The sequence below is a fragment of the Mesoplodon mirus genome, assembly GCF_964341445.2.
Source record: "Mesoplodon mirus genome assembly, chromosome: 3".
Taxonomy (NCBI): Eukaryota; Metazoa; Chordata; class Mammalia; order Artiodactyla; family Ziphiidae; genus Mesoplodon; species Mesoplodon mirus.
In genome coordinates this window covers 28,979,602-29,123,780 of record NC_138978.1, presented here as the reverse complement: position 1 = coordinate 29,123,780, position 144,179 = coordinate 28,979,602, and the positions used below count along the sequence as shown (strand labels likewise).

Below are 144,179 nucleotides of genomic sequence, written 5' to 3'. Positions count from 1 at the left end.
AATATGGAAACTTCATTACTCATCCTCACCGCCCACCCCCATCCCAGTGCCAGACCTGAAGAAGGAGCCACAAAACCACTGAACTGCCCAAGTTCAAAGGCAGAGGCGAGTTGCCATGGAGATGTGCTTTGTTTCCCAACTGTCTGGCTGCATCTGACAAGCACAAAAGCTGACCAGATGGACACTGACCTAGGCTGAGAGAGCCAGGATTTCCTGACCCCCAGATCCACAGGGCTCACTGCTCTCCAAGGAGGGCGGTCAGTTCTCAGTTCTCACCCCCGAAACAGGGGCATGACCAGCCTGGTCTGCCAGCTGATAAGGCTTCCTGTAGGGAGCTGCTGGGTGGGGCCTCCAGGTGTTTGCAGACACCCACTCCACCAGTCCTGGGCAGCAAGGCTGGCCCTGTGCCCAAGGGCAGGGCCAGGAGGGAAGTGCCCACACTCAGGGCCTTCTGGAAGCTGGGAGATGGGTCAAGATGTGTGGGGCCCATGATCGGAAGGAAACAGCTGGGTGTGGATTCTCAGCAAGACCCTCCACGCCCACCATCCACACAGGGCCTACACAAACATGCCGGGACACAAACACAGGTTGACAGACCCACATGCACACCAGTTTACCCTGGCATACTCAGATACATGGACACACACCAAGACACAAACCCAGATACACACTGACACCTCTGAGTACCCATAAACGCCCAGGTACACTGAGACAGCCTGATATCTAAACACATGTAAACACACACAGGTACAGAAACATACCCAATTATACACAGACATGCTGACACACACACATACATACACAAATGCTCACATTCCCAGATGCACAGACACTCATACTGTCATCCACTGATACAAAAACAACACACACAGATACCCACTGGCCCATAAATCAGAGAGAGATATACAGAAGGCCTTGTCACATAAATATAAACAAAGTTACAAATAGCAGCACTGATGCACAAAACCCAACACAGATTCAGGCAAGCGGAAGCGAAGGGAACTAATACTTGGTGAGGGTCAATTCTGCATAGGCAGCGTGAAAGGAGTTATATCTGTAGGATCTTCTTAAAATCCTTCCAACAATCTGTGAAGTTGACATTGTTATCCCCTCTTTTTACAAATGCAATAACGTAGAATATATGTGTCTATGAAAGGCCCAAACGGGCTTCCTTGGCGGCGCAGTTGTTGAGAGTCCGCCTGCCGATTCAGGGGACACGGGTTCGTGCCCCGGTCTGGGAAGATCCCACATGCCGCAGAGCGGCTGGGCCCGTGAGCCATGGCCGCTGAGCCTGCGAGTCCAGACCCTGTGCTACGCAATGGGAGGGGCCACAACAGTGAGAGGCCCGCGCACCGCAAAAAAAAAAAAAAAAAAAAAAAGGCCCAAACAATGCAGAAATAAATAGGGTAAAATGTGAAAGTGCCTCTTCACACATGTTCCCCACCTCCACCTCACCACTGTTAGCGGGCAGTATGCATATATTTTTTCTACGCATTTACATACAAGCATTTAAAAGTACTACAAGTCTGGGGCTTCCCTGGTGGCGCAGTGGTTGAGAGTCCGCCTGCCGATGCAGGGGATACGGGTTCGTGCCCCGATCCGGGAAGATCCCACATGCCGCGGAGAGGCTAGGCCCGTGAGCCATGGCCACTGAGCCTGCGCGTCCGGAGCCTGTGCTCCGCAACGGGAGAGGCCACAACAGTGAGAGGCCCGCATACCGCAAAAAAAAAAATAATAAAATAAAATAAAAGTACTACAAGTCTGGACATTTCCCACAAAACCAACTCAGAGCGGTGAAGAAATGTGACCAAGGTCGTAGAGCCAGTTAGCAGAATCAGGATTTGGGTTTAGCTCTGGCTCACTCCAAAGTACTCTTTCTGCTGCCTCAGCCCACAGACAACCACAGAGACACAAAATCACAAAGGGGAGGCCCAGGGCAGGGGGAGGGCCTGCACCTCAGGGCTGGCCCAACAGGCTTTCTGTCTGATTGCTCTGGGTCCCGCGAGTGGTTCCTCTGGCTAAAGGCGTCGCCCTTATAAATTCCTGTTAAGGGGCAGATGTCTTCCTGGTATAGGAACCTTTGAATCATTGACCCCAGGTGAGCACCAGGCAGGTGACTAAGTGATGCAGGCACAGCTCCAAGCCCAGCTTTCCCCAGTCTCCTAACCTCTCAATCCCTTCTCCACACACCCCAGAGGGACCTTTTCTGATGCTATATCTGGATCTTGTCCCTCTGGCAGCTTAAATCCCTTCCTGTTGACTCCAGTGTAAATCCCAGCCTCTTAGACACCTAGGGCCCTTCACTCTCCAGCCTGACCTCCCTCTTCCCATTTTTTTAATTTTTTTTTTTGCAGTACGCGGGCCTCTCACTGTTGTGGCTTCTCCTATCGCGGAGCACAGGCTCCGGACGCGCAGGCCCGGCGGCCATGGCTCACGGGCCTAGCCACTCCGCGGCATGTGGGATCTTCCCGGACCAGGGCACGAACCCGTGTCCCCTGCATCGGCAGGCGGACTCTCAACCACTGCGCCACCAGGGAAGCCCCCTCTCCCCATTTTTGCATTTGGCAAAGTACTTGTCCTTCAGGACCAGCCCAAATGCTCCTCTTGTTGAGCCTTCCCTGACTCCCCCGTGCAGATTCCCCCCTGCCCCACAGTGTGCTCAGCAGACACCCACCATGACTTACAATCATCACTGTCAAAGCATCTCTGCTGATGGACTGACCAGCTTCCAGGGCTTGCCCTAAGTGTATTATATAATTGCCTCCCTTAATCTTTACAACAGCCCTAAAGAGATAAGAAGTATTGTCCACATTCTACAGATGGTTAAATGGAGGCCCAGAGAGGTTGAGTCCCTTCTTTAAGGTCTGATTTTCTCAAAAGTCAGTCCTTGGCCACATCACATACAACCACATTATAGCAAACATGTTTCCATTGCCCTCCCAGCTAGAAGCCCTGGAGAGCAGGTTTCCTTGACTCTTCCTGGCCTCCTTTGTCTCTGAACCTCTGGTGCTGGCACAGGCTTGGACAGTGGGGAGGGGCTCAGTGAACGGTTGTTGAATGAGGTCCCCATCCATTTTGCTGTGACAGAATAAGAGAGGATAGGAGAGGAGACACTGGGGTACCCTGGGAGGACCCCTGCTAGATGGGATTCCCCAGGAAGTCACTGAAGGCAAGAGTTCCCTCAAGTTTGGGATGTGTCTGCCCCTAGGTCTCAGGGACATCTGTGCAGACCCTGCTAGGGGAGCAGGTGTCCTCTGGCTCCTCCACATGTCCCTCCCGTCAGGAGCTCTCAGCCAATCTGTTATTAAATATTTACTGTTTCCCACTTTGCTCAGCTTGGTGCCAGGCCCTGGACGAGGGGACCAGAGAACAGGGGACAGGGAACTATACAGTTAATGATCACCTACCAGGTGCCATGGAATCCTCCCAACAGCCCTGCAGTTAGGTTCTCAACCCTATTTTTGCAGCTGGAGAAATGAGGTTCAGAGTAGGAAAGACACTGGTTTGAGGTCACACAGCCAGTGAGCCAAGATCCAGAGTCAGCTGTGTGCACATCTGTTCCCCTGAATCCTATCCTCCACCTCAGAGCCAGGGAGGATGTGGGCTGACTCAGAAAAGACTGAAGGAGGCCATTTTTGAGGTGGGGCGTGGCTGGAACACAGCCTGCCCTGGCGGATATTTTACACCAACAGCTTGCATTTGTCCAGCACTTTCCCTTCCATTAGCTCATCCAGCCCTCCCCAACATCCTCGGGTGCCTATTATTATCTCCATTTGACAGATGAGGGATGGAGGCTCCGTGAGGTCGAGTGACTTTCCCAAGTTTGCACAGAGCATGCAGAGCAAAGCAGGGGTAAACTTTCAGACCCTAACCCTCCTCCTGTGTCTCCTTGCTGCCTCTGCTTCTGCCTCCTCCCAGCAGTCCTCCCTGCTGCCCCAAGTGAGCTCTCTAAACTGAACCGTGGGCAATTCCCTGGCAGTCCAGTGGTTAGGACTCTGCGCTTTCACTGCTGAGGGCCTGGGTTCAATCCCTGGTGAGGGAACTAAAATCCCACAAGCCACATGGTGCGGCCCAAAATAAAATAATTAATTTAGGGACTTCCCTGGTGGCTCAGTGGTTAAGCATCTACCTGCCAATGCAGGGGACATGGGTTCGAGCCCTGATCCAGGAAGATCCCACATGCCACGGAGCAACTAAGCCCATGCGCCACAACTACCGAGCCTGCGCTCTAGAGCCCGCGAGCCACAACTACTGAGCCCACGTGCCACAGCTCCTGAAGCCCACACGCCTAGAGCCCGTGCTCTGCAACAAGAGAAGCCATGCAATGAGAAGCCCACGCACCCCAACAAAGAGTAGCCCCTGCTCGCTGTAACTAGAGAAAGCCCACGCACAGCAACAAAGACCCAACACAGCCAAAAATAAATTAAAAATAAATAAATTAAAAAAATTTTTTAAACTTAATTAATAAATTTAATTTAAATAAATAAACCCAACCACGAGCCTCCAGCTCTAAGGGCCTGGCCGTTCTCTGCTCTCTCGTACCTCACACTGCTGCACCTTTGCCCGTGGCTGGTTCCTCAGCTCTCCCTGACTCATTCACCTTTCAAGCTCCTACTCAGCCTGCGAGTGCCAACTCAAATGCTCCCTCCTCTAGGAAAGCTTCCTGGATTGTAAGGGTTTGTTTGTATGGATTTCTCCATACAAACCTCTAATAGATCTTATTGGATTAAATTGCTTGTCTCCCTCCTCAGACTATGAGCTCCTTAAAGGCAAAGACAATGATTTTTCAAGTCTGTCTTCCCTACACATAGCTTTTCATTGAATGAATGAATGACATCCCAAGGGCTTGGCCCAGTGGAGGATGGTGGGGCTCTAACAGAAATAGGGACATTGGGACTTCCCTGGTGGTCTAGTGGTTAAGACTCCACACTCCCAATGCAGAGGGCCCGGTTCGACCCCTGGTCAGGGAACTAGATCCCACATGCTGCAACTAAGAGCCCACATGCCGCAATGAAAGATCCCACATGCAGTAAAGAAGATCCTACGTGCTGCAAATAAGACCCGGCGCAACCAAATAAATTAATTACTTAAAAAGAAAAAAAAATAGGGGCATCAAGAAGAGAAGCTATTAATAAACATTTGTTATTATTTTTATCCAAAAAAAAAAAAAAAAAGAGAAGCTAGCATTTAGGGAGGAAAAAGAAGGGATGGGATTTTGCTTTTGGCCATTTGGAGTCTGAAGTGCTGCTAGGACATTCAGCTGGACATACGTACTAGGTAGGAGTTGGGGTGGGGTGGGGAGGAAAATTGACCAGGAAGAAAAGATATTAACAGTAACTGGCAGTAACTGAATACTGACTAGTGCCAGACCCAGTGCTGAAAGGTGGGTTTTTTTTTTTGGCCACACCCTGCAGCATTGGGATCTTAGCTCCCAGACCAGGGAGGAGCCCATGCCCCCTGCAGTGGAAGCTTGGAGTCCTAACCACTGGACCACCAGGGAAGTCCCTTAGTGCTGAAAGCTTTATGTGCCTTATCCCATTTGATCCCCAGGAGATAGGTAATATCAACTCATTTGATGGAGGAGGAAGTTGAGGCTCAGAGAAGTAATTTTCTGAAGTTACATTGCTAATAAAAGGCAGAGGCAGGATTTGAGCCCAGATCCACACGATGCCAAAGTCCACGCACTTAATCCTGCCTCCATATGGAGACTATGGAGGATTCAGTATATAGAACACATACCTTTAAGGGAGAGAGTAGGAAGCTGAGATCAGAGAGGGAACCATTCAAGAGATAGAAGGGAAACCAGCAGGGTGGTGTTTGAGGCCAAGAAAAGAGTTCCAAGAAGGGCCAGATCAACATTGCCTACTGTCCCTGAGAGATCAAGGTTGGGCAAGGGATTTAGCAACTAAGAGGCAACCTTCCAGAGAGCTGCTTCCACGTGCTTCCAGGAGTCCGTAATAGGACCTGCCTGAGTGGGAGGTGAGAAAGTGGAGGCGGTTGGCTAGAAACAGAAGGAGAGAACAGGGAAGGAAGGGAGCATCCCGTCGGTATGCAGGCCTAGGAGGGCGGGGCACACAGGTTGGGGCTGGCCTGGAAATATTGGGGAAGGGATGCAAGCAGGTGGGGGGGGGTGAGCATATGAGCACTGTAGGTTGAGTCAGCAACTAGCCTCAAGGACACCCTCAGTCTCTTCCTTGACAGCCCCGCAATCAAACCCTCTCCTCCATCCCATTCCCATCTTGCAGGCCAAGCTACACTAGCCTCATTCATCCTTTCCTCTCCCTCCCCCACCCTGTCCTCACCGCTCCCCTGAGGTTGTTCGGGACCAGCCATCCCCACCTCCAATCTGCTGTCTCACCCTCCCTGGCCCAGCCTGGTGAGGCAGGCAGGGAGGAGCTTCCAGGCAGGAAAGGGCTGAGTCACTCGGCCACACATCTGGTCTCAGATCTTGATACCCAGCTGAAAGGGGCAGGAAGGAAGAGGGCTCCTCCCCGACAAGCTCTCCTGGCCAGTCCTCACTTGGCCAGCTTAGTGGGGCAGGCTGGGAGAGGAGAGCCCTTGTCACATTAACAGCCAGCATTTGCTGAGCTGCTTCACCCACTCCAGCTGGGGTCCTTTGCTTCTATACTTGCCTTTAAAAAGTAGGGTCTGGCCTGAAAAGTAGGACCTGTCACCTCCATTTCACAGGTGAGGAAACTCAGAGAGACAAAGTGACTTGGGCAAGGTCACACAGATTGGAGGGCTGGTCCATTGGTGTCATCCCATGCTCTGGGCACACAGGAAGGGATGGTGTTTGGAGACAGTGGACAAGGGGACTGAGGGGCTCAGGCATACCAGTGGGTGACACCTGCAAAAGCTGGGTCAGGGGAGGCACTAGGCCCATGGTCCTGCCAAAATGGCCCCTTCCCCAAGCCCCAGTGGAAGGCAGACCCTCCTTCCTCCCCACTCCCTGCTCTGCCCTTGCTGTTGTTGGCTCAGCTCTGAGGCACCCCTATCTCATTCCTCAGCATCTTCCATCCTCTCCTCACCGTGCCATGCTGAGAGGAATAGCAGGGACCTTGGCAGGCGGTGTCCTACCATCCTGCACTCTGCCAGGGCACAGTGTTCCCATTGTCTTGAGCAGCGAGAGATGTCCAAGTCCTGGGGAGGAGCGGGGGATCATGCCAGGCCTCTACTCTCTCCTCAGGCTGCTCAGCCGCCTTCTCTGGGGCCCAGGCTGTTTGTCCACACAACAGTGGACAAACACTGAGTTTGAGAGTGACATTGGGCAAGTCACTTCCCTCCTCCTGAATGGGGCAGCCCGTGTAGATTATACAGAAAAGCAAGCCAATCAGCATTCTCGCATAGACCTGGACCATCCCTGATGTTAACTTTTGATTGATTCAATTGCATTTAATGTGGCTAGAGTCACAGATGTGCCACTTGCTGTGTGACCTTGGGCAAATTTCTAGACTTCCCTGAGTCTCGGTTTCTTCCTCTTTAAAACAGGAATAGCAATAATAACACCTCCCTACCAGAGTGGTTTTCAGGGTTGATTTAGATAATGCCTAAAGCAGGTACCACATAGTGTTTAAAAGAAAAAAAAAGAGAGATACTTAGTATTATTGGGAGATATCTGATTACAAACTGAATTCATGCTCAAAGAGAATCTGGGAAATGCAGAAAAGTACAAAGTTGTAAATCAAAATCACCTGTAATTCCACCCAGAAACACCTTTTTGTGATGATTTTCTTACACAGAGTGGAGCTGCCCTCCCTCACCCTCCAAGAGAATGACCCATGTGCTTCCAGGGAGGATGGGTGGATACATCTGCATTTTCTGCATCCTCTCTGGGCCTCGGCTTCCCTATCTGGAAAGAAAAGGGTTGAAGTAATCAGGGAAGACAAATAGATTTAATTTCATATGCTCACTGCTGCCTCAAATGGCTCTGGGTTCACAGTGCCGTGATCAATTAATCATGTCTGCCGTGGATGCAGGGGATGCAGAATGGAGCAGTGGTAGTATATGTACCCTGTGTAGCCACTGTGTAGAGTCTAAGAAATCCCTAAGAACCACTTCAGTTTTTAACATTCTAAGAACCTTTCCCCCTTTTCATTCTACTCTCTGTTCTAGATCCTGGCTTCCTCTGGAGAATGGGGAGGGAATCCTTGCTTCTTCTCCCACCCAAGGCCTGTCCTCAGGATACTTCTGGGGTCTAGTACCCTAACTAGCTCCTACTTAACATTCTCTATAGTTGTACCTTCTCTGCAGAGTCCAATTAAGGCTCTCCCCCAGTCAGGTTCCAAACAGGGGAGCTGGGGAGGGAGGAGGGTTTGGGTGTTTTCCTCACTAAAAAGGAAATATGCAGGGCCTCCCTGGTGGCGCAGTGGTTGAGAGTCCGCCTGCCGATGCAGGGGATACGGGTTCGTGCCCCGGTCTGGGAGGATCCCATATGCCGCGGAGCGGCTGGGCCCGTGAGCCATGGCCGCTGAGCCTGCGCATCCGGAGCCTGTGCTCCGCAGCGGGAGAGGCCACAACAGTGAGAGGCCCGCGTACGGAAAAAAAAAAAAAAAAAAAAAAAAAAAAAAGGAAATATGCAAATAGCATGCCTTCTAGCAGTCATTCCTCACCAGTCCAAGCTTGGACATTTGAATATTAAATGATCCCATGCAAATGAGCACATCCTCTCTCCTTAGCAGCCCTGCAGTTCTTTGGGCAATAGGGCTTCAACCCAACCTGAGTGGATGGGTTCAGGGTCCAGATAGCCCTCTCTGCAGGTGAGAAAGGACAGTGCCTGAAGGACTCAACTGAAAGATTTACCAGCTCCCATTCCAGCATGGCATGAGGGCTCTGTGAGGCGGACCTGAGCTCAGAGAAAGCTAGGGACTCTCTAGGGATGGGGATGGGCTCCATCAAGGGGGAGGTCCTCTGTAAAAGAGAAAGGACTCAGTGATGAGGAGGGTGCTGAGGAGGGGGACGGAGGGTGGGAGTTCACTGAGGTGGATAAATCTCAAGAATCTGAGGTGTGGTCCCATTGCCCATCCCTTTCTCCCCCTCCGAGTCCTGAAGGCTTGCCAAGGGCTATAACCTGAGGGGCCAGTGGGGTGGTCCTTGAGATCCCTGAATAGGGCCATCCCAGGGTTCCAAATGTCTTTCTGGAAGCTGCCTCCAGCCTAAGGACCCCAGAGGTGGGAGGAAGCTCCCAGGAAATGAGAAAACCTGGGAAGGCTCTCTTGTCCCCCATGGTCCCAGGCCAGACCTCCCTCTCACTGGCTTCCAGGGCCTTGCTCTCAGCCCTGGCTCCCTAGCCCCTAAGCCCTCCCAGTTTTTTGCTGAGGACCGTTTGGTGTTGCCTGCCTGAGCCCCCATCTCACTCACTGAGCCCTGTCCTCCCCACTGAGCCCCCATTCCCCTCACTGAGCCCCCATCCTCCTCACTGAGCCTCATCCCCCTCACTGAGCCCCCATCCCCTCACTGAGCCCCCAGGCCCTTCACTGAGACCCCCATCCCCCCCACTGAGCCCCATCCCCCTCACTGAGCCCCATCCCCCATCCCCCACACTGAGCCCCATCCCCCTCACTGAGACCCTCATCCCTTCACTGAGACCCCCATCACCCCCACTGAGCCCCATCCCTTCACTGAGCCCCAACCACTCACTGATTCTTTATCTCCCTAATGGAGGTTTGTTGGTAAACCTTCGTTTCCTGGATGAGCCACTGCAAACTGCAGCCCTGAGACCACTGTTGTGTCTACCCAGTCTCTGGTATACCCATTTCAGCCACATCCTTGGCTTTGTCCTGGCCCAGGGCCCAGGTCGTGAGATGGAGGAGCCAGAGGCAAAGGGATCAATAATAGCCTGGAAGGAGAGCCCAGCTAAGGGCCTTCTTGGTCAGCTTCCATGGTGGCTCTGGGCCCATTCTGCCAGTGGCACGGATGTTGAGATGCTGCTGCTGCAGAGAGGCAGCTCCCCCTCTGGCTTGCCAAGACTCAGGCCAGGCGCTGGAACAGAAGAGCAGGCATCGGTCCCAACCCGATCCCCTGAACAAAGCTGCACTGTGCACACCCTCCCAGCCCCTCCACCCCTCCCCTCAGGCCAGGCCAGGGTCGGGCAGGGCCACACATGGAGGTCGGAAACAGAAGGACACCCAGGCAGCGAGGGGGCAAGGGAGAAAGGCTGTGAGCTCCAGGGTCAGGGACACAGAGTCAGACCTACAGGCAGAGAGGCTGTGGCTTACAGCCCTGAGTCTGGAGTGGCAGGGGTGGCCACCGGGTGTTCCAGGCATCTCCAGAACACAGAGAAGCAGACCCATGGGAGGGAGACCCAAGTCCAGGGAGGTTGGAGGTGATGGTGATCCTGAGTGCCCTGGACAAGGGCACAGGAATCGCAGGCCCCACTGCACAGCCACAGCCTTGGCCAGAGCCCCAAGGCTCCTTAGTTGACTTCACTCACTTGTGCCTCAGTACAGTCGTCACAACTCAGCCCTGTCAGCCCTGTCAGCCCTGCGTGGGGCACTAAGAGCAAACAGATGACAAGGCACTGTCCCCAACTTCATAGAAGCGGTTGAAATCAGGGTCTGGACTCAAGGGATTAGTTCATGCTCTAGACGCCTGGCTCACCCACAGTCCTTTCTAAGGGTTCCTTAGGTCACTATACTCTGAAACGAGTGGCCCAACTGCCCTGCCCCTAACTGGACCAGAGGTGGGCCTGGCCCTCACTCAGCTGGCCAGGGGCCCATGAAGTGGTCTGGCTGGAAACTGCTCTCCAGGAGTCAGATTCACTGAACGAAGCAGATCCTCTCTCAGGGAGTAAGCGAGCGACCCAGAGAGAGCCACGCACAGTATCTTGAGGCCCCAGGAACCAAGCCCAGCAAGGAGTCTCGGCAGGCAAGACGTGCAGGAAAGACAGCAGTGAAGGCCCAGAAGGACCGAGCCTCTGTGACTCTAAGGGCCAGACTTGGGAGCCTGCAGCTGTGGCCAAGACGAGACTCCAGGTCAGGGGAGCTGTTTGCTTCCTGAACACCTGTGGAGACACGTGAGGCCCCAGGTGAGGGGCACCTCCCCGCCCCTCCCCGGTCTTCCTTCAGCCCCGTCTCCTGAAGCACAGGGTGAGCATTTCCCTGGTCCTTCTCATCCAGAGGAACCAAAGGGACACGGCCTCTCCATCCCTGCCTCTCTGGCTCCTCCCAGCTGATCCAGAGGGAGCCACAAATGGTAACAAGAGCCCTGGACTTGAATTCCAAAGATGAGATTTGAGTCCTGTTTTACCAGGTATCTGCCTCTCAGAGTCTCAGTTTTCTCCTTAGAAATATGGGAGTAAAGCCTACCCCAGGGGCTGTTGGGGAGAGTGAAATGAGGCTGTGGTGAAGAGCCCATTGCAGCCTTCCCAGGGGTCCACCCTCCACACTCCCTCTGGGCCCCTGTCCTTTCTCACTGCTCCCATCCCTGTTCCAGATGGGCATACAGGACTTCCATCAGTCTGAGACCCTCACTCCAGTCAGACTCCCTCAGTCTGCGAGGTGGCTCCAGATACCTCCCCTGGAGCCGGGGCTTCTGGTCTAGAAGGGGAGACTCCAGGGGACAGAGGTCAGAGGAACAGTGGAATTTCAAACACTTGTGACCAGCCAGCAGGGAGGTTGCTCAAGCGGGCCCACTTAGTCATGTTTTCCCTCAACCCAGTGGCTCCGTCCAGGGGAGGGGGCCCCGAGACAGGGAGCCAGACTCGGGTGAGAACAGGAAGTCCGGCTCAGCCCCCAGGGCTCATATGAGACTGTGTCATCTCGGCTTTGGGTGTGATGCCACATGGGAACCATCTCAAGCCACCTTCCTCATTTCTACTCATGTCTCATCACCTTTGTGCCTTTCTCTTGGGGACTAATGGCCAGTCAGCCCCGGACTGACCCCTCACCCCTCAACACTGTCCCTAAAGGTATGAGCTCCAGAGCTTGAGAGACCTGGGTTCAAATCCTGGCTCAGCTACCCCCTGACTGTGACCTAGGCAAGCTGCCTCACCTCTCTGAGCAAGACTGGAGTGAATGAAATGACAACACGGGAACAGCCAAGCAAGTGGCTAGGGGTCCCCGAATGTCAGTTCCCTTTCTCCTTCTCAGAGCCCTGGACTGGGACCATTGATGGGTCTGGAGGAGGCCAGGGGTCCTACCCTGAGTTGTAGGAGTCATGGGGTCAAATTCATGTGCCCTCCATGGGACCTGCAGCAGGTCACTGCAGTGCTTTGAGCCCACATTTTCATCTGTCAAGTGGAGGTACAACTGCTTAGCTAATGTTAGGGCTCCTTATCTGGTCACAGAAGGCTACTTGGAGGAAGTAACTGAGACTTCCTTTGGGTGGGAAGAAGGGAAACTGGACAAGAGAGGGATTGCCCTTCAAGGCAGGAGGTTGATGGGTGGGGAGCAGGGGTGGCAGGGAGGTGAGTCACCATGAAGGAGGCACAGAGACTGGGCTTTTCTGAAGGGTCAGGGGTCAGTGGGAGGAGGCTGCTCAGTGTGGACTCACAAAGGTTCAGACCTAATCTGAGAGGACTCTGCTAGCGACACACAGAGTCACACACACCCTTGTCCATGTGGTCACACGAAGGCACCCTGGAAACATTCACATACTCCTGTACACTCAGGACATTCACAGAGTCACCCCCAGACACAGAGACACACTCAGAGACACTCACAAACTCCTCCACACATGTTTTTACCTTCAAGTATATCCACACCTTCAGACATATTCACACGAGCTCCCGTCCACAACATCCACACAGACAAAAGGGCAAACCCAGAGCTATCCGCGCAGACACAGGGGCACACAAAGATGCGCTCAGACACACTCATACATTCTTGCGCACAATCTTGCACACTTGAGTATATGCTCACAGTCAAAGCCACACACGTTGTGTACACACTCCTGTATGATCTGAAGCATTCACAGACATTCCGTCAGGTACAGCACGGTCAGGTACATGCACACTGCCGTCTCCCCTACTCACCCGTGCGGCCAACCCCACCCGCTTCCAGCCAGCTAGGCTCAGCGCTCTCTCTCCACCCACTTCCCACCGTCCTCTGGGGCTCCCTCTGGAGCTGGGGGAGGGAATGGGGCGGGGCTCACCCTGCTGATGTGGCAACTCCGCTCACCTGCAGCCGGCCGCACCCTCCACGGAGAAAGGCTTAAAGGAGCAGGAGTGCCGGCCATGGTCCCCACCAGGTCTCTGCCCTGGTTCCTCTGATGGGAAAAGTGAGGCCCAGAGAGGGGTCAGATGATGAGTGGGACTTGAAACCAGGACTCCAGTGCCAGGAGCCGACTGGGGAGGGGATGCTGGTGCTGGGAACTGGGAAGACTGGGTTCCAGGCCTGGCCCGCCTCCTGCCTGCCCTGGCCAGCTGCCTGTGGACCCTGCCTCTCCTCACCGTTCCCGGTCTCCCTACCACGCACTCCCACTTCTGGCAGTCCCATCTCCATAGCCAGCTCCACAGGCCCAAGCCAGAAACACACACACAGTCACTGCACCCTGCTGACTCTACCTCCCCAGTGTTCCTCAAACCTGGGCTGGAAGGAAGCAGCCTGTGCAGTGGGAAGCCCACCTCTGCTACTTCCCAGCTATGTGACTTAGGGCAAGTCACTGCTTTTCTCTGAGCCTCAGTTCCCTCACCTAGAAACGTGGTGATGATCACACCTACCTCCCAGGACTGGACCGGTGAGAAAATTAAACAAGATAATAGACGTGGTGGCTGCAAGGCCAGGCCCAGGGACTCGGGACAGGCTTGGTGAATGAATGGAAGACACGTGAAGGACTGTCCCAGATTCCCTGCACTGGGCCAGGTCCCCCACTGCTGAAGCCTCCCTGATCCCGTCACCTCCTGGAGGATCCTGTAGGACCAGCCTCTCCCAGGTTTGCTGTTAGTTTTGCTGCTGCTTCCAAAGCCCCAGCAGCCCAATCCAGCCCCAATCACTGTACCATGGTGGGAGGAGGGCCTGGCAGGTGGGCAGGTGGCAGGGGTGGAGAGGGGTTGGGAAGACACTGCCATGCCCGTAGGAGCCACCAATCTGATGCGGAAGATCCAGCTCAGCTCTGCTCCTGGAGTCCCCAGCTTAATCAGACCCAGTCTGTCCTGAGGGCCCAAGAATAGCTAGTGGGGGAGCTATGGCCCTGTCCCAAGGGCTCCAAGTCTGATGTGGGAGACAGCCTAATCCAAGAGCACCCAGGCTGGTAGGGAAGACACTCCCTGGCCCAGCTCCCCAAACTACCTGGGGAGACGTACACTTCTGCTTGAATTCCCAGTCCGATGGAGGCAATTCACTCCCCCTAGGGGCTACCAGGCTAGGAAAGGAGACACAATTCTTGTTCTCAGGGACCCCAAGTCACAATAGAAGAGACTGAATACATACCTAGGACACAAAGGTACCCAGACACAGAGAAGCAGAAATGAGCACAGATGAATGCGGCTTTGTGCACGTGCCTCTTGTGTATGACTGTGACTCTATGCTCGCACGTGACTCTGCATGACTGTCGCCTCTGTTTCTGTGACCAGGCATGTGCCTCTGAGCTGAGGCTCTTGAGAAGGCTCAGTGAGTGGACCCAGTTGGGTCTAATCACTCATTCAACGGACATGCATTCACTGAACATTCATTTTGTCCCATTTGCTGGGCCCCACGCTGGGATGCTATGGAGCCTTCAATAGGTGTGGTTTCTGCTTTCAGAGGCATCACTATGTAAAGGTGGTAGATGAAGCACAGAATAAGCAGTCCCCTATGCTGCAACCTGTTTAGAAGCACAGGGGGCTGCAGAAGCATAGGGGAAGTGGACTTCCTGGAAGAAGTGATATTTAAGCTGTGCCCTAACAGGCTTTAGGGCTGAGGGAAAGTATGTTCCAGCTAGAGGCAACAGCATGTGCAAAGGCTGTGGACCTGGGGGGAGAGAGCCCAGGAAAGGTTTTCTGGAGGAGGTGACTGGATGGCGTTTTGGAAGAGGTAGGTAGGCATGGAGAGGGGGCTTGTAGTGGGACCAGCCAGAGGAAGTCTACTGGCCTGAGTTGTTACCTAGGCATGGAAAGGCAGTGTCCAGAGGAGCTTGAGTGTCTGAAGTAGAACCCAGAGAGGAGAGGAGACACTCCTGAGTGGGGGGTTTAGGCGGTGAGCTCCTGGACTGGCCTGTGGGCTGTGCTAGGAGAGACACCCAGCGCAAGGAGCCTGGGAAAGGCCCCCCAAAGGATCCTCAGCTGTAAAGGGAATTTAATAATAGCTCCCTCACAGGGTAGAGGTGAGAATGACAATAAATGCACGTTCCCAAGTCGCTCTCGGATGAGCTCTCCAGGAGCTCATTTATTCCTCTCAAGAACTATATTATTATGGTCCCATTTGAATGCTGATGAAGCAGGCTCAGAGAGGCCCAAGGCTACAGAGCGGAACGCGAGAGTGGTCTGTCTGGATTAGAACGCAGCCTGAGACTAAGCCTGGCTCCTTCCCTTGAGTCCCGCAACCTCCCTCCCAGCACTCGAATGCGCCTCTTAAATCGGTAACGGCTGATGACTGCTGGATCCGGTGCCGTTACTATTATTATTGTCTATTATTATCCCTGTGATTCCCGAAGAACATCCCAGATTCAACTCGGGCTCGGACCTCCCCGCCGCCCGCGCGCACTCGGCCCCTGAAAACTCCGGGCCCAGACGACCCCGCGCGGCCGCGGTGGGAACAGCAACCCCCGGGACCCGGGGGGCGGGGGGATGGGGTGGTCGATGTGGTGGCGCCCCCTGGAGGAAGTGCTTGGTGTTGCCTCCGGGGACGACCGCCGAGCGCGGCGTCCTCTGCACCCTTGGTTGGCTGGACTAAGGCTCCCACACAGCGGTCCGAGGGGGCAGGGAGGAAGGAGGAAATAATGAGAATAACACTTACCAAGCGACTCTTGTACACTGGGCAAAGTGCTGGGCATTTCCAACACATTTTCTCATTTAACGCCCACCCAACGTCATTTCCCAGAAGGGGAAGCTGAGGTTCTGGGAGGTTAAGTAACTCGCCAGAGATGAAAAACTGGGATGAACCCAACTCTGCCCAAGTGTGTGGCCAGGCCAAGGGCCCCTCTGGGGTAAGTCCGAGGAGGAAAAGGCCATTGGACCCTCACTGGACTATAAGTCTCTGGAGGTCAGGCATAATGATAATGATTATAAAAGATAATTCAGTCATTAGTGGAGGCAGTACGTTGAATTTGAGTGCCAGCATTTCCTACCTGTGACTTTGGTCATCTAACCTGCTTAACCCCTCTGAGCCTCAGTTTTACATAAACAACAGTAAATGAGCTTTATTACAGGCATTATGCTCTAGGACTGTTCTGAGGATACATGGCAATAATGCAGACAAAATGCTTAGCTTAGGAATTCCCTGGCGGTCCAGTGGTTAGGACTCCTCACTTTCACTGCCGGGGGTGCGGATTCAATCCCTGGCTGGGGAACTAAGATACTGCAAGCTGCATGGCGCCCCCTCCCCCCCCCCAAAAAAAAGGTTTAGCTTAGCACCTGGCATGTAATAGGTGCTCAAGAAAATAGCTAATACCATTTGCTCATATGGCCATTATTTATTTAAAGCCTAGGGGCCAGGGATACAGCAATGAAAAAATATAGATATTTTTCTTGCTTTAATGATTTCCTAGTCTTGTGTTCCTAGGATCTAGCACATTGTCTGGCTTAATAAATGTTTTTTTTTTTTTTAATCTTTTTTTAATTAATTAATTAATTAATTAATTATTGGCTGTGCTGGGTCTTCGTTTCTGTGCAAGGGCTTTCTCTAGTTGCGGCGAGCGAGGGGCACTCTTCATCGCGGTGCGCGGCCTCTCTTGTTGCAGAGCACAGGCTCCAGACGCGCAGGCTCAGTAGTTGTGGCTCATGGGCCTAGTTGCTCCGTGGCATGTGGGATCTTCCCAGACCAGGGCTCGAACCCGTGTCCCCTGCATTGGCAGGCAGATCCTCAACCACTGTGCCACCAGGGAAGCCCTTAATAAATGTTGAAATGAATAAATGAACTAATAAAAGAGTGAATGAATGAATGGACATATTGCAGTAAGTAAGTCCCTGGTTGCAGTTTCAGGGAGAGTAAAAGAGAGTTTTTAAAATAATAGCTACTATTATTTGGGCACTTACATTGCAGCGGGTACTCGAGTAAATGCTTTTTGTGTTCTCAGTTTGTCCTCACAGCAAACCCATGAGGTCAAAAGTGTTATCGGATTTTATAGACAAGAAAACAATCTCTGTGAGATAAGAGTGATTTTCCCTAAGGTCACACAGGAAGTGCAGAGGCAGATTTTAGGCTCGGGTCTGCTGCCTCCAAAGCTTGGATTTGTACCAGGCTCCCTTGAAGCAGTGGACTGGAGGGCCCGGCTAGGGCATCTTTCATCATCCACCTCCCCACGTCTAGTTGGTTTGCTGGAGCTCTTGGCATGCAGGAGAAACTCAGCAGAATGGCCTCCACCTGCACCAGTAATAATGGGGAATGTGCTACTCTGAGCTTCCAAGAAGCAGGTTCACTTCCAATTACTCCTGTGCTGAGCCTCACGTTTAATTACTTTTCATGACAGTCCTGTGAAAACGGTATTAGTCGCCTATTTCACAGGCAGGGAACCGAGGTTCAGGGTTGCCTTCCCAGGCTTATGTAGGGTGTGCTCTGGGGTCTGGTGGAGACAGTTGCCAAGGCTCCCCTCCCTGCTGCCCTCTGGAGCCTCTCTACTTCCCAGCTCATCCCTCTGCCAGTTACCCCCCCAATCCTCCCCACTCTCTGAGCCCCTCCCTGACCCGTTCTCTTGGTCAGGGTAACTAGAGGCCTAAGCCCGAGTAAAGTGAGCTAAGAGGGACCTCTTGGGTTGGGACCCTGCTCAGAGTGGTGGCCAGGAGGTCACTGTTCACCTAAAACGGGATTTTAATCTGTTTGCAACTTTTTTTTTTTTTAGTAGAAAATGTTTTTTTTTAATCTTTTTAAAATTGAGATATAGTTGGGCTTCCCTGGTGGCACAGTGGTTAAGAATCTGCCTGCCAATGCAGGGCACACGGGTTCGAGCCCTGGTCTGGGAAGATCCCACATGCCGCGGAGCAACTAGACCTGTGAGCCACAACTACTGAGCCTGCGCGTCTGGAGCCTGTGCTCCGCAACGAGAGGCCGCGATAGTGAGAGGCCCGCGCACCGCGATGAAGAGTGGTCTTGGCTTGCCGCAACTAGAGAAAGCCCTCGCACAGAAACGAAGACCCAACACAGCCAAATAAATAAATAAATAAATAATTTTTAAAAATTGAGATATAGTTGATATACAATATTGTGTAAGTTATAGGTGTCCAACATAGTGATTCACAGTTTTTAAAGCTTATACTCCTTTTATAGTTGTTTTAAAATATTGGCTATATTCCCTGTGTTGTACAATATATCCTTGTAGCTTATTTATTTTATACACAGTAGTTTGTACCTCTTAATCCCTTACCCCTATCTTGCCCCTTCCCCATTCTCTCTTCCCACTGGTAACTACTAGTTTGTTCTCTATATCTGTGAGTCTGTTTCCTTTTTGTTATATTCACTAACTTGTTTTAATTTTTAGATTCCACATATGTGATATCATATAGTATTTGTCCTTATCTGTCTGACTTATTTCACTTAGCATAATACCCTCCAAGTCCATCCATGTTGTTGCAAAGGGCAGAATTTAATTCTTTTTTATGGCTGAGTAATATTCCATCATATATATACACCACATCTTCTTTACCCATTCATCTGGTGATTCCATATCTTGGCAATTGTAAATAATGCTGCTATGAACATTAGGGTGCATGTATTTTTTTTTTTTTATATATATAACTAGGAGTGGAATTGCTGGGTCATATGGTAGTTGTATTTTTAGTTTTTTGAGACGCCTCCTTACCATTTTGCACAGTGGCTGCACCAATTTACATTCCCACCCACAGGGTACGAGGGTTCCCTTTTTTTTTTTAATACATGTTACATTTTATTTTATTTTATTTATTAATTTTTTTGGCTGCATTGGGTCTTAGTTGTGGCATGTGGGCTCTTCGTTGCAGCACGCAGGCTTTTCTGTAGTTGTGGTGCACGGGCTTAGTTGCTCCGTGGCATGTGGGATCTTAGTTCCCCGACTAGGGATTGAACCCGTGTCCCCTGCTTTGGAAGGCGGATTCTTAACCACTGGACCACCAGGGAAGTCCCCTTCTTTTTTATTTTAATTAATAAATTTATTTATTTTTTATTTTTTGGCCACACCAAGTGGCTTGTGGGATCCTAGTTCCCCAGGCCCTCAGCAGTGAAAGTGCAGAGTCCTAACCACTGGACTGCCAGGGAATTCCCTGAGAGTTCCCTTCTTTCTACATCCACCAACACTTGTTACTTGTGGTCTTTTTTTTTTTTTAATGGACCAGTTATTTAATTAGGTACTTTTTTTTTTTTTTTTTTTTTTTTTTGTGGTACGCGGGCCTCTCACTATTGTGGCCTCTCCCGTTGTGGAGCACAGGCTCCAGATGCACAGGCTCAGTGGCCATGGCTCACGGGCCCAGCCGCTCCGCGGCATGTGGGATCTTCCCTGACTGGGGCACGAACCCGTGTCCCCTGCATCGGCAGGCGGACTCTCAACCACTGTGCCACCAGGGAAGCCCTCATTGTGGTTTTAATTTGCACTTCTCTGATGATTAATGATGTTTAGCATCTTTTCATGTGCTTCTTGGCCATCTGTATGTCTTCCCTGGAAAAATGTCTATTTAGGTCTTCTGCCCATTTTTAAAATCAGGTTGTTTGGTTTTTTGATGTTGAGTTGTATGAGTTGTTTATATATTTTGGATATTGACTCCTTATTGGTCATATCATTAGCAAATATTTTCTCCAATTCAGCTCGTTGTCTTTCTGTTTTGTTGATAGTTTCCTTTGCTGTGCAAAAGCTTTGAAGTCTAACTAGGTCCCATTTGTTTATTTTTGCTTTTATTTCCTTTGCTTTAGAAGACAGATCCAAGAAAATATTGCTATGATTTATGTCAAATAGTGTTCTGTCTATGTTTTCCTCTAGGAGTTTCATGACCTCCAGTCTTACATTTAGGTCTTTAATCCATTTTGAGTTTTGTTTTGTTTTGTTTTGTTTTGTTTGGCTGTGTCGGGTCAGTTGCAGCACGAGGGATCTTTGCTGAGGCACGCGGGATCTTTCATAGCGGTACATGGGCTTCTCTCTAGCTGTGTTGTGGGGGCTTCAGAGCACGTGGGCTCTGTAGTTTGCAGCACATGGGCTTAGTTGCCCCTCAGCATGTGGGATCTTAGTTCCCTGACCAGGGATTGAACCTGTGTCCCCTGCATTGGAATGCAGATTCTTTACCACTGGACCACCAGGGAAGTTCCAATTTTGAGTTTATTTTTGTATATGGTATGAGAAAATATTCCAATTTCATTCTTTTTTTAAAAATAAATTTATTTATTTATTTTTGGCTGCGTTGGGTCTTCATTGCTGCACGCGGGCTTTTCTCTAGTTGCGGCGAGCAGGAGCTACTTTTTGTTGTGGTGCGTGGGCTTCTCATTGCGGTGGCTTCTTTTGTTGCAGAGCACAGGCTCTAGGCACACAGGCTCAGTAGCTGTGGCACACAGGCTTAGCTGCTCCATGGCATGTGGGATCTTCCTGGACCAGGGCTCGAACCGGTGTCCCCTGCATTAGCAGGCAGATTCTCAACCACTGTGCCACCAGCGAAGCCCTAATTTCATTCTTTTACATGTAGCTGTCCAGTTTTCCCAGCACTACTTATTGTAGAGATTGTCCTTTCTCCATTGTATATTCTTGCCTTCTTTGTCATAAATTAATTGACCATAAGCATGTGGGTTTATTTCTGGGCTCTCTATTCTGTTCCATTGATCTATGTGTCTGTTTTTATGCCAATACCATGCTGTTTTGATTATTGTAGCTTTGTAGTAGTTCACAACATTTTCTGATTCTGGTTTTGGGTGGTGATTTAGAAAGAGGGTCTCCCCATATTCTCTGCCAAAGACTCACCTTCCCTAAGTTTAGTTCTTACCTTATTGGTCTCAGCAGGAAGCAGGGGAGAAAACTCAAAGCATTTGCCAGAAGAGGGTTTAATGAAGGAACTACTTACAGAGGTGTTGGCAGGAATGGTGAAGCACCCTGGGGCTCACAACAGTGGGATAGAGTCACTAGCCCCAGGGGCTGAAGGGGCAAGGGAAGGAGCCTTGTTAAGGAACCTGGCAGGAGTCGTGCCCTGGGGTTGCAGGCCACCCAACGGGAGCTGTGCCTTTCAGTGGAGGAACATAGTAACTGCCAAAATCACAGTATTATAAATATCCTGATCTCACTCTCCTCCTTCCCTCTGATCTCCTGGCAATGTCTCCTACTGGCCAAACTTTACCTGAAACCGTAAGGCAAGGGGGCCCAGGTGAGACTGGCAGTGGTAGTCAGACCCAGGACACAGGGCAGGGCAGAGAAGCACAGAGAATGAAGGGTAGGCAAAGAGTAGCCAGCCCAGGGGCTTCTCCGCTCTTCGTGGACTCGGCTTTGTGGAAGGGCTGAGAGACAGAGTGGCTGTGCTTGTCTCTCCAAGCAGTCTGTGCGTGACACTGGAACGCCCTTTCTCCTCTTCCAGGCTCAAGTTATTTCATCCGTGAGGTTGTTCCCAGTCCTGGAGTTAATCTCTCCCATCCTTGGCTTCCTTGGTTCTCAGTGCCTAGCCCATCACTCAGCTCAGTGATTTAGCATTATTCTCTGCAGGGGTTTGTCGCCCCAGGGGACAGTTCTAGCATCCTCTACACTGTGAGCTCTTTGCAGGCAGGGCCCTGGGCCAAAGAAGGCCATTTGCTCTGACACAGGACCCAGCACAGGCCAAGTGCCCATGTTTGCCAAGTGAACGGAGTCCTGTGGCCTCACCCACCTCCCTCTGCCTTGGTGTACACAGCCTGGGCACATGTGTAGGTCTGTTTCCCTGAGTACAAAGGGGTTCCTTGGTGGCGAGTGGCCCAGGCCAGGCACACAGCAGGCATCAAATGTTGCCTGAATTGGCCTAGGGAGGACCATCCTCCTTTCCTTCATTCATTCAACAACTTTTTGAGATCCTACTATATGCCAGGCCCTGTGCTGGGCCCTGGGGACACAGAAGTGAACAAGACACACAAAGTCCCTGCCTTCATGGGGTTTCCATTCTAGTGGGGGAAGCAGAAAAGAAAGGAATGGAAAATGAACAATATTATTAAAGATTGCAGTAAGTGCTGTACAGAAAATAAACAAGGTGATGAGACAAACAGTAAAAGGATGGATATTTATGTGGGAGAGGAGCACATCAGGGAAGGTCTTTCTGAGGAGATCACATGTAAGCTGAGACCTGAAGAAGAGAGGACATGAAGAGCCAGAAGGGTGTTCTAGGGAGAGGGAACAGCAAAAACAAAGGACCGGAGGTGCTTCTGGGACCCCGGAGGATTCAGTGTTTCAGCCTAAAGGAGGGCTTAGGGGGAGTTTAAGAGCGGTTAAGGAATCAGTCTTGGGGGCGGCCCGGGGCCAGGTCCTGGGCTGAGGGTTGGAGGGGAAGGGACAGACCTTCTTAATGCCACCCTTGCTGCCTGTTGCCTAGCACCACAGCAAATAGTGCTGCTGGCAGGCCCTGCCCTTGCTCCCTCGGCTCTCCTCTGGCAATGGCTGTCAAATGACCAGCCCCAGAGGCTTTGCCAACCTCCTCCCCTGGAATATTTTAGAGGTAAGTCAGAAAATGACCAGCAGCCTCCAAAACCCGACTTTTTCTCGTGCATACCTTACAAGGGTATATTTGGCTGCCCTGGGTGTTAATCTCCCACCCCCTTGCACTACACAGAGAGATATAAATATACGCCAAAGGCAGCACACTCAGAAACTTGGATTAAGGACCACATACTCGGGCCCCAGTGACACACAGAAGACACTCCACACAGCTGCTTGTGAGCCCTCCCTCCCACACACTTCAGTCCCCAGTCTCCTGTAGGTACACAATCACACACACAACTATACACACGCCCCACAACACAGTCACAACAGCCAGCCACACAGACACTCCACCACCAGCACAATCACCACACACACAATCACTCCCCCATGATTATACAGTCACATATCCGCATGGGGTACATCCACACGGACAGGTACCCCACAGTCATCACAGAGTCACACGTGGACACACCATCCCACAGCCTCCCCCTCCACAGAGCACACACACAACCACGTGGTGTTCACACAGCTGGCAGCGGGCACACAGATCACAACGCACAGCCCACAAGTGTTCCACACGCCCCCCCCCCGCCCCCCTCCCTTACTCAAGGCCTCTCTGATTAAACACATCCAGCCTCTCGGCTGGTTACAGTGAACAGCATTCTTCTGCGATTGAGTCAAAGATCTCCCCAGACAGAGGGGCTAAGTGGAAAAAAGGCATCAGAAGGGAGAATGCCCGAGGCCCAGGTCTGGGAAGGGGCCTGGCAGCTTCTCGCTTAGGGAGACAGCCTTCAGTGTTGAGTTTGATCCTGATACTGGTGGCCTAAGGACTTGGGGGAGGGGGCACGCCTTGGAGTGGGTAGAAGCAGGGCGGGTGGGGGGTGACAGGTGGAGCAAGCGGAGAGACCCCTGGAAACCTCGTAGCGTGAGGGAGGAAAGCGGTGTTAAATATGGACTGAACCTTAGAGGCTTAAACCCTCCCACGCAGTCCTCCCACCGCCCTTCCCCAGGCTCCGGACCGTCCCCAAACGTATGGGGTGTAGTGTTACCCCTCCTCCGCCAGCCCTTGACGACAGCTGCGGGGCACAGCGCTCAGGCGAGGGGGCATCGCAGGGCGCCGGGCGGCGGCTGATACCCCCGAACTCCTGCGGGCGGCGGGCAGGGTGCGGGGTCCCTCGAGGTCCCCAACCCCACACCCTGCCCCCCTCCCGGGCCGGTCGGGCAGGGCAAGCGGTCTCCTGAGGCTGCGGAGCCAACTTCCTCCACTGCCCCCCCGCCCCGCCCAAACTGGGACCCTCGGAAGGGAAAGGTGGGGAGAAAGAAGGTTCGGGAAGACCTCAGGGGGGCTGGTTTTGGAGACGCCGACCCCCCCATATCTCTCCCCACACCCTCCGCTGGTCACGGGAGGGGCGGCCTCTCCCCGCCCCCGGGCCGCGCGGCCCGCTCCCTCCTCCCGCCGCGGGAGCCTGGGCCAAGTGGGCGCGCCCGGCCCGGGGCCGGCGGGATCCGGTGTCGGCTGCAGCTGGCAGTGCGGCGGACGGGCGCGGGCGGCCCGGGGGGCCAGCTATTAATACCGCGGCCGCCCAGCCAGGGTCGCGCAGCCATGGCCAGCCCGGAGCCCCGGCGCGGCGGGGACGGCGCCGCCGAGGCCGCGAGGTAGGAAAGGACCGTCCCGGGACCGCGTCGCCGCCCCCTGGGGAAGGGGTGCTGGACGGATCCCCACCCCCTGCAAGCGCCTTTCGCCGGGCGGGGGCGGGGGTCCAGCCTGGGTGGGGCACGGGGCGGAGCCACCCGCGAAGGGAGATCGAGGCGTCTCGTCCCGGCCCGGCACCTCCGGTTGTCTGGGACTTTTTATAATTACCCCTCCCTCTCCCACGGGCGGTGCGAGGATTAACCGCTTCACACTAGCGGGCACCAACCGTCAGATGCCATTCGGCCCCCAGTGGTCAAAGACGCTACCCGTTTTCTTTCGTTGCTCACCCCAAATGCAGCTGGAGATGGAGGCCTCCAGTTGCTGAATTTGCCGTGTGGAAGAGACTTGGTGCAAGGTTGGGCGGCTGCCAGCTTGGAGTTGAGAGTCTGTTCAAGCAGCTGGTTCTCTCTGGTCTGGGGCTTGGGGTGGTGTTGGACAGGGCGGGGTGGGGGGGAGAGTCTACTGTCCCAGACCAGCAAAAGGGCCTTGGTTGGCAGGGGCCCTGGAGGGGAGGCCCTCTCCAACATCCAACGGCCAGCTCCGCCACTGGTTACCAGGGAAGGGACCTGTGGCTGAAGGATTTGGGGCGAGTAGGAAGCGTTTCTGCCCCAGGTCAGCCTGTAGCCCTGGACTTCCTCTTGTACCAAGAGGTAGAGGTGCAAACACACACACCTGACACCCCTCCCCTGTCACCAAGGGTACAAAGCTGAGCCTTGTTTTACATGTGCACTCACCTGTACACAGGGGTACACACAGAGTCACACACCAACTCATGCCTGCACAGTATCACAAACACTCCCAGTCACATCCCTGATGGGTTGGGAGCTGCTGGAATCCTCTAGGGACAGGGACAAAGTGGCAGAGAGGGAGGCTGCTTGGAGCCCAAGGAAACCTGAGGTCAGGGGCCCCCAGTTAAGCTGGCCCCCTTGCCCCTAGGCCTCCCATAATCTACTTTTCCCCAGCTCCTTAGAGAGAGACAGCAGTGTGAGGGCAGCACCTAGCAGAGGCCTGGCACTGTGGATGGGGTGACTGAGTGGTGTGTGGTAACAGCACTGCCTGCAAGTCAGGAGACCTGGAATCTACTTCCAGCTTTGCCACTCGACCTTGGGCAAGTTTCCTCCCTGGAGCTCAGTTGGTTGCTGCCTGCCTACCTTCTACAGAGCCCCACCTTGGGATATAGAGAGAATAACTGTACTTGTTGTTAGGAAATGGACTATCAGGGGAGACAGATACATGCTCTTCTGTAACACAAAGCACTTAGTTCAAAGATGAGCTGCCTACAAAGTGCCTTGGGAACACAAGAATGGGAGTTGTCTGGGAAATGCTTAACAGAGGAGGTGGAGTTTGAGCAGGGTTTGAAGGATGAGTAGAAATTTATTAGGTAAATAGATATAAATATATTTTGAATGCTAGGGCCAAGCTCTATTATACCTGCCGTAGTTGTTTTACCTCTTTCAGATCTTATGCCTGTTTTGTTTTTTTTTGTTTTTTTTTTGTTTTGTTTTGTTTTTTGTGGTACGCGGGCCTCTCACTGTTGTGGCCTCTCCCGTTGCGGAGCACAGGCTCCGGACGTGCAGGCTCAGCGGCCATGGCTCACGGGCCTAGTTGCTCCGCGGCATGTGGGATCTTCCCGGACCGGGGCACAAACCTACATCCCCTGCATCGGCAGGCGGACTCTCAACCACTGCGCCACCAGGGAAGCCCCTTATGCCTGTTTTAAGATGAGAGTGGTAAAAAGGAGCTCCAGCTCTGGAGCCACACTGCCGGCCTTTGCCAGGCTCCACCACATACGAGTTGTAGAACTTTGAGTGAGTTCTTTACTCTGTGCTTTGGTTTCCTAATCCATAAAGTGGGGATAATGGATGAGCATCAGATAAATGAGTATTTATGGGAAACGCTTAGAATACTTCCTTGAACACAATTACGTTATTCCACGGTGGAGGACTCAGCTGGAGCATGATGTGAGGGGCCGTCTGCTGGCAAAGCAGGGACTCTCTTGAGGATCCGGGTGGGTCTGGCTAGCTGAGCAGGTGCATCCTTCCTGGCATTAGGAACTCTACTTTTCCAGGTAGTGTAGGACTGTTCTCTAGTCAGGTGGTATACGATGAACTGTATTTTCTCAGCTGGACCCTTTAGATATTGTGGGGTAGGAGTAGGAGGTATAAAAGTTAACGCATGTTACGGGTTGTCAAGCATTGGGTGGGCTTTGGGTAGTAATGTGAGATGAGGCTGAAGAGGTATGTTGAGGTCACATCTTTAAGGGCCTTAAATCTATGCTAAGCAGTTGGCTATATATGGTGAAGTGGAGCAAGATGGTTTGCTTTATATTATAGCAAGCTGCAACACTGTCAAGAATAGCCTGGGATGAGAAGGAAGAAGGCTTATGGGAAGGCTGGTACGAAAGTGCGGGTGAGGGATGATGACTCGGACAAGGGTCCTGGCAGTGGGGTGAAGAGGGAGATGGAAACTGGAGACTTTCTGAGATAGAAATGTCAGTTCTTAGTGAGTTGGCTGTTTAAAGACCACTTGTCTATCAACAGAGGGATGGATAAAGAAGATGTGGTACATATATATAATGGAATATTACTCAGTCATAAAAAAGAATGAAATAGGGCTTCCCTGGTGGCGCAGTGGTTGAGAGTCCGCCTGCCGATGCAGGGGACACGGGTTCATGCCACGGAGCGGCTGGGCCCGTGAGCCATGGCCGCTGAGCCTGCGCGTCCGGAGCCTGTGCTCCGCAACGGGAGAGGCCACAGCAGTGAGAGGCCCGCGTACCACAAAAAAAAAAAAAAAAAAAGAATGAAATAATGCCATTTGCAGCAATATGGATGGACCTAGAGATTGTCATACTGAGTTTGGTTAAGTCAGACAGAGAAAGACAAATATCATACAATATCACTTATATGTGGAATCTTAAAAAAAATAAAAAGGTACAGGGACTTCCCTGGTGGTCCAGTGAGTAAGACTCCACGCTCCCAATGCAGGGGATCTGGGTTTGACCCCTGGTCAGGGAACTAGATCCCACATGCATGCTGCAACTAAGAAATCTGCATGCCGCAACTAAAGATCCCACATTGCCGCAGCTAAGACCCAGTACAGCCAAAATAAATAATAATAAATAAATAAATAAATAATTTTAAAAATGGTACAAATGAACTTATTTACAAAACAGAAATAGAGGGCTTCCCTGGTGGCGCAGTGGTTGAGAGTCCGCCTGCTGATGCAGGGGACACGGGTTCGTGCCCCGGTCCGGGAAGATCCCACATGCCGCGGAGCAGCTGGGCCCGTGAGCCATGGCCGCTGAGCCTGCGCATCCAGAGCCTGTGCTCCGGAACGGGAGACGCCACAACAGTGAGAGGCCCGCGTACCGCAAAAAAAAAAAAAAAAAAAAAAAAAAAAACAGAAATAGAGTCACAGATGTAAAACACAAACTTATGGTTACCAGGGGGGAAAGGGGAGGAAAAGATAAATTGGGAGATTGGGATTGACGTATACACAGTACTATATATACAATAGATAACTAATAAGGACCTACTGCACAGCACAGGGAACTCTACTCAATACTCTGTAATGACCTATACGGGAAAAGAATCTAAAAAATTAGAGTGGATATATGTATATGTATAACTGATTCACTTTGCTGTACAGCAGAAACTAACATAACATTGTAAATCAACTGTACTCCAGTTAAAAAACAAAAAAAATGACTGCTTGTCTCATCAGCCTGGTGTATGGTGATATATTTCTCTGAGCTGGAAAATACAGGCGTAACAAGCTCAGTGAGAAGGATAATTTGGTGGCAGTTGAGTTTGAGGTGCCAAGTAACATAAGATGAAGATATCTAAAAAAGCACTCCAGGGCTTCCCTGGTGGTGCAGTGGTTAAGAATCCGCCTGCCAATGCAGGGGACATGGGTTTGAGCCCTGGCTCGGGAAGATCCCACATGCCGCGGAGCAACTAAGCCTGTGCGCCACAACTACTGAGCCTGTGCTCTAGAGCCTGCGAGCCACAACTACTGAAGCCTGCACACCTAGAGCCCGTGCTCCGCAACAAGAGAAGCCACCACAATGAGAAGCCCGTGCACCACAGAGAGGAGTAGCCCACACTCTCCGCAACTAGAGAAAGCCCGTGCCCAACAACAAAGACCCAACTCAGCCAAAAATAAATAAATAAATGCATTTATAAAAAACAAAAAAAGCACTCCATCTCTGGTAAAGTGAAGTGAATGGACTACGTGATTGTTGAGTTGTCATTAAGTTTTAGGTTTTGGTGCAGGTGCTGGGGTTAAATGAGGCCAGTGATGTTTGGGGCCTGGTGAAGCCACACTTTTGTGGTTTCCAGAGGGCCATCCGGAGATACAAAAGGGAAGCCAGGGATTCCTGGGGGGTAGAGAGGAGGACTGAGAACACGATTTAGAATAAAAATCATCTTTATTGGGAAGTTGGAGCTGAGAAATAGAGCTGAAAACTTGGACACAAGTAAGCCTTTTCAAGACAAATCAAATTCTTTGTTTGACATGTGAGGTTTTCATTTATACTTTATATCTTATAAAAGAAAAGTTTATTGAAAGCTACACTCAAATTTAGTCTGTTTTATAAGTGGTGCACTCTGAGTATCTGAGTTTCCTTGAGCAAATTACTTAATCTCTTTAACCTCCATTTCCTGATCTGTAAAATGGGAATAATAAATGTAACCACCTCATAGAATTGTTACGAGGATTAAATGAATTGATATATTTAAAACATTTAGAACAGGGCCTGGTATATGTAAGACCTTTAAAAGTGTAATTTATTATTATTTCCATGGTATTTTATATTTTCAAAGAATTGCTCAGAGATCCAAGGTAGGTAAGATGCATTTGAAACAGGAAAGACCAAAGCCACTTGAGGGCCAAAGCAGCAGGAGAGCATTCCTCAACAGGAACTGAGTAAGCTAGCAGGCAATGGGCAGCTGGGTTAAGGGGCTCATCTGTTAGAATCACAGAATCTGAATTCAAGAGCATTGACAGGCTGGAAGGATGGGCCAATTCCAACAAGATGAAGTTTTATAGGAACAAGAGATGTGGTTTAAAAGCACTTGGTGTGAAAAAGTCTTCAGGATTTTAGTCAAACTAAGCATTTATCAAGAATATGATGCAGCTGCCCTATATGCTAAGGGCATCTTGACTGCAACAATAGAAGTATAGTGTCCAGAGAATCACTGCTCAGAGTACACCTGGGTATTGCTTCCTATACCCATCCCCAAGGGATAGCGAGCCTGTCAACTTGGCGCCTGTCAGAAAGAAGTGACCCAAATGAGGAGGGTACTGGAAACCTTGGCATGCATGGAGTAATTGAAGGATAAATCAGTTCTCTTTAAGTGTTCAAAGAACTTACATGGAAGAGAAATTAGATTTGTCTGATTCTAGAAAGAAGAATCAAACCCAGGGAAAAATTGCAGGGAAGGTTTTACCTCAACACTAGCATTTTCTTATGACAGTGGAACATATAGTAGCTCAGGTGTGAGTTTCCAGTCCTTGAAGGTATGTAAGCAGAGACTCGACACTGACATCATGGGGATGGTGTCAGATCTAAGCAATGGGCTGTGTCGGGGTGGATCGATGGAGGGAAGGGGCAGATGAGTGCTCTCTGAGAATTTGATATAAATTAGGCCTGTGTCCTACTGGCTCCAGTCACAAACCATCCCAGGATTGTAGCTGCCCTCTCACCTTGTCGTTTCTCTTGCAGGAACACAAGAGCAGAGGCCACTTCTCTTCAAGAGGAGAACTCTGAATCCCCGTCTGAGGTGAGGACCTGGAACCCAGAAGTTACTCTGTCTTTGGAAGGGACCTTGAACTTAGAGGATATTCTCTACCCGGGGGACACAGGTGACTTTGATGTGGCTATGTACGTGGAAGAGACCGAGAAGCCTGAGGAGACGCTGCATATTGAGGAGACCAGGACACCTGATGAGGCCCTGTATGTGGAGGAGCCAGGAAAGCCAGAGGAGATGCTATATGTGGAAGAGCCCGTGAAGCCGGGAAAGACTACAAGCCCAGAGCAGATGGTTTATGGGGGAGAGACAGTCCCGAGCGAGGAGAAACCTGACCCCGAGGAGAGCCTCAGAGCTGAGCCGAGTCCCAGCACAGAGGGGAGCCTGAGCACAGAGGACCTGGAATTGCTGGAGGGGCGTTTCCAGCAGTGTGTCCAAGCTGTGGCCCAGCTGGAAGAGGAGAGGGATCAGCTCATCCATGAGCTTGTGTTGCTTCGGGAACCAGCCCTGCAGGAGGTGCAACGGGTCCACCACGACATCCTGGCTGCCTACAAACTGCACGCCCAGGCAGAGCTGGCGAGGGATGGGCTGAGGGAGGAGATCCGGCTGGTCAAGCAGAAGCTGTTCAAGGTGACGAAGGAATGTGTGTCCTACCAATATCAGCTGGAGTGCCGCCGGCAGGACGTGGCCCAGTTTGCCGAGTTCCGGGAAGTGCTGACCGCCCGGGCAGCCCAGCTCTCGGAGGAATTAGCCCAGCTTGGGGATGCCTATCAGAAGCAAAAGGAGCAGTTACGGCAACAACTAGAAGCACCTCCAAGCCAGAGGGACGGGCACTTTCTCCAGGAGAGCCGGCAGCTCTCTGCCCGGTTCGAGAACCTCATGGCAGAGAGCCGCCGGGGCCTGGAGCAGGAGTATGAGCCTCAGCTGCTGCGGCTCCTAGAGAGGAAAGAAGCTGCGGCCAAAGCTCTGCAGAAAACCCAGGCCGAGATCCAGGAGATGAAGGAGGCTCTGCGACCCCTGCAAGCAGAGGCCCTTCAGCTCCACCTGCAAAACAGGAATCTGGAGGACCAGACCACCCTTTTGAGGCAAAAACGAGACGAGGAGGTGCAGCAGTACAGGGTAGGCCCACTTGGCATGAAAGGAAGTACAGTCTTTTAGCCTGGGGAGGAAAAGGGGATCGGGGCCAAATGTCTTTGGGCTGAAGGATACTAGCACATGTAGGAAGAACAATTTGTTCCTTGGGCCATTCACTCACTTTATGCCATTTTCCATTTCATTCATTCAGGTCTGTGCTAGGGCTGAAAGTTATCTTGCACTCTTAATTTACACAGCACTTTTACACCAATTATCTCACTTGATCTTCATTAATCCTCCAAGTCAACTATTATCATTTTTCATAGATGAGAAAACTGAGGCCCAGTGAGTTGGAGTAACTTGAACTCTAGTCTGACCACCCCCAAATATTTCAGTGCTCTCTCCACGGCACAAGTTTCCAATTCTAAGTGAATCACACTGGGGTTTATATAGAGCAGGAGGGAATGAGGCTAGGTAGTATTCATTCTCTCCCCTCCCCCATATTAACCCTCAAGTCCCACCTATCTGATCTCTGCCTTGAAGTTTTTCCAGGCTTAAAAAACTGGGATGAAATCTATAAATCTCAATTCCTCGTTTTCCTTTTTTGTGCATTTGTCACCATTTCACTTGTATTCAAGCTATTTCTGATCGTGAGCCAGTTCTAATCCCTTTTAGAACAGAGTGGGAGACGAACACTAAGTGCATAAACAAGTCTCTCTCCCCCACAGACTGTGAGCTTTCGGAAAGTAGGGAGTATGTTTTACTTATCTCTGCCACCAGGCGCAGAGTATGCATCAGTTAAGCACTGACTTAAGAGCTGCTGGGTGCCATGAGAAGACCACAGTGCGGTGCTTTTCAGAGCAGTACTTTTGTCTTTTGGAACACCCCTTTTTTGGATGAACTTAATCTTATGCCCTGCCAGAGATTTTGACGTATCCTTAAGGGAACATGTCCTCTGTTGAAAATGGCTGCATTCACTTCACTGAAGATTTTGTCAAGCTTTCTGTAGCTTGTATTATGAAAACGGTGGGGTTTTTTGGTCATAATATTGAATGTTTTCAAACTATACTTATATGCACTCCCCTCACTCACCCAACACTGCCCGCCACCTTCACCGCACTGCTCTTTTACTGGGTCACAATCTAGTGAAAGGGCACTAATTATCTTTGCATAAACAGATACTAACCTTAACAGCTTACACTCAGTCAAGTGTTACATTAATAATTGTAACCCAGGGTAGGAAGTAACATGTGATTTAAGAGAGGTACAAATAAGAATGCTATGGGATAATAGCCAAGGATTAAATCAGAGAACCCATAACGGAAGACAATGTTATTTGAGCTAAGTGTTGAAGTATAGGTAAGATCTAGAGCAGTGCTGTCCAACAGAAATATAACGCAAGCCACATATATAATTTGAAATTTTCTAATAACCACATAAAAAGAGAAATAGGTGAAGGTAATTTTAATATATTTTATTTAATCTGATAGATCTAAAATATAATTTGTAACTTGGCTGCATGTGAAAGGTGAAAAACTGAGAGGTGAGTTGAACCTGTAAAGGTAAGTCGGGGTAGATCACATTAGATTTTGAAATCCAAACTACTACTACTGTTGGTAAAAGGAAACGATGGTAGCAGGAATAAAAGGAAGGGGAAGGATACAAGAACAAATGTAGAATACACTTGGCTACAGAATGAGTGGGGCAGAGAGGTGAGAAGTCAAAGAGGATGCTTAGATTTCAGGCAAGACTAACTAGGATGGTGGTGCTCTAAGTAAGGAATCCTCAGGATTAGAATTTTCTGACATAGTACTAGACTTGAAGAACGTTTCCCCCAGTGATTTTCGTCACTGTACTGGATTTGTTTCATATTTGATGATCTGTGCACCTTTCCAAAGATCATTCTATAGAAAACAATCTTGATGGGTGTCTCCTATCGCCGTACCATAACTAAAGTAGGAATAAAGGTCTGAAGGAGCTAATTCTTCTCTTTCTTTTCTTTTTTTAAAAATTTTATTTATTTATTTATTTATTTATGGCCGCGTTGGGTCTTCGTTGCTGTGCGCGGGCTTCCTCTAGTTGTGGCAAGCACAGGCTACTCTTCATTGCGGTGCGCGGGCTTCTCACTGCAGAGGCTTCTCTTGTTGTGGAGCATGGGCTCTACACGCGTGGGCTTCAGTAGTTGTGGCTCACGGGCTCTAGAGCGCAGGCACAGTAGTTGTGGTGCACAGGCTTAGTTGCTCTGCGGCATGTGGGACCTTCCTGGACCAGGGCTCGAACCCGTATCCCCTGCATTGGCAGGCAGATTCTTAACCACTGCGCCACCAGGGAAGTCCCAATTCTTCTTTCTGAAGTGGCTTCTTCCTAAACTGTTTGCCAAAGGCCACGTATGGCATCTGATTACTTTTCAAAGGTACACTTCACTCTTATGACTATAAACTTTGCCTCTTTCATCACCATTATCCATTCATTTGACAAATATTTTCTAAGTGCCTATTTTCTATGTGCCAGGCAATGAGCTATGTGCTGGCAAGGGATGAGACGTTGTGGTGTAGGGTGGAGGTGGGGGGCGGTCCCTGCCCTCAAAATGTTTATAGTCCAATTAAAATATAATAATAATAATAAATAAAATGAACAAAAAATACAAAAAATAGGGCTTCCCTGGTGGCGCAGTGGTTGAGAATCTGCCTGCCAATGCAGGGCACATGGGTTCGAGCCCTGGTCTGGGAAGATCCCACATGCCGCGGAGCAACTGGGCCCGTGAGCCACAATTATTGAGCTTGCGCGTCTGGAGCCTGTGCTCCGCAACAAGAGAGGCCGCGATAGTGAGAGGCCCGCGCACCGCGATGAAGAGTGGCCCCCGCTTGCCACAGCTGGAGAAAGCCCTCGCACAGAAACGAAGACCCAACAAGCCATAAATAAATAAATAAATTTAAAAAAAATGCTATCACTTAGAAGGCTAGTTCAACGACTTCTCCTGGCTCAGTTAACAATGCAGTATTCACATAAAAGGAGCAAATCACAGTTGGTCTCTTTCGAAAAAAATAAAAATTAAAATAAAAAAATAAAAATTAAACAGAAAAAGAAAAGAAGAAATAAAAGTTTATAGTCCAGGAAGGATGCCAGATAAAATTTCATAAAATCTAATACACTTGATTGTAAGATGCATCCTGATCCAAGTAAGATATTAAAGTGTGAATTTTAGAATCAATGAAATAATTAATATGCTTCAGTGTGATAGACAATGTAATAGTTGTAGGAATAAAGTGTTGTACTGAAGCAGGTATAATTACACCTGGGGAGATAAGGGGGAAATTTCATTAGAGGATTAACAGTAGCGAGCATGTATATGAAGTTCTTTACATGTAATAATTCATTTAATTCTTACCTCTGAGATAGGTATAACTACTGCACTATTTGAAAAACAAGAAAACAGGTGAGTCAGAGAAGTCATCTGTCCAGGGTTACACAGCTAGGAAGTGATGAAAGAAGGATGTAACCCTGTGCCATCTAGTTCAAGTCCACACTCAACTACTACAGGGTGTTTGAGCTGAGCCTTAAAGAATGAATTCACTGGGTAGACAAGGGAAGGGTATTCTAGGCAGAGGGAACAGCTTATACAAAAGCATGGAAACACAGACGTTGTTGGAAGTGAGAAGCTCAGTGTGGCTGGATCATAAGGAATGTGAGAAGTAGAGAGATGAGGCTGGAGAGGTAGATTGGGACCAGATTGCAAAGGGCTTTATGTATTCTTTAGGTCAGTGGTTTTAAAAAGGTTTTCTTCAAAGCCACAGACCCTTTCCCCAAAACAATTTTATATGGAATGCCAACATGTAAAACAAGTAAAAGTAGAGCTACTTTCTAACTAAAGAGTGACAAGGTCACTCCAGCATGGCCTCCTCCTGTGGTTTCCTGGAAAACAGTTTGAAGACCATTTAAGAGCCTATCTATTATCCATCTATCTATCTATCATCTACCTATCTATCACCTATCTGTCATTTATCTATCTTTCATCTATCATCTATCTATCTACCTATCATCAATCTATCTATCATCTACCTATCGTCTATCTGTCATCTATCTATCATCTATCTATCTACCTATCATCCATCTATCATCTGTCTACCTATCATCTATCTATCATCTATCTCTCTATCATCTATCTATCTATGATCTGTCTATCATCTATCATCTATCTATCTATCATCTATCATCTATCTTTCATCTATCATCTATCTATCATGTCTACCTATCATCTATCTATCATCTATCATCTATCTCTCCATCATCTATCTATCATCTGTCATCTATCTTTCATCTATCATCTATCATTTATCTATCATCTATATCTATTATCTATCATCTATCTATCAATCATCTATCTATCTATCATCTATGTCTACTTTTATATCTATCTATATGAAGGCAATAAAGCAATTAAGAGTATGAGCTATAAGTCAGTGGCGAATCCTGGCTCTACCACTTACTAATTGGGAAACTTCGGACAAATGACTTAACCTCTGTGGTTCAGCTTCCTCACATGTAAAATGGGATTAATAGGGCTGTTGCAAGGAATGAACTAGTTAATATCTGTAAAGTACTGATAATGGTGCCTGCCACGTAGTTACGTACTCTAGTGGCAGTGTGGAGGGTAGATTGAAAGAGCCTGGAAACACCACTTAGAGATGAAAGATGTGAGGTTAAATGGGTAGCATTTGGTGACTGGTTGCAGTGGGCAGGGTGAGGAATTTGCTGAGAATGATCTCAAAGTTTTTAGCTTGAAATTGGTAGACTTCTAATGCCGAAAGATGGAATATGCTTACTATCTGCATGCTTCACATCAATAAGCATTATGTGTAGGGTGCCAGACATACTAAGAACCAGGAACCTACAATCTGGTTGGGAGTTAGACATGAAAAAAAAATTGCAATATAAGGGAACAGATGCTATCTAGGTGACAGAAATGGCAGGAGTAAAGGCACAGAAATCTGACCTGGTCAGACTAGAGCAGCACTCTCCAACAGAAGTATCATGCAAGCCACAGACGTCATTTAAAAATTTCTAGGGGGGCTTCCCTGGTGGTGCAGTGGTTGAGAGTCCGCCTGCCGATGCAGGGGACGTGGGTTCGTGCCCCGATCCGGGAAGATCCCACATGCCACGGAGTGGCTGGGCCCGTGAGCCATGGCCGCTGAGCCTGCGCGTCCGGAGCCTGTGCTCCGCAACGGGAGGGGCCACAGCAGTGAAAGGCCCGCGTACCGCAAAAAAAAAAAAAAAAAAATTTTTTTTCTAGGGGAACTTCCCTAGCAGTCCAGTGGTTAAGCCTCTGCGTTTCCAATGCAGGGGGCGTGGGTTCAATCTCTGGTTGAGGAACTAAGATCCCACATGCCACACAGCGTGGCCAAAAAAGAAAAAAATTCTAGTAGCCACATTAAAGAAAATGTAAGAAACAGGTGAAATTAATACATTTAACCCAGCATAGCAAAAATATTACCACTATAACATGTAATCAACATTAAAATTTGATATATATATACATATATATATATTTGGTGTTAAGTCTTAGAAATCTGCTATGTATCTTACACTCACAGCACATCACAATTCAGACTAGCCATATTTCAAGTACTCAATAGCCACATGTGGCTAGTGACTTCCATACTGGACAGTGCAGACTACAGGAATAATGGAGGTTCTAGTTAGAGGTAAGGGTCCAACTAGCAGGAGTCTGAATGCCAGACTAAAGAAAATGGAAAGCCTATGAAAGACTGAGATGATAAAGCAGGTTTGTTTTGTTGCATTTTTTAAAGTTTTTTTTTGGCCACGCCGTGCGGCATGTGGGATCTTAGTTCCCCGACCAGGGATCGAACCCGTGCCCCCTGCAGTGGAAGCGTGGAGTCTTAACCCCTGGACTGCCAGGGAAGTCCCAATAAAGCAGTTTTTAAAAAGTTAACCCAGTGGTGCTACATAGGATTAAGAATGGAGATTGTCCTTAATTTCTGTCACTGTACAATACTTCCTTCATTCTGTGACAGTTTCTCCCTGTCAAGAGCTTATCAGTGATGGTGCAGACAGCCTTCACAAGCAGGTCTTTTGTATGTCCAGCAAACAACAGGTTTGCTAGATGGTGAGGCTTGGGAAACTGGGGCACAGAGGTATGCAGATGCTTTCCTTTAGATAACATGCTCTTAGATAGTAAGGCTACATCTCTGTGTGGTATCAAAGCATGGCTAGGCACTAAAAAAAAGAACTTTGACAATGTTGATGAAAGTTGAGATTCAGCCAGAGTATCAAAACACTGCAGATTGACATGCCACAAGTATATCAAGGATGACTCAGTGAACAAATTATTTAGATCCTTCTAATGACAGTATGCACCTAAACTGGATTTTTTTTTTTTTTTTTTTTTTTTGCGGTACGCGGGCCTCTCACTGCTGTGGCCTCTCCCGTTGCGGAGCACAGGCTCCGGATGCGCAGGCTCAGCGGCCATGGCTCACGGGCCTAGCCGCTCCGCGGCATGTGGGATCTTCCCGGACCGGGGCACGAACCCGCGTCCCCTGCATCGGCAGGCGGACTGTCAACCACTGCAGTCACCAGGGAAGCCCCTCCTATTTTATTATTCTTCAAAATCTGAGGTAAAGTCATTGCTCCTTAAAAATGTGCCTTCCAATTTCAGTGCTCCCTTCCCTTCCCAGCTACCCCATGCTTCCTGAGGGTCCATGTCAGCTAGCAACCAAGGCACAGACTGATTTGCTGACATCTTCATTCCTCAGGCATTAATCCTAGGCAGAGACAATTTACGGAATGCATCCTGCCTGGTTTTGGCAGAATGGGAAATAGTTATCTGAAGACCCCTGAGGGCCTCCAGGGCATAGCACCTTCATCTTCCAACTTAGCACTTTAGAAGGAATTGTCCTGATGTAATAAGCAAAGGATATAGGAAATTAACAACTCTGATACTCTCACTAATAAAGCATCTATCTGCATGCCATGTCGTGGTAAGTACTAAGTAAAGATATCTCTGACTTCAAGGAGCTTCAAATATAATATTCAAGAATAATTGCTTACACAAAGACGGTTTCTTTCAACTTAAATTGCTGAAGTTGTTGGGCATTATAAAAACTACTGATTATTAACGGAAACAAACTTGTACATAGAGCAAGGGGTCTATAAAATTCTTAGTTCACCACTAGATAATCAAAATCCTCCCCGACACTTTTTTTTTTTAACTTATTTTTGGCTGCGTTGGGTCTTCGTTGCTGCACGTGGGCTTTCTCTAGTTGCGGAGAGTGGGGGCTACTCTTCGTTGCGGTGTGCAGGCTTATTGCAGTGGCTTCTCTTGTTGCGGAGCATGGGCTCTAGGCGCACGGGCTCAGTAGTTGTGGCTCGCGGGCTCTAGAGCACAGGCTCAGTAGTTGTGGCACACAGGCTTAGTTGCTCCGCGGCAAGTAGGATCTTCCCGGACCAGGGCAGGCAGATTCTCAACCACTGCGGCACCAGGGAAGCCCCCGACACTTCTTAAAATCGGGAAGCAAAAAAGTCCCTCTGAAAATCTGTCCACCCTCTGCAGGATTTTATTAAGATGTAAGCTGTGGTTAACAGACAAGACTCCTTTCAGAACAGTATCACTGTCAAAAACAGTATCACTGTCAAAACACAAATTCTCTGAATCTGTTTCTCAACCTCAACACTGCTATGGAGATTACACGATGTGTAAGGAAATATACTATTATGGACAATGTCAGGTTTTTATTGTTTGGAGCATTAGAAATGTTCTTGGCCCTCATGCAGGAACAGCTGGAGGAAATGGAAGAACGACAGAGGCAGCTAAGAAGCGGGGTGCAACTCCAGCAACAGAAGAACAAAGAGATGGAGCAGCTAAGGATCAGCCTTGCTGAAGAGCTCTCAACGTACAAGTCAGTTTTTGCTGCTACCCAAATCTCAACTAACACTGGCTGAAGGAATGGTGGGGAGGGCAGATGTTGCTCAGGGGAAATTTCTCTTGACAGTGAAAAGCCAAAAAAAAAAAAAGAGGAAAATTTCAAATTGTGCTCATCCGTGAACAGATGGAAAATGGCTCTTTTTTTTTTTTTTAACGGCTATGCTTCCCAAGAGCCTGGAACGGGCTAATGCTCCCACTTCTGAGGCAGGTGGAATCCAGACACAGCCGCAGGTGATCCTTGTAGGTTACAAGAGCAGTGTCTGCATTGTTGCTGCTTTCCTAACCTAACAAGACTAGCGCCTTAAAAAAAGATTGTGTCTAATGACAAGTAAGTCATTTAGGGATAACACATACTTCCAGGTTGCCTGGTTCAAGCATTCAGGCTTCATTTGGAATGTTTCAATTTCTAGTAGGACTTAAAATATGTCCTGATTATCATCAGGAAATCCAGAACAGGATAAAACATCTAGGCTCTGTGCATTCTTACTTTCCTCACCCTACATGACCCCATCTGCTATTCATAAAGTTTCCTTAGAATAGCAGAGAAGGCAGTTAGGGTACCTAATTCAGACTATGACTAAGGAGGCCAAGAAGGCTAAATTAATCTGTTAACAGTCATTTACAAAGCTGAAGAGGGTGTTGTTTGTAGACTGAAGGACATGATTATTGCTTTGTGAAACAAGCAACACACCTATCCATTAAGTTCTTTACACACCAATATGTCCTCACATTCTTTATAAAGTGCTGGATTCTCTTGGATAAAGAAACTAAGAATTAAAAAAGATCAAGCTGGATACTAGATAAATATCCATAAATTTTTATTAATTTCCTAGTTAATCCTACATTTTGGATACAAATTCACAAATAACTATTATTACTGATGCTTTTCCTAAATTACTAGGATTTTTTTTTCCTTTGGCCACCCTGCGTGGCTTGCAGGAGTTCCCCTATCAGGGATTGAACCTCGGGCCACAGCAGCGAAAGCGATGAATCCTAACCACTAGACCACCAGGGAACTCCCATACTAGGATCTTCTTTTACCATGTTTCATCCAGGCATAACTGACTACGCCCATTGTTTGGGAGATTACTAGAACCTTGTAATTGAAGAAAATGATCTGCTAAACACCTTTGTGTGGATCAGATGAAAAGTACAACATGGAAAAGACAATGACTAATCCAAAGAATCGAAATTACAGAATTTCAGGCCTTGTAATACCTGTATGTAAAGTTAACGTGGGCAGAAAAAATTTTTAGCTAGCCCCTCCCAAAGTCAGATGCAAAACACACTCTAGCTATCTCTCCTCAAAATGGCCTTCACTAAGCTTCAGAAATTATTAAAAACTTTATACTGGGAATTCCCTTGTGGTCCAGTGGTTAGGACTCAGCGCTTTCACTGCTGTGGGCATGGGTTCAATCCCTGGTCAGGGAACTAAGAGCCTGCAAGCCATGCAGCAACCCCACCCCCTGCAAAAAAAAACAAACAACCCCCCCCCCACAAAAACTTTATACTGTATTATTTCAAGTTGCAAAAAGTTTAAACTTATCATTTTTTCTCTCAACCTTACAGGGGCTGTTTAGAAACATATGGCCGAATCTGTAACCAAGAAACAACAAAAACTTCTTAGCAAAGGATCACTAAGTACCCTTTGGACATACTTTTTTCTAAACAGAGAAGGGAGTGCCAGGGATTTGGCAAGCAGTTCACTCTGGGAAAGTTACAAATACTGGCTGACCTGTTTAAAAAGATTCTAGGGCTGGCTGAAGGCAGAATACTATCAGTCAACTCTTAGCTGGATTCTATTTCGTAGGCTGCTGGTACTGATTTCAATGCACTGAGGAATGGAAAAATAAGTCTCCTGTCACCCATCAGCAACCCTCCACACACACAAAGTAAAGGATGAATGTATGGACACACCTTGCTGTATTGTGAAGAATGTATCTTGCCTTCTGTTGACCCAAAGCAGAAAGTTTTTCAGGAACACAGGTGGAGTCAAAAAGGCAGACGATTTTCCTTATATTCAAGTTGACCCCTGAACAACGTGGGGGTCAATCTGCATATAACTTAGTTGGCCCTCGGTATCCGAGGTTCCTCCACATCCACGGACTCAACCAACCACTGCAGGTATAGTACTGTGGTATTTACTATTGAAAAGTATGTTATAAGTGGACCTGTGCAGTTCAAACTCACGTTGTTCAAGGGTCAACTGTACATGGGTTTACAATTTGAATTCTTTTGTGCCATGAATGTTAGACTTTAATTGAATCCCTTTACAAAGTTTACTTTTCTTTAAGTCTGTGCTGATTCATGTAGATTTACTCTTGTCATGGTAATTTTCACTATACTCTAAAAGAACTACTGACTTAGAAAAAAGAACCAATCCAGATTTCCCCAAAGATGATTTTGATTTTTCACCTCATGAAAATGATTTTGGGTCAGAGTGATCTACTCAGTTAAAATTGGGTGATTGGGGCCTCCCTGGTGGCGCAGTGGTTGAGAGTCCACCTGCCGATGCAGGGGATACGGGTTCGTGCCCCGGTCTGGGAGGATCCCATATGCCGCGGAGCGGCTGGGCCCGTGAGCCATGGCCGCTGGGCCTGCGCATCCGGAGCCTGTGCTCCGCAACGGGAGAGGCCACAACAGTGAGAAGCCCGCATACCGCAAAAAAAAAAAAAAAAAAAAAAAAAAAAAAAAAATTGGGTGATTGAAGAACCGGGCATTTTACCTGGTTATGGCACTTGGCTTTCAAGAGCCTATTTTTCTAACCTCTAAGTACAGGCCCCAGTGAAAAAAATACTGGGGAGATTCAACCTCTCTATGAGAAAAGGTCAAACACCTTTTCCAAATTTAAATTTTGCCTTAAATTCTCTCTGCCACACTGCCTCTGACATTCTTGAAAGTTCATGTAGTTCTCTAGAGATAGACTTCAAAAAGATGTTATTTTATCAAAGACTAATCTGTGCACCTCTGATTCAGTATTTTGTGTCTTTCACTTTCCCTGGGAAGGAGTAAAGCTCTTTGCTATACCTCTGGGTCTATTATATTTAATTCTGCTTTTGGTAGTCAAAGACCATAGAAAATAACTGTCATCTGAACAACTCTTCTAGAAGCCAGAGACTGGTGTTTGATGGATATTATATATTAAATAAAACCCATCAGCGTGGGGTTATGTAGAAAAGCAATTTATTCCATTATAAGCACTTACACAGTTAGTCATGGAGAGTAACAGGCCTGCTGGTGAAACAGGTCACCCAAAATAGAGATGGTATCAAACTAGTGGTCAAGGACTAACTCCTTTTAAAAAAAAAAAAAAAAGCAACTCTTATCCAGGATTAATTTAATTTTAAAAACAAATACAAGCTATTGATTCGCTCTTCTCAATTTAACTGGACAGTCTACCTGTGGTATAACTGTCAGGTAAAAACATACATCTTTACAACTTGGTGGTCCCAAGTTTTTTTTTTTTTTTTAAAAACCATTTCACAGAAAGGAAAGAAATAATATGAAAACAGCTCAAGAAATACACTAACAAGCAAAAATATATGGGGAAAGAGGAACACATTGTTTTGACTTAACTGAAGAAACTGAGAGGAGACTGGTCTATGTAAGAAAATGTGTATCCTGGCAAGTTTGGTGTGAAGATTTTAGAGCAGGAATTTATATGACTTGAATCTCCCCTATTTCCTGAATAAAAACGACATCTTGTAGTATTTATACTTCATGGCTCAGACACCTACCTCACTTGGCTCTATTTCTTACTCACTCTAGCATTTACTTAAATGAGTCAGAAAAACTTGGGGATATAGCATAAGAAGAAAAATAACCACACACAATATTCCCCTTTTTGTGGCTACTTTAGACCTCTGTTACTAGAAAATTCCTGAAGAAAATTTAAATATAAGTCTGTGGCTTTGCTGAATCAAGAAGCCCCCAGTTAATATTTAGAAAACACCTTCTGTTTGGACTAATAACATTGTTGATAGAACTTATAGAGGGATAACCAAAGTCTGTGTCTCAAAACCAGTGTTAAATCAATCTCAGGGTTGAGAGGAAGAAAAGGGGAGTCTAAAATCACAACAAGTGCAGACATTCTCTAGGATCCTTGTCCTTCTGGATCCACGCTTCCTTCAGGGTCTTCATCATTATAAATGTTCTCTGCCTGCCAAAAACAAGAAAAAAAGAGAAGGATATTGAGTAAACATGAAAGTTACTTCCTGAAGTTAAAGTTTCAAATAGACGAGGCCAGGGAGACAGACTGTGGGGCATATAGTCTGTTTTAACTATTCAACTCTGCAGTTGTTGGATGAAAGCAGCCACAGACAACCTGCAAATGGATAAGTATAGTCGCGTGCCAAATAAAACAGGCAGCTGGCCACAGGCCAACCCCCCTGGATTAGGATAGTCCCTAAAAACTGAAGTATGGTTACCATTTGTCTTGATAATCAATCTTGAGTCTTTTAATCAGACATTATTCGTAATAGTCAAAAAGTAAAAACAACACAATTGTCCATCAACTGATGAATGGACAAATAAAATGATATATCCATACAATGGAGTATTATTTGGCAATAAAAAAAGTCAGTCACATATTGTATGATTTCACTTATATTAAATTTGCAGAATAGGCAAATTCATAGAGAAAGTAGATTAATGGCTGCCTAGTACTGGGTGGACTGGAGGCAAATGGGAGGGATGGCTACTGGGTGTGGGGTAACTGTAGTGATGGTTGCACAATTCTGTGACTGTACTACAAAAACCATGTTCCAAATCTCAATTTATAAATATTTTAAAAAGAGAAACTGTTCTTGCATAAAATAAACTCTACTTGTACGACTTGATGAAATACCCATATCCAAGAGCATCTTAAACACAGAAACCACTTTGGCAAAATTTACTGTTCTTAGTATCTACTATGCACTTAGTATCACTAGGGTAGGTACTACAGAGGATGGGATAGTCTTAGCTTACAATCTGACTACAGGGACAAACAATGTATACAATTATGTGAGTAGTCTGACAACAAAAGTGTGGTATCTTCTCCCCTGACACCAATGGGGTGTCCAACAACTCAGTTCAATCCTGATGCTGACCACCTGGAGGTAGCACTGTGACCAAGGGCTCAACCCCACAAGACTACCCTCACTTCAGCAGAGGCCAGTGTCAAGCCCTGAGTGCCCAGGCTACCCGAGTACTCCTGCCCAACTTGGCTATAAATTTTCTCATAGTCCCTCCTCCTACACCAGGTTTGATGATTTGCTGGAATGATTCACAGAACTCAGGAAAGCGCTTTACTGGTTTATTATAAAGAATATAACTCAGGAATGGCCAAATGGAAGAGATGCACAGGGCAAGGTGGGGATGGAGCACAGAGCTTCCATACCCTTTCTGGTGGCATTGATATATTCACCAACCCAGAAGCTCATGAAATCAAAAGCTTTTTATGGAGCTTTCCCAAGAGTTTTTATAGGGGCCCCCTTAAGTTACCTCCTTAGCCTAAACTCAGGTGTGGCCAAAAACAGCTACTTATAAATAGCAATAGAGACTCCTACCACTCAGGAAATCCCAAGGGTTTTAGGAACTCTGTGCCAGGAACCTGGACGAAGACCAAATGCTTACTACTTATTATATCACAGTAATTCTTTAAAAAAACCAAAACAAACACCCCCCCAAAAAACAGAGTAAAGTAACAACCTGGACTGGAGGTGATGGCCTTGAAGGTGATATAGCTTAATCTCCTACAACATTCCCATGACAACCACTAAAATACCTTTCATTGACAGGCTATCTGAGGCAGCCCATTTCCCTTTCTTATTAGAACTCTAATTTTTTATATTAATTTTGTGTGGGTGTGTTACAAGGAAAAGGATAAAGTGGATTTTCTGTTAATACATGAAGCAAATCCTTATTATAAAAAATTATAATCCAGAAAGGTATAAAGAAGAAAACAAGAATTCTCTAAACATACCAACCACATTTTGGCAAATAGCCTTCTATTAAATAGTTACATATAATTAAATGTAAGACTAGATATCCAAATTTTAATAAGAGGGATTTTATCATGCTGTTCTATAATTTGCTTTTTCCCTACTTATCAGCATATCATGAATAGCTTATAAAACTAAGTATATTCATTCTGATACATAATATTCCAAAGTATCAATGCAGTATATAATGCGTTAATCTCACAGGCCACAAATGCTCCCATTTGATTTCTTTATTTTTGATTAATAGGGCTATTCCATAAGAAAGTTCTGAATATCAAAAATTTTTTTCCTCATGTTGAACCAAAAACTCACCTCTGGAGCTTCTTCCTGGCTCTAGATCTACTCTGAGACACCAAAAGTTTCTTTTGAATTATTTTCATTTATTAGGCTACTGTCACTTAAAAGTCATGCAGTTGTTTTGTAAATTGTGGTAAAAGACACATAACAAAATTTACCATCATAACCATTTTTAACTGTACAGTTCAGTGGTATTAAGTCCATTCACACTGTGTGCAGCTATCACCACCATCCATCTCCAGAAAGCAACTGTTTCTTGTACTGCTATATATCAGACATTACAGTTGCTTTTATTAAATTTCAAGTGCTCTGAGAATTCAAAGAAGGGTGACCACCTTCAATTGGGGTATAAAGGCAGGGAATGTTTTTGACATCTAGGTAAGTTTCATGAAGAAATGGTACTTTTTGATGATGTGACATTACAGTAGGAACTGTGCTAGGCATGTTCATAAGTAATTTCAAGGGAATGATCATTCCTAAAGATTCGACTGCTAGCAAAGAGGGAAAAACAGGAGGCAAGCCAACAATTAGGAGGTTACTGCAATAGCCCAGCAAGTAGTAATGAGAACCTGACCAAAAAACTAGGTGTGGAATAGAAACAGGAAAGTTGGTTATATCTGTTTGTAAGATGAGTAAAGACAGGAGAAACACTATAGAGATCAACATTGTAGAGATCAACAATATAAAATCTGATAAGTGAACCGCACCTAGAGGTGAATAGACAATAGAGGAAGACCTGAGTTTTCAAATCTAGTGAGCTGGGGAGACATTGAAGCCATATAGAAAACAAAAAGTCAGGAGGTAAGGGGAGTAAGGAAAGGAAGGAGAAAAGAAAAGATCAGTTTTGTTTAGTTGAGTTCGAGATACCAGTGAGACAACTTGATAAAGTTAAAGGGGAGGCAGCTGAAAATGATAATGTGCAGGCAAGTCACACTCGGGAGTAAACTGAACAGAGTTGCCAGTTGTACTGATGAAGTATATAAATATGAAGTGATACTAGGTCTCATTTATCTAAACTCGCCCAAATAAAGAAACACTTACCATTTGCCAAACTTGCATGATATTGTCTTCTGATACAGAACAAATCACCCAAGGTTCATTGGGATTCCAGGAGAAATCAGATATCTTGGCAGTGTGACCACCATGAATAAACTGAAAGAGGAAGGAAAACAGAGATGAAAAGCAGACAGAGGACAATAAATCACAAACTATTTCTGTTCTGCTCAATATCTGTAACATACCAACAACTCTGGTGGCCCATCTTCTGCATCTTCTGGGGACTGTTCCTCTCCAATTTTACTAGCACAAAAAGATTTTTAGAAGTTAAAACAGGGACTTCCCTGGTGGCGCAGTGGTTAAGAATCCGCCTGCCAATGCAGGGGACACAGGTTCAATCCCTGGTCTAGGAAGATCCCACATGCCACAGAGCAACTAAGCCTGCGAGCCACAACTACTGAGTGCATGTGCCACAACTACTGAAGCCCGCATGCCTAGAGCCCGTGCTCCGCAACAAGAGAAGCCACCGCAATGAGAAGCCCGCGCACCACAACGAAGAGTAGCCCCCACTCGCCACAACTAGAGAAAGCCCGTGTGCAGCAATGAAGACCCAATGCAGCCAAAAATAAATAAAGTTAAAACAGATTTACCTTGAGTAATTCTGGAAAGTGTAAGAAAATAACTCCACAAAGAGTAATAATTAACAAGACTTACCTTAAATCCCAGACATTCAGCCTGCGATCAGTACCACTGGAAGCCAAAATAGTCTCATTGTGAGGTGACCACTGAACCTATACATAAGAAAAAAGCCATCAATTAGAAAATTGAGGGGGAAAAAATCTAACACTATATTTAACAATTTAACCCATTACTAGACCCAGGATATCAGCTTTTGTTCTATTTCATATTTTTGAAGATCTCATTTATTCTTATAGTCTAATTCCAGCTTCTAGCCAAATGTCATACAGTGCTGACCTAAGAACTAAAGTACAGATCACACACAAACTAATTATTTACCCAAGTACTTATAATGAATTCAGTATTACACATAGGACTGACTGCAAAGACTATAATGTACTCCTCACAGTGCCCTTGCATTAAGCTTCCAACATAATGTAACAATTATTTCTTGAACTGAGTCAGAGGGCTTTGCATATGGAGCTTAATTAAACGGATGAGGCAGAAAACATGGTCAGTACTTTACGAATGAACTGTGAAATTAACAGATACAGCAAATTATAAAGGATAAAGGAGTGGAAATGAAGGAAGAGACAAGCGTCAGGAACAAGGCTGATAAAATAATCAGGCACTAAGTTTAATACCTCAAGAGTGTAGGTGACAAATGATCAGCTTAGGTATAGAAATAATGGAGGGAAAACAATCCCAATTCGTACAGAGATCAGCATAGGCATAAAGATGATTTTTATTACTTATAGCAATGGGATAAGGCACAAGTGTGCCCACTCCCACACTCAGGTTTCCTTTGGGGTGGGGTGGGTGGGGGGAAGGAGCATTAGTTTCTCTCACCTGGAATATTTCATCCTTATGTGATTCAAAGGAATGCAACTTAAGTTTCAGATTTCTCAGATCCCACAAGGCAACAGTCTACATACAAAAAGGAAAGCAAGTACAATCAATAAAATTTTTTTGCTGAGAAAAAGAAAATCCATAACTAAAAGATCTCTGTGCATTCAAAAGAAGCCAGAGAGGGACTTCCCTGGTGGTCCAGTGGTAAAGAATCCGCCTTCCAATGCAGGGGACACGGGTTTGATTCCCCAGTCGGGGAACTAAGATCCCACAGGCCGCAGGGCAAGTAGGCCCGCGCAGCACAACTACTGAGCTCGCACGCCTCAACTAGAGAGCCATGCACCACAACTAGAGAAGAGAAAACCCGCACGCCACAACTAGAGAGAAGCCCACGCACCACAACGAAAGATTCTGCATGCCACAACTAAGACCCAACACAGCCAAATAAATAAATATTAACAACAAAAGAAGCCAGAGAAATCCACCCTATGTTTTCTTGTAGAATAAATCACACTGACCTTGTCAGCTGATCCTGTGGCAAGAATGAACTCACTATAAGGATTGAAAGAAAGGCAGTTCACTTCAGCAGTGTGAGCATCAACCGAGTGGCTTGGTTTGGAAGTATTGTTTGAACGAGTATCCCAGCTTTAGTACAAGAAAAAAACAGGAAAAAAGCTTAAAATGGGTAACTAAATATAAAACTTAGATAATATATTGAGAAAAAAATGGATTCTACTCACATCATAAGTTTCTGATCATCAGCAACTGACCCAAACAGAGACTCATGGAGCAGATGCCAGGAGACGTCTTCTACTACTGCTGTATGCCCTGTAAAGATGGTCTTCGCATCCACAACTTTTCCTTCCTTTGGAACAGCACTGATGTCCCATAGGCAGATAGTCTTAAATGAAAAATTTACTATTAAATAAAAGGGTCTCACTTCCCGACACACCCCAGAGGAAAAAAACTGATATAACTAGCACAGATTTGCTTCAAAATGGAAAGGATACGCACATGGTCATCTGAAGCACTAAGTAAGTGCCCACTGAGATTTGGGTTCCAAGAAAGCCCGTAGCCTTCCTTCTGATGTCCACGGAGACGCAAGTCTGGGTTGCACTCTCCAGAAGGGTCTACAAAGTAACAGACACATCAAGACTATCCAGTCCACTTCCTCTTTGGATCTACTAAGTATAATGGAATTTTTATCAAGAGGTCTAAAGCTCTTACTTTTTTATGAGACATACAGACCCATTATGACCAAATAGATAATGCTTAAGAGCTGCATATTCTATCCTATGTAAAAAAGCACTTTTTTTCCCACGTAGGGAAGAAGGATGAAGGAAAAGTACCCACACATATCAATATAAATACAAGATGTTAAGTTATACAAAGAATAACAGGCAATTAAAATTGAGAGAAGCAATGTAGCCCCACAGTGACTCATCATTTGTATTTGAATCGAAGAGGGCAAGTACCTGGTTTAGAAGGATGTTTCGTATAGTCAAAAACAAGAACATCACTGGATGGAGTCTTTGTGGCAATGATGCAAGGGTTCTGGGGCATATACCGTGCCCTGTTTACTTCTCCTTCATGGTTGATCTTGATTTCTATTTCAATTTTTCCACTAACTGAGCCAAAACCTCCAAATTCTGTAAATACGATAAATTAATTGCAAATGAGGACAAAGCAAGAGCTACTCTATGTCACTCCAAGTATGACACAGGCAAGGCTTTTAATCAATGAACTGGTGTAATACTAGAAGCGATCTAAACATTTGTTAGCAGTATAAAGTGCATTCACATTCCTTATTTCATTTGATTCTTACCATAACCCTACAGCGTAGGGAAGAGTTATTATCTCCAAAAATTTTACACGAGGGCTTCCCTGGTGGCACAGTGGTTAAGAATCCGCCTGCCAATGCAGGGGTCACGGGTTCGAGCCCTGGGCCGGGAAGATCCCACATGCCGCGGAGCAACTAAGCCTGTGCGCCACAACTACTGAGCCTCCGCTCTAGAGCCCGCGAGCCTAGAGCCCGTGAGCCTAGAGCCCATGCTCTGCAACAAGAGAAGCCACTGCAGTGAAAAGCCTGCGCTCTGCAACGAAGAGTAGCCCCCGCTCGCCGCAACTAGAGAAAGCCCGCGCACAGCAACAAAGACCTAACGCAGCCAAAAATCAAAAATAAAAAAAATTTAAAAATAAAAATTTTACACAAGAAAGGAGAAGCTCAGAGTACCTACATTAATTTGTTTATGGTGACGTGACTATGGCAGAACCTAAACTGAATCCCTATTTTTCTGATCCCTAGCCTGGTACTCTTTCAGCTACACCTACAATGATTTAGGTAATAATATACCTAATAAGTATTACATTACTATCTAAAAGTAAGGAACACTATTGACTCCACTTCAAAAATTCTCACTAAGTGGCTTTCAAGCCTCACTTAAACTATCAAAAACAATGTGCTCAATAAATAAAATCTAAGTTACTGTTTTAATGAATATCAAGTACACAGTGTGCTAGGTAATAAAGAGTCCCTTTTACTATTTATTTGAAACTCTAGTTTGGGATGATCTTTCTGAAATACCGTCACATCTTTCCTCACACCAGTGAAGAAAAACAGAGCCACAACAGCTGGTTCCACTTTCCTGACCTCCCACTTACACTTGCCAACCAGAGTCCTTGGTTGAAATAAACCAGGTAGGCAAGGACTAGACAAAAACATTTTTTATTCATATTTGACTACTGTATGCACTTACAGAATTCTCCCAAGTACCATTATAAAATGTATCACAATATAATTTGTGATTATGTAAATCTTGACAAAGCAATATTTAAACAAAGGTAGTTAATAAGTAGCCAAGAATTACAGAAGGCAGCATGATAAGCTACCTGAGTAAGAGTCAGGCCATGGCATAACTGACTCTGCCACTTACTATCTTGGTGATTTTGGTGAAGGCCTTCAATTTCTCTGAACCTCAAATACCTTACCCATAAAACAAAGTTATGACGAGTAACTTGTAGATGAAAATGACACTCTGAAGGACAAAAATCTTTTCAAAAAGCAGAGACATAGTTGGGTAATATAATTAGCAGATAACTTTCAACCTCAAAATAACTTTATAAGTTGAAAAGCAGTGGTTTAAACAAGCTAAAAAACTAGAAACAGTTCAAAATAGACTCTAAAAGAGAAAAAAAACCAAACACATTGCACAATTTTTCCCCTAGAATTCTAGACCACAAGCATCTACATTGTAAAAAAAGAAGGCATGATTAGGATATGTGATCTCAAAAAACTTTTAGTCCAAACACAGGGAGATAAGATAAGCACACAATTATAGATGACTATGACAGAAAAGAATAATTGCCAGAAAAGAGATACCAACAAGGAAAGAGCAATAGCTGGCATAGAGCCCACAGAGCAAGGGGTAATTATCATATAATGTGGGTTATTTCAGTATCAGCTATATACTAATAATCAGAGGGCCCCCCCCAACTGTAGCTGAAGTACAGTAATAAGAAATCAGCTTAGAGGATTCACAGTTGAGATTTATGAAGATGAGGATTTATCTATTTAACAAACAGAGATTCCCCAAGTTGAAGGTGATACGCAAAAGGCCAAATCTGATGTAGGAAAGAAAGACTGAGGTAGCAATGTACAATAAATTGAATGACTATCAAGGTCTAACTATATTGCTATTTTGTTTGCTTCTCTCCATATAAAATACTATTTAAAAAGACTGAGACATAACAATATAGTAACAGTGTCTAGCCTGATGAATTTTTACATAGGCATATATCAGGGGAACTACCACACAGATAAAAATATGGAACATCTCCAGCCCTCTCTCATCCTCCCGCAAGGCACCACTGTGTCCCTCCCAACCAATGCTGCCTGACAAACTAGATAACCGGCATTCTAATTTCTACCACCATGCCATTTTTTTGAGTCCATAAACATTTTGAAACTAAGAAGAATAAGTTGTAACATCTTAAGTCAAATATTCCATTATTTCATCATGATTTAGTAATAGTTTATTATATATTGAGGCAAAAGACTAAAGATTACTTAAAAACAAATGCCCCCCCAACCCATTCCCCAAATAAGTTGCTAAAAATAAATCTGTTGATATTTGAGGATCCTGGTAACGGAGTCTGAAGTAAACTTTTAAACCTAATCTATTTTCAGGCTTAAAATGTGACCATAGCCAGGCTGAATCTAATATAAACACACACATTCTTTTTAATGTCAAAACAAGCCTAAGCCAGTTTTTAGTTCTTTCTCTTTGAAAGTTTAATGATCTTTTGAAGCTGTCTGCCACCAAGTACCTCAAACCAAATGGGGTCAAGTAGATGGTAATCAATTACAATAGTTCAATCTGAGAGTCCAGGGCATTTCATCTGAGAGCAAGGAGGGACTAGGAAGCTATCTATCTAACAACGACCCAAGAAGCTTTAAGAGACATTAGTATGTATCTACTTCCACCACTGTTGAGATCACATGGAGAGCACCTGCCCCGCTTTCAAGCACCAAGCTTGTTCAGTCACCCGAGGGTGATTTGAAGGACGAAGGAGAGTTAGAAGGAGGAGAAAAGGAAGGAATGGGAGCTGATATGCTATGTAACCTTAGGGCAAGTTACAAAACAATCCTTGTGAAGATTAAATAGGGCGAAATACAGTCATACAAATATATCATTCATATTACTGGTATTTTTCATAGTTCCTCTATTATTAAGTATTAGTAAGGGGGATAAAGGTATCATCAGAACATAAAAGTAAATTGGTTTGATGCCACTCAAAAAACTCAGTTACCAGAAAAAGACTGAAGTGTATGTTAAAAGATGCCATTTCAAAAACCAGGGAAGACTTATATGAGGAATCTAAAGAAGAATACAAATGAATCTATATACAAAACAGAAACAGACTCACAGACATAGAAAACAAACTGATGGTTACCAAAGGGGAGGGGATGGGGGATAAACTAGGAGTATGGGATTAACAGATACAAACCACTATACATAAAATAGATAAGCAACAAGGATTTATTGTATTCTCAATATCTTGTAGTAACCTATAATGGAATATAAAAAAACCCGAACCCCCCCCAAAACCCAATGAATCACTATGCTGAACACCTGAAACTAACACAATATTGTAAATCAACTCTACTTAAAACAACAAAAACAGTGAAGAAAATGGATTAGTCAGCAAATGGCATTAAAAAAAAATTGCTAACCACTTAGAAAAAAGCTCGGATTCCTATTTCATCCCTAAAACCAAAACAAATACAAGAAAGATTAAAGTTTTAATGGTCAAAACATAAAAGTACCAGAAAACAACAGCTAACTATTTTAAAATCTTGGAATGAAGGCCTTTCAATGAATGACAAAATCTGAAGGACACAAGAGGAAAGCTGGATAATTTAAAATTCACAGCTTCTAAACAAAATAGGACTCAAAATTATAAAATAAAGAGGGAAAAAATTACCTATAACCTATTAGTTAGGGATAACTTACCTTATATATAGAGATAACTCAAAAGAAAAAATGAGCAAAAAACATAAATAAGCAGCTCAAGAGAGACAGACAAAAGACAAATATTTTAAAATAGGTCCAACATCACGAATAACTTAAAAAGCAAAGTAGGGAATTCCCTGGCAGTCCAGTGGTTAGGACTCTGTGCTTTCACTGCTGAGGACACGGGTTTGATCCCTGGTCAGGGAACTAAGATCCTGCAAGCAGCGTGGTGCAGCCATTAAAGGAAAAAAAAAAAAGCAAAGGAAAATAAGAGTGTAGTATTACATTCAATGTTGGCAAAGGCATGCAGAAACAGACATCAATACATCTGCTATTGGTGAAATTGTGAATCTTTCTTTGGAGGGCAACTTAGCAGTACCAATTATAACTGAAAATGTTCTTGCCATTTGATTAGCATTCCACTTAGTTAATCATTCTACAGCAAAACTATGCAAGATACATGTACAAGAACTGTTTTTGAAGCCAAAAGATTGGAAACCACTTAAATGTTAATTGAGGGATGGTTAATTATAGTATAGTATACAGCCATCAAAAAGGAGGCACATCTCCATATGCTCACACAGAAAGATGTCCAAGATACACCAGGCCAGGAAAGTATATTTTATGCTGTATTGCCAGTACCAAGAAAAATTGCCTGGCATACAGTAAGTACTTAATATATTTGTTGAATGAGTGATCCAATAAATGGGATAAACCATTCAGAAAACTATCAATTTAACAGCGATCCATAAGGGATAGATTTACAGGGGGAGGGGGGGTTCAGTTTTTTATATTTGCTTCAATTTTTTTTTTTTTTTTGGCTGCACTGTGGCTTGCCGAATTGTAGTTCCCTGACCAGGGATCCAACCAGGGCCCCCACAGTGAGAGCACGGAGTTCTAACCACTGGACCACCAGGGAATTCCCTGCTTTATTAAAGATGATTTATTATATTACCAATCAGAATATTTGCTTTATGTCTAAATAACCAAAAGTCCTATTTAAAGACAATTTATTTAATAAAAAGGAAACAGGCTCAGAGAGGCTAAATGATTTATCCTCAAACCACACAGCTAGTGAGCAGCCCAACAGGGTCTCAAGCCCATCTTCTGATTCTTTTTTTTTTCTGATGTGGACCACTTTTAAAGTCTTTATTGAATTTGTTACAATATTGTTTGTTTTATGTTTTGGTTTTTTGGCCGCAAGGCATGTGGGATCTTAGCTCCCCAACCAGAGATCAAACTCGCACCCCGTGCATTGGAAGGCGAAGGCTTAACCACTGGACTGCCAGGGAAGTCCCAGTCTTGATTCTTAAGTTCAGTGTTTTATCCCCTCAATCACTGATGCCTACCTAGAGAATAACTCTGTAGTAACCATATCCTATAGTTCACACACTTGGGTCAGTGACACAAAATCATGTTTGCTGACCTTTATCCTAAGAACTTATTTTGCATTCTATATTACCCTAAGCTAAATATGGAATGATCAAAAGAGTAACTGCAAATTACAATCCTTGTAAGTAACCGGAACCCAAAATATCTTAGATAAAAGAATGGATTCTGCTAATCAGGAGAAATCTAAGATAAAAAACATTAAACATTCATTTTTGGCACAAATCTCAATACTGAGAGCCTATCTTCTACCTCCCAGTAATAATTTGAGTTCAAGGACAACAATAAAGGAAACCCACTCATTTCTATCTCTTCTGAAAGGGAAAAAGTATTTCATGAACAGTTAAGCCCTTAGGATATCTCCTAAAAATAGGATATAATTAAACACTCATTTAATTTTTATATACTATATAGCAAATGCCATGGTTAAGTCATTTCTACCACTCAAACCCGGAAAGTGTAATTTAAGCCAGTGTTTTTCAACCTTTTTTTTCATTATTGCCCCTGTAAGGAACCTTGTAGGACATTTTTTCTGATACCTTGATGAAATTCCTGTGTATTTGTTTATGCATGCTATGTATATCTGTGCTTTAAACAGTTCAAAGAATAAGACTGTTTTCATACACACACCCCTCTGAGAACCAATTTTCACTCCCGCAGGGGCAGTATCTCCCATGTTGAGAATGCAAGCACGCATAGCAGTAATATATGGTGGATTTTTGCTTCTTTCAATTCTAGAAATTTCCCCACCACCAAATTTAGTTGAAGAAAGTTTACAGAAAAGGTACAGAACCAAGTATGTGTTAAATATGTCTTCTGACATCTAATATCTATACTGCAAAATCAGGCTTTCCAAAGCTTATCTTGTTCCTAACTTGAGAGACTACTTTATCAAACTGTACACACTCTTTATGATAATTTAGAGATATGAAAAATATAACCCATACATCATTCCTTCCTTCACCTTTAAGATTCTTACCTCCTTTTTCACTGTCGTAGTGTGAAGCATCAAACTGAGCATCATCGTTAGGGAGCTGCACACTGGCTATCACAAGGTGGTTTTGTTCATCTGACGTGTGTGTCCCCAGGACAAGTCGATGAATACTGAAATCTTTCCCTTCTGGTCTGTAATAGCAATATATGGTCAGTATTCAAATCAGTACACTAAGAAAGACTACAAAGTCAGTGACATACATGTATGCACAAGGCACTATTACAACCAGGTTTTGAGAGGAAGAAGTCATTAAGAGCCATAGTTCCTACTTTTCACGTATCTTCCATAGAGCTGAGTATAAGGACCACAGAGCACTTAATTTCATAATTATTTCTTAACTTAGCCAAATATTTACAATTACTTTGAGGAAAAAGTCTGATGGGATAAAATACGAATTAGCTACTCACCCTTTACAAGGAGTTGGAGGGAAAGAAACCAATTGGTGGGTATACTACCACTTTAGGTTACTTCATTAGGTTAACGTCATTAAAAGGGAAAGGAAGTAACATCAGGTAAACTAACTGTTCAAATACTACTGAAGCACAAAGATGATTAAGATGTGATTCATATCCTCAAAAAACCAGGGACAATTAAACAGTCATATACACAAACATTTTAAACACAAATCAACATATAATTCATGAAAAGAACCCAAGAACATGGAAATTTAGATACGAAAGATTACTTCTGGAATAAAGGACACGTTCTTAGAAGAAGTGTTACCTGAGCAGGTCTCAAAATGAGAGATAATCTAGAAGAGAGGAACAAGGGCTTTGGAAGATAGTATTCTAAGAGAAGTAAGCAAAGGGGAAGATTACAAAGTGCCAGACACCACGTTAAGCATTTCACATACCTCATATCATTTAAACACCATAACAACACTCTGAAGTACTATTCTAATTTAAAGATGGTTTGGGAAAATTAAGCAACTTGCCTAAGATCACAACTACCAACTAATAGAACTAGAACTGAAGTCCAAATCTGACTTTGAAATATGGGAAAACAAAGTGAGAGAGAAGGCTAGAAAGCAGATTAAAATCAGACTCTAGGGTACCGAATGCCAGTTTAAGGCATTCTGGACTCTTTACTGTAAGGAACAAAGAACCATGGAAAATTTATAAGGGACACAGCATCATTTGAGTTACCTCAGAAGGATTAATTTAACAGTGTAAAGCAGAGGTTCTTCAAGCGTGGTATCAGGAACAATAGCATCAACATCGCCTGGGAACTTCAGCATGCAAATTCTGAGATCCACTATAGACCTACTCAATCTGAAACTTGGAGGGGGGGGCGGGGAATGGTTTGTGGTGCTCAACAATCTGTTCTGCAAGGAATTCCTTGGTTGTCCAGTGGTTAGGACTCAGCGCTTTCACTGCCATGGCCCGGGTTCAATCCCTGGTCCGGGAACTAAGATCCCGCAAGCTGCAAGGTGCGGTCAATTGAAAAAAAAAAATCTGTTTTACAATCCCTCCAGCTGATTATGATGCCTGTTAAAGTTCTAGAACCCATGGTCTAGATGGGAAAGATGCTACACAAGAATTGATCAGGGCTTATAAATGGACTGTCAAGTGGATAAAGGGGGAAAAACCTAAGAAATGTCAAACCAAAGTCAACTATGAAAAGGAGAAATGGGAACAATAGAAAAAGTTGGGTTGGGACCTCCATGGAAAAAATATACTCAGTTTGAAATATGTCATGTTGGGGAGGCCAATAAAATACTCCAGATAAGACGGCTGAAAATTCAGGTAGTGCTCAGAAGTTGGGTCTGGAGATAAATCAACAGAAATTCCTCTGCACAGAGTTAATAGGTGTCTACATCTTACATGGGAAAAAACAGAGGAAAGATAAGAAGGCTGTCAACATAAAGTTGGGGATACCTGCATTTAGAAAGTTAAAGAATCAGAGCAAGGGAGGGAAGAAGAATATTACAGAACTACGATTGTATGTTTTTTTGTTTTTGTGCAAAATATGAATAAAAAAGAACACAAACACACAGTAAACAGTAGACGTTAGAGATAGTTGCTTAAAGGACCCCTCATTCTAAAAAAATAAATAACTAAATGACATTGTTATTCGAGCAGAATACCAAAAAAAAAAAAAAAAAAAAAGGGAAGGATATTTGGACCAATATGTAATACGGCAGAAAGATTTATTTACCTAGATTCATAAAGTAGAAAGCTACTAAGACTACAGCACAGATTTCAGCCTTGGGTTATTTAGTCTTATTCACTGCTTTCCAAACATAGCTAATCACATTAGATGCAAAGCTTTTCTAGAATGACTTAGTAGGTATGGAGTGGCCAATATTTGGGATCCTCTGGTCCAATATCATTTAGCACATGTCTACAGTAAATCTGGAATCACCATTCAACTATTCTCAAGTATCCTGCCGCAAGTTCCTAAGTGGTTTGAACTGAGAACTCCTGACAGAAATGACTCCACTTATCCTGAACTCAAGTAATTCTGATGATCAGCTGAATATGGGAACTCCTGGTCATGATAAACCAGCTTCCAGCTCTAAATTTCTAAGTACTTATTAACATACTTAGGACAGATGTCGCCATTTAAAAAAAAATGCCCATGTGAAGGTAGCAGGTTCATTCTTAAGTTATTAATAACATTTATATAAAACTTGTTGAGCTGAAACCTAGCCAAATAACCACAATTCGCAAATATCTTGACTTCTAAAGACCTGAGTTTTGAAGGAATTTACTTACTTAGTACACATATAGAATTTCTAAATGTTGTTCTGAATGGCAGGTACCATGTCACATTCATCTTTGCATTAACCAGATACTACCAATGACTGTAAGATTCAAATTTCTTTTGTTGAAAAAACTGGACTCATCATAATACTTTTTGAAAGCTGACAAATTTTACATTACTGTTTGGTCAACTATACTTATAATATGGCTATTCAATTCAGAATCAGATAATGAAGACAACATGTTTTCTCTTATCACGTAAACTGCAAAGTAGTTTTACATTTTGCCTTTTTTGGCCTAGAAAAAAAATGTCACCACTAGGTTCTGATCACGTGTCCGCTACGGGTGACTGGAGAAAAGAAAAACAGGGAAAATCAGTGCGAGAAATCTACACCGAGAACACAACAAAATAACGTTCAAAAGATTCCTATCACCTGGTTACATCAGGAAGCCACTGTGCAGTTAGGCTGGGCCACTCCAGAGCATGGGTCATCACCAAATCGTAAAGAAAAGGAGTGTTCTTTTTCCATATTTTGTATTCTTCATTGATCACGCGTTCTTCTACTGCGTCATCAAAGGCTGCTAAAACATTAAAAACAAATTTAAGTTAGCGACCACAAATGGAAACCGAGTAAACACTTCCAAAGCTACCGGCACGGCTCCAGAATCCCGATTCTGAAATGGAGGTTTGTCTAAATCTCCCCGAGGCGCAGGCACCAACACCGCTCTCCAGCTTCACGGGGCCTAACTGCTGGGGTCATCCCGGCCAGACGCCGTTAGCCGTTCGGGCGACGACGTCGGCAGAACAGAACCCGCGAGGAGGCCCGAACACCGACCCCTGCGGGTAACGAGCGCTGCAGAGAGGACCCGGAGAGAGACAGGTAGACCGACAGGGAACGCGGGGAGGGACCAAACACCCGCCGGGGCCCCCACCGTCACCCTCCCGCCGCTGCGCCGGGCCTCCGCTCCCGAGGAGCTGGCGCGCCGTTAGCCCTCCCCGCGGGGCGATTTCTCCTCACGCCTGCGATGGCGGGGACGGCACTCAGCAGAGTCCGGGCTGTCCTCACTGTTAGGCCGTGTCGAGGCCGCTACGCAAGCCCGGCACCCCCGCTCTCCTGTGGCCGCCCCGGCACCCTCACCTTCCTTGTCGGCCATGGCGGGCAGGCAAGCCGGGGGGGATCGGGTTGAGCTTTGCGAGAGGGGCGGGGAGGCTACGGGCGCTCGCTCTGCGCGCGCGGCCTCTATTGTTTCCTGCTGCCCCTGAGTGAGGGCCGACTCGCGCACCTTCGCGCCAACACCGGCCAATCGAAGCGCGCCGAGCGGCGAGGTGGGCGGGGAAGCCGCGTTCGTAGCCTATCCAGACGCGCAGAGTCGCTTGCCGCGGGGTCGAAGCGCGCGCTCCTCCCCTGCCCCCACACGGCCCGGAGCCGACTTCCTTCGATTGCGCGCGCGCGGGGTTGGTGAGAGTGCGCCTCTCGCGGTCACGTGAGAGGTTTAGTGCGCACGCTCCTGGGTGCAGCCATTTTCTTGAAGGGTGTTAAGCTAGCGATCACTTTAAAGTAGGACTTTAGATGAGGAGTCTAAGATGTTTTCGGGTCTAGTTGTCAACTCTGGGGGTGAGGCTGCAAGAAAAGGCTTCTGTCAGACCTCGAGGTGTCTAATTCAAGTGTCCCTTGCTCCTAGGTCCTCCAATTTATTTGTTCCCTTAGTTCTTAGAAAGAACTATTGGTGAAGCAAGCCCAGAAAATGAGGCCTTGGACTTTTAAAGATCTCCTCCAAGCGGCGGGACCTAGGACGGAAGTCTTAGGGGATTAAGTAAGTCGTCGAGAATGGAGTCCTGGCCCTTTAAGGGTGTGTGTCAAGGGGCGGAGTCTAGGGCGGAAGTTGTAAGTCCGGGCCGAAGTCCGGCTGATGAAGGGCGGAAGTTGAGTTTGGGGCCCAAGCCGCAATCATGGCGCTGGAAGCGGAAGATCTTAGAGACTACAATTTGACTGAGGAGCAGAAGGCGATCAAGGCCAAGTATCCTCCAGTCAATCGGAAGTACGAGTGTGAGTAGGTGGCTCACTTCTCTCCTTGCCGGGGGCTGCCGGCTTCCTCTTCCACTTTGCCCCATAGGGTGGCTCAGGCATTCCCGTTTTGCCCTTTATTGTAGGCTTTTCTGTACTTCTCTGGGGAACGCTGAAGGCTAAAGCCGCCTGTCTGAGAGTCGGGAAACCCGGGCTCCCACATTTACAGCCTTTTGAACTTTTTCTGCATATGCCTAATTACATTTATCTTGTGGGAATTTTACTTCTGTATTAATTCTGAAGGTAACGTATTTTCAAGCGTTTGAGGGGTTGTCGCCCCCAAGTATCTCCCTCCAACTGTGGGATAGTTAGAGTGTGCCTCGGATAGAGGACTCGGAAAGCTCTGAGTAGGGGACTTCTAAATTGGTGTTTTACCTGTATCGTGTTGTTAGCAAAAAGACCTGGTTTTGTCATTTTTAGCTTAGTGACTTTAGGCAAAAAAATCACATAATCTCTTTGCACTCAGTTCCTTCATGTGAGGGATAAATGAGATAATAATAAATGTGAAAGTATAGTGCAGACTCTGAAGTTCTACATAAAAGTTAAGCTGCCGTCCCTAAAGGTGGATGTGGTTTGGGGAGCACAAATCTGGCTCTTATTTCCTTTCTTAAAGTTCTTTCATTGATTTCCCATTGTCCTCTGTATAGAGTCCAACTATTTACCATAGCATACTAGGCTCTGTACTTTCTGGACCCTGCATATCTCCCTAGCTCACTTTCTCTCACTTAATTTTTTTTTTTACAACTTTATTGGAGTATAATTGTTTCACAATGGTGTATTAGTTTCTGCTTTATAACAGAGTGAATCAGTTATACATATACATCTGTTCCCATATCCCTTCCCTCTTGCGTCTCCCTCCCTCCCACCCCTCCAATCGGTTACAAAACACCGAGCTGATCTCCCTGTGCTATGCGGCTGCTTCCCACTAGCTATCTACCTTAGGTTTGGTAGTGTATATATGTCCATGCCTCTCTCTGGCTTTGTCACAGCTTACCTTTCCCCCTCCCCATATCCTCAAGTCCATTCTCAAGTAGGTCTGTGTCTTTATTCCTGTTTTACCCCTAGGTTCTTCATGACATTTTTTCCCCTTAAATTCCATATATATGTGTTAGCATACGGTATTTGTCTTTCTCTTTCTGACTTACTTCACTCTGTATGACAGACTCTAGGTCGATCCACCTCATTACAAATAGCTCAATTTTGTTTCTTTTTATGGCTGAGTAATATTCCATTGTATATATGTGCCACATCTTCTTTATCCATTCATCCGATGATGGACACTTAGGTTGTTTCCATCTCCGGGCTATTGTGAATAGAGCTGCAATGAACATTTTGGTACATGACTCTTTTTGAATTATGGTTTTCTCAGGGTATATGCCCAGTGGTGGGATTGCTGGGTCATATGGTAGTTCTATTTGTAGTTTTTTAAGGAACCTCCATACTGGCTGTACCAACTCTCACTTAAATTTTTAAAAATTACTTTTAATAGGTCATATATATGATATAGAATTCAAAAAATGCAACAGGTATGCACGAAAAGTCTTTCTTTCAGCCCTGATCCCCAGCCCCTTAGTCTTGTTATCCAGATCGACCATCCTTAACATTTTCTTATGTGTACATGCAAAGGTGTATGTTTACTTAATTTACTTAACCAGTTTCTAGTTGATGGACATTTCTACTTATACTCGTTTGCCAATAAAAAGAATGCAGCAGTGGATATACCTGTGCATCCATTGTTTGGAACATGTGCACGTGTATCTGTAGAATAAATTTCCAAAAGTTACATTGCTTTTTCAAAGGGTATCTGCATTTTATCAATATTTTTTAAAATTGAAGTATAGTTGGTGTACAATGTTGTGTTAATTTCTGCTGTACAGCCAAGTGATCCAGTGATACATATATAGATATTCTTTTTGATATCTGCATTTTAAACTTCAACAATTATTGCCAAATTGCTCTCCATTGAGGTTGTGCCAGTTTATACCCTTGCTAGCACTGTGTGTGTGCCTTTTTTCTTTCCTTTTTTTTTAAGAAGCCTGAATTCTTTTTTTTAAATTCATTTTTAAATTTATTTTTACTTTTTAAAATTTATTTATTTTTTGGCTACACTGTGCTGCGTGGCAGGTGGGGTCTTAGTTCCCCGACCAGGGAGTGAACCCGTGCCCCCTGCATTGGAAGCGCAGAGTCTTAACCACTGGACCGCCAGGGAAGTCGCGACTATGCCTCTTTTCTCACACTTTTACCAATTTACTGTGTTACCACACTTTTTGATCTTTTCCAATCTGTTAAGTATCTTATACTAATTGCATTTTACTTATCAGTGAGGCTGAACATATTTTAGTATGTTTGGAGTTATTTGTATTTGCCTTCTGGAATGTATATATTCATATTTTTAACCCATTTTTTCTATTGGATTGTTGGTCTTTTTTACTGTGCAGAAGTTTATTTTTATGTAGTGAAATTTGTTAACCCTTTTTATGGCTACTAGGATATCATACTTAAGAGGGCATTGCTCGCTCTGGGACTGTAAATTAATTCTCCCATGTTTTCTTCTATTACATTTGAAAATAAAACTTTTTTTTTCTTAGGCCATACCACATGGCTTGTGGGATGTGGGATTTTAGTTCCCTGCTCAGGGATTGAACCTGAGCCCTCGGCAGTGAGAGCACAGAGTCCTAACCACTGGACTGCCATGGAATTCCCCAAAATAAAACTTTTATTTTAGTATAAGATACATATAGAAGAGTGCACATGTTACAAATGAAATTTTGCAAACTGGATACACCTGTATAACGAGTAACCAGATCAAAAAACAGAATGTTACAGCATCCCTGAAGACCCTCTCATGCTCCTTTCTTCTCTCTCCCTATTTTTCCCATTAGCCTGACTTCTAATACCATACATGAGCTTTGCATGTTTTTGTACATAATCTGAATGGAATCGTGTAGTATGTACTCCTTTTGTGTTTGGCTTTTTTTTGGCTCATATTTGTGAGAACCGTATTTTTGCTAATAGTTATAGATTGTTCATGTTTCTAGTATTTATGGTTTTTTAAAAATATATATTTAGGGCTTCCCTGGTGGCGCAGTGGTTGAGAGTCCGCCTGCCGATGCAGGGGACAAGGATTCGTGCCCCGGTCCGGGAAGATCCCACATGCCGTGGAGCGGCTAGGCCCGTGAGCCGTGGCCGCTGAGCCTGCGCGTCCAGAGCTTGTGCTCCGCAACGGGAGAGGCCACAACAGTGAGAGGCCAGCGTACTGCAAAAACAAAACAAAACAAAACAAAAAACATATATATATATATATATATATATATATATATATATATATATATGTATATATATATATAAATTTTGAATACCTTAGGATTAGGGTAAGGTGGAAATTAAGTATCAATATCTGATAATTATTTTCCAGATGCTATAAAATCATTTATCAACAGTCTGTCTTTTCCCTTGTGATTGAAATATGACATCTTTATCGTATACAGAATTCCTCTAACTATATATAGGTCTATAGCTGGACTTACTATTCTATTCCTTTGTTTCAGCTCTCTTTTTATGTGCCAGTGCCACATTTTAAATTATTGAGACTTTATTGTATCTTTTAATATCTTCTAGGACAATCTCCCTCTCAGTACTTGCTCCTTTCCTGCCATTCTTATTGTTTTTATTTTTTTCTCCATATCTAGATAAAAATCAGCTTGTGAAGATCCGTAAGAATTATTGTTGGTATCCCCTCTCCCCTTTTAATCATTTGTTTCATCTTCTCTCCATCCTGAGGCTACTTAGGGGCCCAACCCTGAGTCACCTTATTAGCATAGACTCAAGTGTGGTCAGAAGGGGCTCTTTATGAATAACACTGAGTGACACTCCTGTCACTCAGAAAATTCCCAGGATTTTAAGAGCTCTGTTCTAGGAACCAGAGACAAAGACCAAGTATATATTTTCATTATACCACAAAAGCATTCAGTGAAAAGCAGCAATTAAGAATGAGAGAAAAGGGCTTCCCTGGTGGCGCAGTGATTAAGAATCTGCCTGCCAATGCAGGGGACATGGGTTCGAGCCCTGGTCCAGGAAGATTCCACATGCCGCGGAGCAACTAAGCCCATGCACCGCAACTACTGTGCCCATGCACCGCAACTACTGAGGCTGCGAGCCACAACTACTGAGTGCATGTGCCACAACTAGTGAAGCCCGCATGCCTAGAGCCCATGCTCTGCAACAAGAGAAGCCACCGCAATGAGAAGCCCACGCACTGCAATGAAGAGTAGCCCCCACTCGCTGAAACTAGAGAAAGCCCACATGCAGCAACAAACACCCAACACAGCCAAAAAAAATAATAAATTTATTAAAAACAAAAAAAAAGAATGAGAGAAAAAATAAACAATAGTGTATTTTTGAGAAATAGTTGAGAAAAGACCGTTTGCTCAAAAATCCTGTTAACATTTTGTTTGGGAATTCTCTGGCTGTCCAGTGGTTAGGACTCGGTACTTTCATTGCCGGGCTGGGGTTCAATCCCTTTCCAGGGAACTAAGATCCCACAAGCCACGCAATGAGGCAAAAAACTGAAAAAAAACCCATTTTTATGTTATGCCTCATGATTACATCTATGGAGATGATGTAATCTGTTTCCTAAGAATTGAATCTTTGCATTCCAGGGATAAATCCCACTTGGTCATTCTGGATTCTACTTGCCTACATTTTGTACAGAATCTTGGCATTGATGTAATGTGAGATTAGTCTGTGTTTTCTTCCAGCTTCATTTCTTGCCACTGACTACCCCCAGATCTACCCCAAGCTCTCCCTGTAGCCCTGTTTTTCCTTTAAGACTCAGCTCAATTGTCATCTCATTTATTCATTCAGCAACATTATTGAGCACCTGTTGTGTATCAGACACTGAGCAGGAAACTGGGAATAAACGAGTGAGCAGATAGATAAAGATCATCCTTAGTCTCTTGGCACATAAAGTGTTAGGTCTTGTTTCCTTTGGGAATTCTTACCTGAACCTCTTAGTCTAGCTTAGTTTATCTCTTATGCTCTCCTATAATAGAATTTTCAAAGTGGGTGGTCTCTAGAACCCTAGGTTTCCCCAGACTTTTTCAAAGGATCTGTGAAGTTAAAACTACTTTCTTGGGATTCCCTGGTGGCACAGTGGTTGAGAGTCCACCTGCCGATGCAGGGGACATGGGTTCGTGCCCCGGTCCGGGATGATCCCACATGCCGCGGAGTGGCTAGGCCCGTGAGCCATGGCCGATGAGCCTGTGTGTCCGGAGCCTGTGCTCCACAACGGGAGAGGCCCCAACAGTGAGAGGCCCGTGTACCACAAAAAAGAAAAAAGAAAAAAAAAAAAAACTACTTTCTTAATAATACTAGATGTTACTTGCTCTTTTCACTGTGTTGATATTTGCATTGGTGGTGCAGAAGCAGTAATAGGTACAAGTCCTGGCCCCTTGGCGCAAATTGAAGCAGTGGCACCAAACTGTATTGGTAGTCACTGTACTATTTACCACTATGTACTTATAATTAAAAAAAGAAAAAGTCCGTTTTACTTAAAAATGTCCTTGATGACTTGGCAAGAACTATTAATTTTATTAAATACTAACCATTGAGTACACGCCTTTTTAGTATTCTGTGTAACAAAATGGGAAGTATGCATAGTTTCTGCTGCTTCTCAAAGTATTGATGCTTACCTTAAGGAAAAGAACTTCTGTGATTGAGTTCTGAGATGCCTTTTTTCTCGGAACACTATTTTTTCTCAAAAGAATGACTGAAAGACATACTATTGTTATTCAGACTTGGGTATTTCCAATATCTTCTTGAAAATAAAGTAATCTGTCACATCAAGGAAAATAACAATATTTGTTGGTATATTGATAATGTATATTATATAATGATAAAATTCAAGCTTTCAAGTGAGATCACAATTTTGGAAAACTTGTATCTGCCATCATGAGTTTCACGGTTTCCCAGTGCTTAAAGACTTTTCTGATGAGATTGGAGGTGATATTAACAAATAGATTTTTAAAAATTCTATATAATATGTCAACATCGATGAACTGATATTTTCCCAAAAACCAATGCTTGATATTACACAGTCAGGCATAGATAAGATCTGTTCTAAGCACAAGATAGAGCAATGGATTTTAATGTTACAGAGTTCGAAAAATTCATTGTTAAAGCCTCAGATTCTGCATTGCAACTAACCTTTAAAAAACCACCAGTTTCTAGTTTTGGTGAAGGAAGACTATATACAATTTTTTTTCCTCACTCCGGCTGTGCTGCCCATATGCATTTTTTAAAAATAAATTTATTTATGTATTTATTTTTGGCTGCATTGGGTCTTCATTGCTGCGGGCAGGCTTTCTCTAGTTGCGGCGAGTGGAGGCTCTTCCTTGTTGTGGTGCGCAGATTTCTCATTGCGGTGGCTTCTCTTGCCGTGGAGCACGGGCTCTAGGCACACGGGCTTCAGTAGTTGTGGCTCGTGGACTCTAGAGAGCAGGCTCAGTAGTTGTGGCGCACGGGCTTAGTTGCTCCACGGCATGTGGGATCTTCCTGGACTAGGGCTCGAACCCATGTCCTCTGGATTGGCAGGCGGATTCTTAACCACTGTGTCACCAGGGAAGTCCACATTTTTTTTAAGCTCTTAAAATACTCCTTTTTCCTCCTGCATATCTGTGAGATTGCAGCACACTGAAAAGCCAGACATTAAAAATACTTGTAGAAATGCTAAACAGCGCCACTCTTCTCACCACATTTTTTGAAAATGTAGTCATTTTTCATAAAAGTATATAATTTATGTTAAATAAAATGGGCTTATTATTTGTATTTATTTATTTATTTATTGTTTTTGGCTGTGTTGGGTCTTCGTTGCTGCTCTGGGGCTTTCTCTAGTTGCGGCAAGAGGGGGCTGTTCTTTGTTGCAGCGCGCGGGCTTCTCATTGCAGTGGCTCCTCTTGTTGCAGACCTTGGGCTCTAGGCGCGCGGGCTTCAGTAGTTGCAGCACGTGGGCCCTATAGCACTCGGGCTTCAGTAGTTGCGGCACGTGGGCTCAGTAGTTGTGGTGCGTGGGGCTCTAGGGCGCGCGGGCTTCAGTAGTTGTGGCGTGCATTGGCAGGTGGAATGTTAACCACTGCACCACCGGGGAAGTCCCTGGGCTTATTATTTTTAAGTGAATTAATACATACTTAAATTTTTTTTCAGTTAAAATTTCTAGGTTAATATTGCCAGATACAACCCATATAAACAAAAGCTCTTTGGGTCCTCAGTAATTTTTAAGAGAATAAAGGGTTCCTGAGACCAAAAAATTTGAGAACCACTGCCCTATAGCTATCTGTCATTGTCTCTTTAAACCGTCTTTTAAAAAATTGAGGTACAATTTACATGTTATAAAAGTGCTCACATCTTAAGTATAAAGTCCAATGAGTTTTGATAAACAGATGACATCTGTGTAACCAGTACTCGAGTCAAGCTCTAGAACATTTCTATAACCCTAGAAAGTTCCCTTTGCTCCTTTCCGGTTAGTCCCCTAGCCCCTTACCTTGAGGCAAGCACTGCTCTGATTTCTATCACCACAGTTTACTGTTGTTTTAGAGTTTTGTATAAGTGGAATCACACAGTATAGATTCTTTTCTGTCTGGCTTCTTCACTCAGTATCAAACACAGCTAGACTTTAAAGTGGTGAATGGATTTTATTCAGTAACTACTGACAGCAGGGGAAAGAGGTGAGCTCCCTGACTCTTGTTAATGCATTGTATCAGTAGTTCATGCTTCTTTATTGCTGAGTAGTGTGGCATTGTATTCCTCAGTTTGTTTATCCTTTCTCTTGATGGATATGGGGTTTTTTATTTGGGGGGATAAAATTGCTGTGAACCTTCTATGTCCTTTTGTGGCCACATACTTTCATTTCTCTAGGGTTAATACCTGTTATTTTCTTTTAACTTGTTTGTCATCTCTGCTGGTCATTGAGCCCCTTAATGCCTAAAATGTATTGAGTCCTCAGTAATATTCTGAGTAAATTAGAGATGAGCTTAAACCTTGAGTGTTACCAGAACAAGATGTATTATGTAAACGGCACTAAACTGGGAGTTAGAAAATCTCAATTCTAGTCCCAACTCTAATCAGCAGTGTAGTCCTAAACAAGTCGCACAATCTCTCTGGATTTCCCGTTTCTTCTTGTAATTGAAGGAATTCTGTTAAATGAACTCTAAGACTTTGTTGTAGCTTGAATATTCTATGATCCTAAGCAGGAAGAATTGATGGAAGTCAGGTAAGAGTGAAGGATAGACTCTAAAATCATTTTTTTTTAATTAATTTTTTTTATTTTGGCTGCACTGGGTCTTCTTTGTGGCACTCGGGCTTCTCTAGTTGTGGCGCGTGGGCTTAGTTGCCCTGTGGCATGTGGGATCTTAGTTCCCTGACCAGGGATCGAACTCACATCCCTTGCCTTGGAAGGCAGATTCTTAACCAGTGGACCACCAGGGAAGTCCTGACTCTGAAATCTTGAGATAACAGATCCAATGGGAACTTGCTGTAGTAGCAGTTGTTATTTCCTGGTTTTGCTGTGAGAATATCAGGAAAAAGCTCATAATACATATTGTAGAGTTTACTTTCCAAAACTGTTTTATTGGTCAAGGATATCATTGAGGAGTCCTTCAAATGAAAGAAATCAACAAATATAAAACTTGGCTCTTGTTAAAAATAAAAAACTGTTTTGTCTGGGATTTAGCTAGCTCTTCATGAAAAGGTGAAACGAAATCTGGAATTTTATATCTTTGATGATGTAGTTTCTAGAATTCTGGTCATTCACACAAGTAGATATTTAGAAAAGATACTGATTTGTTTTGTTGAGGAAAAGTAACTAATGGCAGAGAATGGCATTTGTTTATTGAAAAACTATGATGTATTAGACACTTTTTAGATTACCTAGAAGACCGTGGCCGTGATGCCTTCCAGAAATTGTCATTTATTTAAATATAAATCTTGGCTTTTAAAAAAATAACCCTTTAGGGGCTTCCCTGGTGGCGCAGTGGTTGGGAGTCCGCCTGCCGATGCAGGGGACACGGGTTCATGCCCCCGTCCGGGAGGATCCCACATGCTGCGGAGCGGCTGGGCCCATGAGCCATGGCCGCTGGGCCTGCGCGTCGGGAGCCTGTGCTCTGCAACGGGAGAGGCCACAACGGTGAGAGGACCGCGTACCACAATAAAAAACAAAAAACCAAAACAAACAAAAAAACCCTTTAGCATCAATATGCTAATATTATGGAACTATTAATTCTTTTATTTAATATTTGTTCATTTAATATTAACAGAATAATAACTGTGAATGCTTAGAAGAAATTTTTAAAAATAAATAATAACCCTTAACAGAGCAATCAACTTTTGTGTAAATGGTTAGTGAAAGGTGTGTGGCCAGCCCACATTTTCTTGCTCTTCAAGGATGATGTTCTTAGTAATGATCTAGAGTTATTTTCTTGTGATTTGCAAGTCAAGTTTAGTTACTTATAAGTGTTTTTTCCTCTCTCCCTCAGATTTGGATCATACAGCTGATGTCCAGTGAGTATAGCTGGAGTTTATGCCTTTGCAATCATGTGCTTAACATAGGAAGGCTGATGTTTTAATCTTGATGTCCCGAGTTTTCATTTTTCTCCTCCTCTTTTGGTTCCTTTAGGACATACAAATGATGGTTTAAAAGCACCTGGTTTCAGTGTTATTAAACTGATTGAGACCTTTGGTTTTGTATTTATCATGTTAATTTTATTTTGACTTTCCTGACAAGTTTCTGATTTGCAGTGGATTATATTACACAGGGCATGAATGTATTTCTTTAGGTTACACGCATGGGGAGATACTCTGGAGGAAGCATTTGAGCAATGTGCAATGGCCATGTTTGGTTATATGACAGATACTGGGACAGTGGAGCCCCTCCAAGCAACAGAAGTAGAAACCCAAGGTAACCAATTTATTCACAAGGAAGAAATTGTTATAGATGTTCAGTATTCTATATAAATTCAGTATATGCTCACAGTAAGAACAACAAAATTGATTATGAGCTTGTTCTTTCAACTAGCCTAAGAAATTTATTGCACTGTTAAATTCAAACCAGTTTTTTAGAGACAAGAGTTATTAAACATGATACTGTCATGGTTCTTTTTGATCCTGTGTAGGAGATGACTTACAATCTCTTCTGTTTCACTTTTTGGATGAATGGCTTTATAAATTCAGTGCTGATGAATTCTTCATAGCCCGGGTAAGCAAAAGTTTTTCTTTTTTACTGAGCAAATGGGTTCTTACCCATATTTTATAATAAGACTAGTGATTTAAAATAGAACATGTGATGCAAAACCAAGCCATACAGATGATGATTTGCAGAAATTATAATAACCATAGGCTCTTCTTGAATAACCCGAGTTTGCTTATGTATGTGCATTTTGTGTTTAGATCTCTTATTATATACTTGTCACTCATCAGGATTGTGTGACAAGAACGCACCTGTTGTCTCCGTTGTCTCCACTGTCTCTCTACATTTTATGCCTCCCAAGTTTGAGCTGTATTTATGTCCATCCATATGTTCCTTTCGTCCCATTTGTAATTTGGCAGTTCTGCCATGTTGGCCTAAGTTTAAAAATTGATGCTTTTAGTTTTCCTTAATGTGAAAAAGGAAAAGCCAAATGGAGTTTACTTGTTGTCATCAACCTCCAGAGGGAACACCTCTCCAACCTCATTGTTATCTAACACACATGGCCTTCCTTGCTTCCGTAATTCCTCCATTGTCTCCCTTACCAGCTCCACTACGTATATTCTTCCAACTGGGTCATTCGTCCTACAGAACTGGGTCATTCGTCCCACAATATTATATAAAAATAGGCTGAGAGTTTTGTCAACTCTAAATAAATAAAGCTGAAAAAAACCCAGAGTGATTGAAATCCTAGGTCATCCTCCTCTATGTATCTTACAGAAAAATTCTTTTGACTCATATTTTTAGATTGTACATTTTCAAGAATATGTCCCTTGAATATGTAAGAAAAAACTGTATTTCCTTGAAATATATAGTTTGTTGTTCTGTTTTAGTTAACATTTTAGTTTTCTTTGCTTCAGAGAAGTTTTATGCTATTATCTTGAGAAGATGATAACCTAGACATGTTGTAGTAGCTGGTCTGTTATGAGCATATATTAAAATTAAAAGAATTTTTTTTTCTTCTTTAGGAAGTAAAAGTACTTAATATTGATCAAAGAAATTTCAAATTACGGTCAATTGGGTAAGTTTTGAAAACCTTTTAAGTAGCAGGTCATGAAAGATGTTAAGTTATTCTTCAGTGAACTCAGTGGGCAGGAAGACAAATAGACGTGTTAAGTCAGAAGACCAGTTGCATCCCAGTAGGGCTTTGCAGGTTAAGCTTCTTGAGATACCTAGGAGCCAGGGTTCACCTCAGGTTTGGTGGACCAGAAACTTGTCAGAACAAAGTTGATGTGTGTTAGTAAACAGGATTCCCAATTTGTTGATTTTTAGCACAAAAAATATATCACTGGTAGATGGCACAGATATTTGCATAAAGCTTAGCTTGGTGATGAGAAATGCTGATGCATCCTTTCTTATAGATCCTCACACTTGGACTCCATTTCCTTCTATTAACAAGTTATACATTTCCTTCCAGAGTTTGCAAACACTTGATTACGGCACTTTGATTGGATTTGGTGTTTTCCAAGTTTCTTCAGTCATTTAATTATATCTTTTAGGTGTTTTTTTGTTTTAACAAGTCTCTGTTTATTCATACTTAGATGTAGGTTATTTTTACTCTTTTATTTTTATGTACAGATTTACTTAACAATCACGGTTTCTAGGCCAGGTTCAGGTAACTGAAAAGCCTTTATAAGTAGTTTATATTTTCTAGAGCCAAGGTATGCTGCAAATCCAGTCTGGAGCAAAATGGGAAATAACATCTTTCTAAAGATAGGCTTAGAAATCCTAATCTAGTAATTTAAGATGTTTGCTTCCTCGGGTAGCGGGGCTGAGTTATATCTTGCTGCTAGGCCACCATTCACAGGGATAGCCAAGAAAACAGGGTACAGACCACCAAAAACAAGACCAACCAATCCACCTTGTGTGAAGGTACAGGTTTCACAATGCAAATCACCTGTATTCAAAGGTAAACTTACAAAATCTTTGTAAGATACGTGTGCCGTCAAAAATGGGATCTCTGCCATTAGTAAGCCAGCAGGTATATGAGCCTTTGTCACATGCATGATTCGTCGAAAAAGACTATCTGCTATTAGGCCATAGAGGGCAGCATTAAGTCCAACATATGTTGATCCATTTTCAAGCAGATTCCTTTCTGTTTTGGAATTTGGTTAATTTTTCTGGTTATGATATCAATTAAGTTCTCCTTGACAGTATCATCTGGTTCATGATTTTCCATCTTGAGCCTTACGCTTTCCTCCCATCACTCGCTGCCTCCTCTGGTCTTATTCAGCCACGTGAGGACTCACTCCAACCCTTACGCAACTCTTTTAGGTTATTTTTATATAAAGCTTATCTTTTCTATTTTATGTTGAATTTTTTTAGTTTCTTTTTGTAAAGTGAGAGCTTTTATCTCCTCCTCCTCCCTTTTTTTATGGGTAAGAAAACAGGGTTGTCCAAAGGTACTTAGCTAATAAATAGTTGAACAGAATTTTAAAACTTTGCTCTTTCTACTATTGCTACTGCTTCTGCTATTGTGATCTTCAGCCACATTAGTGTTGAAGGGAGAGAGGATGCTCATCCCAGGTTCCAGGGCAGTACCTTTCTAGGGCCTTCCATGTACACACCATGGACATTTTTTGAAAAGTTATAAAATACAAACCAAGTTCAGACTGTATTACAGAATCTAGTATTTTGCCTTTATGGTGTTCAGACGTGCTTTCTCCACTGGAAGTTATTAATTAGTTCTGTAGTCCTGAGTACAGTGAAAATTTTGAACATGCTACTCTGTTATGAACCAATATTAAACAATGTTTATTGAGAATCTACCTATGTACATTATACTAGGACACTTTTTTTTTTAAAGAGCAACTATCAACCTTCTTGAAATGGCTATTGTACACGCAAGTCCCTCAACAGCTGTATCTGCTAACAATCAAATTGAAATTTATAGCTCCCTTCCCCCTCCATCTCTTTTGGCTTTCTAGTATCTAAACCACATTTATAAGGCTTATTTTAAAACGTGGAAAGAGAGAATAAACGTTAAATCCTGGAAATCTTAATCATGTTTCACTTTTCCTTCTCAAGGTGGGGAGAAGAATTCTCATTGTCTAAGCACCCTCAGGTATGTCTTTAATAAACCCAGCCATTAGAAACATTTTATACTACCTTACCATAAAGTCGGTAAATGTGACAGTTAACTAGTTCTAATAAGTTGGTGTAAAGTCCTAACTTTTTCTCAGACTAATACGACCTGTCGGGACATATTATGTTAAAACACTGTGATTTCACACACCTGATTTGGAGGATTAGGAATCAGCATTTGGGTTATAGGGTCAGGTTTGTTACAGAGTTGTGGGGTGTAAAAATCCCTTTGCCTTATCGAGTTTTGATGTCCTCCCCTGTAATGAAGGTGTTGGACTAGATGTTCTCTGAAGTGTCTTCTGCCTTTTGTGCTTCTCCAGATTCAGTATTTGCCAGCATGTATGGCTTCGCTCTATACGAGTCAAATCTGTTAGAATAGGGGTAGGCAATTTTTTTCCTAATGTTTTGTGCTTTGTGGGCAGAGAATGATGGAAGAGCAACTATTCAACTCTTCTCTTATGTATAGCACTAAACAGCCAAGGAGAACACATTAATGAATGAATGTGGATGTGTTCCAGTAAAACTTTTTTTACACATTTCCTCCACTACTATTTAGAAATGTAAAAACCATTCTTAGTTCGTGGGGCTGTACAACAATAGGTGGCAGGCCGGATTTGGCCTTCAATTTGTAGTTCGCTGACCCCTGTGTCTAGGCCAAGGAGACCTAAGTTAGTTGGAGGTGACTGGAAAATCCTGTTTGCTTCCGGTAGCTGCAATAGAATTTCTTCAACCACAGTGCAATAAAATGAAGCCTGGTGAGGGAGCCTCGGGGAAGAGAAGCATAAAAAGAACAGAAGCCAGTAGAGGGGGAGCATGTGGACTGAAAACAAATTATTTTTATAATACAAATGACAGTGGCATTTTCTTTTGAGTATGTTATATTTGAGATACCTATTAGACATCTAAACGGAGATGTTGGATAATAGGCATTTGACTGCCATTCAGAGAAGGGACTAGGCTGAGTTCCCAGGGCCCAGGTTCGACTGTATGGAAGAAGCCTTAAGAAGGAGCCCTGACCCAAACAGTAGGAAAGCTTTGTGTTCTTGGATTCATCCCATCTGATAAATGAAAAAGCTGATGCCCAGAGAGGTCAGACAGCTTCTGTATCCAGTTGCAAACAAAGCCAGGACTATAGTATGCTTTGTCTCCTAACTCAGTGATTTTTCTGCTGTACATATTTGCCTCTCGTTTTTACTGGATCAGTGGATAATGCTATACTAATTTGATAACTAATTGTTTCGTCTGAGTTTTTCAGAGCAATATTAGAATTTTGACTTTCTGCCAATTGTTGCTAGAGTTAATGATTCTGATTTTGATGTCCTTTTTCTTCCTGTTTTTTCTTTAACCCCAACTTCAGGGAACTGAAGTCAAGGCAATAACATATTCAGCAATGCAGGTCTATAATGAAGAGAAGCCAGAAGTTTTTGTGATCATTGACATTTAAGACACACACAAAAAAGAGACTCCCTACGAAGACCTGTTTTTTCTCTTCCTTTTGGGAAGATACCATGATACCATGATATAAATTCTACAGTATCTTTTTTGTTTTTGTTTGTTTGTTTTGTTTTGTTTTGAGGTATGCGGGCCGCTCACCGTTGTGGCCTCTCCCGTTGCGGAGCACAGGCTCCGGACGCGCAGGCTCAGCGGCCATGGCTCACGGGCCCAGCCGCTCTGCGGCATGTGGGATCTTCCCGGACCAGTGCACGAACCCGTGTCCCCTGCATCGGCAGGTGGACTCTCAACCACCGCACCACCGGGGAAGCCCTCTACAGTATCTTAATATATGGAGATTTGCAGAACAGAAATTTTTAACTTAAAGTGTGACTTTCAGAAATGGAAAATCTAGGTACAGCCTTGGTCTGTGTTATCCAAATATTCAAAGTTTAAAGAAACCTTTAGGTGGCAAGTATGGTTCCTCATTTGTTAATTCCCTGCTGTAGCAGCAGGTGCCTTACACCCTTCCCATGGAATGCCAGCCCTCCAGCCTGATCCCAGAAAGGATCATTGATCTAAGATCAGCCTGAGAGACTCTGAAGCCCCCATGCTCTTACTGAATGCAGCTTGAAAAAAAAATCCGAGGAATCCTACAACCAGGATTTTGCTTTTCTTCCAAATTGGTTAACATATATTTTCTATATGTACATGAAAAGAGGTCGTTTTAGATTGCTGTGGGAAAGAGCCATCCTGTATTCCAGTTGGTTTTCTCAGATGAAACAATTATAGTTGAACAATTGGAAGGCTTCTCTAGAAAGAGCCCTGGTTTACTGTTCTCACTTTTTTTTTTTTTTTTTTTTTTTTTTTTTTGCTGTACGCGGGCCTCTCACTGCTGTGGCCTCTCCCGTTGCGGAGCACAGGCTCCGGACACACAGGCTCCGCGGCCATGGCTCGCGGGCCCAGCCGCTCCGCGGCATGTGGGATCTTCCGGGATCGGGGCACGAACCCGTGTCCCCTGCATCGGCAGGCGGACTCTCAACCACTGCGCCACCAGGGAAGCCCTCACTTTTTTTTAAGCACTGAAGTATTGACACTTTCCTGTTTTCCATAAGAAAAATTTGATGCATGTACAAATGGGCCCTTCTTTCTAACATATAATTTTATATTAAAGCCATTATATTTAGAGAAGAAAAGGAGACTTTTTTTAAATGTCTTTGGTTTTTAAAAATTACCTAAGCTTTTCATTCCTAAGGAGACAGGAGGCCAGGAAAACAACTTTAAAATGATCTGAACTTTTCAAAGTAGATAACCTTTGAAAACATGAGGCTGCTTTCATTTGATTTGCAGCATTATTCCATTCTCTATTCATTGATTGAGGTATTCTTCCTTGTGATGCAAGAGTTTGCAAAGTTGCTATTTATTCACACATATGTGAAAAAAGATTGCCACTGGGGGCTGCCAAATATCCTTATAGTGTGCTGAACTTGACCTAAAAGGAAGAGATTGTCTGTGAGCTTTCTAACTGTTCTCTCGGAGCACCACATTATTTTTACTCTGGGGATTGTTTTTTTGGGGGGGCTGCGCCGCACGACATACATGATCTTAGTTCCCTAAACAAGTATCGAACCCGTGCCCCCTGCCTTGGAAGCTCGGAGTCCTATCCACTGGACTGCCAGGGAAGTCCCTCTCTGGGAATTTAACAGAAAGTAGGGGGTGCGTAATGAAGACAAGGGCAAGAGCCTGTGGTTTTAATAGTAGCTCTTCAAATGGATACACAGCAGGATCTCTGAGGTAGCACTCCTTTACCTTCTTTATTCTCAGGCATATTTTATAAGTGTAAATTGTGGACCTCCAAGCAAAACAATGTCTAGAAGAATCTCTTTACCTTTTGTTAGGATGAATTTCCAGCCTGAGATGGGGCTCTTTCTTTCGACTCCTTTACACATCATGGGCTACTTGGGGGGGTTGATTGTGAAAGTGAACAATGGGATATTGTGAGGGCAATGGGAGAGCTGAAGCCAAAGTAAGAAGAGCTCTTGGGATGTATCAAGCCAAGTAGGGTACACATTTGACTTGGTGGGGTGGGGGGAAAGCATAGCCATATCTCCTAACCACCAGAGCTGTATAATGGGGCTCAATAAAAACAAGGCAGATGTAATTATGCAATACAAATTATATTTTCTTAATTTTTAATAAATTTATAACTTATTACAATTTCAAGTAAATTTTAAATTTTAGTTTGTGTTAGTTTTAAAACATGCCAAAACAAAGATACTGAATAGAAGGAAAATGAGTATGTTACCTTTTATACGTGAAATGTTGGCGTTCTTGATCCATCAGTAGCAGCACACGTTTTATTGATTTTTAGTTTATTTATTGAGATGGTTGCACCTTGCTCTCACCAGATTCTTCTGCTAGTTTCAAGTATGTGTCTTTCCCTAAGGAACAGATTTCCCCCGTTGCAGAGCTAATTCTCCTTCCCCATAACGTACCCACCCATCTTCACTTCTGTCTGTCTTCTGGGCTGCCGTTCTCATTTCTGAAAATGTCGGGTAGCAAATCCGCTGCCCAAGGAGTCAGGCAGGTAATGGGAGGGCTGCGGGTGTTGAACTGAGGGTTTACGCAGGGGCCGAGCGGGCAGCTGCCTCTCAGCTCCAGCCCTCATTGCTAATGGGAATACAAGCCTAGGGTGGCAGTTTTTCATAAAACCCCAGAGAGTGGGATTTTTATGTAAAACCTCCCAAGTTTTTGTAAAGAAACCCAAACCATTGTGGGTCATCACAATGAAGTACAGACAGGTTGTGTGTGGGCTGAATCTGGTCCATAGGTTGCTAGTCTGCAGCTCCGCTTTAAAACCAAGCTCAGGGAATTCCCTGGCAGTCCAGTGGTTAGAACTTGGTGCTTTCACTGCTGTGGGCCTGGGTTCAATCCCTGGTAGGGAAACTAAGATCCCACAAGCCTCGCAGAGTGGCCAAAAATAAATAAATTTTAAAAACCCAGCTCAAATCACATTTCCACAATGCCTCCCTTACCATTCAGCCTTCAAGGGTCTCTGAACTATGCTTCTCCAGTTAGCTTTAAAGATTTACAGGCTTATTCAATTTTATAATTGTTTAATGTTCACTAGTCTTATACCTCTGAATAGAAGGAAAGCTCCTAGGTGGCACATAATAGACGGTCAGTTACTACTTAGTGGTCAGTGGATTAAGCATCTTAGAGCTACGTCAGACTCTTAGGCAGAGACTGCAGGTCAGCTCCTTGAGCATATCTATAAGAACATAAGAATCCCAAGCCACAAGCCTCAGTTCGTGGCCTTTGCTCTACTACTCTTTGACCTTGGACCTACTTCCTCATCTATGTATTATAGGTGTGTATTAGTGATTCCTCAATTCCTTTCCAGTTCTAAGTTTCTGTGATCTAGTAATATCTTAAACAACTGAGCTGAGAAAAAGAAGGTATCTTACTGGAACAGTTTAGCCTAAAAGGTCCAAATCACACCATCCAGGTCTGCTCACTAATCAGACAGTCATTGTCATGGGTACAGGGCTGTGTTACATGATGGCAGTGACTTTTCAGGAAAGTAACAGTAGTGATGTGATGACTCTTTCTCACTGGTGCTTCTCCAAGAAGGCTAAGTGGTTATGTGTGTCCTTACAGCCACCTTTGCTAGTTCTCTTTCCACCTTGCTATTACCACTTGGGCTTTGGAAGAGAATGTTCAAGAAGAAGTGGTGGAAAAAGTACAGTTTATACCCTCCTCAAAGTGGGGGAAGCGCCCCAAGTGGACTACAGTTCTGCCCCTTCCTGAAGTCAGCTTCAGAAGGTTTGGGGAATTCCAGATTGAGACTGAGAATGTAGTTTCTTCATCTACAAAAACCAGGGGGTGGGAGGGGGGGACAGGAAATTGGAAAAGATAGCTTCCAAAAGCTCCTTCCAGAGCAAACTTCCTCAGAATTTAGTGATTGTAGTAATTTATCAATGTTTTTTCCCATATAACATGCTCTGTACTTTTTTGTTCTGTTGCCTGTAAAATGAACAATTAATGTTGAATTCTGGACATGCAAGAAAGTAGTCTTAGGGCCAACATATTAATTTTGTCATAAACACATATCCAGGTCTCCTCTGTACAAAACATTTTCCCAGATGCTTTCTGTATATTACCCATTTGTCCTTCTAACAATTCTATATGTAGTACAGTTGTCCTACATTTTACAAATAAAGGGATTAGTGACACCTAAAACCTAGTGGCTAGAAGAGGCAGATTTGGGACTTAGGACTCTGTTCATTGTATTTATACAATATCTTAATATATAACAAATCACATTTATGTTCTGTTGTTCTTTTGATCCAAGTTAGCACAACAGCTGTCATTACTCAAGTTTTATTTTTTTTATTTTTGGCTGCGTTGGGTCTTCGTTGCTGTGCGCGGGCTTTCTCTAGTTGTGTTGACGGGCTTCTCATTGCGGTGGCTTATCTTGTTGTGGAGCGTGGGCTCTAGGCGCGCAGGCTTCAGTAGTTGTGGTGCATAGGCTCAGTACCTGTGGCTTGCGGGCCCTAGAGCGCAGCCTCAGTAGTTGTAGCGCCCCGGCTTAGTTCTGCAGCATGTGGGATCTTCCCAGACCAGGGCTCGAACCTGTGTCCCCTGCATTGGCAGGCGGATTCTTAACCACTGCGCCACCAGGGAAGCCCTCAAGTTTTATATATAAGGAAACACTTCACATTTGGGTGATATTTGTAAGGTGCAACTCAAAAATAGATGATTGACAATGGCTGTCTCATTTTCTCTGACACATACTCTAAAAGTTCAAAAGCTAATGTTATTTAGCAAAAACATTTTGACTATAGAAATATCTCGTATCAGGACAAGACAATAGAAAATAGTGGATTTATATTATTTTTTCCCATTGCCAAATAAATACACAACTGTGTGTGTTTTTTAAATTACTTCCAAATACAAACTTTAAGTACATTAGAGTCATGGATTCACATCCTGACCATGTCACTCACTAGCTATATGACTTTGCGAAATTTCTTGAAACTCTGAGGCTGGGTTTCTTCAACTCTGAAATGGAGATAGTGATACTCACAGACCAGGTGTCCCCAGCTTTGCTACCATAGTTAAGAATCTTATTTTGTAGAAGAAGAGAAAGGGAGTAATTTTGGAATTATACTTGGAACTGTGGAATTTAAACACTACTGTGCTAACAGTTTTATTTTGAGGATTTTGGGGGTGCAGTGGTTAACAGCACAAACGAGCCAGATCATGGGGGTTCAAGTCCTGGTTCCACCACTTACTAACTCTCCACTTTGGGGCATGTTGCTGAATCTCCGTGTGCCTCAATTTCCAAATTTTAACTCATGACAATAGTTGTTGAGAGAATTAAATAAATGTATACACATAAAACTCAAAGACAGTGCCTGGCACATAGTAATGCTCAGTGAGGGCTAGTACTATTATTGGGACAAGATTAAATGCTAACAGCCCCCTTACTTTTTCACCTTTTAATTTTTTAAAAAGGCCACAGCGCTTGGTTAGGGGGTGACCAGCCTAAGGATAACCCTGGAGCCAGTGCCATTCTGCCAGTCTCTTGTTTATTAAGAAGGGCAAACAAAGCCACTCCCTTCTGCTTCTCCTGCTTTCTCTTCAGACTTTTTCCTTTCCTGCTTCTCTACTCCAAATCTTTCCTGTTAGTCTAGTTTTCTTTCTTCCATATCAGAGTTCAGCTGTCTTCAAAAGCTGTGCCTGTCCCTTTATGCCAAGCTGGGTGCCCTTCTACAGGACTCCCATTTTACTGTCCCATCCTGATTCCCTTGCAGCTTGAAGTATTAACCATTCAGGGGGTGTGTCACAATGAGAAGAAAGATGAATCAATTATAGGGTAACTTTGTTTCTGCCATTATGTTCCCATGGCCTCTCCAAGTCTTCTCTCAGTACCATTGCAGCCCACCCACCACCACCCACCATCAAAGTCCACACCATACAACTCACCAGTTCCTGCCTTTGAATTCTTGTGCAGATTCTTTTTCTCTTTTTTTTTTTTTACAACAATTGCATAAAGTTCCTTAAGTCAGCTAATGTGTGTAGTCAACTCCGCTTCGAAGTTGGAAGCACCTTAAGGAGCAAGGGAACTGGCTTCTGGTTATTATTTGTACCTTGTACCTTCCATCTTTTTTTTTTGTTGTTGTTGTTGTTGTTGTTGTACGCGGGCCTCTCACTGTTGTGGCCTATCCCGTTCTGGACGCGCAGGCTCAGCGGCCATGGCTCACGGGCCCAGCCGCTCCGCGGCATGTGGGATCTTCCCGGACCGGGGCACGAACCCGTGTCCCTTGCAGCGGCAGGCGGATTCTCAACCACTGCGCCACCAGGGACCCCCCCTTCCATCTTTTAATGGTCTGTTTCAGTGATGCTTCCAGTTCTTCCTGATTCCAAAGCCCCCTGGTGACATGCTCCTTAGGGAGAGATCTTTAATGTCGTGTTTTCATATCCAAATTCTGAGTTCCTTGTTTCTATCAACAGTGCCCTTATCCTTCCACAGCCCACACTGGAGTTTTCTTGAACTCCTCTTACACTTCCATCCCCTGTGCTCAACTATTTGCTAGTTTTCCTTAGTTATACTGATTCATTTCTCTTTTCCTTTCATTGTGTCTCCTAATTGGATGTTCTTTCCATTATTCAAGGTGTAGCTCAAAATCATCTTTTTTTTTTTCCTTTTAAATATAGCATTGCTATTTTACATGTTGGCATTAAGGACCATTTTTGTTATCTGTATTTATTTTTGAGTAAAAACGAAATTAATAAATGTGATACTCTTCCCCACCCAAATTTTTTGTCTGAATTCCATTTAGGAATCTGGGTGCTTGATAGATATTGAGACATTGGTTGGGTGAATAAATGGATGTACTTCTGGCTGTTGGTACTTTCTACCACACATCATCATTGGCCGTATATGTATGTCTCTCCAGCTGGAATGTAAAATTCCCCCAGGACTTTATTTCATTTCTCTCCCTTGCATGTGACAAGGGTTCCCGAAGTCACTACAAATGCCTCATCTTCCAATATGTGGATGTTTATATGTATGTCTGTTACCTAAAGGTAGGAGTCAAGGCCTCTCCTTCCAGTTTCCTTCTTGAAACTTCCTAAATTTTCTGAACTTGGCCAAGTCTTTTCACCACTCTAAGCCTCAGTTTCTTCATCTGCCATAATACAGTAGTACCTACCTCATCTGGCTGTCAGGCTAAAACCTTTGTTGCTCAATTTTTCTCTAAAAGAGTTACGACTCCCTGAAAAAGGAAGGAGAGGAGGGAGGCAAGACAGGTAAACTAAAAAACATCAGTGAAGTGCCCACAGAATCTGGAGAGCTAGGCTCTCATCCGGTACATCTCTTCCAGCGGCAGCGAGGCCAAGGGCGCGGTCCCCACTCTGTGTGATTGGGAGGGGAGGAACGGGGGGGACGCCCAAGGCAGTGACTCTCTGTGACCCACGGACTGCACTATGGGAACCGAGAGTAGAGGTAAAGCACACTAGCTCCCCCTGGCGGTAGGGCGGCGGTTTCGGGCACCGCTAGCCAACCCACTGCGTGGGCTGGACTCAATGACTTTGGGGTCAGTTCTCAAGCCTCAGTTTCCTCCTGTTTTAAATGGGGAGGCATGTGTGCCTACCTCAGCGGCCTTGGATCGAGTAGGGAGCCGGCAAATAGGGGCTCTTTATCGGGTGCACACTGCACACAACAGCGTTTTCTATTCATCTTGCCCCCCCCCAGAATTTAGCTTTAGGGGTGTCTGGTATGTCGGGGCCCTCTACGGTGAACTGTGGGGTTCTCTACGGGGCTCTCGCTGCTGGACTCTGATAACTTTACAGGAAAAGTAGTTGTGCGGGAAACAGGACTGAAAAGGAAAAGAAAGGTTCCTACTCCTTAATCCCACTCACTGGTGCAGTCCTCCCTGAGAGTAAGACGAAGCCACGTGGTCATCGGCTTGAGCGCGAATAGATGTCGCTGCTGCTTAGGGGAAAACACGGGGCTTTCATTTTTTAACACGGCCCCCAAATACTGGAGCGTCTGGTGCAGGTGCCGTTTTCCACTGCTGTATTCCTTGTGGATTTTTTTCCTCCAGGGGAAAAAAAGTTTAAAATCAACTCAAATATGCAACAAAAGACACATTATCTTGTATTTCAGCGTTTAACCTTTTTTCTTTTTTTCTTTTTTTTGCGTTACGCGGGCCTCTCACTGTTGTGGCCTCTCCTGTTGCGGAGCACAGGCTCAGCGGCCATGGCTCACGGGCCCAGCCGCTCCGCGGCATGTGGGATCCTCCCGGACCGGGGCATGAACCCGCGCGTCCCCTGCATTGGCAGGCGGACTCTCAACCACTGCGCCACTAGGGAAGCCCCTAACCTTTTTGAATTATGCAAGAAAGTGCCACTTCCTTATTGGATAATTTTTTTCTTTTGGTAGGAGATTAAGCAATGGTGTCTGCATATACAATACTACTGAACAGATATACTTGTCATGTTTGAATTGCATACATAACCTGTTATGGGAATGAGGATGGTGCTTTATGCCAAAGTCGTTTCAAGTTATTTTCCAAAAAAAAAAATTTTAATGGCAATACTTGAAGTAAAGCAAAGACATTTTTTTTTCTTTCCAAATTAATCTGAAGGCTTCTTTAAATAAGACATCTTTCTTGGTTTCTCTGCTATGGCATTTAACTTGAATAAAAACTGATTTAATTCAATTCACTGATGGAATACTAATGTGTAGCAATTAAGTTTCACAGTGCTTGGAGAGTGTTCTGGTTTCTTTTTCAAAAGCAAAGAAAACATTAAAGCTTGCAAAATTTCAGGATATAGTATTTCAGTCACATATTCCTAATATAGTTCTTTTATTACTCTGTGTGATTATTCCCAGACTGCAACCCATGATCAAATAAAAATGCAAATACATCTCAAAGTAAAAATGGGCTATTTTAATTTAGTGTCCATACTATTTGACCCTAATAAAAAGCTTAGATGAGGGGGCATACACAATATCTTAAAATTTCACAAAAATTAATATTTTCTTGGACTGGGCAACCATATTTTAATTTTTTTTCCTTAATGATAGGGTTGCAAACCAGTGGACTGGAAGGTGAAATGGTTCCACTGCCCAACTTTAGCATCTATCTATCTGGGGAGAACAAAGGGAAACCTTGACTAGGGGACCTATTTTGCACATAAAAAACACTGGAAAGATTAAAAAAAATGTATCCAGGCCCCATCTGCCAGAGATTCTGCTTTACTTAGGCATCTGTATTTTTAAAATTTCCACAAGTGGTTCTCAAGTGCAGCCAAGGTTGAGAACTACTATCTAGGTAAAAATGTTCCATTTTTTCCCTTATAGGCTGAATAAAATAATTTACTCAATAAAAGAATTAAGTAGTTGTAAATAATATCAACAAGGAATTAAAAGATTTTCCCAATGGGAAAATCAAGAAACTATATAATGGATCTGTGTATCTAGAAATCCAAAAGAGTGAAGTAAAGTATAATCAGTTCTTAGATATACTTTACAAGTTGTCTTTAATAATGTTTGCAAATGATCTAATCAAGCCCAAAGGTAAAGAGATGACTGGCATTACCCTGGTCACTGGTTTCCTATCTAAAGATGATGAAGTACCAGTGGCTTTTGCTGGTGTGAAGAAAATAAAAAGAGGCAGGGAAAAGTGTTTATCATGCTTTTAAGAAAATACATTTCAAAATATTTTGCATTTAAAAGTTAAGAGTCCCGGACTCCCCTGGTGGTCCAGTGGTTAAGAATCTGCCTTCCATTGCAGGGTACACGGGGTTGATGCCTGGTCGGGGAACTAAGATCCCACAGGCCATGGGGCAACTAAGCAACTACTGAGCTGGCATGCCACAACTAGAGAGCCCACACACTGCAACTAGAGAGAAGCCCACACGCCACAACGAAGACCCAGTGCAGCCAAAAAAAAAAATTAAAAGAGTCCCCTGACTTCTCCTGTGTGTGGCTTATTAACATATTTTACTTTTCATTGGCATTAACACAGGTACTTTAGGGAGAAGGCTGATAAGTTAGAAAATGAAGTTTATAGATTCTCTGTGGATTTCATTTTTCTGTTCTATTCATGGCTCAATTGGTATGAATAGTTGAGAAACTCTTGTATCAAAATAAAATATTAATTATACTTCACAATATATAAAATTGGCTAAATAATGCCACTTGTGTGACAACTTGAATTTTTATCATTGAAACTCTTGTAACCAAAGTCACATCCTTTACATAATATTTATTCTGTATAGGATTTATCCACATACAATGACGTCAGCTTTAAAACAATTGACTGTTATTTGTATAAACTCATCTTATAAAATAGAGTAATACACAACACACCTCAGTGATTTAAGCTGATATTCTAGGATTCAGAAAATCTGATCATTCTAATTCCTATTTTTTGCCACTGTTTCACTGGGTTGTCTTAGGCAGGTTGCTTTACTGTTCTGTGCCTCAATTTCTTTACCTTTCATGTGATAAATGTCCTATTTCATAGATATGTAAAGAATAACAAAAATTATTAAATACTTTGCAAATATAAAATGCTATATAAATGATAAATAGTAATACTGATCCACTCTAATATAAAATAACTTAGAACTTTCCATTTATAATCTAAAGTTTGGTCCTCCAGTACCTACTGTTATCACCCTTCCCAGTTAAACACATCTTATGCTGTACTGTTTTTAGTGATTTTTCCATAGTATTAATTTCAGAACTCCAAACATATATAACCAATATGAATGGAAATTTCAATATATCTTAGCATGACTCAGCAAAATAACTTTAACGAATTGAGTTCTGAGCTCATAAGTAACTGAAACACTAAACTTTTCATCCATTAAGCAGTAACTTGGCCACATAAAAGCAGTAACTGTGTTTGATTTCATCACTCAGACATACAATATTGAAAAATTTGTTCTTAAAAAGGTCTTAAGATACATGATAACTATAGAAGGAACCTTGAAAAGATGTGATTTGCTGCTCTATGGTTACCAGCTTATAAGTGCAAGGAGTAACAGGAGTAATGAAGTGAGACTGTAATGCTCAAAGGGAATTCAAAAAGTGATCCAGCCCAAGGTTTTCAGTGCTGGACTCCTGAGCTCTGCAGTGTCTGGGGAAAGGTTTGCAGGGAGCTTAAACCAGAGCAGCTCTGTCCTTTAGAGTTTCCTTAAATGTTGAACTTCTCTGTGAAACAATTCATTTGAAGAAGGGGTTTCTTGGGTAAAAAAAACTCTTTAAAACCACTGGCCTAGTCAATTTTGCTTTCTCCAGACAGTAGGCATGACTCAGTGGTGCTTTATTTTGCAAAACTTCATCCTATCAACCGGATCTTGAGGACCATAGACTTAGAAGGGTGTTCAGAACCTGATAAAACAGCATTCTTGTAAGAGCAAACTTTGGTCTAACCAACTTCCATTATTTTCCTAACATTAAAAAAAAAAATCTTGGCATAAATAAAGCTTATATTAACAGATTATACCCCTATGTAATATTTTCCCATATTTAAGAGCCAAAGAATTCAGTTTTCTTAGAAACCATTAATAGACAGTTTCACTCTAGAAAAGAATTGGTCTCTAAAGTCTTAGATAAATATGATATGATACTGGAGTTATTATTTACAACTTAGAGACATGTCACGTATGTTCTTTTATGATACTAAAACGATAGAACAGATGCACTGTCTAGTTTGGTGAATTTGATAGCTGTTTTGTGGGGATCGCCTGATGCTTGTTATAAACAATTAAGAGAAAAGCATTATTTCTGATAGGGTTCTACAAGTGCTGGTGGCACTGTGTTCAGTGGACCTCGCTGACAATCATGCTGACGTTTGCATGCAGAGTACAGTAGCATCAAAGAACATTTAGGTCATAGACTAAAGTGCGTTAGAGTATACACATGCAAGCACAACTTCATTTCTATAAATAAAGCTCAAGTCAGTCATTTTTCCTATTGGTTCCAATGATTAAAAATCAGATTACAATTTTGAAAGATGTTATCATCCTCTGGTGAGACTAAAGAATGACAAGTGTTCCCTCCCTCATTTGGAACAATGTAATTGTTAAGACTCCTGACTCAGGAACGGTCATGTTGGGAGACAATGAACTCAGTGCACACTATCTGGTCTTGAAGCAATTGGAAATTTACCATCAGGGGAATCTTGAAAAAAATCTCAGAATTAGGTACCATAAAACAAAGTGGTTATTCACCTATTTATAAAAAAAACTTAAAGAAATTAACCATTTTGGCCCACAAATTGGTATTAAGGGCAATCATTAATTAAAGAATAAGAGAAAATAACATAAAAAGTATCTTGAGGTATGTCATGGCAGTTGAAAATACAGTATAATACATGGAGCCTCTATCAAAATTAAAACAAGCTTAATTGGGATAACTTGCCAAGACCTTTATGAACAGTTCTTTACTTCTAGTATTTAGATTTTATCTTTACAACTAAAATAATGCATCTCCAATTTGACTGTGATTTTGGAATGTTTCATAATTTATATAGGGGAGGAGTTAAAACTTAATTTTGTATTCTAGTAGAAAAGTTTGTTTTGAAGAATTATATATAAATTATATAAACTGCTTAAAGAACTTAGGAGAATAATGTGTTCAAATAGTTTTAGATATAAAATTTATATATAAATAACAAAAACATGTCAATAGGTACTATAGGGACATTACTTAGCACTACTTGAATAACTCTAGTTCAAGATATTATATGTTGTTGAAGATGATTAAATTCCTCTTCTTTCATACTTTCTAATTCTCATAGGCTTCTTTTTATAATTATTGCATATTGGTGAGGTTTGACTTCACTTCTTCACCATTTCAGGGGACTATCCAGGGAGAGACGGTTGAAAGAGGACTGTTTAAAATCAAAACCTGTCCAGTCACCAGCCCCACCACTTAAACTTTCTGACCTTAATTTCCTCATTTGTAAATCAGAGACAATACCATTTACCTTGCTGATTAGGTGGGGAGATGTGTGAAAGAGCACTTTATAAGTAATATAGTAGTATATAAATGGAGGAAATTAATCTTAAGAACTGGTAAGAACCGCCAGTTTTCTTTTCTTCTCTAGAGAGGAAGAGAGCTATATAGACAGATCCTCAAAAAACTACCTTGACAGTATTAGTTTCCTGCTTTAAGAAAATGATGTCTGTATATAATCTCTGGTCAGCTTCTATTTTAGAGTTTGTTCTTTTTAAACACTGACTACATAAGAGTAATTTTTAACTTAATGACAAAAGTTTCAAATATGAACGATTTCAAACAGTTTAGGTTTGTTTTCTGCCATAATTCTAAAACATTTAGGATACTGGAATAATGATAGGTTATTTTTGGTCTGAAGGTAATAGACTAATCAGTTTAGTCAGGTAGGGTGCCAGACCCTTAAATGTGCTCTTACCTGGTTCCCTGTGAAAATTAAATAGTGGTAGTTTATATGTTTTTGAAACACCTTGAAATTATCATATATACAGTTTGGTTGTGGTGAATTTATTTAAAATATTTTCTTTGAAAAAAGTTCACTAAGTAGATCTTCCAATATTAAAAAAAAAAAGGTATCTCTGTAATAAAAGTAAGAGGATTAATTGTTCATCCATCATGCCAACTCAAGCTAGGTCTTTCTTCCCAGTGCAGCAACAGATTTTAGGGCAACAAAGTTCAGAATGGATACAATGGCCTGTTCAGAAAGCATGCAAGTGATATCAGGTCATTACTTTCAAGTCAGTCTGATAATTTGTTAACCAGACTCTGACCATGGAAAGAGAGAGTTATGGGAAGTCAGTGTAAGTTGCAGACATGCCAGATCTGTTGGTTCACATCCCAGCTACCTGATGTTGGGCTTTATCTCCTTTTCTTCTTCTTCTTCACTATCATCAACCTGTTGTATGACCAGATCAGCAGACCCATCCTCTACAATCTCCACGTATGATCTATTCTCATCTTCGCCCAAGTGCCATCTGGAATCCTTATCTCCATCTGATGCGGACATAAGATGCTGTTCAGCTTCCAAATCAATGGGGAGGCTGTCTATGCCAACTTCAGCAAGGCACTCATTACAGAGTCTGTAGCGCCTGGTTCCTTCCTGTACCACTTGACCTGTTAGATCAGTCACATGGCGTTTGCATTTTCTGCAGATGAGTTTGCATGCCTGGTGAATCTGTGTAGAGATTTAAATAGTGATAAAAAAAGATTTTTCAAAAGCAGAACCGTTTGATATTCTAAGTACCAATTCATAAATTTAAAATGTTCAAAGCCAAGCATTAGTATTAAATTAACATCTAGTTATTAGAAAAAAATCACAGGTTTTGGTGATAAATTAATGTCACAGAAATATTAAATACCAGCTTTCTCTAAATAATGTCTTTTATGTTTTTATGATTAATATTACATACTTAATAATTTCACATATCCCTTAATCCAATAATATTTTTATATCTGAGGTAACAAGGGACACATTCCCAGAATAATACAAAATAATTGCAAACACTTAATATCTGCCATATACTATTCTAAGGACTTTACATATCTTAATTCAGGGGAAAAAACTCATTTCATTTGAATACTAATATTTTGTTATTTCACTAGAGAAGGAAAAAATATTGTCCCAAATTTAAATTTATCAAAAAATATTTTTCAATATAAGGATTATTGCCACTTTTATTAATGAAAGATCTAATAGAAAGAACACTGGACTAGGAATTGGAAAGCCTGGGTTCTAGTCCTGCTTTTGTCATTTACTAACCATGTTATCTTGAAGCAAGTAACTTAAAACATTATAAACCTGCTTCCAGGGTGACTGTCAAAATATTTAACAACTGATAAGGTATGGGCACCACCCAAACAGAATAGAAGCCTGACTATCAGAATGGACACTGGTTATAAACAACCACTATGGTGGTTCTGCTACATATCAGTCTATTACTATTCCTAACTGCTCCGTTATTACTAATAGGGATACAGCTCAGGTTGTGTGGACCAAATGAGTTAATATGTGTGAAATGCTTTGGGAAGAAGTTGTAATTGATGAATAATTGTATATTATAGTTAGTAACTTTGTTCAATTAGCTGTCAGAGCAATAGATTATAGATTCTAATCTAAAAATTATTACATATAATTAACTATATATGCTGAATTAATGTTTATGGCATATTCATTTAGATAATGTCAGAATGGTATGAAAGTGGGCCACCAAACACAAATAGTCAAAAAACCCAAGAGAACTAAAGCAGTCTGGTAAAATATCTAAGAAAATGTATGGTACTACCACTCAGTACAGTTATTATCTTCTGCTTAACCACTGACATATTAATCAGTAAATGTTGAAAGTACATAATTTGAGTGTACCTTTATTTCTCCTGAGATAGAATCAGTATTATGGTTATCATATGTGGCACTGTTTTTATTACAAAGTTCTGACACAGATTCATGTTCATCCCCCTCCAAATCCAATACAATTATGAAGACAAAGAAATTAAGTGAAACACTGTAATGTTAAAACTGAAAATATCATCATGAACTCATTATTTTAAAAATATATACCTTCTAGCTCAGAAACAATCTAAAAAGGATGCCCTAATAACAATGAGCACCCTGGGTGTCCAAATTTTGGTTTCTAATTTCATTCCCCACTAAGAGGTACCAAAGCTCCTTTGAGAAATGGCTGATTCCAGTTTTGTGGCAGCGGAAGTACAAGATGCACCTAGGGCTCTTTTGGAGCCAGAGAAAAAGGACACTGAAAATTTAATGGAGTTGTGACAGAAGGACACAAGAGCCAGCTTCAAGGGTCCCCACTGCACAAATTTGAAATTTTGAGTATCAAAAAAATAATAATTATTATGGATCCAAACACAATGAACCAATGAAAATTCATGAGAACATATGCTATTTAAAAAAACAAAGCCAGAAAAACCTCATATACCATTTGAGGCTACTATTAAATCACTCTTTACTTTGAAAATTGGTAGTTAAAGGGAAATAATTAAACATTTATCTTGCTTCTCCTGCAGGAACCCTATTTCAAAGTAACCAAATAGCCCCAGGTGATGAAGGAAAGCTTTATAGAATTCCAGCTAATAATACAGAAGGAAGGATAATATTAGTAAATCATTCCACAACTCCAAGTAAAATTAATAATTTGGACAGAGATTACCAATTGGTATTAATACTATTAAATGAATAGTTCATGGGGAAATGGATAGTCATAGAATACCAAAATAGTTACACAGAGATTCCTTTCTAATTACAATGCAATGGTGGGATCATAGTATCATCACCCTAATCCAGTGATCAATTGTAACAACATGAATGATGGGTCCACCAGATATGATGTGTCTCCTAATGTGACACAATATGAAACATACAATTTTGTCTTTTTTTTTTTGGTACGCGGGCCTCTCACTGCTGTGGCCTCTCCCGTTGCGGAGCACAGGCTCAGCGGCCATGGCTCATGGGCCCAGCCGCTCCGTGGCATGTGGGATCCTCCCGGACTGGGGCACGAACCCGCGTCCCCTGCACCGGCAGGCGGACTCCCAACCACTGCGCCACCAGGGAAACCCACAATTTTGTCTTTGTTGAAAGTATTTAACTTGAATCCATTAAGCCTTTAGATAAAACTTCTAGTTTTCGGAAAATGCAGGGGGGGATAGAAGAACAAGCTAAAAATGACACCATGTAGAAGCAAGCAGAGAAATCCAGAGGTAGGATATTTTGTAAAATAATTGGCTCAATATCTTCAGTAAGTCAATGTTATTTTTAAAAAGGTGGGGGGGCGGCAGGGGCGGGTAGGGAACTATGCTAGCTCAAAAACATATTTAAGGGATCTAACAATGAGGTGAGTTCTGGATTGGATTCTGGCTTGGATACACCAGCTATAAGTGGTATTTTAGGAAACTATAGGTAAATTTAAACTGTGTAACACATAAAATTTTATTGAGATGGAAAGGTAGAGATTATTCACTAAAGAAAGCAGGTTACAGGGACTTCCCTGGTGGCGCAGTGGTTAAGAATCTGCCTGCTAATGCAGGGGACAGGGGTTCGAGCCCTGGTCCGGGAAGATCCCACATACCGCAGAGCAACTGAGCCCGTGTGCCACAGCTACTGATCCTGCACTCTAGAGCCCACGAGCCACAACTACTGAGCCCATCTGCCACAACTACTGAAGCCTGCATGCCTAGAGCCCGTGCTCTACAACAAGAGAAGCCACCGCAATGAGAAGCCTGCGTACCGCAAGGAAGAGTAGCCCCCGCTTGCCGCAACAAGAGAAAGCCCACGTGCACCAACGAAGACCCAATGCAGCCAAAAATAAATGAATAAAATAAATAAATCTAAAAAAAAAAAAAGCAGGTTACAAAATAGCATATACAGTATGATATCATTTTGGTTATAAAAACATAAATGCACATGATAAAGCGTTAAGAATGGTAATATCTGGGTGGTAAAAATATGGTATTTTAATTTTCTTATTATGTCTATCTATTTTCTTAGTTTTTATAATGCATGCTTATTGCTTTTGTAATAATAAAAGGTTATTTTAATTTTTAAAAATCTAGCTTCAGAGATTAATGAAGGCAGAGAGTTTGTTTTGCTCACTGCCGTATACCTAGCTCTTAGGAAAGGGTCTGGCACATAGTAGGTGCTCAGTATATATCTGTTGGATGAATACCTAGAAAGCAATGCATCAAGTGACCAATACCCTTCCAAATTAAAAGGAGCTTGTATAAATGGAATAAAAGTATGGGTAATAGAACATCAATTTTGGAAAAAATTTTTGCTGCAAGACGAACAGCAGAATAATTCCAATGTCACTACCATATTTATTTTTATTTTTTTAAATTTATTTATTTATTTTTGGCTGTGTTGGGTTCTCGTTGCTGTGTGCGGGCTTTCTCTAGTTGTGGCGAGCAGGGGCTATTCTTCGCTGCGGTGCACAGGCTTTTCATTGCGGTGGCTTCTCTTGTTGCAGAGCATGGGCTCTAGGCCTGCGGGCTTCAGTAGTTGTGGCTTGTGGGCTCTAGAGCGCAGGCTCAGTGGTTGTGGCTTAGTTGCTCCGCGGCATGGCATGTGGGATCTTCCCAGACCAGGGCTCGAACCCGTGTCCCCTGCACTGGCAGGCGGATTCTTAACCACTGTGCCACCAGGGAAGTCCCGTCACTACCTTATTAAACCACCAGAGCACTGAACAGAAAATTCCCTGAGATTTTTCTGACTGCTGACAGTCCAGTCCCTGACGGAGAGTCGCTCTATTGCCCACCTCACTCCATTCCTTCAGGAGACCAGAGAAACTGGAGAGACACTAGAAAGAGGCTGTAGTGGAGAGAGGTCAGACAGCAGAAACTAGACTGACAACCTACCAGATAAGGATTCAAGAATCACTAGCAGATGCTGAATATCTGAAGTGGTGATTCTGACATAGACATTTAAAAAGTTTTAAACATTTTAAAAGTTTACATTGTCTTTGGCTCGAAAAAACCGGGATATAAAAATAATAGATTTTAAGTGAATTGAAATGGATATTCAAAAGAATATTTCTTACTTCAAGGTTTCAGAGGAGAAAAAAAAACCTATTTTAAAAAATATAGGGCTTCCCTGGTGGCGCAGTGGTTAAGAATCTGTCTGCCAATGCAAGGGACAAGGGTTCGAGCCCTGGCCTGGGAAGATCCCACATGCTGTGGAGCAACTAAGCCCGTGCATCACAACTACTAAGCCTGCGCTCTAGAGCCCGTGCTCCACAACAAGAGAAGCCATGACGAGAAGCACGCACTGCAAAGAAGAGTAGCCCCCGCTCGCCGCAACTAGAGAAAGCCCATGTGCAGCAACGAAAGACCCAACACAGCCAAAAATAAAAAAACAAATAAATAAATAAATTTTAAAAATATATAAAATTATGCATTATGTGCAAAGTAAAAACATTAAATTGGAAAAATTGTTTAATATTGCAGAGTTGTGTGAAAAGATTTTCCTCAGTGAACTAGATTATCCTAAAGCAGATAAATGCATGTATTTCCTAAAAAGTAAAATGATGAAAAATCATATACTTACTGTTCGAAAATGGCTACTTAGATGGTCTAGCCGGCTAAATCTTTTCCCACAAGCTTGACAGGGATAGGGCCTTTCTCCTGTGTGACAACGAAGGTGGCGCTTGAGGTCTGCCTTCCGCTTCACCACATGTGTGCAGTACGGGCACTTGAACCTCATCCTGGGCAGGTCATCTGTCAAGAGACAGTTTGATTAAGTCACTGGAAAGTTCATAATCACCGTTCTGATAATATCAAGAATCCAAAAGGGTCTGGAGAGTCCAATCTCGGAAAGGTAGGCAACAAGAAGGAAGAAATTTTATAAAGACTAGATTGTCAGTGTAATCCTAAGTATAGAACCCTACCTTCAGGATTTGATATATTTACAAAGTCTGGGTAGATTTAGACTGTCCCACTCATGTTTTTATTTAATGGCATAGAGTCACTAGATTTAAGTAAAGCAGTAGTACTAGATTTTAAAACTACAGACACAATCCAGGGTCTTTACGCTTTTAAGTAACTTGTTTCTTGTTTTATTTACATGGGTTTATCCCCCCGCTCTTACTTTTCTTTAAAAAAAATTTTTTTAATCGTTCCACCTGGGCTGGATTCTGACTCGCAGGCATTCAGTCATAATTCCACAGATGGTAGCATCGCCCCATTGGCTCCGCAGCCAAGCACACACACTAGATGTCTGAACCCCCTTGCTCTTACTTTTCATACAGCTGTACTGCTTTTCTTTTAAAGGTAAAAAGTGTCAAGGATCTTTAATCGTTTGTTTTAAAACTCACACATATTCAAAATGTTAGTTGTGGTTGGAGGCATACCTTCTCAATTTAACAGCAGTTAAGTTCAGCTGTTCATTATTGAAGTTAGATTTAAATAACCTAGAGTTACAAAAGTGCAAAGCCCAAGAAAGGATAACTTTGTTGCTGTTTTAAAATGCAACAGAGATTTCCCATTTTTGCTCTGTTATTTCTGTCTGCCTTGGTCAATGGTAGAGCGCCTCAGCATTTTCAGAAAGCTTTATAATATGATACAGTTTCATGTATTTTCATGTTAGTATGCTACAGGAAAATGTGCTAGTAAAAATCAATCAGGTTGCCTATTATTTTTAAATGTTATCTATAACCAAATTATTTTCTAAAATTTACATGACAACCAGGGAAATGTGAATATTGATTGGCTTTTAGTGATATTAAGGACTTGTTAATTTTGTTTAGGTATGATAATAATGGTATTGTAGTTTTTTTTCTAAGACTATATTTTAGGGACACATTCTGAAATATTTACACATGAAAACATATGATGTTTGAGATTTGCTTAAAAATGGGAGTGGTCAGGGGCAGAGGTACAGATGAAACAAGACTGGTCATGAGTGGGACTGGGTAACGGGTGCATGGTGGTTAATTAGACTACTCTACTTTTATATATACTTGGAATTTTTCTAAAATTAAAAAATTAAATATATCACCTAAATCTTTTTTTTTCTTTTTTTAAACATCCTTATTGGAGTATAATTGTCATCTAAATCTTATACTCTGCAAGAGTTTAATTTTATCATAATTTTCCTTTAAATTCACATGTAAACTATTAAGCAAATTTGCTAACTGATTAATTGGTGGGGGGAACTGGATGATATACATTTCTAATCCCTGTTCTCTACTTTGAAACTATCAGCCTCCAATAATATCTCTGCATTTTACTACTATCATAAAAATGAGATGCCTCATGGTGGTGCAGAGATACAGTATCAATATTACATGTTGTATTAAGTTTTTAAAAATTATGTATTTATATCTTAATAAAATCAGATTTAGTTTAATTTCTTTTCGATACTGGGTCTGTGAACCTTTACCAGTATGTATGGTTGCTCTATTTAACTTTTCTGTATAAAAATACTGCTCCTGAGTGAATACTCAGAAAAAAAAGTAAACTATTTAAAGTGAAAATATGATGTATAACTGAATATGATGTATAACTGTACAGCAAAGTGTGCTGTACACCTGAAACTAACACAGCATTGTTAATCAACTATACTCCAATATAAAATTTAAAAAAATAAAGTGAAAATATGTGTCTTAAGGATTGAACCATTTTACAAAAGAGCTTTAAACATTTAACGGTAATCTAATTGCCCACAGATAAGCAGCTTTCGAAATTCATGGGTTTCTGACCCTCAGAACTCTATTGTTTTGACTTCATTAAATTTATCCAGTATTATAATTTTTAAAATTTGTGTTTTATGCATAGATTTCATTAGAGAAGTATGACTTTAAAAAAATCACTTGTTTCAACTGCCCATAACACCTAAAAGTAAGGGCCTGTTGAGATAGGATTGATTTATATCAGAGTCTTGGAACCTGATTGAGGGGACTGATTCTCTTTCTGGGTACCTGGAAAACTTCTTGATGTGACATCAGATCCTTGACCATACTGATAGCCAACAGGAGGAGAGTCCATTTCTGCATCCATTTGTGCCTGTTCTTCAGATTGCGAAATGTGGCTGGAAGAATCAGATGTTCGTGCTTCTCGTTTGCTTGACTTATAATGAGCCATTTCAGAAGGCTGTGACAACCTCAAATGTTTGGATTTTTTAATGGAATCTTTCCTTTGTTCATGTTTGGCCAGAGGCTGTTGAGTATTCCTTTGGGAGGCTGGATGGTAATTATACTTACTCCAAGATTTCCCACTTATACCTGTTCCTTGATCTGGGCTTAGGTGAGAATGTGGAGAACTGCTTTCATCTTGCCAGCCGCCACTATAAAAAGAGGAGCGTTCTATACCATCAGAACTGGCATTTTTATCCGAAAGGCTGAAATAGCGATCCTTTTCTTTTTCACTAATGTCTAATGAAGATTTAATAAAGGTCTTACATACACTAATGACATCAGTCATTTGAAGGAAGCTAGCAGCGGACATCACTTCTATGACATTCTGACCTGTGAGAGAGAGCTTGCCGGAATAGACAAAGTCCAGGATAACTGTAAAAGTGTCAGGGGAGAAAGCCTGAAATGTCGCTGTGGTTGGCTGACTTGTCTCCTTGGAGTTCTGGGAAAGAAGCATTTTAAAGTAGCCGCTACTAGCAAATAATACATTTCGATGGGCTTTAAAGACCTTTCCTTCAACCAGAATACTGCAGTCACAAAATACATCCTGCCTGCGCTGCTCATTCAGTTGTTGCAGGAGGTGAGACTGATGAGAGGAGATCTCCATTCTAAAGAGGAAAAGAAACAGTGATTACCAAAATCGGAGTAACACTGCTTCTCTGAGTCAAGTAAAATGACAGTCAGAAACCTCTGTCCTTTTTCCATTAAAAACACTTTCTCCTTAGAGAATACCGTCTCCAAGACACAGAAGATAATGGGTTTCAGGATATCATGTAAGACTCTACTCTTAGTTAGTTATTAGATTTTTAGACAATTATTTGTTCAGTCACCAAACCTGATTGAGCATCTTCTATAAATCAGGCCTTCTGCTATATATGGTGAACTGAACAGGCTTGATTCTTGCCTCCATGTAGTTTTTAATCTAGATGGGTACCAGCTTGAAACAAATACTCATATGAAGTTATAAATGACAAGTTAAGCGCTAAGACAGAAGGAGCGTGCTCTTAGTATAAAAAGGTGAACTAGTTTAGATTGGGATGGAGAGGGTTAGGGGATACCTCTCCAAGAAGTCACATTTAAGCTGAGACCTCAAAGGTGACTAGGAATTAGCCAGGTGAAGAATGAAGGGAGAAGATTTCTGATTCCAGCAAAATGGTGGTCTAGAAAGTGCTGAAACTTTGCTGTCACAAATCTCTAGAGATGCTGGCTAAAATATAGCCAAGGCTTTAAACTGTATGGCTGAGCTGCTGGGGCAGCAACGTGGGCTCCAGTTTTTATCAGTAACAGAAATTGGCACTCTCTAAGGATTCAACCGTAATGAAAAAGGACTAGTAAACTTTGCCCTGAAGTCCAGGGAAAAGGCAAAGAAAGTTTGTCTTTGCAGGGCCTCAGTTGGGAAGAAAAAAATCCCTAGGTGAGACATCAAACGCAAGGTTGTGCTTTGTGAGGTTCTGGAGTCCAAATTTATTTTACCTGCTTGGTGTGGGAAACCTCAACTGAAAAATTAACATGAGAATTAGTCCTGGGCTGGTGGTGTCTGTGGGGACACCTTGCAGAAGCAAATGCCAAACTGCTCAGGAGGGAAGCTCTCAGAGCTTCCAGGTGGGAAATAAGCTCTGCTTAAACTGAACTCAGTCATTCCCATCTCTGTACAGAGTGGATCATTTCCTATATTGTACCACCATGATGTCTAATATGGCCTATCTTAAAAACTCCCCTTGATTTCACATCTATTTCTGGCTACTACTCCATTTCTCTGCTCCCTTTACACAGAGTTCATTGAAAGAGTTTTTTGTCTTGGTTTTTTCATTTGCTATCTTCACTTCTCCCATTCTAAATCAAGTTTCCATCCCCATCCATCAAAACCCATTTTTTGAAGATCATTAGTTGCATGTTGACAACCTGCATGTTGTCAAATCCAATGGTCACTTCTTTGTCTTCATTTTACAGACACAGTGGATCACTCTTTTCATCCTGAAACACTTGTTGCACTTACTTGGCTGCCAGGACACCACTCCTTCATGGTTCTTCTATTGCTCACTCCTCAGTCTCCTCTCCTGGCTCTTCCTTGTCTAATCTCTAAGTTTTTTGGGATTCAGGACATGCTACCCCCCAAGATGGCACCTTGGCATATTGAATATTGTGAACTGAAGGAGTCTGAGTAAACAGCAGAAGCAGGAAGGTCACTCTGACACCCCCTCCCTTTTCTGCTGCAACAGATCACAAAACCCTCAGGTGAGAGGTGTCCACCCTACACCCAGAGGAAAGGAGCCTCCTTATCTCAGAAGACAAAGGGACGCTGAGAAGACTCTGAACAAACAGGCTTTGCTGGGTGTGCCCCAGTTTTCTAACCTTACCTCTTACTCCTTATTCTATCACATTCTTCCATGACTCTCCACTCTTCACCAAGCCTAGCATAAAAATACTCAGGTCTGTCTCTTCGGGCCTTCATTTCCTTATGAAGCCTTCTGTGTCATGTAAAATTTATATTGAGAAAATATGTATGCATTTCTCCTGCTATTCTGTTAGTTTGATTTTCAGACACAGGCCGGAAGAAGGTCAAGGAAAATTTTTTCTCCCCTACAGCTGGAATGTCCCAGGCCTCAGGGCTCAGACCTCTCCTCTACTTACATCATTCCCTAGGTGAGCCCATCCAGTCTCATAGCTTTAAATACCATTTTACATATCTAGCCCCTGACCTCTTCCCTGAGCCTCAGACTCAAATTGTCTGTTTATCTGCATCTCCACTTAGATGTTTAATAGGCATCCTGAGCTCAACAGAGCCCAAGCCACTCTTCATTCATCCTCATCTTAAACCTGCCTTTCCTACAGTCCTATCCGTCTCAGGAAATGGTAACTCCATTCCACTTATTTAGACCAAAAACATGAAGAGTCATCTTTGACTGTGTGTTGTCAGCTTTACCTTCAAAACAAATCCAAAATCCTACCACTTCTGTGCTACTCCTGTTACCACTTCACTCCATCACCTGTTATCAACAGCCTCCTAATTAGTCTCCTTGCAACTTCAGTCTAGTCTGAATACAGCAGCCATGGTGATGCTTCTGAAACACGAGTGAAATCGTGTTACCCCTCTGCACAAAACCCTCCAAAGAAAGGTTCCCCACCCAACCCCAAAGTTCTTCTCATGACCTACACCATCTGCATCCTGCCCCTCCTGGTACCTCTCTGCCCGCATCTCTTCTGCTCTACCCCTCGCACACTGCATTCCAGCTCCAAAGACCTCTGCTTGTGCCCAAACATTCAAGGCATGTTCCTGTCATGCAGCCTTGTACTTGCTATGCCTTCTGCTTGGAAATGCTTCCTCCAGATACACACATAGCTCACATTCTCACATTTTCTAGGTCTCTGCTCAAATGTCACCTTATCCCTTACCATTTCCTTTACCATTAGCCAGGTGAAGACTGAAGGGAGAAGATTCTTCTCCCTTTACCATTCTTTTTTTAATAAATAAATAAATAATCAATTAAAATAAATTAATTTAAATAAAGGCTTTCCTTTACCATTCTTTTAAAATTAATTAATTAGTTAATTTTTGGCTGCGTTGGGTCTTCGTTGCAGTGCGTGGGCTTTCTCTAGTTGAGGCAAGCGGGGGCTACTTTTCGTTGCAGTGCGCAGGCTTATTGCAGTGGCTTCTCTTGTTGTGGAGCACAGGCTCTAGAGCACAGGCTCAGTAGTTGTGGTGCACGCGCTTAGTTGCTCCGTGGCATGTGGGATCTTCCCAGACCAGGGCTCAAAACCGTGTCCCCTGCGTTGGCAGGTGGATTCTTAACCACTGCACCACCAGGGAAACCTCCTTTACCGTAAGCACCTCCTCCCACTCTCCGTCCCCTTACTCGTTTACTCTTTGTTTTCTCCTACTAGAATTTAAGGTCCAAGAGAGCAGAGTCTGCCTGTTTTGTTTACTTATATATTCCCAGCTCCTTGAACAGCACTTGAGCAAACAACAGCTGCTCAATCAATGCTGTTGAATGAATGAGTCAAAAATATTAAAAGACACAAGGAAATTGTTCTTTATAAAGAAGAATCAGCAGGCATAACAAGCAGGGAATTAGGACCCCAAGAATTTGAGAAAAATAGTACAAAAATCTAATAGGCTATTAAATAAGTATGTTTAAAATGATCAAAGATAAAAGGTGATGCAGACTAGCACATAGTTATGAGCACAGGCACTAGAACCAGGTAGCTTGATTGGAATTCTTGCTCTATCACTTAACTAGCTGTGTGAACCTGGGCAATGTATTTAACCTTTGTATTGCTGTTTCCTTATCTGTAAAGTGGAACCAAAAATAGCACTTATTTCATAGGATTATTGTGAGGATTGAATGAGTTGATGTACATATACCACTCAAAACAGTGTTTGGCAGGTAGTAAGTACTTCACAAATTTTAGCTATTCTCCTTTTATTATTATTATCCATAAGAAAAGGGAAAAAAAAGAAGAGGTAGGTTTGAAGAGGAATCAAATGAATTTAATATATGAAAAATATAAGTAATGAAATTACAACACCTCATGCTGCAAGATGAGTGCCCCATCTGCAGTCTCATGTCCATATTCCTGGCAGGAAGAAGACAAAAAGACAAAAGGCAATTACCAGCCCAGTCTATCTTCTTTTTTATCAGGAAAAAAAAATAGTTCTTCCAGATGCCACATCCAGGGGACTGACACTTGCAACTCAATGGCCAGAATCATGTCACCTACTTTTTAGGTGTGCACTCCCACAAATGGTATATATCAATTTCTACTTCTCAATTTTTGCCAACACTTAATATTATCAGATTTTAAATTTTGCCAGTCTTATGGATATGCAATGGTATGCTATTGCTTTTATTTGTATGGACTGAAGAACTTTTAATGTTTGTTGACCATGATTAAGTGAATTTCCTTGCTCATTACAATGTTGTCAAGTAACACTGAATAACAGCTAACCACAAAAACAATGTTATACAATAGTATTTATTTAGCTTAGTGCCTTTGGGTTGGATGGGGCAGCTTGTCTAAAGTGGCTGTGTTATTACATGGTCTTACATCTTCCTCCTGGGACTAGTAGGCCAGCCCGGACAATTTCCTCTCATGACAATGGCTGAAGTATAAAAGCCCAAGTGGAAATACATGAGGTCTCTTAAGGCTTAGGCTTGTAACTGCCACACTGTCACATATTCTAATAGACCAAAGCAAATCACATGGCCAAAAGGGGAGAAATATCCTCTGGTCTGTTAGTGAGAAGAACTGCAAAGTCATACAACAAAGAGTGTGAATGTTAGTAGGCGGTGATGAACTGGGGCCAATAATGCTATCTACACAATATCCTTTCTTATTTGTAAAACTGAATTATCTTTTTCTTATTGATTTATAGGTATCCTTTATATATCCAACATACTAATCCTTTATCAGTTATATGCCTTGCAGATATCTTCTCTCATCTGTGGTTTGTCTTTTTAACTCCATTAAAGGTAGCTTTCATTAAAAAGCAGCTTTCAGTTTTAATAGTCAATTTATCAATCAAAGTGTTTTCTCTATCTTGTTTAAGAAATCACTATTTCAAGGACATAAAGATATTTTTTAAAGTTCTGTTTTTCACTTTTAGGGCTTTAATCTACTATTGATTTTGCATACGGTATTCTAATTTTTTTTCATATAGATAATCAATCTTTCTGGCACTGCTTATTGAACAGCAAATCCTTTCCCCACTAATCTGTAATGCTACCTCTGTTATTCATCTAGTTTCCATAAATTCATGGATCTATTTCTGAACTGTCTGTTCAGTTTAATTTGACTATCTCTCTGTACCAATACGTCACAGCTTTTTTTTTTTTTTTGCGGTACGCGGGCCTCTCTCACTGTGGTGGCCTCTCCCGTTGCGGAGCACAGGCTCCAGACGCGCAAGCTCAGCGGCCATGGCTCACGGGCCCAGCCGCTCCGCGGCATGTGGGATCTTCCCGGACCGGCGCACGAACCCGTGTCCCCTGCCTTGGCAGGCGGACTCTCAACCACTGCGCCACCAGGGAAGCCCCACGTCACAGCTTTAATTACTAAATCTCTAAAATGAGTTCCCCCACCTAGGTCTTCTTCAAATAACATTAAAAAAAAAAAAAAAAAAAAAAAAACTCTGGGGGCTTCCCTGGTGGCGCAGTGGTTGAGAGTCCGCCTGCCGATGCAGGGGACGCGGGTTCGTGCCCCTGTCCGGGAAGATCCCACATGCCGCAGAGCGGCTGGTCCCGTGAGCCATGGCCGCTGGGCCTGCGCGTCCAGAGCCTGTGCTCCGCAACGGGAGAGGCCACAACAGTGAGAGGCCCGCGTAATGCAAAAACAAAAACAAAAACAAAAACAAAAACAAAAACTCTGGGGACTTCCCTGGTGGTCCAGTGGGTAAGACTCCATGCTCCCAATTCAGGGGGCCCACCTTCGATCTCTGGTCAGGGAACTAGATGCTGCATGCATGCCACAACTAAGAGTTCACATGCTGCAACTGAAGATCCCGCACACTGCAACGAAGATCCTGTGTGCTGCAGCTAAGACCCGGTGCAGGCAAAATAAATAAATAAATATTTTTAAAAAATTCTGATTGTCTCTTTGTTCTTCTATATAAAAATTAGGATAAGCTTATCAAGTTTCACTTAAAAAATATCCTATAGGGATTTTTTTTTCTGGAATTGAATTTATAGATTATGGGAGAACTCACATCTTTATAATATTGAGTCTTATCATCCATGAATATGGTATAATTCGCCACTCAGTTAGGTCTTCTTTCATATTCTTCAGTTATGTTTCCTTATTTTCTTTAAGATCTTGCATGTTTTTTGTTAGATTTATTTCTGTTTCTTATAGGTTTTATTGCTATACTGAATGGGATAGCAGGCTTTGTCAGCTGAATGGAAATGCTGCTAAAATTTTACCATTAAGAATGGTATTTAGGGACTTCCCTGGTGGCGCAGTTGTTAAGAATCCGCCTGCCAATGGAGGGGACACGGGTTCAATCCCTGGTCCAGGAAGATCCCACATGCTGCAGAGCGACTAAGCCCATGTGCCACAACTAATGAGCCTGTGTGCCACAACTACTGAAGCCCGCACACCTAGAGCCTGTGCTCCACAACAAGAGAAGCTACCACAGTGAGAAGCCTGTGCACCACAACGAAGAGTAGCCCCCACTCACCGCAACTAGAGAAAGCCCGTGTGTAGCAATGAAGACCCAATGTGGCCAAAAATAAATAAATTTTAAAAATTAATTAATTTTTTAAACGATTGATTTATTTATTATTTATTTATTTTTGGCTGCGTCGGGTCTTCATTGTGGCACTTGGGACCTTCGTTGAGGCATGCGGGCTCTTCGTCGTGATGCATGGGCTTCTCTCTAGTTGCTGCATACGGGCTTCTCCCTAGTTGTTGTGTACGGGTTTTCTCTCTCTAGTTGTGTTGCGTGGGCTCCAGGGCACGTGGGCTCTGTAGTTTGTGGCACGCGGGTTCTCTCGTTGAGGCACGTGAGCTCAGTAGTTGTGACATGCAGGCTTAGTTGCCTTGTGGCATGTGGGATCTTAGTTCCCTGACCAGGGATGGAACCCCCGTCCCCTGCATTGTAAGGCAGATTCTTTGCCACTGGACCACCAGGGAAGTCCTGAAGCTGTAGCTATTTAAAAGCTGTTACTCTAATTGTTTCAGTGGACGCTTTTGTTTACCAGTCTGTTATGTAATTTCCCTTCTGTTTTTTCATTATTCTATTCCTACTACTCCCCCTACTCACTCAGTTCCTTTTTCTGGTAATAACTCCTCAACTTTTCTTAAGAGGATCACCACTTCACTTCTTTGGTTCTTATGGTTTGGGAGATATTGACTCAACTCATCACTCCAGAGGTCAACTTGTGACCTAGACCTGGCAAATCAGAGCACTGCATTCCCATGGCCAGTTACTGGTCTGGGGATGGACACGTCAAACAAGGCCAGAAAAAGAGGTTCAATCAAAGCAAATCTTAGCATTTTTTACTGGAGCAACCAGAAAAGAAGACCATTCTTATGAGGATGTGAGCCTGGAGCTATAGTAGATTTTCTGCCACCATGAGGAGAGAGCCTACATGAGAAAGGACCAACACTGAGGAAAGCAGAGCAAAGAAACAGAAAGGCCAGATCCTATCAACATCATTTTTCCCTAGACCAGAGGTGTTTGGGCTGTGTAGCACGGCATGTGGGATCTTAGTTCCCCAACCAGGAAGAACCTGCATCCCCTGCATTGGAAGTGTGGAGTCTTAACCACTGGACCGCCAGGGAAGTCCCGGTCATTCATTTCTATAAAGGGTCAGATAGGAAATATTTTAGGGTTTGTGGGTGTGAGAATGTGATGTATAATAAATATATATTTTGGAGTTTGTCCATGGTTCCTGGCTCACAGCTCCCCAAAACCCTTGGAATTTCCTAAGCAGTAAGAGCAATAGGAACATCTTTTGTTATAATATTTGGTCTCTTGTCCTCGGTTCCTGAAATCGCATCAGAGCCATAAAGGTGAAATGGACATCTTGTTATTATGAAAAGCCCCTTTCAACCATAACTGAGTTTATGTTAATAAGGTGACTTTCAGAAGTCCCCTAAAGATTGGAGGAGGTTGCCAGGGAAACCAATCAGTGGATTAGATTAATTAGATCAGAGGGTTGGAACTTACAGTCTCACCTCATGACCTCTGGAGAGAGAGGCTGGAGGTTGAATCAATCACCAATGGCCAATGATTTAATCAATTGTGCCTATGTAATGAAGCCTCCATAAAACCCCAAAAAGACAGGGTTCTGAGCTTCCAGGTTGGTGAAAGAGAACTCATCCACTTGCCAGCCCTAAACTCCACAGGGACAGAAGCTCCTGGATTCAGCATCTTGCCCTATCAAGCTGTTGATTCATATCCTTTAATACACTTTGTAATGAACCAGTAGTCTAGTAAGTAAACTGGTTTCCTGTGTTCTGTAAGCCACTCCAGCAAATTAATCAAGGAGGGGGTCCTGGGAACCTTTATAACCAGTTGGTCAGACGCACAGGTAACAACCTGACTTGTGACTGGCATCTGAAATGGAGGCAGTCTTGTGGGATTGAGCTCTTAACCTATGCAATCTGATGCTATCTCCAGGTAGATAGTACCAGAATTGAGTTGAGTTAGTGTTGGGAGAATTGCTTGGTTTGGGGGAAAAACCCACACATCGTAGTGGGCCATAGATCTCTCTCACAGCTACTCAACTTCACCACTATATTGCTCAAGTCAGAGCACAAAAGCATCTAGACAATATGAGAAGGAATGGGCATGGTTGTGTTCCAATAAACCTTTATTTACAAAAACAGACATAGGCTCCTGTTGCTAACCCCAGCCCTAGACCCAGTCATGGCTTAGGCTATATCTATCCTTGGACTTTTCAGTTACTTGAGCCAATAAATGTCCTTTTCCTTAAGCCAATTGGAGTTGGCTTTCCTTTTAACTTGTAACCAATTTATGTTATATCTGAAGATTCTGAATTCTTTGGTAACTTTCATCTAACATTAGTGCAACTTTTGTTTAAAATCCATTCTTAATCCGGAAAGGAATCAAAGTTGGCTTCACAGAGGAAAGATTAATTGATGTCCAAGTCATTGCCAGTTCTTTTTCAGACATAAAAGTGTTACATACACACAAATTCTATTCTTAAAAGATTTAATAAAAAGTTAATTCCTTGGAGGGGGAAACAGATTTTCTTTTTCAGTTTAAGTTTCCATAAGAATTTGCTTTCCAGGCAATTTGTAGACATTTGAAGTGAGCATCAGTATTGTTAAGAGTTGCAAACTGCAGTCACTTTGTACAAATTTAAACAGGCTCCTTACTGAGAGTTGATAGGGAGTGGGGGGATGTTAACAGTGAAAATAAAGTGGAAAATTATCTTCTCCTGACTGCAGAGACTTAAGCACTGCCTTTGACAAGCAGAAGAAACAACAGAGGACCTCTGAAAAAGCTGAGAGCTTTGGGGAATGACTTCAGCAACGGACTGTGTCAAAGGGCAGTCACACAACTCTTCCCTAATGTGAAATACCCCAAGTTGGCAGCTGAATTCCTAGTGCTATATACTCTTGAAAATATAATTTTAAGATAGGATTGAGAGTGAGTTCCAGGGGCTTAATGAAAAGACTCCAATAAATAAAAGGGAAAAGGCAATTCACACACACACACACACACACATACACACACACATACACATCAAGGTAACACACATATGGCAGGGAGGAGAAAGAGAACAGTCAAGGATGACTCCAAGCTTTATGGCCTGAGTACTGGCAGAAGGGACTTGCCATTTGTTGAAATGGGAAAGACTGGGAGAGAAACAGGTTGTAGGGGCTGGTATCTGGAGCTCAATTTTGGACATATTAAGTTTAACATGTCCTGTTATTTATCCAATAAGAAATAAAGAGTGGGCAGCTGGATATATGAGTAGCGTTAAGGAAATAGGTCCAGGCTGGGGATATAAAATTGGGAATCGTCAGCATATAGACGGTATTTACAGTCATGAGATTAGATGTGATTACGAAAGGAGGCTACATAGAACAGAGACGAGTCCGTGGCACTCCAACATTTAGAGAACAGAGAGATGAAGAGGACCAAGAAAAGATACCTGAGAGGAAAGCCAGAAAGACAGGAAGAAACATCCTGGAGGTGAAGAAAGTGTTCCAGGGAAGAAGGGGTGATCAACTCTGTTAGTTTTGGTAAGATGAGAACTAAGAGTTGACCACTGGGATTTATCAGTGGGGTGTGTGTGTGTGTGTGTGTGTGTGTGTGTGTGTGTGTGTGTGTTAGGGTGGGTTTAAGGGAGAATGGAATGAGAGAAACAAGCACACACAACTCTTTTCAAAGAATTTTGCTGTAAAGGGAAAGAGAATAAGGGAGGAAAGTGGGCTCAAGGCTGAAGAAGGATCTGAATATTTTAGAAAGAAAAAAAAATAACTGAAGAAATAAACTTCCAGATGAAGCAGGAAGGGATTGAGAACACATTAAAATGGTTACTATTAGAAAGGATTAGTGAGGGGTGGGAGAAGAGGGTACCCTCTTTGCAACAGGAAGAGAGAGTGAAAAAATGTACAGATATCTAAAGAGAAGGAGGTGACATGGGAGCTCATTACAGATGGCTTTGATCTCTAAAATATCACTATTTGTGAAAATAAGGAGGATGGGGGAAATGTGGTAGAATTACAGTAGTTAAATGTAAAAATGTAGAGCTGATTTTTAATCTACTCTGATTTATACTTTTCACTCAAATCACAAGATTAAAGTAGCACAACATAAGCTGAGCTTAAACCATAGTAGATACTCAATAAATATTCAGTGGATTTGTACTGGTGAAACTGTTTCATTGCTAGACTACAGCAACTGACAGGCAGGAGAAGTTGCCATTTTTCCTTAATCTACCCATCTATGGCTGAATACGTTTGTTTTTTGCTCTTGTCAGGAAGCAGGGCTTTCATAACTAAGGCAACAGATTTTGGTTTCCGTACTGATCATTTTTACCTATTGCTTACCTATTTAAGCCAAACAACTGTCCTTTTGTATTCTGCTCTGTTCTGATGGGTAGCGTCTGGGGCTGAGAGTCTGCAACTTCATGACCCAGGATCTTTTCATCAGTTAACTTTCTGTAGGATATGCTAAATGGGTCATAATGGATATCAGAAGACCAGGGGAAGAGAGAAATTTCCAGCTTCTAGCTCTCACAGTGGCTGGTGTTTGTTGTAATAGTAGCAAGATGGGAGGATTCTGGACAGCAGCTCAGGCAGATGCAGAAGTTTTTTGGTGGTTCCAATTCTGATCGAGGTGGCAACTCTTCAGCAGATCTAACACTGTGTCTCCAAAGGTCCAGCAAGCAGTACATGCTTGTGGGCTCAGCTTTAAGGGCTGGTGAACTCTAAGCCCTTATGATTAGCAGCTCGTCACCTCTGAGTATCATTTCCTTCTTTCTTTTTGTTCCTCTAGACCCCATCCTCATTTGTGCTCTTCTAGGCCTTCCCACACCCTTGTACTGGGTTGGCCAAAAAGTTCATTTGGGTTTTTCCGTAACATGTTATGGAAAATAATTTCGTGTATTATATTATCTCTGTCTGGAATATCTAGAATGACTCCCATTTTCTGGATAGGACTGTATAATCTTGGCAACAGAAAAGGTTCCAGGAAATAGACCCTCTAAGCTTGAACAGAGTGATGGCCTTACTGCCAATGGAAAATGGAGATGTAGTAGTGCTATGATTACCTACCTACCTTATCACCCGTGTTTGCTTAGGATGAAGTCCTATTGAAGGCAACGCTTTGGGAGATGAAGTGTAATGGCTGCCTTTCCTCAGCTCATACATATGGTTCCAAAGTGAGTTCCCTACAACAAGTTGACTGAGGAAGAAAAAGTTAAGGCCGATTTACAGATGGTTTTGCACAATATGCCGGCATCAGCTGGAAGTGGACAGTTGAAACATCACAAATCCCATCAGGAGTGTCCCTGAAAGTTTGGGGGAAGGAAAAATCTCCCCAGTGAGCGTCTGGTTGCCCACTCTGCATAGAGAAAGAGATAGACACAGGTATAGATTTTACCCTGATTCATAGACAATAGCTAACAAGTTGGCCAAAGAGTTAAGGATTTAGAAAGAACCAGACAGAAGAACTGGTGACCAAAAGGCATGTGGGGGGGAAGAGGCAGGTGGAAATACCTCTTGGAATGGCCACAGGGTAAGAGACGTTAGTGCCTCACGTGAATGCTTAATAAAGGGTACCCATTGCAGAGGAGGCTCTCAGGAATCAGGTAGACAAGATGACCTGTTGTGTGGATGTCAGGCAGCCTCTTTCCCTAGCCACCATGAAGCTTGCTGTATACTCCATCACCCAGAAGCAGCTTACCTGATAAAATGGTGGAATAACCAACTGAATATTCCATTATGGCCCCGTAAGAGAGATGATACCCTGAGAGATCGGGGTGCTATCCAAATGGATGTGGTATATAATTTTAGCCACTGACCAATATAGATGCTATTATTTCCATAACTAGAATACTCACTTCTAGAAATCAAGGGATGAAAGTGGCAGTGCCTCCTTTCACTTTTACCTCTAACAGCCCACTTACAGAATTCTTGCTTTCTGTCCCTGCAGAGGTCTTATCTCTCAAAATAGGAATGCTGCCACCAGGGAAACATTGCATGCTTCCACTAAATTTGATCATGACTGACCTAAAAGAAGAATGAACGTCACCCATTTTGGGGAAACGATGATGGTGTCCTTGTTTGTATGAAGGGTAGTTGCATACTGGAAAGCAGACTCGTGTACTTGTTTAGAATTTTAAATATGGGAAGAGTGGTACATGTGGATGCCATGTAGCCAGAGAGGGTGGACTATATTGGTCATTTACCTGTTGTCTCTCAGTTCAACACCTGCCATGCTCTACTCTACTCTCTACTGATGTAATTGGAATTCTGCAAATGACATTTCCCAGGCTTCCATCCTTGCAGCTGGCTTCCTGTTAGAGCCTATCAGTAGGAGGCGCCGACAGGAGATCAGTAAAAGGAAAAATGTTTCCTGCTTTGGGCGGTGAAAATGCAGCGATTTCTGGTGGCTGCTGGCTGTTGGCGTAGCGGCAGCAGGAGCAGGTGATTCTGGACTCCAGTAGACTTTCCAGACTTTGGACTTGCCCTCTCTGATAGAAGTGGTACCTCTCTGGCGGATCCAGAACGACTGTGACAGCAACTCCAACTGCAGAGCAGCCAGCACAGACTTGAGAGCTCCAGCTCAGGGGCACGGCAGCTTCTGATCTATGACTGGAATTCTTTTTTGCTGTTGTTTTTAAAGATTTATTTATTTATTTTGGCTGCTCCAGGTCTTAGTTGCGGTACGCAGACTTCTTAGTTGCGGCATGTGGACTCTTAGTTGCAGCATGCATGCGGGATCTAGTTCCCTGACCAGCGATCGAACCGGGGCCCCCTGCATTGGGAGCGTAGAGTCTCACCCACTGGACCACCAGGGAAGTCCCTATGATTGAAGTTCTTCTAGCTCCCCTGGCCCCTTTTTTTCCTTTTGCTATTCCAGCCCTTCTTAAACTTGTGGAAGCAATTTCATATATTAAATTTCTTCTCTTTGAAATACCCAGAGTGGTTTCTGTTTCCCTGAGGAGACCCTGACTGATAACATTTCTAGTCCCTAAAACAGATAAATCTAAAAAAAGGATGTATCCTGAGACTTGCCCTTCTGGACAAATGATATAATCTTCCCTCTCGGCTTCTCTCTTAACTTTTACTTCTTACAAACAACCATAGTCAATAGAAACTGCATTTATTTTGTTGTTGTTATTGTTGGTGCATCGTTTTTTGTCATTAACTTATTTAAGCAAAAATTTAAACGCTCACCAAAGTAAAGCAGATAATATATAGAATACTTGTGTATTTATTACCCAGCTTTAACACTGATCGATTTTGCTAATTTTGTGTCTTGTATCTGCCTCCACTTTCCACCCAGAATATTTTAAAATAAAATCACAGGCATCAAATCATTTCACCCATAATATTTCCTGTGTACTTTTTACATGAGCCTCCTTCCATTTCTGTAATTACAGTTGGACCTCTGTTATCCTTTGCCTGCACAGGACCCCTTTCTCTTCCTCAGCATAGGAGTCTTCTTTTTCTCTTGGGAACTGCCTTCCAAAATGTGGTGATGCTGTTCATCTGTTTGCCTCCCTGACTCTATGGACATATGAACTAGACTCGTCAGTCTGAGTGTGTTATGGAAGCTAGAGAATAAAGGTCTCACTACACAAGGGCATGGGCCTTAAGGATCACATTAACCTAGAACTGCAAAAAGTTACCTTCAACAACTGGGAAAGCCCACATAAGAATTATGCTAACACAGAAGAAAACTAGATAAAACTGTTTCAGAGAGAGTCCTGATGATATTATTTTAATACCTGAATCCAGCTGTGCCTAAAACCAATGCTCCTTCTGGATTTTTAGTTATGTGAGCCAATAAATTTCCTTTTCTGCTTAAATTTAAGTTGGATTTCTATCATGTGTGACCAAGAGTCATTTATTACTAATTTGTAACACTCTCCAAGCCTGAAGCGATAGCCCATTCAAGAATACTCTATTTAGCAGGGAGAACATATTTCTATAAATGGGAATGTTAATAGAGTCAGTGCAATTAAGGTCATCATATCACTAAAGCATAGTTTCTGGTGTTGCTATTTTGCAGTTATTTTTTCCCTTCATACTCCCTGAAATCCCGGTATGCTTCCAGGCAAAGTTTCTTCCAACTTTGTTCATTCAGGTAGTTGTGAGTCATTTCTTCTCAGGCTACAGTAATTCCTATGATAGCTTTCATGATGTCAGAAGTCTTCCACCAATCTCTAATTAACAGCTGATCAGTTTTTTAAAAGTGTTTCCCTGGTTTGAACCACTGTAAAGTATCGATTTTAACATGTAAAGTAGTATTTTTGTTTAGTACTCTTTTTTTTTTTTTTTTGCAGTATGTGGGCCTCTCACTGTTGTGGCCTCTCCCGTTGCGGAGCACAGGCTCCGGACGCACAGGCTCAGCGGCCATGGCTCACGGGCCCAGCCACTCCGCAGCATGTGGGATCCTCCCGGACCGGGGCACGAACCTGCATCCCCTGCATCGGCAGGCGGACTCTCAACCACTGCGCCACCAGGGAAGCCCTTGTTTAGTACTCTTACGGTAACTTTAGCTTTAACATTTGTGATAAGTTATTACGGGTCAAAATCATTCGGCAGAACATGAAATAATGACAGAAATTGAGACTGTGGCATAGAAACACAAATAGATTAGTGAGGCCTCTCAAACTCAGGAACACACCGTCTGCTAAATCAGCTCTCTTTAGTGCTAACTGTATTGACTGGCTGAGCGGCTATTTTTTAAATGCATTAACCACAATTCAGTATAAATATGAACATATACGGAGATGAAAAGCACTATAATAAATTAGTGCTCAAGGAGTTACGTCTATAATGAAATTTCTTTCATGTTTAAAATAATCTAGGTTCTAGCTAATAGTAGGCTTTGAAATCCCAAACTTCCCAGAAATTATTTCATAAAAAAGACTAAAGCAGTTGGCTAGAGATTGGGGCCTTCACATTCTCATTATAGGCCCAAAGATCCAGCTTTTGCTGAATCCTTATATGCCCAAGTCTCTGGAATACAGACAAACCAGGGATACTATGCTAACAGAGGTAGAATATACTCAAGGTTATATCATACAATTGCCAAAACAGGACATCTGGAAATATTGCTAAAGAAGCATAAAATCAATACCCAATTTTTTACTATCATATCCTATCAGTTAAAATCTAATAATTCCTCTATTCTAATCTGAAGCACAGTAGTGGGTCATGACTTTACAATTTTTTGCTATTATAAATAATGCTGCAATGAGTACCTTTGCACACAGATCCTTGAGCACTTGTGAAATAATCTGATTCCTAGAAGTAGAGTTGCTTAGTGAGTACAGATTACCTTCCCAAAACACTATATCAATTTAAATGTTTACCAACATGAAATGACAGTGCCCTTTTCCCCCAACACTTTCATTAACTCTGGATATTATCTCTTTAAAATGCTTCCCTTCTACCCTTAGGGAAAAATACCAGGGAAATATCAATACTATTATTTAACATTGTCCTGGAATTACGAGCCAATGAATTAGGCAATATAATTAAAATATGAATATTGGAAAAGATGAAATGGTTATTGTTATTGCAGATATTATATATCTTTAAATGCAAGAGTAAAATTAGAAAACTATTTTCTAAAGTAAAATTCTGGGCTTCCCTGGTGGTGCAAGTGGTTAAGAATCCGCCTGCCAATACAGGGGACACAGGTTCAAGCCCTGGTCCGGGAAGATCCCACATGCCGCGGAGCAATTAAGCCCTTGCGCCACAACTACTGAGCCTGCGCTCTAGAGCCCGTGTGCCACAACTACTGAGCCCATGAGCCACAACTACTGAAGCGCCGCGCCAAGAGTTTGTGCTCTGCAACAAGAGAAGCCCCCACAATGAGAAGCCCGCGCACCGCAATGAAGAGTAGCCCCCACTCTCCGCAACTAGAGAAAGCCCATGCACAGCAACGAAGACCCAATGCAGCCAAAAATAAATAAATAAATAAAAATTTAAAAATAAATAAATAAAATAAAGTAAAATTCTTGGGCTTTTCTCATATTGGAGTAACTGGTACTAGATTTGGCCTTCTGCTATAAACAATTAGAAAACTGGACAAAATACATGAAAAAATTGTCTTCGGACGATGAAAACAGGGCAAGTGAGACTGTGATCTCCAAGAAAAGGAATCAACTGAGGCAGCCTATTATCACTTTGGCTTTCTGGATTTTGATACAGGGAGGGGAAATCAAACTGGATTGAATAGACAGAGGTGGTGTTCAAGAAGGCTGAGGTGCCTGGCAGTTGTGGGGCAAAGTACCAGAGGAAGCAACTACACAGGCAAAGAGATCCATAAATCTGCACAGGAGTATTCTAGAGTCTGTGCTGAACACTAATCTACAAATGTGTAAGGTTAAACTACAAGAGTTCAGCTGAAAAACAACTGGGGAACTGTGAGCAGAAAAATCCCCAGAGCTCACACAGGGTTAAGAGACAATTAAGTTTTGACCAGTCAGGATAAAGATTCTTCGCTGAACGCCTAGGGCATTTACTAGAGACCCCAGAAGAGAAATACCTTAGTAGAAGGACTAACCTAACTCAACAGTAAAGATGACTCTAGATCTGCCCCAAAGTTCAAAAACAAGCTTCAAAATCATCAAGCTGATTCATCTGCAACTTAACTAACACATAAACCAAAATTCAAAAGTCTTTGAAGGAAAACAACAAAATTCAGATACTCAAAAACATATAATTACAATGTTCACCATTCCATCAAAAATCACTAGACATGTGAAAAAGCAAAAAAAGTCACCTTAAAATCAGAAGAAAAATTGGTCAATGGAAACGGATCCAGGAATGAAAGAGATGCTAGACTTAGTAAACAAGGATGTAAAAAAGAGTTAATATACTTAATAAAATTTTGTCTTTGAAAATTTTAGGGCTTCCCTGGTGGTGCAGTGGTTGAGAGTCCGCCTGCCGATGCAGGGGACACGGGTTCATGCCCCAGTCTGGGAAGATCCCACATGCCGTGGAGTGGCTGGGCCCGTGAGCCATGGCTGCTGAGCCTGCGCGTCCGGAGCCTGTGCTCCGCAACGGGAGAGGCCACAACAGTGAGAGGCCCGCATACCGCAAAAAAAAAAAAAAAAAAAAAAAAAAAAAAAAATTATATTTAAGTTTAATTTAAAATTTGAAGAAAAATATGAATATATTGAAAGAAAGACAAGATATAAAAATAATCAAAAAATCTAGAAACAAATACAATATCTGAAATTAAAAATTCGGTAGATGGGCTTAGTGGCAGATATTATAAACTGCACAAGAATAATCCATGAATGTGAAGACATAGCAATGGAAATTATCCCAACTAAAATTTTTTAAAAGAACTGACAAAAAATAAACAGTCTTAGTGACATGTTAAACAATATCAAATTGGTCTAATATATTTGTAATTGATGTTCCAGAAAAGGTGGGGGCAGAAAAAATATTTGAAGCAAAGAGGAGAAACATAAATATACAGTTTTAAGGTCCTTACGCTATACATCAGAGGTTGACAAACCTTTTCTGTAAAAGGTCAGATAGTAAATATTTTAGGCTTTGCAGGCTAGTGGTCTTTGTTGCAACTACTCAACTCTGTCACTGTAGCATAAAAATATGCCATAAACAATATGTAAGTGAATGGCTGTGATTGTGTTCCAATAAAACTTTACTTACAAAAGCAGGGAGTAATCCACATTTGGCCTGAAGTCTGTAGTCTGCTAACCTGTGCTATACATGAAGTGGTACAATATGTGATAATAATAAGGGAAAATGCATATTGCAACTCTTGGAGCAACTGTTAAATATAAAACAAAGAGATTAAGCTAATAAGCCAACAGTGGGGATAAAATAGAATACTGAAAATTACTTAATATTCTTTTATTGAGGCAGGAAAAAAGGGGAAGAGGAACAACAGAGATGGTATAAATAGAAAACAAATAGCAAGACAGTACACTTAAATCCAACTATATTGATAATTATAGCAATGAAAATATTCTGAACTGCATTTAAAAAGGAGATTGTCAGACTGGATAAAATATGATGACTCAAATATATGCTGTCTACAAGAAACACACTTTAAATCTAAAGATACAAATGTTAAAGTAAATAAAGGTAAAAAATCATATGATTAATTGTAAGAGAGCTGGAACAGTTATATTAATATCAGACAAATCAGGCTCAAGACAATACCAGAGCTAAAAAGATATTTTATAATGATAAAAGGATTAATTCATTAAGAAAATATAAGAACGATAAATGTGTACATACTTAATAACACATACTTAATAACTTTAAAATACATAAAGCAAAAACTAGCAGAAATGAAAAAAGAAATACTGAAATTCATAATTATTATTGTATATTTCAACACTCCTCTCTCAGTAATTGGTAGAAGGAATAGATAGAAAAATCAGTACGGATATAAAACACCTGATCAACACTATCAACCAATTTGGCCAAACTGACATTTATAGAACACTCTATACAACAGATTAATGGAATAGAATAGAGTCAGAAAAAGACATGCAAATATATTATCAATCAATTTTTTTAAGTAAGGCTTATTTCATCAATTTTTTTTACAAAGGCTAACACAGTAATTCAATGGGGGGAGTAATATTTTCAAACAAATGGTGCCAGAACAACTGTATATCCATTACAGGAAAAAAAAGGAACCTTGACCCTTACTTTACACCACATATTGATACAAGTTTTCACTCAAAATGGATCATAGAACTCAATGTAAAAGTTAAATTTCTAGAAGAAAACATAGGAGAAAAATCTTTAGGACCTTGGGATAGGCAAAGATTTCTTAGGACACAAAAAGCATGGACCGTAAAGAAAAATTTGACAAACTCTGCTCTTTGAAAGATACCATTAAGGAAATGAAAAGCCCAGCCATGAACTAGGATAAAATATTTGCAATACATATATCTGACAAAAGACTTGTATCTAGAATATATAAAGACTTCAAAAAACTCAATAATAGGACAAACAACTCATTGGCAAATGATTTGAACAGATATTTCACTAAAGATATACAAATTAGCACATGAAAATATTTCAACATCATTAATCATTAGGGAAATACAAATTGTGGCTTTACACAATGAATAATGAAAGGTCATTACACACCCACTATAATGGCTAAAACTAAAAAGACTGACAGTACCAAGTGTTGACAAGGATGTGGAGAAAGTGGATCTCATACACTGCTGGTGGGAATGTAAAATGGTACAATCAATCACTTTGGAAAACTGTTTAGCAGTTCCAACAAAGTTAAACCTATTCTAGGACCCAAGAATTCCATTCCTAAGTATTTACCCAAGAGAAATGAAAACATGTCCACAAAGAGACTTGTATCAATACAAGAATCTTCATAGCAGCTTCATTCGTACTAGCCCTAATCTAGAAAGAAATGTCCATCAACTGGTGAATAGATAAATTGTGGTACATCCATACCATGGAATAGTAGTGAGCAACAGGAAGGAACAAACCTCTGATACACACAATGACATAAATGAATCTCAAAAGCATTAGCCTCAACAAAAGAAGCCAGACACAAAACAGTACAAACTGTGTGATTCCAGTCACATGAAATTCTAGAAACAGGCAAAATTAATCTAGAGTGACAGAAAGGAGATTGATAATTGCCAGGGGCTGAGAGTGAGACGGGCGTTTACTTCAAAAAGGCATGCGGAAAAAAAAAAGATAGGACGGAAGTTCTGGGTGATAGAAATGTTCTACGTCTTATTTATGCTGATTGTTACACATGAATACATATCAAAACCCACTGAACTTGTACACTTAAAACCGGTACATCTTATTGTATGTAAATTATACCTTAATAAAGTCAATTTTAAAAAAATCCTTAGAAACAAGAGAATTTGGGAAGATATCCCAGTTATAAAATACACAAAGTGAATACACAAAAAATGAGTAGCTAGTTATCAGATGCAGTGGAAGGTTCTTCTTGCAAAATAGTGAAAATTAAATATTTTAACAAAAAATATGCAGAAACTTTATGAAGAATATGATAAAACTCTGTAATGAGGATCATAAAAGAACACTTGAATAAACAGACTACTGCCTGAGCTTCCTTTCTGTTCTCTGCTTTTACCAGAGGGATCTGCTAAAATGTTAAGTCAGGTCATATCATTCCTCTACTCAAAACTTCCAATGGTTTCCCTCTCAGAAAGAATGCCAAAATCTTTACCCTCGTCTAAAAGGGCTGCAAGATTTCCCTTCCTCCCTCTACCTGCCCCTAGCTCTAACCTCATTGGTTTTGATGTTTCCCAATGTGCCAATGCACTCCTGATGGCCCTTGTGTCGGGAACACTCTTCACCCAGATCTTCACATAACTTGTTCCCCAACTTTATACAAATCTTTGCTTCAGTATCACTATCAGAGGTTATCTTGACAAATCCATCTTTAGTGTGGGAAGTTTCAGTTGATCACTAGGGCTCAATAACTGTTGTCATAGAAACTATGTCATATGTGGCACAGTTTAGAAACCAGGGGAAAGGATTAAAAGGAAACATGATAGCTGTCTTCCAATATTGAAGGACAATTATGGGGAAGAGGAAGTAGAATTATTCTTTTAGCAGCTCCAGTAGTCTAGTCCTCTGGACTGATCACTAGAACGTAAGTTCCAAAAGAGCTGACTGTTTTGTTCAGCTCAGCATCCCTCGAACAGAGCATGTCTGGCACACAGATGCTCAGTCATATTTGTTGAATAAATGTTCAGTGTAGTTCTGAAAAGCAAAAAGGACGGATGGATAGGACTAAAGGGGGACAGATGTTAACTCAGTATAAAGAACAGTTTCTTAAAAATGAGAACTTGATGGGATTTTTTTGAACTCACGTGTCTTGATCTAGTGCCTTCATATTTATACGCAAGCGAACTAAGGTTTGGAAAGTTTTAAGTCAATGGTTATTATACTGCTTGTCTCAGTCCATTAGTGGGTTTTGAAATCAATTTAGTTAGGATTTTAAAGAACACAAAATAGAATTTAAAATAGTAGAGCTTATTGCAAATAGTAAGAATTCTTATATGAATTTTTTGTTTCAGATAGAGAGAGAGATTAATAAGCAGAATCCCAGGTATGTGTGTATTGGGTCAAGATGTAAAATGTAGTATTTCTTACTGCGGGTTCTGGTTAAAAAAAATTTCTTTTGAGAAATACTGGGTTAAGCTGCTCAACAACAGAATTTGCCCCCTTGCAAAGTAACGAGTTCTATTTGCAGTTGAGGTAGAGGCAGAATGTCATTGACTTAGGGTGAATACACTTGGGGAGAGGTGGGGCTAGATGACTTCAGGAATTTATATTTTTTTCTTTATATTTGTCTACATTTTCCAAAAGGATCATACATCCTTTTTAAAGAGATTTAAAGTAGTTTTAAATACACATATATGAAACATATTTTACAATAGATATTAGAAATTTAAAATGGAGATGAGATGGTTTCTGTAGGTTGACATTTAGCACCATTTGTCCTGGAATCCAAGGCAAAAGCAAAAAACAGAGAAACACAAGCAATTTATATAGTGCTCACATCATTTGCCCAGTAGAAATGAGCACTGTTCTGGCACTAAGTTTCAGGAGGAATTTGTATGTGAATTATTATGAGGACATAAAATTTCATTATAGAGAATATTTGGACTAATACAATAAACTTCCTAATTGGTCTCCTTGCCTTTTATCTTTCTCCCTTCAATCCACCCTGAAGTATGTTATCTTTCCAGATTCTCCTGTTGAGAATTCTTTAGTGGCTCCTTCCTGCCTACTAGATAAAGTCCATATTTCTATGAATGGATTTAGTACCCTTTACGACCCAGCTTCTGCCAATCTCTGCACTCTCATCTCCTACCAGCTACCTCACCTTCCACTCTTAAGCTATATGTCATTCCCAGGCACGCTATACCTTTCATGCTGCCAAGCTTTTGTACATATTGTTCCTGTGCTACAATAAAACCACACTTCTCTGTTTGAGAAACTCTCACTCTTCATTCAGAGTCAGCTCAAACAGAGCATCCTTTGGGAAGCTTTCCTTGACTTCCCTGGGCTCATGTTTTTGTTTGTTTGTTTTTTGGCCATGCCACGTGGCATATGGGATCTTGGATCCCTGACCAGGAATCAAACCCGTGACTCCTGCATTGGAACCGTGGAGTCTTAACCATTGGACCACCAGGGAAGTCCCCTCTGGGCTCATGTTAATTGCTATTTCCTCCATGCCCCATTGTACTGTATACATGTACGCCATGGCAAGTGCTAGAATGCATTTTATTTGCCTATTCTGATGTATGTTTCCCTGCTACATTGTATTGAGTAATATCCATATGAGGAGAGACCATGTCTATGTGTATGCCCAACCTTAGTTTAATGTTTGGGATGTGGTAGACATTCAATAAATATCTTCACCAGTGTCTTTACTGAACTAACAAAGGTTCTTTTTATTTTTTAAATAAATAAATTTATTTATTTATTTATTTTTGGTTGCACTGGGTCCTTGTTGCTGTGTGTGGGCTTCCTCTACCTGCGATGAGCAGGGGCAACTCTTCATTGCAGTGCGTGGGCTTCTCATTGCGGTGGCTTCTCTTGTTGCGGGGCACGGGCTCTAGGCACATGGGATTCAGTAGTTGTGGCAGGCGGGCTTAGTAGCTGTGGCTCGCAGGCTCTAGAGTGCAGGCTCAGTAGTTGTGGCACATGGGCTTAATTGCTCCGCAGCATGTGGGATCTTCCCGTACCAGGGCTCGAAGCCGTGTCCCCTGCAGTGGCATGTGGGTTCTTAACCACTGTGCCACGAGGGAAGTCCTGAACTAACAAAGGTTCTTTACGTGACTTTCTCTATATGTTGCCTCTAAAGTCAAGGACGACCTGGGACTTCCCTGGTGGTCTAGTGAGTAAGACTCGCGCTCCCAGTGCAGGGGGCCTGGGTTCGAGCCCTGGTCGGGAGCTAGATCCCGCATGCATGCCGCAACTAAGAAGTCTTCATGCCACCAACTAAGAAGTCCACATGCCGCAACCAAGAAGTCTGCGTGCCGCAACTAAAGATCCTGCATGCCCCAGTGAAGATCCCGTGTGCTGCAACTAAGACCCAGTGCGGCCTAAATAAATATTTAAAAACTAAAAATAAAATAAAGTCAAGGGCATACTATAATTAATTCAACAAAAACATTTCAAAGGCAAGCTAAGCTAATATGCTTTGAGTACACTGTCCTTTGGAATTTTACCTTGACATGGGGTTCAAGCTGATTAGCTATCACCTTTTTTTGTGTCCCCACTGTGTACTATACATAACTTTACTATGATACATATCACACTAATTTTTGTGTCTGTCTTTTCCAGTAAACTCTTTGAAGGCTGGTGGAGTCATACTCATCTGTTTTAATCCCCATTTTATGGCACAGAGTCTGGTATACAATCTATTAAAAGTTTGTTGGTGATAAAATATATCTATTTTAGCCCCAAACCCAGCATCTTAATAGAAGCATCCCAGTAAAGTTAGCAACAGAACAAGGATGCCCTCTATTACCACTACGTATTATTTAACACTGTTCTGGAGACATTAGCCAATGCAATTAGACTTGAGAAAGAAACTACAGAAAGGAACACTGGAAAGTAGGAGGTAAAATTACCATTGTTTGCAGATAAGATGATTGTATACCTGGAAAATGCAACAGAATCAACTGTAAAATTACCACAAACAAAAAGAGTATTCATTCAGGGCTTCCCTGGTGGCGCGGTGGTTGAGAATCCGCCTGCCAATGCAGGGGACATGGGTTTGAGCCCTGGTCCGGGAAGATCCCACATGCTGCGGAGCAACTAGGTCTGTCCATGAGCCACAGCTACTGAGCCTGCGCTCTAGAGCCCATGAGCCACAACTACTGAGCCCACGTGCCACAACTGCTGAGCCCGTGAGCCACAACTGGTGAGGCCCACACGCCTAGAGCCCGTGCTCCACAATGGGAGAGGCCGCCACAATGTGAAGCCCACGCACTGCAACCAAGAGTGGCCCCTGCTCGCCGCAACTAGAGAAAGCCTGTGCGCAGCAATGAAGACCCAAAGCAAGCAAAAATAAATTAAAAAAAAAAAAAGAGTATTCACAGGGGGAAGGAGGTTATGAAATTAAAGTCTCCTGTTTATAGTAGCATCAAAAATAAAAAATACCGGGCTTCCCTGGTGGTGCAGTGGTTGAGAGTCCGCCTGCCGATGCAGGGGACGCGGCTTCATGCCCCGGTCCGGGAGGATCCCATATGCCACGGAGCGGCTGGGCCTGTGAGCCATGGCCGCTGAGCCTGTGCGTCCGGAGCCTGTGCTCCGCAACGGGAGAGGCCACGACAGTGAGAGGCCTGCGTACCGCAAAAAAATAAAAAAATAAAAAAAAAAATACCTAGGAATAAATTTAACAGGAAATGCACAAGACTACTCATGAAAAAAACCAAGGGACACCAGAGAAGACTATGGAAAATCAAACCCTTCAAACAGGAAGATTCAACATATTAAGATGTTAGTTCTTCCTAAGTTATTTTATAATATAACATGATCATAATAAAAATACCAGCAGGTTATTTTAAGATCAATACAAGTTGATGCTAAAGATTTATTGAAAAATAAATATACCAAAGAGCAGGAATTAGCACCAACAGATATTCAATTATATTACATATTGATACTTCATCAATAATTAAAACTGTGATGCTGGTCATAAAGAGAAGGACAGGGGGACTTCCCTGGTGGCGCAGTGGTTAAGAATCCGCCTGCCAATGCAGGGGACATAGGTTCAAGCCCTGATCTGGGAAGATCCCACATGCCGTGGAGCAACTAAGCCTGTGTGCCACAACTACTGAGCCTGAGCTCTAGGCCCGCAAGCCACAACTACTGAGCCCACATGCCACAACTACTGAAGGCTGCGCGCCTAGAGCCCGTGCTCCACAACAAGAGAAGCCACGACAGTGAGAAGCCCGCGCACCACAATGAAGACCCAACACAGCAAAAAATAAATAAATGAATAAATTTATTTAAAAAGAAAGAGAGAGAAGGACAGACCAGTGGAGTATACTAAGAAATCCAGAAATGTACCCCAGTATATGCAGAAATTTAATATATGATGAACAATAAAAAGATGAGCAACTTACTATGTGGCACTGGGACAATTTTTAGCCTTCTGGAAAAAGAAATTAAGCTGGATTTTCACCTCCCATCGCATATCAGGATAAATTACATATGGATCAAAGACTTAAGTGTGAAAATAAGGCCATAAAAGTGCTAAGAGAACATTTGGAAGATTTATAAACTCAAAGTGGGAAAGGCCTTTATAACCATGACTCAAAATACAAAAGCCATAAAAGAAAAGATTGATACACTTAATTACATAAAGATAAAACAAAATTCTGTATGGCAAAAAAAAATCACAAAAAGGCAAAAGACAAATAACAACATGGCAAAAATGTCTATTAGAGAAAGGGCAATCTCCATAATATACACCAAGCTTCTAAGAAATTGGCACAATAACCTAAGATAAAATAAGACAAAGGATAGTTCACAGAAAAAGAAATACAAATGTCCCTTATCATATGAAAGAATGTTCAACCTAAGCCATAAAAATACAAATGCAAATTAAAACTATACTCTTAACACAACATTGTAAAGCAATTATACTCCAGTAAATATGTGAAAAAAAATACAAATAAAGCTACACTGATGTTTCATTTTTCCTCTCTCAAATGAGCAAAAAAATCCAAACATTTGATAATATTGATAAGACTGTGGGAAAGCAGGCACTTTCAATCTTTACTGGCAGGAATATAAATTGGTATGACCCCATGGCAGGCAATTTGGCAACAGTTCTCAAAATTATGAATGCATATATTCTCTGACCAAGCAATTTCACTTCTGGGAATTTATCCTACTGGTACATGATCAAAGTGACACATGTACATAGTTATTCACTGCAGCACTGTTTGTAATAGCAAAAGACTAGAAAAATGTCCATCAGTAGGGAAGGACAGTCAGATGGAAAGATGGCTATGATACATACATGACACATATGATACATGATACACATAGTTGTTTTTTTTTTTTAAAAAGGGAAGGAACAAGGACTTCCCTGGTGGTCCAGTGGTAAAGAATCTGCCTTCCAGTGCAGGGGATGTGGGTTCAATCCCTGGTCGGGGAACTAAAATCCCACATGCCAAGGGGCAACTAAGCCCGTGTGCCGCAATTACTGAGCTCGCACACCTCAACGAGAGAGCCGGCCTGCTGCAAACTACAGAGCCCATGCACTGCGGAGCCCATGCGCCACAACTAGAGAGAGAAAACCCGCATGCCACAACGAAGAGCCCACACCGCAACGAAAGATCCCGCACACCTCAACGAAGACCCCATGTGCCACAACTAAGACCCAACGCAGCCAAAAAAATAAATTTTAAAAATAATAGGGCTTCCCTGGAGGTGCAGTGGTTGAGAGTCCGCCTGCCGATGCAGGGCACACAGGTTCATGCCCCGGTCCAGGAAGATCCCACATGCCGCAGAGTGGCTGGGCCCGTGAGCCATGGCTGCTAAGCCTGCGCGCCCGGCGCCTGTGCTCCGCAACAGGAGGGGCCACAACAGTGACAGGCCGGCGTACCACAAAAAAAAAGAAAAAAAAACTATTTAAAATAAATAAATAAAAATAAATAAAAAAATTTTTAAAAAGGGGCTTCCCTGGTGGTGCGGTGGTTGAGAGTCCGCCTGCCGATGCAGGGGACATGGGTTCGTGTCCCGGTCCGGGAGGATCCCACATGCCGCAGAGCGGCTGGGCCCATGAGCCATGGCCACTGAGCCTGCGTGTCTGGAGCCTGTGCTCCGCAACAGGGAGAGGCCACAGCAGTGAGAGGCCCGCGTACCGCAAATAAATAAATAAATAAATAATAATAATAATAATAATAAAAAAAAATTTTAAAAAGCAAGGAACAGAGTATATGTGTGTGTGTGTGTGTGTATACACGCACAAAATACAAGGGAAAAAAGCAGAAACTCTGGAAGGATTAACAAGAAACCCAGGATGATGGTTGCCAGTTGGAGGCAAGGTGGGACCTGGGAGACAGAGGCAAAGATGGACGGAAGACTTTATATGGTATACTTTTTTAATATTTTGAGTTTAAAAAAATTTTTTTTAAATTATTTATTTATTTATTTTTGGCTACGTTGGGTCTTTGTTGCTGCACGCAGCAAGTGGGGGCTACTCTTCGTTGTGGTGCACAGGCTTCTCATTGTGGTGGCTTCTCTTGTTTCAGAGCACAGGCTCTAGGCGCATGGGCTTCAGTAGTTGTGGCACACGGGCTCAGTAGTTATGGCATGTGGGCTCAGTAGTTGTGGCTCATGGGCTCTAGAGCGCAGGCTCAGTAGTTGTGGCGCACGGGCTTAGTTGCTCTGCGGCATGTGGGAATCTTCCCGGACCAGGGCTCGAACCCATGTCCCCTGCATTGGCAGGCAGATTCTTAACCACTGCGCCACCAGGGAAGTCCCAATATTTTGAGTTTTGAATCCTATGAATATATACTCAAAAATAAAAATTTTAAAGTGTGTCAAACAAGTGGGTGAAATATTAACTATCAGTCTCATATTTAGCCAGATCTAGGTTGTAATTCAAGATTAAGATATCTTGGGAGCTCTCAGAGTAATGATATTCTGTGTCTACTTAAGTATAGATTCATGTGCTACATGAACAAGTGACAAGATGACATTCCATTATGAAATGTTAAGAGGTTGTATTTCTTGGGAGAAAGAGAGAGAGAGAGAAAGAAAGAGAGAGAGAGAGAGACAGAGAGAACAAACCAAGCTATTGCCAGATGAACAAACAGCTACACTATTGCAATTGTCAATCTGCTTACTGGTCTGAACACAGTGATGATGACAGGAATGGGAAGGAAGGAAAAGATACAAATGTCTTGAATGGGAAATAAATCTATGGGTCTTGATGGCTGATTGAAAAATCCTGCTACATATTTTCAGAAAGCCCCACCGTAGTCCCCAGAGCTCTTATAATTCTTATTCGATTTGCCTAATTGCACCAAAGTGTACCACGATTTGTAATTGGCTGTGGAAGGCTAGAGAGACATAAAGAGAACACAGCGATTTTAAAAACATAGGCGTTTAGTAGTATCACTAACAGAAATTAGGAAGGCAGGAGGAAGAAAGCCAGGTTAGAGAAAAAGCAATGACTTAGGTTTTAAGTACATGGTGTTTGATGTGAGTGGGAAATCAGGTAGCCGTGGCCAGAGGGCCACTGGAAATGCTAGTCTCAAGTTTAAGAGGGGAAGTCAGACTTGAAGGTGGAGACGTGGGAGATATTTGCAAATAGAGATGAAGGGGCTCAGAGGAAATACGGGCTGAGGTGAGAACCAGGAGGACTGTGCCGACCGTGGAGCAGAATGGGGAAGAGAAGCCAGAGTTACAGACAGAGAATTATAGGGAGAATCAGGAGAGCATGTGACATGTACACCGAGGGTGGGGAGCTTTAAGAAGCAGTGAAGGGGTAACACGGTGAGAAATGAAAGGGCCACAGCCACAATAATAGTAGCAATGTGCACTGTCTCCTGAATCCCCACACACAACAACCTATCAGGTAGATGGTACAGCTAGCCCCATTTTACAGAAAAGGGTATTAACCCAGGGAATCCCCTGGCAGTCCAATGGTTAGGACTCCCTAGGACTCTGTGCTCTCACTGCTGAGGGCCAAGGTTCAATCCCTGGCTGGGGAACTAAAATCCCATAAGCCGCAGCAAGGCCAAAAAAAAAGGGGGGTGGGGTGGGCGGATATTAACCCAGACAGTGACTCCAAAGCTGCAGGATGTAACTGATGAGCTATACTCCTTGAACACTGTCTCGGGGAGAGCTGGGAGATCAGAGTTCTGACACTCGTTCTACCACTAAATTAGCGATATGTCCATGGACAAGTAACCTTCCCTTTCTAAGTTTCATTTCCTTCTCTGCAAATTGAGGGTATTGGTCTAGATAAACTCCAGCTCTTATGTAAATTTGAATCTTTGATTAAAGCAGAATGGAAGAAATACATACACAAGATAGGCAATGAATTAAAAATTTAGCCATAAGTGAACAGGGAGACCTGGCCAAGAAAATCAGAATGTTGAATGTTTTATACAGTGACTTTTCAAGCAATAAACCCATACTCTGATACATAAAATCTATAATTGCAAAACTCTACTTTGTATCTATATATTTAAGTCAGGTATAACATCAAGAATTAAAATTTTTCATACCTGGAAATTTATAAATGCTGCTCTTGAAACCCTGCTAAGTTGATTGAATGGAGTAAAAAAAGGGAAGATTCCAAGTCTGTGTATGAAGGATTGTCCTGTAGAGACAGAAAAGAGCTATTTACAATGAACTTTTGTATAAGAGACAGAAACATCTGCTAAGGTACATAATAAATATTTATTCAAATAAATTATATGGCTGCATCTATCAGGTATCAGTTTTTAGCATATAAAAATAGATCATCTGGCACAGAATATTAGCTGATGGGAATCTTATCCACCTATCTATCTACCTATTTATAACCCAAACCTTAAAATTAAAATCTGCAAGAAAAGATTGCCAAAATTAAAATATATTATGGCAAACTGAAAGCAAACATACTTTTTAACTTTGAGAATAAAATAAACTTCTTAAGACAACAGCTATTCAAAGGCAGGCCAACAGATGAAATACCAAGACAGCAACATATGTTCTATTACTCTTTTCCTGCAAGTGGCATCAAACAGAATAGCTTTAAAGATTCAACTTGAAAAGTTAAACATTTCTTTAAAACTCTATGGTTAAGAGGGAAGTGGGAGAAAAAGTCCTGCTACATATATTCAGAAAGCCCCACTGCAGTCACCCAGATCTACCATTCGATTTGCCAGATTGTACTACAGTGTACCACAATTTGCGAGAGGAGTTGCAACAACGTGTATTAAAAATGTTTCAGTTTCTACTATATTCCAAACCTGTTTCATTGCCAAAAAAAAAGAATCTGTTCAACTATTTTGCTCAATGACCATGAAGTTTTGTTAATGTGGTGACTGTTAAAGCTTTATGTCCATAGGCAGTGGAAAAATGAATTTAATGCTTTTTAAATCAATGAATTAAGCTAAGAATTCCGGCCAAAATAATTCTGACTAAATTAATGAAATCACTTTTTAAAATAATATGTTTTTTTCTGATTATAAAAGTAATACATACTTACAGAAAATTTTAAAAATACAGGGAGGTATAAAGAAGAAAACAAAATGAAGTAACTTTTAAATGAGCGTCCTGAAAACACCACCAGAGAAAAGAGAACTGCTCAAATATACTTTAGTTAATAAAACAAATGCATCAGCTATCCACTCATGAGAAGGTCTAAATTCTGGCAGCTTAAACCATTCAAAACACTGCTATTTAAAACACTGACCTAGAAGTTTACCAAAAAAAATTTTTGAACAGCAACCAAAAGAGAAAATAGCCAAGATGATCTGAGTATTCCATAAAGTGTAATGTGATTTCCTCTTATGATTGGCAAAGTTTATTTAAGAAGAAACAAGTCCCACAGTCTTTATAGGTGGGAAGAATGGGAGATTTTTACATTTTGTTTTTTAAATAAAGGGACAAAAAACAAACTGAGAGCAAAAGGTGATGGAGTTGGGAAGCAGCAAACCTCTGACGGTGGTTTATCAACACTTTTTATGTGTTTACATTTAAAGTACAGCAAAGAATAGAATTGGCTATGAAAAGGATTTTACGAAATACCCATAATTAAAACAGCAGGATCTAATTTAGGGGTAAACTAGGATTCTGTACTTGGAGGAACAAAACAAATAACTTTTTTTTTTATCATCTTTATTGGAGTATAATTGCTTTACAATGGTGTGTTAGTTTCTGCTTTATAAAAAACAAATAACTTTTGAGAACAACTCCTCCCGACCCTAAAAGCTCATCTACCGCAGTGAGCGAGGAGGGCACTTAGTAAAGGGTATTCACTTTGATAGCTTTAATGTCACTATTTCAACAATGCTACTTAAGAGCACTAACTAACACTGTCCAGTGTGCTGGGTCTGTACAGTGGCAAGCAAAATTAATTCTGAGGCTTTTTAAGAGAACTGACTTCTGAACACAGTCTGTACCCAAAACAGTTTATACATACTTGATGAAATGTCAGTTTTAGTGATAACCGAGTTCTACCCTGGCAGAAATTAGTTAAGAGTAGATTTGTGTATTAACCCCCAGCATCCTTTCTAACTTCCTCGTGGAAAATTAAAAAGACCATTTCCCGGACTCCTTTACAGTTACGTTTCCCCATGTGAAATGGGGCCCATCCATCAGATGTTCTTCTGTGAGATTTGGAAGGCAGAAATGAGGTGGGAGCCATCTTTCTGCTGTTCTGGCTGTTAATGCTGGCAAGCACATTTATGGAAACATTGGGTTTTTCTGCAGCATTCCAGTGTCCAGAGCCTCATGGCTGTCAAGAGACAAGTTTGGTGGAGACAGCCATGACTAGTTGGTGGGTGTTGAGGGGCAGTTTCAGAATAGCAATTTCTTGACCCTTGAATTGCAGTGAGCAATGTCATCTGGAACTCAGAAGTGCCAGTGGTGGCCTCCCGATTCCCTCCCCTGGAGGCCCTGTTTGGCAGTCTGGTCCTGGGAATAATTTCTGAAGGCCCAACCCAGAGCCCACTCCTCTCAGCCCTTCCAATGATTCTGCAAACGAATTACAATGCTAGAGCGGTTGCTCTTTCCTGCAACCAGGCCCAGATGACATATTAGCACATCAGTTGCCTCAAAATGTAAGCAGAAGGGTGATTGGTCTGTGAGCAGCAGTACTGGGCAGTGTGCTTGCCGGTACAGGCTCTGGGATCAGACTGCCTAGGTGCAAATTCTGGCTCTGCCACACATTAACCTCCCTGTGCCTTAGTTTCTGCATCTGTAAAATGGGACTAGTAATAATACCTATACCTTCTAGAGTTATGCGACACAGTAAATGAAAAGATAATCTAAGTAAAGTGCTTACAGCAGTGGCTGTCTTATAAAAAGCCCCTGAGAGATGTTAGCTATTATTAGAGTAATAATAGTAACCACTATTATTAATTATGCAGGCCACTTTAAAACACTACTTTAACTGAGTAGGAAATGTAAACATTTTAGAATTTTATTACCACACATTTTCTTGTAGCCTAAAGAATGCTTACTTATACAAAAGTGGACCCAGAAAAAATGTGACTGGTTCCCATATTTGTATACTCAGAGAGAGTGATCATTTCAAAACCACAGTGTACCTGAGGATAGCAAACCCCTAACTAGTCAATTAATTAGTTACTCTAACTAGTTATTGTAGACCTCAGCCTAAGGAAGAGTTATTCTTTGTTTCCAACTGAAGTATAGTTGATTTGCAATGCTGTGTTAGTTTCTGCTGTACAGCAAAGTGATTCAGTGATACATACACATATATTCATTCTTTTTTAGATTCTTTTCTCATATAGGTTATCACACAATATTGAGTAGAGTTCCCTGTGCTATACACTAGGTCCTTGTTGGTTATCTATCTTATATATAGTAGTGTGTGTGTGTTTATCCCAAGCTTCTGATTTATCCCTCCCCCCCTCCACATTGCCCCTTTGGTAACCATAAGTTTGTTTTGGATATCTTTAAGTCTGTTTCTGTTTTGTAAATAAGTTCATTTGTTTCTTTTTTAAAAAAATTAGATTCCACATATGAGTGATATCATATATTTGTCTTTGTCTGTCTGACCTTCTTCACTTACTATGATAATCTATGTCCATCCATGTAGCTGCAAATGGCATTATTTCATTCTTTTTTATGGTTGAGTAATATTCCATTGTATATATGTACCACGTCTTCTTTATCCATTCCTCTGTCGATGGACACTTAGGTGGCTTCCATGTCTTGGCTACTTTAATTAGTGCTGCAATGAACACTGGGGTGCATGTATCCTTTTGGATCATGTTTTTCTCTGGGAGTGGGACTGCTGGATCATATGGTAGTTCTATTTTTAGTTTTTTAAGGAACCTCCATACTGTTCTCCATAGTAGTTGTACCAATTTACATTCTCACCAACAGTGTGGAAGAGTTATTCCTTAGAAACAGTTTTTGTCATTTTCCCATTTCAAATGTTACCTCATTAATTATGCTCTATGAACCAGGGTGTTTGTTAGGTTTTTTTTCAGCTTCATTTAGATATAACTGACAAATAAAATTGTAAGATATTTAAAGTATACATTGTGGTATACATATATATTGTGAAAGGATTCCTCCCATCTAGTTAATTAATACATCCACCACCTTAGATATTTATCTTTTTTTGTTGTTGTTGTTTGGTGAGAACATTTAAGTTCTACTCCCTCAGCAAATTTCAATTATACAATACAGTGTTATCAACTATAGTCACCATGTTATACATTAGATTCTCAGACCTTGTTCATCTTAGAGCTGAAAGTTTGTACCTTTTTACCAACCTCACCCTACTCCCCCTACCCTCCAGTCCCTGACAACTACTTTCCTACTCTCTGCTTCTATGAATTGGACTTTCATTTTTCAGATTTCACATATAAGTGATAACATGCAGTATCTGTGCTTCTCTGTCTGGCTTAATTCACTTAGCATAATAAACCCTCCAGGTCCATCCATGTTGTCACAAATGACAGGATTTCTTTTTTCTCATGGCTGAATATTATTCCAGTATATATACAATCATATTATATATATATATAATAATAATATATATATCACATCTTATTCATCCATTAACAGACAGTTAGGTTGTTGTGTTATTCAAAACTTAGGTTGTTTTTAAAATGTTATCACAGAGGAGGTTTCATAAGAATGAGATGTGTATAAGATTTGCAATCTCAAAGTTTCAAGTTTTAATGTTTAGGCTTAGAACACTATTCTAATTTACATATTAAGGTCTTAGATGAAATGATGGCCTGGTTTGGTTTGCAGAAGTGTCTTCTGATGATAAAAAATATATTGTAGATTTTGGAATAAAGTTTCCCCCAAATATTCTGAAATTGTAAGAACCTTGTGTTGCTCCTTATCCAACAATGCCAGTGAGATAGAGGGACCTGAAGCCTAAACAAAGGTGTTTGTTATACCCTCGACGGTTCAGATGCTGCTGAGAGTCCAGGACTCAAAGCAGTGCAGATTTACTGAAGGATTAGAAAAACAATTGAAAGAAAGCAACTTCATCCTTGATTCAGTAGTTAGGTTTACACTGTTGTGAACTTCATACAGCTATACGTATTTTCTCTTCCTTGCTCCGGACGCGTAGGCTCAGTGGCCATGGCTCACGGGCCCAGCCGCTCCGCGGCATGTGGGATCTTCCCAGACCGGGGCACAAACCCGTGTCTCCTGCATAGGCAGGCGGACTCTCAATCACTGCGCCACCAGGGAAGCCCCTCTTCCTTTTTTTTAAGAAAAAATCTTTTAATTCTATTTTCATGAGGTCAGATATTCAAACTGAAATGTGAAATGTATTCATTCAGTATCTATTTATTGACCTATTTATTGAGCATCTGCTCTATGCCAGGCTATCCCTGGCCCTGGGAATACAAAGATGATGACATGTCAAAGATCAGTGCTCTAGAACAACTCAATGTCTATCAGCAGAGAGAGAGAGAGTCAGAGAAAGAGAGAGAAAGAAAATACTCCTAGTAGAAGTAAACTATAAAACCAAGGAAGCAAATGACTTTGCCTGGGAGTGTCCACAAAAGTTTCCAAAAGGCAGAACCGTCGAGTCTTGAAGGATGAGTAAAAGTTCATACATGAAAAAGAGGACAAAGGGCATTCTCAACAGAAGCACCAAGGGCAAAGGCACAGACAGGTATTAAACAGCACGACCTCTTCAAAAAAAGTGTGCTATGACTAGAGACTCAGGGTCTGTGGAGGGACAGTGGAAGATGAACGGAGAACAGTATGTAGGTGCCAGATCCTGAAGCCCCTCCATTTTTGTAGGTTTGGGGCACTTCTGAAGGATTTTAAAAAGAGTGACATGGTTATAGGTCCACCAATGACTAGCTATGTGACTTAGTCAAGTTGCTTAATTCTAAGCATCAGTTTCCTTTTTGTAAAGTGGGGATATTGACTGTTAAGAGGCTCTAAGGAAGTCTGTTAAGAGGATTACATAAGATAATAGCCAAGATAAATAAGATTAACAGCAATAAGAAATAAATTAAGACGAACAGCAATAAGCACATGAAAATATGTTTAGCATCAGTAGTCATTAGGGAAATGCAAGTAAAAATCATAATGAGATACGACTTCACACCCGCTAGGATGACTACAACACACACACATACACACACACACACACACACACGAAAATAACAAGTGTTGGTCACGATGTCGAGAAATCAGAACCTTCATGTACTGCTGGTTGGAATGTAAAATGGTACACCCATTTTGGAAAACAGTCTGGCAGTTCCTAAATGATTAAACACAGAGTTACCAAAGGACTCTGCAATTCTACTCCTAGGTATATGTCCAAGAGAAATGAAAATATGTCTCCATTGAAACTTGTATACAAATGTGTATAGCAGCATTATTAATAATAGTGAAAGAGTGGAAACAACCCAAATGTCCATCAACATTTGGGAAAATGGATAAACAAAATGTGGTAGATCTATACAATGGAATGTTATTCAGCCATAAAAAGGAAAGAAGAACTGATTACCTGCTACAACATGGATGAACCTTAAAAACCTCAAGCTAAGTGAAAGAAGCAAGTCACTAAAGACCATACATTTTACGATTTCATTTATATGAAATATCCAGAATCGGCAGATGAGACAGACAGAGAGTAGGTTAGCAGTTGTCGGGGGTTAGGGAGATGCAGGAATGGGGAGTGACTATTAATGGATATGGGGTTTCTTTATGCAGTGGTGAAAATGTTCTGTAATTAGAGGGTAGTGACGGTTGCACAACTTTGTGAATACACTAAAAAACACTGAATTGTACACTTTCAAAGGATGAATTTTATGGTATATAAGTTATATCTTAATAAAACTAAATAGCTAATATTTGAATGTTTACTAGGCACAGTACTAAGCATTTTACACTCATTATCTTATTTCAGTCCTCACAACAGCCTCATGAGGTAACTGCTGCTGTGATTCACATTGTATAGATCAAGAACTGGAGGCACAGAGAAATGAAAAGAAAATCTTCTCCAAGACTGCGCAATGAGCAGCTGAACAGAGATCGGAATTCAGGCTGACTGAACCCAAACCAGCACTCGTAAGTCTCGCACTTTTCTTCTGACCATAATGTATGCAAAATGCCTAGCACAATACCTAGCATGCAGTTAGGTCTCAATAAATATAAGGTATTATTGTTATGATGATCCAATTTGTATACCCAGAAGAAAACCGGAGACAGCATGGAAGAAGAGAAACAGTGGGAGAGGCAGGGCCAGCGAGATCATTTTAAAGGCCTGATGCAGTTGTCAAAGCAAGAAATGGAGAGGAACTAAATTAAGGCAGAGGACAGTGAATAACAGAAGTGATAACAGGAACCTTTGCAAGAAAATAGGAATTGTCCTATAAATTGGGATCAGTTACAACTTCATAATACTACAAAGCATTAACGTAACCTGCATTCATAATTGTACTCTTGAGTCACCAGGAAAGGTTTAAGTTATTCTCAAAATATGTGATTAAGGGGCTTCCCAGGTGGCGCAGTGGTTGAGAGTCCGCCTGCCGATGCAGGGGACACGGGTTTGTGCCCCGGTCCGGGAAGATCCCACATGCCGTGGAGCGTCTGGGCCCATGAACCATGGCCACTGAGCCTGCGCATCTGGAGCCTGTGCCCCGCAACGGGAGACACCACAACAGTGAGAGGCCCGCGCACCACAAACAAACAAACAAACAAAAAATGTGATTAAGTCACGGAAATGGGTAATATGTTTCAAATTTTCTTTTCAGTAGATTGACCTTATAAGTTGAAACAGCTAGTTGTAGTAGTTCATGTAGACAGTCCAAATTCAATTAGAAACACTTAAAGTATCTATAAGAGTTTAATATCTATAATAGTTCTAAGAATATTAAAGAATTAATGATTCCCATCAAGTTCAAAGATCTTTAAAGGTGGGTGAAAAAGACAATACATATTTTAGAAGCCATTAAGTGCAAAGGTCTTTGGAACAGAAGGAAAAGACATGAATTTCCACAAGCAGACGAAAGATTTAGGTAACGAGTGTAACTCCAATTAAGGTTGTGGGATAGAAGACCATCTTTATAAAGGCACATGGTTTTTTGTGTTTTTTTTTTAAAGGAATTTTGCCTTTTTAAAAAATTTTATTTATTTATTTATGGCTGTGTTGTGTCTTCGTTTCTGTGCGAGGGCTTTCTCTAGTTGCGGCAAGTGGGGGCCACTCCTTATCGCGGTGCGCGGGCCTCTCACTATCGCGGCCTCTCTTGTTGCGGAGCACAGGCTCCAGACATGCAGGCTCAGTAATTGTGGCTCACGGGGCTAGCTGTTCCGCGGCATGTGGGATCTTCCCAGACCAAGGCTCGAACCCGTGTCCCCTGCATTGGCAGGCGGATTCTCAACCACTGCACCACCCGGGAAGCCCAAGGCACATAGTTTTAAACTAAGAATTTAGTGTTTCCCATCAGGGTCACCAACACAAATCTCATTAGCCTTCTTAGCATAAATCTCTGGGCCATAAGGAACTTCAGCAAACTGGCATGGTAACTGTATGGATAAATATCTTTTAACACTGGAGAGATTCAGAATTAAGTATAAAAGTGTTTAAGAAAATCAAAACCATATTTGGGAAAGTCTCAATGAGAAGATGGTATTTAAAGACCAGGGCTTCCCTGGTGGCACAGTGGTTGAGAGTCTGCCTGCCGATGCAGGGGACACGGGTTCGTGCCCCGATCCGGGAAGATCCCACATGCCGCGGAGCGGCTGGGCCCGTGAGCCATGGCCGCTGAGCCTGCATGTCCGGAGCCTGCGTGTCCGGAGCCTGTGCTCCGCAACGGGAGAGGCCACAACAGTGAGAGGCCCGCATACCGCAAAAATAATAATAATAATAATAATAATAAATAAAAATAAAGACCAAAGGAGGTGAGAGAGAGTCATTTGGGCACCTGGAGGAAGGGTGTTCCAGGCAGATGGGACGGCAAGTGCAAAGGCTCTGAGGTGAAGCAGGCAAGGAGGATTGTAGGAACAGAAAGGAGGGCTGGGGAGAGCAATGAGAGATGGAGTCAGAAAGGAAGGACAGATTGTGAGGCAGGTAGGACATCATGGGACCAGTTCCTGTAGGACTCTGTAGACTACTTAGGGGCCTTTGGCTTTTGGTCTGAGTAAGATGGGGAGCCACTGAAGATGGGGAGCCACTGACCAATTCTGAGCAAAGAAGTGACAAAAACTTCCCTCAAGGGGATCAAAAAGCTTGCACCAAATCCTTTAAATATTATAAACATATAGTTAGGTCACTGAAAAGGTTGAGCCTCTTAGATGTAAGTTCCATTTTATCTAGAAAATAAGATTTAAATGATATAGGATGAATCAAGTATTACCCTATTTTACAAACTTTGGGGCTCAAATCATCAACAGCAGAGCTGGTGATTTCAAGGCCATGAGATAAACTCTGGCAGAGGGCCGTCTTTCATGGGGTTGGAAATTTACATGACTTGGAAGAAGCCTAGGTCCTCATGATGCCTCTTTCTGACATTTTACAGCCAAACCCAAACATGCCCATTTATTTGGCCAAGGGTGGCGGGTTAGATTCTCACTTCCCATTTACTGCTTGTGTGGCCAGAGGGACTCCCAGGAATAAAGATATCTGATCCCCGGTTATCAGTGAAGGGCTCTTCTTGTTCCAGGGGTCTCACAAACCCAACCATACCTGAGGCTTGGGGAAGATTACAGAAGTTTGAGCCTTGGTTCTTCTGCAGAGGATTTGAGACTTGTTTCTGATAAAGATCAGTTAAGGTCTTTAGAGCACGGTAGCGATATGACTTGCTTACTGGAAGACTCTGGAGGTGACTTTAGGAGGAAATAAAGAGCAAGAACAGGAGGCAAGGGCGCTGGAAGGCTGCCACCGGTCACCTGGCTTAATGCTTAAATGCTTAATGCGTTTCCTCACCTAGAAAGTGGAAAAAGCATCAGCCTGACTGGGTGGTTGTTTTATGTGAAATAATTCATATAGGCGAAAGCACTCCATTTACTAAAGTTCTGCAAATATAAACGTTTATTAAGAACAGAAGTAATACTGACGTGTGTAGTTTAAAAGCCCAATAGGTGAGAATCTACCGCTTCCAAACACGTCTTGGACTAAACCTAACAAGATGTTATATGTCTACTATATCTCAATTTAAAAGGGAAAAAAGAAAAAGGGGAGGGGTAAAAACACGCCTTTGAACGATACAGAGCCTGGCTACTGACATAATCAATAATAAATAAGCGCATTTGAAGGGGAAGGGGCCAAAGCGCTATTAACTTACAAAAGATGCCGTCTGCATAGGTAGGAGGTGCGTCTGTGTGGGTCCGTCATAAAACAATAATTATAGCACAATATTTGTGAGGTATAGTAAGTCTGCCTTGGGTTCTAAGCTCGGATCTGTCGCATCACGATATAAAACCAAAGGATGAAGGATGTACGGAGAAACTCGGACCACTGCCCAGGCAGCCACCTTCCCGAGGAAGCGCCCGGGGCCGAAGGGGTGAAGCCCCAGACCTCGGCCGCCCCATCCCGCGGGCCATCCATCACTCGCCGCGCAGCCCGAGCCCGGCCGGCCGCCGACCCTCCGGGAGTCCGCGGCGCCCGACGGCTCCAGACACGCCCGGCACCGGCCCCGCGCCGCCTTCCAGCCGCCGCCGCCAGGAGGCTCCGCGCACCTTCCCGCCTTTCCCCGCGCCGCGGCCGAGCCGGGCCGGGCGGCCGGGCGGGCGCGGCGCTCGGCGGGGGCGGCCGGGCGGGCGCGGGCGCGGGCGGCGACGGCGCGGCCATTGTCCCGCTGCCCCTCCCGGGCGCGCAGGCGGGCAGGGCCGGGCGGCTGGGCAGGCGGGGCGGCCGCGCAGTCCAGGAACCGGTGCGCCCCGCCGCCGCCCGCCTCTCCTCGCCGGCCGCCGTCCCGAGGCCGGGTCCTTTGCGCCGGCCGGCCGCGCTTCCTTTGTGACCGTCTCCAGACCCTCGGAGCCGGCGCACCGCCTCCACTGCGCCCGGGGCTGCAAATGGCGCCCGCTCGCCTCTGCGCCTCCTGCCGCTCTCCCGGCCCGGGGACGTCTGGGGGGCGCCGCACCCGGGCCGCATCCCGCCGCTGCCGCCGCCCGGGGCCAGAGCCCGCGGCGCCTTAACCCGCGCCCCCGCCCGCAGCAAGGCTCACGGGCCCGTCCCGGGCTACCCCGACGCCCCGCCCGCCCTCCGCCCGCGCCGCGCGCAGCCACTTACCGCGGGCCGAGGCGCACCGGCGGGTCGCGTGCGCGGGCCGGGGTAAGATTCCCGGTTCTCGGCAGGGGAAATACCCCCTTTCGAAGCCGTTCCTTTGCGCCCTAAAACAAGTAGCCCCAACGTGAGAGAAACAAAAGGTATTTGCTGACGTGGGCGTTGGACAGAAACGCCCGAGGGCTGGGGACACAATTAAAGGGGCAACGCACAGATTTCAGGCACCAACCAGCAGCTTCGCCCACTCCCCTGCCCTTGCCTACACCCCCCTGCACCCTCCAGAGGCACTGGGGTGCCCGGATCCCCTAGCAGTTGACTACAGAGTCATTATTTAGTCAGGAGCTTAAATTTTAAATTGTACTTTACGTTGGGAAAGGCGCCTCCGGAGGGCAGAAGGGCTGGATTTCTAGGATCTGGGGAATTTGGTTTAGGAAAGAGGGAGGGACTTAGGCGTGCCCACAATTACTGTGTAAGTACATGTGACATTATTGTACTTAAGTTTAGCAACGTCAAATGGAAGAGATCTGCACAGAATTTTTCCCTTTATTGAAGCACTCGTTTTAGTCGGGGATAACCTTTTCTAAATCTCTACAGGTCACAAGCATGTTCTTTGAAGAGGATAACCCAAGAAGCTGAGATAAGAGAAAATAACTCTTGGTTAAGTTCAGAGAAAATATAAAACTAGTAAGAATAGCAGGTTTTGTGTTTTCAAATACAAAACTTCATTGTATATCAAGCCTTTCTTCTGACATTTATGTGCCTAATATTTAGAGTTCTGACGTCAGGTTATATATTTGCTAAATCTTAAGTCACTGAATTTTCATTGTTACTACGGAAACAATTCTATAAACTAAATTAGTTTTCTAGTTCCTTATGTTGGGGTCAGGTACTGAAAAGTACTGTGATACAGTAAAACTGAAAAAAAGACTCAAATTTTCAAAACATTTAGTTTTTGATGGATTTCTCTCTTATGTCATACTCAATTATACTGGACAAAGTTTATTACTTTGGTTTGATCATAATTAGCTATGCGTTTTGAGGATCATACTCTCTACTAGAAGGATACAAAATATTCACAACTATCTCTTAATGTCACTTCTGTATTACTCTTGAGTTGTTTTCCTATTTAGTTGCATGTCCTCACATTCTGAACAGGTAATTGAAAACGTGTTTGAAAGCCACTTGGTATCAGGAGTGTTGGATGTACTCAAACTCTTTTGCTAGCATCCGCATTGAGAATTCTCCCAGAAAGACCTGGGCATTGTTATAGCAAAAGTGGTTTTTTTGTTTTGTTTTGTTTTTTTAGCCTTAATTAATTAAAACATGCAAAAGAATTCTACAAACTTGTTCCTCAAGAGAGCACATCAGATGGGTGATGAACTCTTTGTTTCAAGGAAGAAGTAATGGGAATTTTTTTCCCTCAACTTCCCCCTCTAGCTTCTGAAACTCATTTATATATTTGGAGAATTCCTTACATTATGAGTAATTGGTAGGAGGTGGAATCTGCCTTCTGCAACAGAATCTGGAAATGCCAGTGACTTGCTTTCCCAGAATCCCTTGTGGCTAAGACAATGGCCAGGATCTATACTTTGATAATCAGATGCACCCACCAGGGACTTTGAAGAGGGAGCTGTAAGAAGCAGGAAACTCAAAGAATCTTTTCTGACAGTGGTGATAGTTGCAGCAAGATAGTATCTCCAGGTGCCACAGTGGCAGTATCCACTGTCCAGTGCCAGTGCTATATCAGTGGTACCAGCTGCCATGGCTCTGCTGAGAGCAGTGTTGGTATCCTCACCAGACCAGTTCTGTGCTATGACTTGGCTATTGTTTCTAACTGGTTAGCATAGGCTCCAATCCCTGTGCTTTGCTCTTCCTGTGATTCTGTGAACTTTTAATACATTCATTTCTGTTTAAATCAGCCAAGGCCAGTCTCTGTGCAACTAAGAACTCTAACTAGTACAAAATGTTAAAAGGCATTTGGACATATGGCCTGAAGCTTAATAGATAAAATTGTTGGAGGTAAAATGTTGTCATCAATGTTGAATAGATGGGAATTAAAACCATGAATATAGATAGAAAAGAGAATATGAAGTAAGAGAAGAAACTAAGAACCAAGCATCACCAACTTCATCATCTAGTGGCTGGCTAGAGGAAGGTGAAATTGCAAATGAGTCTAAGAAGTGACTAGAGTAGAAGGAAGAGATGTGGGATAGTGTGGTGTTACAGAAACTAGAAGAGAGTAATTCAAGAAGGGAGAATTGGACAATAGTGTTAAATACTTCTCTTAGCAGTCTAAGAGAAAAAGTCTATTAGATCTAACAACTTGGAAATCATTGACTTCAGAGAACATTATTAAGCTTGAAAGAAGGGAGCAAAATCCAGATTATCGGACTACGTGGGAATGAAGAAATAGAGGTGGTGAGAATAGACAACTCTTGAGAGATTTGGTTATAAAGGGCGATATTCCAATTACTATTGCTGTGTAAAAAGCCAACCCAAACATAGTGGCATAAATCAAAGATTATTTTATTATGCTCATGGATTCCATGTATTGCAGGAAGGGGGACCCCTTCTAGGGCCCAAGAGTGGGCTCTTGTCTAACACTCGGAAATGAATTGTCTGAGGAGACACAAGTGCTGACAAAGCAAGAGACTTTACTGGGAAGGGGCGTCCAGGTGGAGAGCAGCAGGGTAAGGGAACCCAGGAGAACAGCCCTACCACGTGGCTCTTGGTCTCAGGTTTTATGGTAATGGGGTTAGTTTCCAGGTTATGTTTGGCCAGTCATTCTGACTCAGGGTCCTTCCTGGTGGCACGCATCACTCAGCCAAGATGGATTCCAACGAGAAGGATTCTGGGAGGTTGGTAGGAGATATGGACTGGCGTCTCCTCTCTCCTTTTGACCTTTCCCGAATTCTTCTGGTTGGTGGTAGCTTGTTAGTTCCACATTCCTTACCAGGACCTCCTGTTGTAAGATAACTCAAGCAAGTGGTTACTATATTGTCTGGCCAGAGCGGGCGGTTTCAGTCAGTGGTTCCCCTAATACATGGGTCAAGAATTTGACAAGTCACAGCAGAGATGGCTTGTCTCTGTTCCACAATGTCTGGAGTCTCAGCTGGTAAGACTCAAATGGCTGAGGGTGACTTGAACTTCTGGGAACTGGAATCATCTGGAGGTTTCTTCACTGACAGATCTAGTACCAAGGCTGGTGTAGCCGAAATTCAGCCTCAGTACCCTGGTACTGAACTGAATCTTGGAGACAGAATTTTGGGTGAAGTAGAAAAGAATAGATTTATTGCTTTGCCAAGCAAAGGGGGCCTCAGAGGGATAATGCCCTCAAAACAGTGTGTCCCAAACTGGAGGGGATAGTGAGGAGTTTCACAGTAATGGTTCAAAGAGGAGGGTATGATCAGCTTGTGGACATTCTTCTGATTGGTTGGTGGTGAGGCAACTGGGAGTCAGCACCATCAGCCTTCTGGTTCCAACCAGAAGGGGTCTGTGTGCTTGTGGATAGCATACAGTTAACTTTTTTCACCTCATGGGATTTTAGTATCTTCAAAACAACTCAAAGACATTGTTATGAAACACGACCCTGCCCCAAGGCTGTACTGTTGTTTCTTTTTTTTTTTTTTTTTTTTTTTTTTTTTTGCTCTACACGGGCCTCCACCGCTGCGGCCTCTCCCGTCGCGGAGCACAGGCTCAGCGGCCATGGCTCACGGGCCCAGCCGCTCCACTGGCATGTGGGATCCTCCCGGACCGGGGCACGAACCCGCGTCCCCTGCATCGGCAGACGGACTGTCAACCACTGCGCCACCAGGGAAGCCCCACTATTGTTTCTTGATGCTCCTCCCTTGTCTCCGCATCCCCTCCCTTCCCTGATTAGCAACTGTTTGAACCTGCCCTTTGGAACTCAGGGAAGATAATGGAGGCTGAACGAAGGCTATTTCCTGAAATCAAGCCTATTTCCTGTAATCAAGAACCTGCCCATTGGAACTCAGGGAAGATCATGGAGGCTGAATGAAGCCTATTTCCTGTAATCAAGAAATGGGGGACACAGAAAGACTTTTGTGCCCAAGAGCCCCACAGGGTCTGCTGTGTTTCACTGGGACTACTTGAAAACTTAGGCTCAGCTGTGACTGTCATCTGGAGCCCTAAACATGGCCTCTTCATGTGACTTGAGCTTGCAGCATGCTGGCTGGGTTCTGAAAGGGAGTGTCTCCAAGAGAGAGCATACCAAGAGGGGGTATTTCAAGAAAACTAGGAAGGAACTGCACAATCTTTTATACCCAGCTACAGAAGTTGCATTGCCTCACTTGCCATATTCCATTGGTTAAAGTAGTCACAAGCCTACCAAGATTCAAGAAGAAGGGGATATAGCTGCGATCTCTTAAGGGGAAGAATGTCAGAGAATTTGGGGCTATGTTTTAAAGCTATTCCAAGCAAAGAGACAGGGTATTAGCTAGAAGGGGATATACACAAAAGACTTTGTTTAATGATGATGGAAAGCATGAAGATGAGAGGGAGATACTGAATATTCAGGAGGAACAATTAATAGTGGCTGAGTCTCTACAAATTCAGGGAGAAGAAGATCAAAATCTTAAATAGAGGAACAGCCCCTAGATCAGAAAAGTGATAACACTGCTATCCCCATTGAAATTGGGGGGGGGGGCAAAGAGAAAAGTATGGATAGGTGTGTTGGTTTAAAAATGCCCACATATTCTTTGACACTGCTCCCTTCAAGAGGTACATCCTAATTCCCCTCTGCATGAGTGTGAGCTGGACTTAGTGACTTGCTTCTAAATAATAGAATAAAGCAGAAATGATAGTGTTGGATTTCAGAGTTTTGGTGATACAGGGGAAAGTAGCATCCTGCTTTTTCTTTCTGTCTCGGATCAGTTGCTCTGGGAGAAGCCAACTGCCTGAGGATGCTCAGGCAGCCATGTGGAGATGAACAGAGGCTTCCTGCCAACAGCCATGTGAGTGATCCATCTTGGAGTGCATCCTCCCACCCTAGACAAGCCTTCAGCTGACTGCAGCCCCAGCTAACAGCTTGACTCTCCCTCAGGAGAGACCCTGAGCCAGAACCAACCAGCTAAGCTGCTCCTGAATTCCTGACCCTGATAAACCTTGTGAAGTACTCAATGTTTGTTGTTTTAAGCCATTAAGTTGTGGGGGTAATTTTTTATGAAGCAACAGACAACTTATACAGATTGTGGTGATTAAAAGTGCTACCATAACAGGGACTTCCGTGGTGGTCCAGTGGTAAAGAATCCACCTTCCAATGCAAGGGACACGGGTTTGATCCCTGGTCGGGAACTAAGATCCCACATGCCACGGGGCAACTAAGCCCGTGCGCCACAACTACTGAGCCTGCACACCTCAACTAGAGAGAGAAAACCCACACACCACAACTAGAGAGAAGCCCACATGCTGCAATGAAGAGCCCACGTGCCACAACAAAAAGATCCCACATGCCGCAATGAAGACCTGACACAGCCAAGATTAAAAGTAAATAAAATAAATATATTTTTTAAAAGTACTACCATTGGGCTTCCCTG

General features: G+C 42.9%; 4 protein-coding genes and 1 pseudogene across 9 annotated transcripts; 2 read left to right on the top strand and 3 right to left on the bottom strand.

Moving 5' to 3' along the window:
* The first annotated feature begins 24,158 nt into the window (after nt 1-24,158).
* SYNC (syncoilin, intermediate filament protein) lies at nt 24,159-41,038 on the top strand. Of its 2 annotated transcripts, none has more exons than XM_082611900.1 (4): nt 24,159-24,324; nt 30,087-31,230; nt 38,974-39,098; nt 40,694-41,038. In XM_082611900.1, the coding sequence occupies exons 1-4, from the start codon at nt 24,272-24,274 to the stop codon at nt 40,749-40,751; spliced, it is 1,380 nt and encodes a 459-aa protein (XP_082468026.1). In that variant the 5' UTR covers nt 24,159-24,271; the 3' UTR covers nt 40,752-41,038. The 2 variants fall into 2 exon arrangements, with proteins under 2 accessions (XP_082468026.1, XP_082468027.1); XM_082611901.1 differs by lacking the exon at nt 40,694-41,038 and adding an exon at nt 39,280-40,591.
* A 1,247-nt stretch (nt 41,039-42,285) lies between these two features.
* RBBP4 (RB binding protein 4, chromatin remodeling factor) lies at nt 42,286-59,788 on the bottom strand. The gene is made up of 12 exons (XM_082611905.1): nt 59,669-59,788; nt 58,964-59,111; nt 55,810-55,955; nt 49,404-49,577; nt 48,943-49,058; nt 48,669-48,829; nt 48,447-48,573; nt 47,929-48,006; nt 47,116-47,192; nt 46,647-46,704; nt 46,447-46,557; nt 42,286-43,283 (listed from the first exon to the last, which is right to left on the bottom strand). The coding sequence occupies exons 1-12, from the start codon at nt 59,682-59,684 to the stop codon at nt 43,218-43,220; spliced, it is 1,278 nt and encodes a 425-aa protein (XP_082468031.1). The 5' UTR covers nt 59,685-59,788; the 3' UTR covers nt 42,286-43,217.
* Nucleotides 59,789-60,054: 266 nt separating this feature from the next.
* Nucleotides 60,055-76,003, top strand: ZBTB8OS (zinc finger and BTB domain containing 8 opposite strand). Of its 2 annotated transcripts, none has more exons than XM_082611917.1 (7): nt 60,055-60,344; nt 70,123-70,147; nt 70,423-70,544; nt 70,759-70,841; nt 71,798-71,850; nt 73,857-73,893; nt 75,271-76,003. In XM_082611917.1, exons 3-7 carry the CDS (start codon nt 70,472-70,474, stop codon nt 75,355-75,357), a joined length of 333 nt encoding a protein of 110 aa, XP_082468043.1. In that variant the 5' UTR covers nt 60,055-60,344; nt 70,123-70,147; nt 70,423-70,471; the 3' UTR covers nt 75,358-76,003. The 2 variants fall into 2 exon arrangements, with proteins under 2 accessions (XP_082468043.1, XP_082468042.1); XM_082611916.1 differs by lacking the exon at nt 60,055-60,344 and adding an exon at nt 60,360-60,577.
* LOC309798990 (transmembrane protein 126A-like) lies at nt 71,860-73,850 on the bottom strand (annotated as a pseudogene). Its single transcript has one exon. The product of its transcript is annotated as a transmembrane protein 126A-like (transcript).
* Nucleotides 76,004-88,059: 12,056 nt separating the features above from the next.
* On the bottom strand, nt 88,060-139,024 carry ZBTB8A (zinc finger and BTB domain containing 8A). 3 transcript variants are annotated; one of them, XM_082611903.1, is made up of 6 exons: nt 138,991-139,024; nt 138,631-138,731; nt 127,460-127,554; nt 96,816-97,636; nt 94,445-94,614; nt 88,060-89,563 (listed from the first exon to the last, which is right to left on the bottom strand). In XM_082611903.1, the coding sequence occupies exons 4-6, from the start codon at nt 97,633-97,635 to the stop codon at nt 89,231-89,233; spliced, it is 1,323 nt and encodes a 440-aa protein (XP_082468029.1). In that variant the 5' UTR covers nt 97,636; nt 127,460-127,554; nt 138,631-138,731; nt 138,991-139,024; the 3' UTR covers nt 88,060-89,230. The 3 variants fall into 3 exon arrangements, with proteins under 3 accessions (XP_082468029.1, XP_082468028.1, XP_082468030.1); XM_082611902.1 differs by lacking the exon at nt 138,991-139,024 and having other exon boundaries at nt 138,631-138,955; XM_082611904.1 differs by lacking the exons at nt 96,816-97,636; nt 138,991-139,024 and having other exon boundaries at nt 138,631-138,953.
* Between the last annotated feature and the right edge of the window lie 5,155 nt (nt 139,025-144,179).

Excerpts from the sequence above, each read along its gene's own strand:
- ZBTB8OS (XM_082611916.1), top strand. The coding sequence starts at position 60,481 with ATGGCGCTGGAAGCGGAAGATCTTAGAGACTACAATTTGACTGAGGAG. Across the intron at positions 71,851-73,856 it reads TTCAAATTACGGTCAATTGG|GTGGGGAGAAGAATTCTCAT; the intron begins GTAAGTTTTGAA and ends TTCCTTCTCAAG. Across the intron at positions 73,894-75,270 it reads CATTGTCTAAGCACCCTCAG|GGAACTGAAGTCAAGGCAAT; the intron begins GTATGTCTTTAA and ends CCCCAACTTCAG.
- ZBTB8A (XM_082611903.1), bottom strand. The coding sequence starts at position 97,635 with ATGGAGATCTCCTCTCATCAGTCTCACCTCCTGCAACAACTGAATGAG. Across the intron at positions 94,615-96,815 it reads CACATCAAGAAGTTTTCCAG|ATGACCTGCCCAGGATGAGG; the intron begins GTACCCAGAAAG and ends GTCTCTTGACAG. Across the intron at positions 89,564-94,444 it reads TAAGTAGCCATTTTCGAACA|ATTCACCAGGCATGCAAACT; the intron begins GTAAGTATATGA and ends ATCTCTACACAG.
- RBBP4 (XM_082611905.1), bottom strand. Across the intron at positions 48,007-48,446 it reads CCACAGGATCAGCTGACAAG|ACTGTTGCCTTGTGGGATCT; the intron begins GTCAGTGTGATT and ends TTTTGTATGTAG. Across the intron at positions 43,284-46,446 it reads TCATGCAAGTTTGGCAAATG|GCAGAGAACATTTATAATGA; the intron begins GTAAGTGTTTCT and ends TGTTTTTGGCAG.
- SYNC (XM_082611901.1), top strand. The coding sequence starts at position 24,272 with ATGGCCAGCCCGGAGCCCCGGCGCGGCGGGGACGGCGCCGCCGAGGCC. Across the intron at positions 24,325-30,086 it reads GGCGCCGCCGAGGCCGCGAG|GAACACAAGAGCAGAGGCCA; the intron begins GTAGGAAAGGAC and ends TTTCTCTTGCAG. Across the intron at positions 31,231-38,973 it reads AGGAGGTGCAGCAGTACAGG|GAACAGCTGGAGGAAATGGA; the intron begins GTAGGCCCACTT and ends GCCCTCATGCAG.